Below are 107504 nucleotides of genomic sequence, written 5' to 3' on the forward strand. Positions count from 1 at the left end.
TTCTACAAAAAATTTGTTCCAGATATTTGTTTGTTCCATCCTGACATCGTGTTGAAGGAAGTTTCTTGAAGTCCATGAGGGTGGTTATTGTATGCAAACAAAGGTGACCCTGATTATTTGATTATATTTAATTTATGAGAATTATTAATTCTTTTTTTTAAAATCCAGAATGAATACAGGGTGGGACAGCCTCCACAGGGGTACTGAACTCCTAAGTCTGTTATTTCTAGGGTGTCTACTAAAGGCTTAGGGGATTGGGAATCAAGGTAAGGAAGAGGAGCCAGGAGTCACAGCAAGGGGTCTTACCAAGAACAACTCAGCAGGGCTGGTGATATAGCTCAGTTGGTAGAGTCCTTGCCTTGCAAGGATAAGGCCCTGGGTTCAAATCCCCAGTGCTATAAAAAAAAGAGTGATGAGCCATGTTTTGTAGTCCCTCACTGCCATTTTTTTTTTTAATAGTATTTTTAAAGTTGTAGATGGGCACAATACCTTTATTTTATTTATTTATTTTTATGCAGTGCTGAGGATTGAATCCAGTGGCTCACATGCATGCTAGGCAAGCCCTCTACCACTGAGTCACAACCCCAGTCCCTCTCCCTGCCATTTTGAGGTCTGGGTAGGGCATTGTCTATTGTCAAGACCAGGCCAAAATTCTGTGGAAATTAACACAATGGACTCAGAGTATAGAGAACAATTTTTGTAATTTGCCAAGAACTTGCAATCTGAAAGGAATGAAGCAGTGTAATGATCATACCTCATTCTTTGACTTGCCTTACTGAGTGTATATTTATATCTCCACCCCTCCAAAAGAAGTTCAAAGTAATAAATTTTCATTAATTATAATAATTTATAAGGCATATTGATTGTATTAGTCTGTTGCTTTATCTGTTGTTTTTCTGTTGCTTTATCGAAATGCCTCAGGCTGGGTACCTGATAAAGAAAAGATGTTTATTCAGTTCCCATTCTGATGGCTAGAAAGTCTAAATATCGTGGCATTAGTGGCTGGTGAGGGTTCCTCTGGCTGTGTCACATGGTGGAGAAGCTATGTGCCACGTGCAGAGGAATCACAGAGTGAGAGAGAAAGCCAGAGAAATCCAGTGGCCAAGCTTGCTCTACTACTTTCAGGAACTAAGTGGGGTCCTGAAAAAAACGGCACTAATCTCTTCCATGAGTAATTCTCTCAATGACCTAATAACCTTCTACTAGGTCACCTCTTCAAGCTTCCATCACCTCAACACTGCCACTATGGGTACTAAGCCTCTAGCACATGACTCTTTGGAGAACAAACCATATCCAAGTCTTAGTACTGATCATGGCAAAAACTGAAAAGATCAGGAGACATTCAGAAGTGTTGATTTGAGGACTGGGGCTATACCCCAGTGGTGAAGTGTTTGCCTAGCATATGCAGAGCCCTGGGTTGGATCCCCAGAACTGCAAGAACAAACAAAACAAACAAAAAGCGATCTCATCTGTAGTCCCAGCTACTTGGAAGACTGAGAAAGGATGCTGTGCTTGAGCCCGAGAATTCAAGTCCAGCCGGGACAGTATTGTGAGTCCTTACCTAAAAAGAAGAAGAAAGAGACGGAGAAGGAGAAGGAGGAGGAGGAGGAGGAGGAGAAGGAGGAGGAGGAGAAAAAGAAATATTGGAACTGACTTGAATTTGGGGAATTTGAGCCCCAGGTTAATAAAACTTAGAGAATAATTTTTTTTTTCAGCATCTGTGAAAAGATTCAGAATGTTTCTCTGAGGGAAAATAAAATGTTATAGCAGAAGGGTCTGCTACCATGTGATCTATATCTCTCATTGGAAATCTACATGCCATATAGCTCTGCCTGTTATCAGGATTGATTGTTTCAAAACTAGCTCCCTACTGGAGGTGGATGTCAGCGTCACCTCCTCTCTGTGTAAGACCCTGGTAGAGCTGTTTACAAGGAATACTGATTAGCTGTTCAAGAAGCAGTGTAAACAGAAGCCTGAACTTCTGGATTTGAAATAGGGATTCATTAACAGAACTGATGCATCAAAACACAATGAAACTGTTTATACCTTACTTACATTGTTTTATGTTTATTTGCAGTTTTTAAATTACAAACTTGAAGATGACATTACTTCTAGACATGGCAGTTTATATCTTCATGCTAACTTGTTGGCTAACACAGCAGGTAATATGTATCACCCATTCTCCTCCCACATCCTGTTGACCTTGCTTTTCCTCTTATCTTTGAGACAAGATAGTTCCCAGAACTGAGTTTGTGGCTAGAGTCAGTTAGAGAGCATGAATCTGAAAAGTAACTTAAAAATAGTGCCAGTAAACAAAACAGTCACAAAGCTCAGCTTTTTCTTTTATAACACTCATAGTGCAATAAGATTGTGTTCATATATGTTGCATACATGAGCCCTGTAATGGACATATGTGAAATCTCATGCTGAGTAAGAAGCCCACTTTGTGGGTTGTGACAGTATCCCAATAAGCTGGTTCCTCAGCAAACTAGTCAAAGGACTCTACTTCCCTACAGGTGACCAGCCTATCGGTCTTCTACCTGGACATGGCCTACAATGCATTTGATGATCAGTATGAGGGCTGTATCGAAGCAATGGAGGAAAAGGCACCCCAGCTGTTAAAAGAAGAACTGAGCATGAATAAAAATTTTAAAAATGAATGGGAAAAGGCAAAGGAAAAATGGAAGCAAATAAAGTACAAAATAAACCATTCAGAAGATTTCAGCGATTTCCATGGAACTGCTATAGTGGCTTATACAGGGGAAATTGCAATAGATTTTAACAGAGCTGTAAGAGAATTTAGACTAAATCCACGTAACTTTCAGTACAAGGCCTTTCATTATTATTTGACAAGAGCTCTTCAGCTTCTGAGGACATACCAGTGTGACTACGTTTTTAGAGGCTCTCATACTAAATTTTATTATAATGGGACAGGTAGTGTACGATTTGGACAATTCACTTCATCATCTGTGTATAGAGATGTAGCTGTTTCTCCAGCATTTATTAGTAAAGGAGGGACACTGTTTGTCATCAGAACCTGTGTCGGTGTTAATATCGAAGAATTCTCTCAATATCCTCATGAAAAGGAAGTGTTAATACCAGGGTATGAGGTGTATAAGAAGGTCACCGTAAAACAAACTCATGAAAATTACAATGAAATTTCCCTCGAAAGTCCCCAAAGACAAAAGAGTAACTTCAATTGCTTCTATGCTCATTCTCAAATTCACAGCAAATCAGACAGCAATTTCAACAGTTCAGGTAAGTCTGGGTCTGCACTGGAGGTGGGGCTGTTGGGGTCAACATGAAATAGAAGAGGGGTGCTCCCCACCAGAAGCCCCTGGGGCACAGAACAGTGGGCCTCCAGTTCACTGCTAAAGATCTCAGGTGCCTAAAAGGACAGGACTAGTGTTCTGGAATGAGGAGCAGAGCTCAGGTTCAAAGACCTGGGGCCATTTCTAGTCCAATTCCAACCCCTGCTGCTGTACAGAAAGGTCAGAGAGACTTGTGGGACACCAGGTGGAATGAGCCATGGAATGTACCAGTGTGTCAGGGGCCATATCAAAGCTTCAGGGGAGTCAGGAGGCCTGCTGGTTCCAGGCAGAAGGGTGTGCTGCTGCAGTAATCCAGGCAGGAGATGAAGGTGCCTGAACTGAGTGGGTGGCTGTGGTGATAGAGGGGGCCTGGGACTGGGGCTGTCTGTGAGATCTCTCTTCCTGGGGGGGGGGGGGGGAACAGAGTGGGGGGTGTGGTCAGAAAACAGGATGGGGGACCTTGAGATTTCAAGTGTGAAGAGTTTACAGATTTCAGGACATTTCCACAAAAGTGATTGGCAAGATTGAAGAGCCAGATAGCTAGCACTTGAGTGAGGAGTCAAAGAAACTGGAAGATTTTGCACAAGTGGGTTCCAGAACGACTCAGCCCTGGTGTATGGGGACTGACCCTAAGATGCTGTGAGACTGAAGAAAGAGAGGCAGACAGATCTAGAACTGCAGGGCACTCATGGATGGAAGTGCAGTCCTGGGCAACAGTAAGACCAGTTTGGATCTGAGAAATTTCAGTCAGAAAGAGGAAGATATATATGGATCAGGACAAAAGTGACTTTATCCTATCAGGCCTGGTGGCACACTCCTGTAATCTCAGTTACTCAGGAGGCTGAGGCAAGGGGATCACAAGTTGGAGACCAGCCTAGGCAATTTAGCAAGACCTGTCTCAAGATAAAAAATAAAAAGGACTGAGATGGAGCATTTTTGGGTTCAATTCCCATTCCTCCTCCAATCCGCTCCAAAATTGACTTTATCCTGGTTCCAATGTACTTGGTTTATCTTAAGTTAATATCAAAGAGTTAGGCACATCCCTGGAGCCAGGAGCCAGTTGAAAAGCTCCAGAGACTACTCATGACTTGGTCTATACACAGTTTGCTGAAAAACTATGCAAGAGAACTAAGCTTACTTTGGAGCAACCGTGGCAGTTACCACTCAAGATGGCTGCAGTCATGTCAAGTTGAATCAATACAAGTGGTCCATATGATAGACCACTTGTAGAGAGAGGGTGTCTGGAATGATGAAGGATAGAGTTGGTAAAATCAGGAGATAGGAACCTCAGAGAAGGCATATCAATAATGGTTGAAACTAGTTACAAAAAACACCAAGAAAGTTTTCACCACTCCTAGCCTTGTGATGTATAAGAAGCACCACCATGAGTGCTTTCCCCATCTTTTCCCAAGTGGTTCTGGCTTTTAGGTTTCCACGCATTTATACCAATCATTCCTTGTGGCCTGAAATCTCTCTTCTTTGACCACATATCAGATTTGATCCAAGCTAAGACACCATCAACTTCAACATGGTAATTGTCTTTCAAGACTTAATTCCAATATCACTTCCAATAGTCAACTTTCCTTGATACTTTCAGGGAAACGTAAATCCTGCACCATCCTCTATGACATAGGTTTGAACTCAGACCACCTCAATGGTACTCTGGCTCAGTGGCACTAGCTTTATGACTTTGAGCAAGTTGCCTAAACAATCTGCCTCTGAATTTCCTCATTTGAATGATGGGACACAAGTAACAAACACTTCAGTAGTATGGCTGTGAAAATTATAAGATTTATTTCTTGGCACATAGATATTGTTCAACAAATACCTTATTTTTTTCCCATGGAGAACCTTGTTCACATCTCAGCTATTTTGCCTTGAAATGAAGTATGGCACACCATTTATATGACCATTATTTGTTCACAGCCTGGAGACTTTGTCCCCCTATTTACCTGCTCTCAGGGCCTGCCATAGGCTTGGCTTAAATCAGGGCTCCACTATATCTTGATGCAATAAGTTAAGTTTTACTGAGTAAACAGGGGTCCAACCAGAAGTGAATCTGAACTGCAGAGGGACTGAGCATGCAGGAAATTTAGACCAAATTAGCTCTTATACTCTGGAAATCCCTTCAAGAACCAAAAGGATGTCCTTGTCTTTTCTTTCTCCCTGGTATTTCTTTTTTTCATTTTTCTATTTTTATTGGTGCATTATAATTTTACATAATAATGGGATTCATTATACCTTATTCGCACATGTGAGTAACATAATTTGTTCACTTTCCTTCCCTGGTCCCTTTCCTTCCCCCCCCCCTCCTTCCCCTAATCACTTTCTCCCTGGTATTTCTGAGTACTTCAGGAATCCTGGGAAAACAACAGGAGGGTCTAGCCAGGCTTAGTGAGCACCTGGAACCCACCCTGTAGGGTTCTGACCTGAAAGCGAAGCCCTGATGGTTGGGAGACTATGTCTTGAGAAACTCCACATGGAAACCTTTTCTTCTCGTCCCCCATAGGCATGCAAAAAGGCCTTGTGTTCCTGCTGCTGCTGCTGCCCCTGCTGCTTGCTGAGCTGTAACCCCTGGCCTAGAGTGTGTGAGCAGGAAGTTGGAGGGAGGCCGAGGGTCAGGGACTTGACTGGGTTCTCCAGCATCAGCAGTATTGGGAAGGGTAGGATCATTTCTGTGGTCCACTTTAGTGTTCATGTCCCCCACAGACATATGAGGAAATTACTTAATCTGACTACAAAAGTGAGCATTCTGTCTTCAAATTTACTGCCTCAGATAAGTCACTAGTGTCTTGACACTTTGCTATGGTAACAAAGCAATATTTGTACAGTCAGCAGTAGCAGTCTTTAAAAATATGCAATTTGTGATTAATGTTATAATCTAAAGAAATAAACCATTCATAATCACACCTTGCTTTTCTTTTTTTTAATATATATATTTTTATAACTCTATTTATTTTTATGTGATGCCAAGGATTGAACCCAGTGCCTCACATGTGCTAGGCAAGCGCCCTACCGCTGAGCCACAACCCCAGCCCCTCACCTTGCTTTTCTGTGACTAGGTTTCTCTATAGGTTATATTATTTGTTCAAGAAACTCTCAAAAGGCATTCAATTTGATGCCAGAATTTTTATAGCTGAGAAAATTCATATTGCACATTTTTTATAGATATGATTGCCAGACTGATTGACAGAGCCATAAATACGAGGGCTGTCCTAGATAAATTCCTCTCTCTACGCTACTCCACCAAAAATGCAAGCAGTTACCAAGCTCTGTCAATTAATTTTAATAGCTGTTCTCAAGTCTATTCCTTGTCTCTTGCCCATCCTGATCATCTCTGAGAAAATGGACAGGCCTGATCTGAGGTGTAGCTGGAGCTGGGAAGTCAAGGTACTGTACTCGCCAAGGGGGGTTTAGCCAAGATGCACAGAGCTTCTCTCACTCCTCATTCCCCACTCTCCATGACTGAAAGACTACACTGTCCTTGCCTATCAGCCACTGAGATAAACTACAAAGACGTGGTAAGTAACACCAAATGGTATAAGACGCAATAAAAGAAAAAATGATCATTGGAGAGAATAAAGAGTTAAGTAAATACCCATGCAAACACAGGCACAGGTATATGGCAGGGGTGGCCTCACAAATCATGGGGGTATGAATGGAATTAGAACAACAGGTTGTCTGCATAAAAATAAGAAATTGGATTGGATCCCTACACTGCATAGAAGGCCATTGTTTTGGACTAAGCTGCTTCAATAGTCCCTAACAGACCAGATCAAGCCAGAATGGAGTCACTCTTGCTAGGTGCCTTGTAATCAAAGTGAACTTTGAAAAGGGCCAGTTTTCCAAAATCTAGGAGATTCACAGTAACCAATCAGAAAGGGCCCAATTTACCTGGCCCAGCATGATGAGGAACTGTTCACTTTTATATCTCACTGATCAAAGTAAGTCACACAGCCATCTTCAACTTGAAGAAGGGCTTCCCAAGGCACCTGGAAAGAGAAGCAAGGAGGAAAATTTATAATAAAACCCATTGGTTGGGGAAGTATTTCTTAAGATCAAAAACCAAAAACCATAAAGAGAAACACAAATAAATTTGATATAGTAATAACAAGATGAATAGCCAAAATTTGTTAGGTACTTATTGAGTTACCAGGCACTTATTCAAAGCATTTTACATATTTATTCATTTAATCTTTACAATAACCTCATGAGGTAAGTTCCACTCTTTCCCATTTATACAGTTGAGGCTCTGGGAAGTTATATGACTCATTGTCAAAGAAAAAAGTAGACGTAAGAAAAGAAATATAACCTAAACAACAGGGGTTTTGAAGTGCTAGGAGGGGTTATGCTAAGTAAGCAGTGACAGCTGGCCTTCCAGATAAGATAGAGCTCACGGGTCTGTACTTCATTGGCTAAAAGAAATCCTATTGTTTTTATTCAGGAAGGAGTGTTTAATGATCATCTGTCCTGCAAGGGTCATTAAAAGTTCATGATTCTTCATCAACTTTAGCAGGAAAAAACAGTTGTGATAAAAAAAAGTTTGAGTTTTGGTAAGTCCCAGGGGAATTCTTCTGTAGGTCAAAACTTCTCCTCTTATACTGTGAGTAAAGAAAGTCAAAATCGAACACATAAACTTTGGAATAACAAAAGATGCCAAAAAACAAAATGTAAAAGTAGACCAGGAAAGGATCTTTGTGAGATTTATAACATGTAAAGATGTCTGCAAATCAATTTTTTAAAAATAGAAAATTAGAATAATATATAAACGGAAATTTACCAATGAAAAACAAAACCATTTTTTAACATTCCTTTTTTTTCTATGCCAATTGCGACTGGAACACCAAATGAGGCAACGATGACCTATTACTTCAGCTTTAACATGGGCTACTCAACCTTATCGAGTTGTTGCTATTTAAGCAATGTCTTCTAGCTTTTGTCAAATCAAAACTCTTGAGAATTGAGGGACTCTTATAGGGGTTTATTGAGACTATATAGATGCTAAACAGAAAAAAAAAAAAAGACCCAGTCCTGGGACAAGTTCCTAAAACCACTGGTAACAGGACTACGCAGCAATTGGAAACAAGTCCACTGGACTAGAGTTTATCTTCATATAAACTCTGAGGAAGGAAAGCCTAAGTAGTTTACATTGACCCTCATTGGCTATAGAATGGCAAGATAAGGTTTTGGGACAGGAGGGCTGTCCATAAGTAGAAGCACCCGCTTCTGGAGTGGTTGGGATTAATCATCTGGAGGGTTTATAAGTCAACAGGGTTTGGTGACCCTGGTGGTCAGCCATGAAGGGATTTAAGCTTTCAACAGTCTTTTTAGTTCTTTGCCAGGAGCTGTTAACTGATTACCTACTTTTTCTTATTTCTTCCCCTTTCCATTCTCTGGCCTTTGTGGTTAATCTCAGAATTTTTCTTTTATCACTTAATCTGCATAAGGGTCTGTGTGCCTCTTGTTCTTCCATTTTTCTTACATTGTTTTTTTAATATCCAGGTGAGAAGGGTTTTTGTTTTTTGATACTAGGGAGTGAATCCAGGATTTTTTGAGACAGGATCTCACTAAATTGCTGAGGTTGACCTCGAGCTTGCAATCCTACCTTAGGTTCCTGAGTTGCTGGTATTACAGGTACTGTCACCACCCCTGGCCAATAAGGTTTTTGATGCATCCTTTAAGCCTGACATCTATGTAACTAATATATAAGCAGTATTGCAACATGAGCAATTATTTCCACATTAGTGAGAAATTTTGTGTGACTTTTGTTCAATTCAAAAATGCAAATCAGGCATAGTGGCACATGTCTATAATTCCAGGACTTGAGAAGCTAAGGCAGGAGGATCACAAATTATAAAGGCAAGCCTGGGCACCTTAGGGAGATCCTATCTCAAAATAAAAAATAAAAAGAGTTGGGGATATATCTCAGTGGTAGGGCACCCCTGAGTTCAATACAAAGTACCAAAATTAAAAAAAAAAGAGAGAGAGAGAGAGTGGAGAAAGGCACATTCTGTATTCCACACATTGTTGAAAGAGTTGGGTAATATAGGGCATGGTGGTGCAGGCCTGTAATCCTACCAACTCGGGAGGCTGAAGAGAAGGATCTCAAATTCAAGGTCAGACTCGGCAATTTATTGAGACTCTCAACAATTTAGCAAAACTATCTCAAAAAGGGATGGGGATATAGGGGTAAAGCATCCCTGGGTTCAATTTCCAGTACTGCAAAAATGAAAAATGAAAAGGTTGGAGAGTAGGGAAGGTTTTTAGCAAGTAACAGATTATGAAGTAAGACCTGAAGTTTATCCTGCTTCTTGTCCCCTGTTGTGGTCCCTGATTATCTCAGTTATGTGAACTTTTAAAGTCAGAATGAAGAAACTCATGAATACATTGGGGCTCTTTAAGTAGGAGGGCTACAGCAGAGTGGAAGAAATCTTTTCTGTAGAATTCAGATGTAATCACATTCTTAGCCTTAGAGTTGATGGAGGGTAGAGGTTGGTGATATATTCCAAGTGTTTTTTCTAGTAATCATAATGATATAAGGTCAGATACAGAGATGGGTAGTAAATGATTATTAACAGGAACTATAAATAGCCCAAGATAACTTTGGCTTTTGATCTGTAATATTCCATCTCTCCAGAACCACAATATTCTTGTCAACCAAGGTCAAACAGTCTGCAGGATCTTCAATATTACTGTGGTTTCTTCAGAGAACTTCGATTTATAGCTTTTAGATACAACTGTGTGACCTTGAAGTCCAATGCCTGCGGTGATGTCTGACTTTTACTCTAGCCCTTCTGAACATTTTGTAAGATTCCAATTCCCTGTATTGAATCCCTTTCTGTCTGAGGTGCCTAGAGGGCTTCTGTTTCCTTCACAGAACCCCAACCGAGGCCACTGGGCTCCCTGCTTCTGTTTTTGCCCACCAGAGTAGCCCCATAAACTCAAGGCACAAAATGCAATTTCTTTGCTCAAATCCTTGAATGGCTAAAAGCCAAAGTCCTTACAATGCCTTAAAAAGGCCACATCCAATTTGGCACTCCATAAATATTCTGAGCTCATTTTCTGCTCTCCAAATTGCTCACTCTGCTCCAGCTATGCTGACCTCCTTATAATTCTCAACCATGCAGGCACACATTTGCCTCAAGGCCTTTGTTTTGTGTTCCTGCTGCCTGGCACTTCCGCTAGATATCTGTCTAACTTACAAAGCTTATTTCAGGTCTTTATTCAAAGACATTCCATATCTGTGTACAATTGAATTACTCCAGTCCAGCACACTGTCCTTCTTTCCTGCTCTTCCTTAGCACTTTGCGATCTAAAACATTATACATATATTTCTCACCCTATTTTGTAATGCCCCTACCACACTTCTGACCCTCCCTGCCCTCTAAGTATTCTTGACACTATGGCAATTATTACCTTCAATGCTATAAATGTCTCTCCCAGACTCTGGAATCTGAGCTTCACAAGGTCAAGGATGTGTGTATGCTACTTCATTGATGTATCCCAAGCACTCAGAACAGTGCCTGGCATGTAGTAGGAACTTAGGAAATCTATACTGAATAAATAAATTGTCTCCATTCTGTGAATGAGAAAAATAAGATTTAGAAGAGCATATTTCTTCAAGGTACCAGCCCCAAAGAGGCAGATCAGGAGTCACCTTGAGATTCTGCATTATTTAAAAAATACTTCACTATTTTAAAAAAATTTTAAATATTTTAATATTATTTAAAGATATTTTATTAAAACATGGCCTATATACAGAAAAGTGCCCAAATCATACATGTTTCACTTGAGGGATTTTCAGAAAATGATCACACCTGTGTGACCATCACCCTGAAAAAGAAACAGAACATCACCAGTGATCCAGAATCTCCTGGGATCCCCTACCCCCAAGGCCTTAGAAGAGTAAACACTATTCTAGCTTTCAATTAATTAAGCTTTCAATTAATTAGAGATTAATTTTGCCTGATTTAGAACTTTATAAAAATGGAGTTGTATGGAATTTATTCTTGTGTTTTGGTTCATTTGCTAAAAGTTACACTTGTGAGATATTGCATATAGCTGCATTTTATTCATTTTCATTGCTTTATTATATTCCATTGTGAATATGTGAAAATTTATTTACCCATTCTACTGTGATGGGCCTTTTGTTCTTTCTAAACTTTGGCCATTAGGAATAATGTTGTATATATATAATGAACATGTATATATTGTACACTTGTGTACATATTGTTGTACACATCACTCATTTTTGTCTGGTGTATACCTAGGAGTGGGATTGCTGAAGATATGTTGTTTATACAGGTGTCCCTAGGTATCTGTGGCAGATTAGTCCCCCGCCACCACACCAACATATGCAGATGCTCACATCCCTTGCATGAAATGATGTAATATGAGTATAAAATCTATTCACATCCTCTTTCGTCCTTTAAATCATTCCTAGTTTACTTATAATACCTAATTCAATGCGAGTGCTATGTAAACAATAGTTACACTGTATTGTGTAGGGGATAATGACAAGAAAAAAAGTCCATGCATGTACAGTACAGATGAAATTTTTTTTCTGAATATTTTCAATCTGCTGTTGGTTGAATCTAGGGACCCAGAACTTGCTATGGAAACAGAGGGCCATGGTGTACATAATATTCAACTTTAGTAGATCCTGTCAAACAATTCTCCATACCCTCTCTGGACCTCAAGTGAGAAGCAAGTTATTGATCCCTGTGTTTAGGAGAAAGAGATTCATAACAAGCTGTAGTGGGTGGTGTAAACTCTCTCAGTGAGAATATGTGGGCAAGACTGTGGTGATTAACTTCATGTGTCAATGTGATTGGCCAAGATGAGAGCTGGAAAAGCATTATTTCTGAGTGTGTCTGTGAGAATGTTTCTAGGAAAAATTAACACTTGACTCGGTACATGAGTAAAGGAGATCAGTCCTTACCATTACAGGCGGACATCAGAGGCAAACTCTTCCTCTCTCCTTAAGCTGGACATCCATCTTCTCCTGTCTTTGTATGTGGAAGCTCCTGGTTCTCAGGCCTTTAGACTTAGGGACTTACATTAACCCCCATTTCCCGAATTTTTTTTCTCCCTGGTCCTTAGGCCTTTGACCTCAGGTTGGGAATTACACCATCAGCTCCTCTGGTTCTCAGGTCTTCAGATTCAGACTGAATTATATCACCTGTTCTCCTAGGTCTCTAACTTGTAGATGGCAGATCATGGGATTTCTCAGCCTCCATGATTGAATGAGCTGATTCCCATAATGAATCTATGGATTCTATTCTCTGGAGAACACTAACTAATACAACCTGTCAGCCATTTTTGGAAAGGCTTGATAAGGTGCCTTCCAATGCAGTTCCAGTGATGTATTCCTTTGATAAACACAGGATCTTGGTCAATAGTTTTTCCTATTGCTGTGTCTATAGAGGTCAGTTGGTAGGTTGTACCTAGAATAGAATGCTTTTTTGCACATCATTAGTACTTTGAAATGACAGACACAACATTATCTGACCTACAAATGCTCTGCCAAGGAGTGGCCATGGGAGTAACTAGAAATAGCATACACTCTTCCCAGATGGATCATGTGGGAAGAATCTTGGTCTTCTTTTTGCAGTAGATGCCATGCTATAAGGGCTAAGGGATGAGTACCTGGCCATTCCAGTCCAGTTTCTGTACAAACCCTGACCAGTTTATCTTTTTTAGAATTCCATTTTGAAGTTTCACTATCTTCTCTGATTTGAAGTAATATGAGTCAGAAAAACACTTATGTTTACATAAGTCAACAAGGCTTTACAACTATTAATAGACAAAGATAATCCAAGCTTAAAAATGAAACTTTAGAACTCTTGACCAAAAGACTAGTATCAATTTGGGGCCCTAGATTCAGTTTCTGGTGAGGGCCTGCTTTCTGGCTTATAGGTGGCCCTCATTTTGCTGTATCCCACATGGCAGGAGCTCTCCAGGGTCCCTTTTATAAGGACATTATTTCCATTTGTGAGGGCTCTACCCTCATGACCAAATCACCTACCAAAGTCCAGCTGTCTAATACTATCACATTGGGGTTATAATTTCAACATATGAATGTGAGCAAACACAAACATTTTGCCTACAGCAATTAATGAGAAAGTATTGGATTTTTTTTTTTTTATAATTTTCTATAGTCAAGAAGTATTCAAAAACATAGAACTGATACAAAGGCAAAAAGACTTTTGAGAAGAGACTACATATTCAGGGGAGGGATATGTTTGCTGAGTCAAAAATAAAGAATTTTTGCTTCACATGTTGAGAGCAGACAGCATCACCCAAGATCTTTGTTTTTTAAATCAAACCTTTAATGTACCTAGTATCAAATACCTTGTGTTCAACACACAAAGGAATGTCTATCAAACATATTCTCTCAGCCTCAGCAACGACTCCAGACACCGCAGAAATGGAAGGTCCACCCTTGTTCCTGTGGATGCCCCGCTCCTCAGCAGCTTCCTGCCTCTAGGCATCTCTGCTACAGAGACACCGGGAGAGCCCACTTTGCAATCATACCTGTGCAACCCAGGGGTGTGGGGAAGTCAAAGTTCCATGAGGCAACTCTCAACCAATGGAGGATGGGAGTCAAAGGATAAGTATCTCCACTTTGCCCCCAACCAGACGGTTCTGAGACTCATTTCAGAAGACCACCATAGTGCCCAGTGGAAATATGTTTAAGTGAAAATATCTAGTTTCTAAAAATATCGAGGATATGATCAAGCACATTACAAAGTCACATTATGGATGCATCAACTAATTTTATCTTCCTAATTTGAATTTTTCAAAGACCAAATGTGCCCATACATAGAAAATGATACATAGGGTAGACAATTGCCTGTGGATTATGTGGTTACCACATTCTTTGTTTTCTCTGCAGTTTAATTTATTTAAAAGTCTCCAAATATGGGCTGGGGCTATAGCTCAGTGGCAGAGTGCTTGTCTGACATGTGTGAGGCACTGGATTCCATCCTTGGCACCACATAAAAATAAACAAATACAATAAAGGCATACTGTCCATCTACCACTACGAAGAAATAAAATTTTAAAAGTCTCCAAATAAATAGTAGTAACTTATTAACTTACAATTTCACCATTTGTGATTCAGAATCATTAACAGATTTTTAAAAAATATACTTTAAAAATAAACACCAATCATTGTTGATCATAAGGGTTTATAAAAGAAATATGGTAATAAAACATTATCCATTTAAGTAGAGTAATTGTAGATGTACATAATTTTCAATATTATACAAGTTCTGATAGTACGAAAACTAGTTTATAAAATACTGGTATTTAAGGGCTTGGGGTTGTGGCTCAGTGGTAGAGCACTTGCTTAGCATGTGTGAGTCACTGGGTTTCAGTCTCAGCACTGCATATAAACAAATGAATAAAATCAAGATCCATCAACCACCAAAAATTTTTAAAATAATCAACCAGCTGAATACTCATGTTTACTTTTACATACTCTCAAATATTAATACAAGTAATAAGAATTGGAAAATTTAGAAATTCTACTTCATTTATCTTTTCCAAGGACTAAAAATTAAATTCAAAATTTTTCAGAAATCAAATGCTACATTTGCATTTTTATGTTCCACTTAGGGAAAATCAGGAAGAAGTTTTTTGTCATCTTTTAACTAAAATTCAAGGTACAGTTTATTTTATCAAAGGGTTTGCCTTGATAAAGAATATAAGAGTGCATGAGTAAACTTTTAATTTCTATTTATTTACTTTTCCATTCTGCATCGGTGTGTTTGAGAGCTCCACCTGTAAAACCCCTAAATGACAAAGGCCATTGTTGCAAGAGACACTGTTACAAGATGGAGGCAGACCACCAGCTGATAAAGGCTGATAAAGCCAGATTTGATGGCTTTTACTTCTTTTCTTTTTCCTCCCCAGCTCCAAATCACAGCAAATTCCAAAAGAGCAGCTAATTTCAAAGATAATCTGCTTTACCCACTTTCACTCAGGGGGCTTCTGTTACACTTATTTGAAACAAATCCCTTAACTGAGAAGGATCACAGGAAATACACATTGGCTTCTGGAACACACTATTCCTCCTGGACGTGCACATTCTCAGGGGCACGTGCTGAGTTAGTATTCTGGTAAGACTCTTTGTCAAATAAAACCTACATCCTTAGGACAAACAGTGGCCAAGGGCTGGGGTAAGAGTTGCTTGCGCTAAAGCAGTAGATACTCCCAGTAGGTTCACACCACAGAGTGGGGCCAAGAAAGTCCTTGGCCTGTGCCATTGGGAAAGCTGAACTAATTTTAAAAAACCAGATACAGACTCAGCCGAAGCCAACATTTCTCTCTTAGAAGTAAGACAACTAAATTGTTCCAGGTATTTCCTTAGAAAATGAAAAAAATGAGTAGCGTTTGGGGGATATTCTAGTTGAAGAGACTGTGTGCAGGAGAAGGTAGCGGAGGTCCCAATCACAGAGAAGTTTTGTGTACAGGTTAGAAAACACTGTGGTGTTCTTTGGAACCAGGAGACTGCAGCGTCCAACCCTTCCCTGAAGGGTCCAACCCTTCCCTGAAGGCTTAGACACTCAGCAGCTCCTTCAGGATCTGTCACAGCTGAGTTTTTGCTCATTAGCATTTCACAGTCTGCAGTAAGCAAGTGCAGCCACCAGGGGGCAAGATGCACGATTAACCTTGGCTTTAGTGAACACCAGAGGGTCCTGGTTCTGTCTTTGAAGAACGCAGCACGTCAGTACCTTGTTTCCCTTGACTTGTGAAAGAGGCGAATCATAAAGATAAAACAAGGGGAAAACACTCTTGAAGAGACTAAATCTAAGAAGCTGAAGAACAATGTCAGTGTTCTGTGTACACGTTGTCATTTACCTATAGATTCTCCACATAATTAAACAAGGACCCAATGACTTTAGAAAAAGGAAACTGGAAAGGAAATGAGGAAACTTGGGTATTCTCAACAGAATTCATTGTGCCAAACCTTTGTGTTCATTAATTTATACCTGGGTTGGGGTGTTCTGTGCCAGAACTGCCAAAGGAAGTCCCACAATCTGCAACTGCGAGGAAGCACCTGAGCCGAAGTTGCACTCGGACAACTTAACAGCATGGTTCAAGGGCTTCCTGATATTTGTTTTATTGAGTTCAGTTGGCCCATCATACCTGTGGGTTCCACATCTGTGGATTCAACCAGTAAAGAAAGGAGGAAGGGAAAGAGGAAGAGACAGAGAAAGCATGTGCATACATGTGCACACAAAGTATGAGAAAAAATATGTCTGAACTGAATACCACAGATTTTTTCTTGTCATTATTCCCTAAACAATACAATGTAACACTATTTACATAGCATTTACATCATATTATTACAAGCCATCTAGGGACCATAAACAGTATGGTCAGGTATGGTGGCACATGCCTGTTATCCCAGTGATTCAGGAGTCTGAGGCAGGAGGATGACAAGTTCAAGGCCAGTCCCAGGAATTTAGTGGAACTCTAAACAACTTTGCAAGACCCTGTCTCAAAATAAAAAGGGTTGGGGTGCCTGGGGTTGTAGCTCAGTGGTAGAGTGCTTACCTAGCACATGTTACTAAGTTCGATCCTCAGCATCACATAAAAATAAATAAATAAAATAAAGGTACTCTGTCCATCTACAATTAAAAATATTTTTTAAAAAGGGGGGTTCACAGGTTTCAATCATAGCTTAAAGTTTAGTAGAATGTTTATAGTGTCTCCTGTTTGAGTCATTTCCTCTGTGAACAAAGACCACAAGTTCAAAGAATCAAATGGTACAAGGATGGAATATACAAAGGATTCGAATGGGTAGCTTGTAGTAGAACTAAGTAGGCCATTTCTACCTCTAACCCTTGGTTAACAAATCAAGAGGGGAATTCCACCTGTTGGAGATACAGCACCATATAGTGATCTTGATTTAAGGACTATATTGCAACAATCATCTTTTCAGTGTATTTCTCTATTCACAATTTATCTATGTCTTCAAAATGCTGTTTCAGCACTCTTTAATTGTGTCACCTGTGGGTGATGAGATGAGTAGAGTCCTAGAAAAAAAAAGGGGGGGGGCGTTCAGTGGTAAAGCGCCCTGAGTTCAATCCCCAGGTACCTCGCCAAAAAAAGTAGACAGCAGTTTGCATAGGCTAATGCAAATACTGCTTCATTTTATATACAGGACTTGAGCATCTTTGGGGTCAGAAGTGAGTTCTGGAACAATTCCCCTGCAGATACCAAGGTATGACTATAATAGAATCCTCCAAACTTTGATTAGAAGTCTCAGTATTAAAGGGCTTCTTAAAATCTTTATAACTACCAATTTTTGACCTAATGTGAATTTGCACATTATTGGAACTAATCTGCGTATTTATTGTGTAACTCATCGGGAAACTTGAAGCCAAGGTTTTTCTCTTTTCCCATCTAAAAACGTTTTGAAAAAAGGGCTTAGATTTGAAAACAAGCATAGTGTTTAAATTTGTATTAACAACCTAGTTTATTTCTCAAGGTTATTTACACATTCGCCATTCTGTTTCATTCTTAAAAGAATATGAAATTTACCTTTTTCCCAAAGGTTTTAATATTCAGTTGGGTAGTTTCATTGTTTTCACTTGGAAGTTTTAGTAGAAACTGTTTTAAAAAGTCATCCTTTTGAAACTAATTTCTTTAATCTTTTTAAATGTCTTAACATAAATTATAGAATGCCATTTACAGGCCAAGTTTCTTTGTAAACTCGATGTTCTGCTATTTGGAAGGTTTTCTTTCATTGTTCTCTCACCCTGGAGGGCTTTTCATAAAGTGCTGGCACATATGAAGTATTGGAGGTGTGGCTTGGTTTCTTAATTTTTTCCCCAGGGAGACATTGAGTCCCTTTATCTTAGATTTATATAAGCTCTCAGTGGTATCTTGAAAGCAATATAAATAGAAAATTTACAGAGGTTCATTGACATTGTAGCTGTATTTTCTGCAAATCTACAGAGTAGGCCTAATTAATTCCAAGCTATCTCTGATATCAAACTCATTTCTTTGTCATCCATAGTATATACAGACCAGCCCTCCAGAGCAAGCAAGCTGAAATATCCCGTGTTTCCAAAATCTCCTTGAATTCCCTACCCCCAACCTCTCTGTTCATACCAATTCAAACCCAGTGCAACTGGACTTTTTGCACAGGGATGGAAGTCTCTCACTCAAACAACTGAAGAAAGTATTACATGATTGCAAAACCAGAAGATCAAACAGTAGTATTTTTCCCTAATAAAAAGGAAGAAGAAATCTTGGCAGTCGTTCAGAAAAAATCACTCAAGCTTCCATGAATCAACATACACATATTTATCCTCTAGAGGGCGTGAGTTTCCTGTTTCTGGTGGAAAACACTTCACTTGTCCAGAGTTTTGCTTCTCTAGGGAAACTTCACTTAGCTGGGCCTTAATTCTAACAGAAAGAAAACATTCCAGCTTCAAATCAGATAAAATTCTAACCCAGAAACCAGAAGTACTCATTCCAAGAGACAGAGGCACAAAGCTCTTTCAATCTGCTCTGACTGCTGGTGGGCTCACAGATGAGGCTCCACCTGCCTGCTCTGGACTCAGACCCAAGAACGCCTGGCAAAAGCCAGGACACACAACCATCCATGACAGCAGGAAGCAGCAACTGCAGCTTTTTGCTTCGGGTGCCCTGTAGATGGTCTTAGCCAGCTGTTCCTTGGTGGGCTGCCTTAACTTTTTTGCTGCTGTGACTTAAAGACCTGACCAGAACAACTGCAGAGTAGGAAAAGCTTATTTGAGGGCTCACAGTTTCAGAGATCTTAGTCTATGGAAGACCAGCTCCATTCCTCAGGGCTTGAAGTGAGGCAGAACATCATGGTGGAAGAGTGTGGGAGAGGGAAAAGGCTCACATGATGATCAGAAAGCAGACAGAGAGGTCTCCACTTGCCAGATCCAAATATATACCCCAAAGCCATGCCTCCAATTCCTACCTCCTCCAGCCACACCTTACCACTTCAGTTACCACTCAGTTGATCTCTATCAGGGAATTAATCCAGTAATTAGGTTAAGACACTAAAACCCAATCTTTTCTCCTCTGAACCTTCTTGCATTGTCTTGCATGTGAACTTTTGGGGGATACCTCACATCCAAACCATAACAAGGCCCTTTTCTGAGCTGGTTAGAAATATCTCAGAGACAGTCTTGCCCTTCTGTCAAGACCCAAATGAATTGTCTGTCATTGCCTGGCTTCCTTTTCAACAAGGAGCTGCCTCCAGGAGACTCATTTGGGAGGTGATTTCAGGGTACAAGAGTGAGGCACTTGTACCGTGCCAGCCAACCCTGTCTGCTGGAGACTGGGGAGTTTGCTAAGATGTGAGCCTTTCAGTGCTAAAATTGGAGAAATTCCAAATGACTGAGGATCGAGTGCTGGACTCAAGGGAGGGTAAGCTGGGGGAAGGCTGGTTCATGAGTTATTGGATCCCCTAGCATGGAGGGACTTCAGAATTGTATGCCTCAGGATGGAAGTGGGAAGATTTGTCCACTGGTTCCCCACCTCCATGAGTCAGTTTTACTCCTTGGGGTGTTAATTCTGCCCACACTCGGGGCTCCTGTGCCTGAGTGCCTGTGAGCCCCCTGGGCATTTCCCACGGAGGCGGCAGAGAAGCCCTGGGTGGAAAATGAGAGACACAGGATACAGCTGAAGAACAGCATGGCGAGTTACACCTACACCATCCCAACTGCTGCGGCAGTGGCAATTGGACTGATGGGGTGAAGTGGGCCCAAGAAGCGTTCAGTGCATGAAGGTTAATTTCACCTTCTTTTGATTGACTTATATTTGAGCTCAGTATGGGATTATCAACCTCTGCTCTTAACTTCCAGTTAATTATTTTAAACAAAATAAAATCCTCAGACTCTTCATCTAAATAAGAAATCCAGCAAAGTAGCTTTACTTCACCTTGTGTATATGGAAGAAGGTGCCAAGCCAGTGATTCCCTCCTAGCTAAAAAGAGAAAATTTGATAAGACAAGCAATTAAAATCACAGAGTTGTTAGAGAGTAAAGTCTTACTAGCTCAGCATGGTGGTGGTGAATGCCTGTAACCCCAGAGACTTGGGAGGCTAAAGCAGGAGGATCTCAAGTTTGAAGCCAGCCTTGGCAACTTTGTGAGATCCTGTCTCAAAAATAAATAAATAAATAAAAAAGGTCTGGGGTTGTGACTCAGTGGTACGGTGTCCCCAAGTTCAATCCCTAGCACCGTTTAAAAAAAAAAAAAAAAAAAAAAAAAGGCTTATTTTTTGCGTTACATAATGCAACCTGGTTATGTCTTACAAACATCACTTGCAAAACTCCTTTTTGGAATCATATTTGCAAGGATGATTTACATGTATTTTTACTTTTTTTAAACCTTTTATTATGGATAATTTTAGAAATAAACATAAGTAGAACAGCATAATGAATCCTGTACCATCAACTTTTGGCAACTTTTTTCCCATCTCCCTCAGTTAAGAAGGCAAACGGCAGCAAGCAACAGAAAGCCTATTTATACGATCCTAAATAAATAACAGTACTGTTAGAATCAGATCACATAATGTCTAGAGATATGCAGTCCAGGGCTGATGGAGAATTAGTAAAATCTTCAAAAATTAAACTCCATCTATTGTTCAGTACTTCCACCTTCAGAATGTGATTGCAAGGTGGCTGCTAAACCTTTCAAAATCATATCCTTGTTCCAGGAAGGAAAATTCCAGAAGGACAAAAAGGACTAGACAATGTACCAAGGGCCTCGGGTTTCCTTTGAAAACCTTTTCCTGTGGCTCTGCCCAGCAACTTTTACTTATATCTCTCTGGCTAGGACAGAATCACTTGGTCTCTGTTAGCAGCAAGGGAGGTGTGCAGTTCAAGTAATTTTAGCTGGGAACAAAGTCACCCTTGATTCAATCAGGATTCTGCAGTCAGGAAGAAGGAGCCTCTGTCCTTTGCCCCTGCTTTTCTCTATGCTTCAAATGCCATCCTCTTCCTTGACCACTCAGGTTATCCCTTTATTTAAAAATATTTATTTAACATTCACTGCCTGCCAGTCTCAAGGTCTTGAAAGAGAAATAGCTTTTGTTCTTGAAGCGGTCTTGGTCTAACCAAGAAGTGGAAGCCTGTGTGTGATATCTAAACTTGATAAATTCAGAGTCACACAACACATTATTTAAAGATGTAGAAGGGACCCCCTGAAAGACATAAAATCAGAATTCTTCAAAGAGGTTTGTTGCCCCTGGAGACCAACCTGGAGCAGGGAGGTGCAGAACTGCAGATTGTTGATACCATTATACACTGCATGTTCTTCTGTACTGCTTGGAATTTTTTTTTAACCACTTACCTATATAATTTTTAAAATTTTTAAAAATTCTTTAAAATATTTCAGTAAATATCTTTGTGCATAGAGAGTTGTTGCTGTTTGGGGTTATGTTTTCATGAAGTTCTGTGTTTAGGATTGCTAATAGAAGAGTTTAAATGGAGTAAAGCATGTAAACCAGCAAGCACCTTGCAGGCCCTCAGTACACATGAGCAAGAAACAAACAAATCACCTGGTGTTTTGTCCAGATTCCAACCCCTTCCCAAGAGCTGCTGCAGAGAAGTGCAGCTCTTTTGATGACATTCCACTGGGTCTTTTGCAAATACAAACGATGTTGTAGTGAGCGGCCTTGTGCCAATGTCAACTTGGCTTTTGGCAGCGTATGTTTGGAACAGATTTCTAGAAATGCATGTGTCATTTTGTTAGATGTTGTCATGCTCGCCTTCCACAAAGACGGTACCAATTTCCACTTCTCCCAGCCTGAGGGAGCGTGCTTTTTCCTCTCAGCCTCACCAAGAGAAATTATCTCTCGTCTGATGAGCAGAAGTTGTCTTTCAGTGGAGGTTTCTGTTTTGTTTTGTTTTTGTACCAGGGATTGAATCCAGAGGCACTTTACCACTGAGCCACATCCCCAGTCCCTTTTTTTATATTTTATTTTGAGACAGGGTCTCACTGAGTTGCTTAGGGCCTCGGTAAGTTGCTGAGGCTGGCTTTGAATTGGTGATCCTCCTGTCTTAATTCCTGGCTGCTGGGATTAAAGGCATGCACCACCATGCCCAGCTCAGTGGAGTTTTAATTTCCATTCTTCTCACTGATACTTACCATTTCTCTTAGCCACTGCCCACTCTGAATTTCCTTTGCTTTAGCCAGCACTTCAGCGGGTCTAGCTGCTCACCCTTTACCCAAGAAGGCTCTGAGCTGGTGGCTGCCTTGCCCTTGTCAAACCAGGGTGCCTCAATTGCCCATTCATGTCATTACAGAGTGTAGAATCACCAAGATGACCTTTGGAATGTCCTGAGCTGCAAACCTTCTCCTTCTTGCCCCCATTAAGTGTTAGATTTTTATGAAAATCAGGGTTGCCCACACCTTGCCAGCAGAGTAGATCCATGTTTGGTCTCTGAACCACTGGCATGGAGACCCAAAAGCACCCAGGAAGCAGCTGTAACTTCAAGTCCCGTGGAGAATTCCCCTGTCCCCTGATAGAAGAGATGCCCCTTATCCTAGAAACTAGGACTTCTCCATCCACCACATCCTAAAGCTGCAAAAACACAAACTACAGTTGTTCACTGGACATGAAAATAAGAGGAGCAGCTTCTCCATCCACCTTTTGGTTCCTAGATCTGTATATTCCAACTAACTGGTGGAGACAGAGTCCCCCATGCCAGACATTGGTTTAGTATATATTCTACATCCTCCAGGACAGTGGGACAGTACCCACAAAGCCCACAAAGTCAAGGATAGCAGCCCCCCACACATAAGCTAGCACCTTCCCTTCACCTTTCAGGCCAGGCTATTTCTAGGTGACATTCTATAGTGGATCCTGTGGGAAGGAGCCTATTGTCACACCTTTGTCACCATCAAGCAGGGCCTGTAGGCTGAGGCAATGGAAGGCCGAGTTCTGATCCAGGAAACCAGAAATGCTGTCTGGTCTATATGGTGCTGGCAGAGCCTCTGCAGGCAGGGAAGGCAGGCCATAATCAGAGCTACTTGAAATTCTTATGGGGAAGAATCAATCTTCCCTTCTGGTTAAAAGGATCTGATGTAGTCCACACATTTGCTGTTCTCTGGGGTTGGAGCTGCACAGTGGACTCTGTTGCGGGCATGTTAGATAATTAGTGTAGGCAGCTGCAAGATTGGCTTCAGTGAGTGGGAGCCATGCTGTCGGGCCTGTACATAGCCTCCGTACCTTCCACTGTGACTCCTCCATTCAAGGGTCCATTGCTGGCACTGGAGTGAGTAAGTCAGAGGCTGACTGCCAACCGCAGAAAAGTCATCCTGTCACCTGTTAAGCACTTCCTCTGAGAGGAATGCTTCCTAGTGAACACAGATGTGAGGCACAAACATCTGCACACTTAGTGCCCATCCCTGTAGGTCTATCCATATGCCTCCACCCCAGTCCTCCTTGGAGACATCTCTCAGGCCCCTGGACAGCCACTGTTCAGGAGTAAGAGTCCATCTCTACCTGAGGTCACTTCTCACCCCACAGAATACTTACAACCAAATGCACGGCTGTTCATCCACTAATAGCATCTCCCTTCTATACCACCTGGGGCTATGGTGGCAGTAGTCTATTTTCCACTCACATAACCTAACCACATGTAAGCCAGGCCTGGATGCTTTTTCCCTCTGTGATCTGGTCATAGGGAAGCCTCAGGAGGCCATAAGTGTGAGGTGCAGGTGCAACAGATTGCATGAGCAGAGCTCTGAGCCACCTGCTTGTGTAACTCATTTATGCCTCAGGCCTGCATTGCTATCTTGTGATGGATTGCTACTGCGCTTGACTGACCTTATCATGACTTGATGGCTGTAAATACTCAGCTCATGATGGACAGTTCCAGTCTCATAATTACTCGGTGTCTGTCCCTCGGTCAATCTCTGCAGGGCCCAGCAGTATATCAGAAGCTGCTCTTTGAATGCATAGTTCTCTGATGCACAAGACATGGTCTAGCTAGAGGTCTGTGCCATGCATCTCCTATGGAGGCTTGCCAAAGACTCCACCTATCTCCATGAATTCTTCTAACACTGCAGCAAAGTGGCAGTGTTAGAAGCTGGCCATGCAACCTTGTCCTCAGGCAAAGCTCTCTCTTCCTCTCTTTGTTAGAATGCTGACTATTTAGTAAATGCATTGGAATAGTATTCTCCATGTGGCATGCACTGCATCCCAAATCCAAATACATCTGACATGTATTTCTTGCTTAATTATATGGTGCAATAACTTGTTCTTTACCTTATAAGGGAAATCCCAGCATATCTCAAAGTTGGATTCCTAAAACTGTCACCTATATAGTAGGTTCCTGAATCTTTGTAAGGTTTATCTCTCATCCTCTGACACATATGTCTTATTAGAATATTCAGAGTAAAGCCATATTCCTGTTTACTAGGTTTGATGACATCCACACAGTAGACCAGGGCTATCTGCAGAAAGTCAGGATGACCAAGGTCTTGGAAGGCTATATTGTGACAGAACTTTCCAAAGCTCCCCAAATGTGCTATGTTCTCTTCCCACCATTGCCTACACCATTGCCTGTGCACCTGCTTCTGTCTGGAGGACTCTTCCCAGCCCCTTCTACTCATGTTTAACTACCATTTCAATCTCATATGTCACTCTTTCTGGGCAACCTTCCCTAACTATCCCCACTAGGAGAATTTAACTTCTCCTCCTTCTACGCCTTTCTGTGCACACACCATCAGAGCACACAGCATTGAGATGATTGCTCTACCTCTGCCAGCCCTTCACCCCTCCCCACCAGTCTGTGTGGTGCTGAAGGACAGGCCTCTGGACAGCCACTGCTCTGTATGTGTAGTCATCTGTGTTTGTGTATGAGCCAGAATTTACAGCATCTCCCTGGGGACAAATAAATCTAACCTGGCTCCTGCTTGAGATGCACAGGTGTCAGAAAGACCAGAGTTAATGACAAGTCTGATTATTTTTTTCTCTCTTCCTTGCATAGAGTGGATAGAAATCATGATCAAAGGACTAATACACTTATTGTCTCATTCTCAGACCACTTTTCCTTCATCCCCTTAACTAGAGGCCAGAAAACCTAAATAGTTGGTTTCCCACACTCCCTTATGTTCAAGTGTGGCCACATGACAAAGCATGGGCAATAAAGTGAAGCAGAGATTTGCTAGAAATTTCTGGGAAATCTTTTGCTTTCCTGAGCAAAAAGATACTGTGTTGGCCTCCCCTTCCTGCCATCTTCCTGCATAGACTACAGACACAAATCCAGAAGCTTCCTTAGCCATCTTGTACCATGAGGCAACCAGCCAGCCCACTAAGGGTGACTTAAGCAGAAAGCCGCAGCAAGTCCCAGCCTCAAACGGCATCTCAGAAACACTGCCCAGCCCTGGGCTGGCTGACTCCAGACCTCTGCTTGCTTAAACAGTCACCTACTTGTCAGGTGATTCATCCTGGAGCAGAAAGCATTCCTAACTGAGAACCCACAAGACAGTGAGAACAACTGCCAGAAGAATGTTCCCAGTGGAAGTCCTTGCTGCAAGCAGTGTTAGGATAAACCTATCCATTTACAGATATGTAGGGGTGTGTTGGTTGGTTTCCATTCAGCTCTTGGTGGTGTGGGGAGACATAGAAGCTGAGATGCAGCCTCTCTTCAGGTGTTCACAACCAGGCCAGAGGTGGTCTGATGGAGTGACACACCATGCAGTGTGTGGGTAAGTGCACGATTGAATACAACTTGGAAGGCCTCCACAAAGGGGAAGGGCCTCGCATGGGGAAGGTTTCCTGCAGGATAAGGGACTTGAAGAGACTTCAGAAGATGAATAGGATTTGTGGACTTATCATTAGCATTGAGAGGTAAGAGGGCTAAGGAGGTAAACTGCTGGGCAAACCCCAAGAGTCCAGTGAGGCTCATTAAGTATTAATGCTCTTTTGATCCTCCATAGAGGGTGGTTTAGAAAAATATGTTCTCCCTCTCAGATTTATTGTTTAGCAGATATTTATTGGGCCTTGACTGTGGATGAGGAACTGCTTTAGGGGCTGTAGACACACCTGTGGACAGAATATGCTCAGTATCCTAACCCTGAGAGCTTCCCTCCTAATGAGGAGACAGATGATAGATGATAAATGGGGGAACCGGAAAGCTGGAGGGGGCCAGGATTAGCAAACTCAGGCCTGAGCAGCTTCCTTCCCTGTTTTTAGGACTCTGCCTTTCCAGATCCATTACACATCCAGGTTCTGTTGTCCAGGTGATGCATTAGGAAACCCCCTTCCTCATTACCTAGGAAATGGTGAGTGAGGCAGGATGACAGCTATGAGGGCCGGGTCAGCCACTGCACGAAAGTTGGCTCCCTGTGCTCCTCAGCCTGTGAACCTCTGCTATCCAAACTGACCATTCCCTACTGAGTCCCCCTTTCCCCTCCTCTCCGTACGCACGGTGTGTGCATGATTCCACTCTACTGCTATCATTCTTCCTAACGTGTGGTACCATCTTGGCTCCCTCATAGAGACACTCTGGCCACAGCTTTCTGCTCTGTTTCCAAAGCAGGTGCTGCTCCCTCATCTGAAGGGGCCCTCTCCTGCCCCAACCCTCCTTTTCCTCCAGAGTTGAGCTGATCATTCCAATCTGGGACTCTCTAAAGGGTAGAAGAGGCATTATTAATCATCCCATCAGACAACAGGCAAATCAAGACAATGGTCTTCTACCCAGGCCTGGTGCTGAAGGCTCACCTTCAGATTGTCCCTGTTTCTGTTAGATCAGTTCCCAGACCATGTTCCTTGGAACATCTGGGAGATCTTCAGAGGGTAGGGACTTCACAAAAACAAAAGCAAAACAAAAATCCACACTGAAATGATCTGAAGAAACTCGGAATTAACTGCAGATAAATTTATTTTCTGCAAAATCTCCCAAAATGAATACATATTGGTAAGAAGATAGCAAGTCGTATCTCCCAAGCCCTTTTAACTATGGATTCCTTTATGTAGAGAGCATCCTGGAGAAGTAGCATCACTTTCCAGCTGGGTACCATTTTTCATCAGGATACTTTTGGCTGCCAGTAAGTACTGGATATAAGGAGGTATTATGGTTTGTTACTTTATTAGTGTTTCCAGCACAAAATTGTCTTGAAGAACCCCAGTGTTTTCTATTTCTTTATCTGCCATTTTTAGCATGTTGCTTATCTCCTTTCATGGTCACAAAATGGCTACAGCATTTCCAAATATAACACACAGAAACTAAGGATCCAATAGAAGGGCATTTCCTCCCATATATATCTTCACCATTTATTCTTAGCAAAAGAAAAGTTTTGTAGATGCCCATTGCACACAAACCTGTAGAACTCTTCTCAGGTCCTAAAGGCCTAGTAGGATGACCAACCTTTCCAGTTGCCCAGTACTGAAGAATTTCCTGGAATGCAGAACTAATGTCCTAAAACCAGGACATTCCTGGGCAAGGAATGGACCATGTGACTACCTTAGGCATTTCATTAGGGAATGGTATTATCACAATTGGGTTGAACTAATCAGGATTTACAGTCCTGAAGCTAGAGAGGAGACTAGTTCTCCTGAATATGAACTTTGAACCCTCAACAATACCTATTTTCTAATAGTAAGGAAGAGGGGGAAAGGCTTTTGGGTATGCAATCAACAAGGCTGCAAAATAAGATATAACATTTTTACAATAGGCCTGCAAAATAAGATATAACAGGACTGTAAAATAAGTTATAATCTTTCTCTTTTCACGCTGTTGTTAAAATCTGATAAAATGACATGTGATATACTTTACATAAAGAACCAATAATAATGCCTTTTTATGGAACACTGACTATGTGCCATGCTGTGTGCTAATAGTTTTATATGCATTAAAGGCATTACATGTGTCATATCACACATCTGTACAACATCCTAGGGAACAGGGATGTAAACCCCATTTTACAGATGTTCCATAAAGACAAAAGGGTTAAGTGATTTGCTCAAGGCCATTCAGCTAGTAAATGGTATAGGTAGGCCTCAAAATCAAGTCTGTTCGATGGCATGATGCCTTTATTTCATATAGCATGTATATACATATATGTACACACATATATATACACAAAATGGCAATCTACTTTTTTTTTTTGCGGTGCTGGGGATTGAACCCAGGGCCTTGTGCTTGCAAGGCAAGCACTCTATTAACTGAGTTATCTCCCCAGCAGCATTCTACTTCTTTTAAACATGGTATCTGGAATATGATGTCCATAGTAATTCCCAATCATTCTGAATTCATTTTACTCCTCAACAATGCCCATTGCCTGAAAGGGAGGAATAATTGGCCAGTTTTATAAAGGTTATTATATAAAAAGAGTTTGTTTAAAAAATCAGAAAATAGAGTTAATCTGTTTATATCTTTGTGCATTATCCATTGTAAAAAAAATCCCAAGACACAATGATTATTTAGTCATAGTATGTCACCTGAGCATGTAGATCTTGCATCCTGCACCAAAGTACATTTTCCAATTTATAGCTGTCTGTATGCACATGACCGAAAGGATCATGAGGTATGTCCTTGTTAATGACCAGCTTCTCAGTCCTGCATAGATTGGGAGCCCACTTTTCACTCCAGATTCTTCCTTTCATTCCGTGTCAATAGCAATTTCAGATATTTCTCAACCTTGATTAATCTTTGCTTCAGTTTCTCCCACACTGACTCATACTCAGCCAAGATTCAGGCAAACTTTATCTATAGGTCTATTGACCTGTCCATTCAGATGACTCCTTCTGGTTCTCTAGGCTCTCTTCTGATATTTGCAATATTTATATCCAGTAGAGCATCTTTCATCAAGATTTGTTTCCCTTTCTTCCAGAAGAGATTTGGTATCTAAGTACTCAGACAGTTTGTATGAGATTATCTTTGACAGAAAGAACAAGTCAGTAGAAAACACCCCCCCTTTTTATTTTTTCTGTACCAGGATTGAACCCAGGGACACTTAACCCAGAGTCACATCCCCAACCCTTTTTATATTTTATTTTGAGACAAGGTCTTGCTGAGTTACTTAGGGCCTTGCTAAGTTCCTGAGACTGACTTTAAATATGCAATCCTTCTGCCTCAGCCTCCCAGGCACTGGAATTACAGGCATATGACACAATGCTCAGCTAGTGAATACTTTTAATATTTGTCACTCTCTGGTTGCCATTTTTTTCAATATTAGATATGCTGAAATTCCCAAAGGAGCTGCCATCACTCAACCCCATAAACTGAGTGATTCCATCATCTGCCACCACAGTGAGTTGGCTTTCCCTGATGATGTACATCCCTCATCCAATATCCCCTACCTTGCAACTGTGATAATCTCCAGGATCATAGACTTGGGGTACAACTCCACCAATAGACCAGCTTCACAGTCAGCAAAAATGAGCCCCTTTGTTAATGTGTTTCAGTGAACACTGATGGCCATTTCTGTTCTTAGTTTATCAGGTAGATACCTCAAAACTTCTTTCTTGTCAACTGCTTTTGGTGGTATTGTTCCACAGGTAGTTGAACCAATTAATAAGGACTACATTCATATTGGAAATCATAGAACCAATGTTACCAACAACAGTAGCAAAAATTAATTCTCTGAACACCACAAATACACTCAGAATCCCTAATAGGAGGTGCTATTTTGCCAAAGGGAGTAAAAGTCATTGTAAACCAGTAAAGGTAGGTATATATATTTTCTAGCCCCATGGTCAAATTCAGGATTATTAACATCAGGATAGTCTATTCCAAAGCCATTCTGAAAGCTTTGGAAATGGAGTAGTACACTCATGAATTCCAGTAGATAATGACAACAAACATTAACAAGGTCAGAAATCCTGAAGACATTTGGATAGTTAGTCATTGTTTCTGTTCTCTGAAAGAAACACACACAAGAAAGCCTTCAAACACACAAGAAAGCCTTCACATTCTGTTTGGTGTAATTTCAGGATAGTTATATCCCATTTTAGAATACAGAAGATCAGTTAGTACCCCTGATAGAACATTAGGTTTAAATTGCAAGCTTAATTTTACTCTGAGTTTAAATGCTTCCTCCACCAGCAGGCCTTGTTCTAGGCAGCCTTTACTGTTTGTACAAATGCTACAAGTTCATACAAACATACCAGGAAGACAGCCTGCATCTGAAAAGAAAATCAAATATGAGCCAGTATTCTAGGTCATTAGACTGAATTTAATCAAAACGAGCTCTTGCAATAACCACAACAGACATAATGTACAACCACAAATGTTGTACATCCACAGGTAAGCTGATGCTTGCTCTGTAGCTTGGCTCCTGGTTTTGTTTGCCTCTACAGTCTTTTCAAAGTCTGGCCAGGAGTAGCACATAGTAAATTTTCAAAAAATGTGTCAAACGATCTGTATACTGTCATCTTGGAAGCTGAGGTAGGAAGATGATAAGTTTGAGGCAGGCCTGGGAAATTTAGTGAGGCCCTGTCTCAAAATGAAAGTTTTAAAAAGGGCCAGGATGTAACTCAGTGGTAGTGTTACTGGGTCCAATCCTCAGCAGTTTAAATAAATTTGTGCTGAACTAATTAGTTCATTAATCAATTAGCTTATGTACAAGCTACTGTGAGTCTCATAGGGCAGGATCTCTCCCTTAATTTTCCTGTACCACCCCCACCCCAGCAGCTAGCACAAGGCTGGGCCTGGGGAAATGTGTAATGACCACTCTCTGAGTGACAGATAACTACACGACTGACAGATGAGAGTGCTTGTCGAAAGCCAGCAGAATAGGCGTGAGACAAGCAGAAGAGGAAAGGGGAAAGAGCCAAGGAAGAAGGCGACTGAGATAACTCCAGCCTTGAACTGACAGGAAAGGAGGGTCTGGAGTGGAAAACAGAGGTTGCACCAAGGGTCATCCACTTTGAGATCAGGGATCAGGCTTCTGTGTGCTTGTCCCACATGGTATTCAGTGATCGAACTGTTTTGCCATCTGCCTCCAAGATGCCACAGCTGGAAAATGATGGTCCTCATTTCTCCTGCTCCCTCCCATCCATCTGTGGTTGGAGGCCTGAGAGACTCCTCCCCTGCCTCACTCACTGTCTTGTTTCTTAGGGCTGCTATAACCACAACCTGGGTGGCTTCAAACAACAGATATTGTTTCACAGTTCCGGAGGCTGAAAGTCTGAAATCACAGTGTTGGCAGGGTCACGGCCTCCCTGGAGGCTCTCAGGAAGGATCTTTCCACACTTCTTCCACCTTCGGGTGGTTGGTAGCAGTCCTTGACTTTCCTTGCCTTGCATCTCAGTCTGCTTTGTGCTGCCGTGGGACTGAGACTGGGTAATTTACAGTGAACAGAAATTTCTCTGGCTCACAGTTCTGGAGGCTGGGAAGTCCAAGACCAAGAGGCTGGCATCTGGCAAGGGCCTTCATGCTGCATCATTCCATGGCTGTAGGTAGAAAGTCGAGTGTAAGAACAAGAGAGGGCCCTACTGGCTTTTGCAACATTCTTGCAATAACAAACCCACTTCCACAATAATGACTTGAACCCCCGCCCCCCTTATGACCTAGAGGACCCCTCTCAACACTGTTGCACTGGGCATTCAAATCTCAACACATGAATCTTGGGGACTCCTTCAGATCATATCAGCTCGTGGCAGTATCACTCCCACCTCTGCCTTCTTCCTCTGAATCTGTCTCCTTCTACTCTTTTTTATTTTATGTATTTTTTTTTGTTCTAATTAGTTCTACATGGCAGTAGAATGCATTTAGACACATTATACATAAATGGAATTTAACTTCTCATTCATCTGATGTAGAGGTACATAGGTTGTGAAATCATATATGCACATAGGGTAATAATATCCGATTCATTCTACTATCACTCCTACCCCCCATGCCTCCTCCCTTCCCTTCACTTCCCTCCATCTAGTTCAAATTACCTCTATTCTGCACCCCACCCTCCGCCCCATTGTGAATCAGCATCTGCATATCAGAGAAAACAGTCAGCTTTTGGTTTTTTGGGATTGGCTTATTTAGTTTAGCATGATAGTCTCCCAGGTGCTATATGGCCTGCAGCATGATAGTCTCTAGTTCCACCCATTTACCGGCAAATGCCATAATTTCATTCTTCTTTAAGGCTGAGTAATATTCCATTGTGTATATATACCACATTTTCTTTATCCATTCAGCTGTTGAAGGACACCTAGGTTGGTTCCATAGTTTAGCTATTGTGAATTGCCTCTCCTTATAAGGACACCAATCACTGGATCTAGTAGGATTTATCTTAACATGATCACATCTGCACATCACCTTATTTCCAAAAAGAAAAAAAAAAAAGGTCACTTACATAGGAACTGGAGGTTAGGGTTTGAATATATCTATTGGGGGGAGGAGGGGACACTATTCAACCTACAACCAATGCTACCAACCTGTGGAATGACCCCAGACTCTTCTGTTTTGAACTCAAGACTTTTCTGTCCTTTCTGAGACAAATGGCCAAAGCCTTCTTCCTGGGCTATCCCTTCTGACACCTTTACCCAAAGATGAATCTACCCTCCCTCTTACCCGGAAATGCACTTTGCAAAGCCCTGTGTTTGAGACAACTGCAGCTTTGATAGTGAGCAGTTTCTTGAGCCTATGCTCATCTCATCCTCACAGCAGCCTGCGGAAGGTTTATCCTTATTCCTACTTCATAGATGGGAAAACGGAGGAGCAAATTGAGCAAGGAAATGGAAAAGCAGGGATTTGAACCAACCCTGCCTGACACTGGTGTCTACACCCTTCACCACTGGGTTCCGCTACCCATGACTTCCCTTTGTGGAGGTCTGCCAGTCAGCAGGAGGGCCCGTGTGAAGCAACTTAGAAGGTGTCATAGGACAAGCTATGAAAAGACTAAGAAAGATCACAAAATTGGGGTCCTGTGTTTTGGTCACTAGGAGGACTCAGATAAGGAATTACAGATCACATGAAGAGATGATAGGTGTTTAGGGGCAGGTGTTTCATTAAGGTGGAATTTACACCCATGATATTTTAAGATTGATTTGATGGCGATATGCTTATAAATTTTGGTTCTTTTTCTTCATCCTGCTTCTGTAAGTTTCATTCATGGTGACAATCATTTTGCATCCTCAAGCCTGCGGTATCCTGGAAGCTACTTTGGTTTGATAGATGTTCAGGACTGGTCATGCAAGCATGATTCCACTACGAACATGATTTCCTCTGATGGGAGGCCTGCCTGTTCGACATGGAGGCCTGCTTTTACTGAGCAGACTATTATCTTCAGTTGAATGGAGCGACTCTTGCGGGTCATGATCGCCACTGAGATACTCCTGAAGATATGCAGGCCAGCCCTAGGCTCCTCTGTAGATGTAATCTCTCTGATTGGATTTTTAATAATAACAACTAACATTTCATTTAAGCACTCAGTGATTTTCTTGCTGAGTGCGTACCATCGGATGTTCTGTCTGGGTGCTACAGAGACAGAAATAAACAAACAGTCCCCTGTCAAAGAGCTCAGGTTTTATTGGAGGGAACAGGTAATGGCAACCAATTCAATTAGAGAGAAACTGCACCGGTTAGAATTCTTAGCTGTATGTGTCACACAGATTCAAGCAAAAGATGAGACCCAGGCTCAGTGTTGCCCAAAGACAACAGAGCAAGGGACAATGTGACTGGCCAGAAGCCCAACCACACCTCAGGAATTTTCTTGGGGATTCAATATCACCACCCTACCACCTATAACTTTGGCACCTAGGTAAGGTACTAAATCTTAGAAATTCCTCATGGGTATCCATGAAATATCAGGACACTTTCATCACAGCTGCTTTCTAGATGATTCTACCTTGCCTGCATGCAGTCATCAATGCCCATGATGTCCGTCCACCTCCACTTCTTATCAGGGGAAACTTCTTGAAGGAACCTAGGCTGCACAAGAAACCCAAGCTGTAATGGAGACCAGGAAACATCATTTTAGTTTTCCAATGCTGTGTGGGGCCAAGGTTGGTGACTCAAGTGACCAAAAACTGCCATCCCTGGAACAGGGGGGAGAGTCATGGGTCAGGAAATGGGAGCTGGTACCCAACCCCGCTCTACCTCTGGATCTGTGTGTGCTCTTAGAAGTTCTTGTCACTTTCTGGATCTCAGGTTTCCCAGGTGACCCTGGGAATGTTCTTTAAGCTCCATTGTTGTGAGGGTTCATGACAACTGAGCTTCTGGGCCTCAGTTTCTCTTGCCAACAAAGGGACAATATTACCCGCTCTTTCTTGGGTGGGTCTCCCTTTTAAGAGATTGATTCTTTCTTCCAGCCAACACTAAAGAGATGAGGAAGCCCCTGGCAATCTCGGTGGCTCCACTTGCTTGCAGCTGGCACAGATACCCTCCCAGCCTAAGGACCACCTTCCCCACCTGGCCTCAGGTGCTATTTCAGGGTGGGAACTGGGCAGAGACTTTGAGGGAGAGGATGGACTCACAGCTTTGAAATTTGAGTTCCAGCTCCACCAGTTCCTTGCTGGGTGGCATTAGGTAGATTAAATGACCCCTCTGAGCATCTGTTTCCAAATTCATATGAAGGGATTGCTGATAATAAATAAGCAAAGGAAAAAGCCCAGTTTAGGCTTGGAATTCAGGTTGGCTCATCTCGGGTCATTCCTCCTTCCTGCCCCAAGCGTGGGTCTTCACTGTCGTGACCCTGGCTCTGGACACCTTGGATGATGCCTCTGCAGGCTGCAGGAAGCCTGGGAGATGGCCCAGGAGGCCTGGAGCACTCCGAGGGGGAAACCTGCCCTGCCTCTCCCGGCTCCTGCTTTCCCTCTCCTTTCCCCCAATAGAACATTCTCCCCTCCCCACCCCAGGCAGGCTTCCAAACCCACATCAACTCACCCAACACCCCGAACTGGGAGCTGAACTAAGCCATGTGGACAGGCAGAGGGTCTCGGGAAGTCTTCAAGAGGCGCTTCCCTCCAAGGCCCTGCATTTCTACCCAACCCAGGATCTCAGCTCTACAGGGCAAGGGGGGCTGCTGCAGGGCCCCCAGGTATTCCCAGGTGTGGACCTTGTTCACTTTGAACTTGGGAGGATGGGGGCCTCTGCCCAACAGCTGTGCAGGCAGGGGCAGCCCTCAGGCTTGGGGCGCTGTGTTCTTCTCCCTGCATCCTGCCTTGGAGCCTCCATCCAGGCCCCGTCAGTCTTCCCAAGAGAGAGTGACCCCTCCACCCCATGTGGTTTTGTGGTTACCAACTTCTCCTGCCAGACAGCAGGCATGGACCCTTCAGAGCACCCAGCGACTCTTCAGAGCGCCCGGCAGAATTTCAGCCACTTCGACCGTGTCACCCTCTGGTCTGGAAAAGTGGGTCAGCCTCCCTCATTCATTCCTCATGGATTTACTCACCTAGTCATCCGCACCCTGGCTCACCAGACCCATCTGCTCATGACCCTCTTTATCTATTCGGCCCGTCATGCTGGCACACATTCTTTCAATGGCTCACTTACCTGTTCATCTGCTCGTTTCTCCTTTTTCTGGTATTCCTCTGCCCGGCCATCCATTTCTTCCTTCAGACACTCAGTAAGCATCGATGGGGCTTTCAGCAGGCCAGGAACCAGGTCCTGTCTCTAACTCTCTGCTCCCAGAGACAGATGAGTTCTCTAACAAGAACCATTGAGGAACTCGAAGACTGGAAGAGGCCCGTGCACCTCATGTGCTTACCTTGTTCATTTCTCTGGACATCAGATGCAGAGAATGAAGCTAATCCTCAGTTCACTGCATTGACCTGTCATTGGCCCATCCAAAGCCCTGCTCTTATTTTATTTATTCCTTTTTATACTCATTCTTCCTCAAAAGTAATCATGTGCTTAATGTCTAACCTCTCTCTCTTTTTTTTTAAGCAGGACTAGAGATCAAAACCAGGTCCTCAGACATGCAAGGTAAGTGCTCTAACACTAAGCTACATCCCAAGTCCCTTTTTGCTTTTTAATTTTGAGACAGGGTTTCACTAAATTGCTGAGGCTGGCCTCCACCTTGCAATCCTCCTGCTTCAGCCTCCCAAGTAGCTGGGATTGTAAGTGTATATCACCAAGTCCATCTATGTCTAGCTCATGGGAATTCTTATGAAGTGAAAGTCATAATTCTGAAAATCTACATTTTAATTATGTAGATTGTACTTTATGATAAATCCCTCATTCCCTTTCTCTCTTTTTTCCCTGTCATGTTTTCTTTTTAGGATTCATGTTGCTATATGTGCATCTATACATTCATTATCCCTCCCTGCTACACAGGATCCCATGATTCACATACACCCCATTTTGTCCAACAACATATCGGGTCCTCAGTCACTATCCCCATTCTTGTAGCCCGAGGTTTCACTGGGCTACAAATATTCATACCCAGGAGTGGCACTATGCGTCACAGAGCTTAAATATACTTAATTTGAGTAAGTATGAGCAGGCTGCTGTCCAGAAGTGCTGCATCTATCCTTGTTCCCATTGACAATGTCAAAGTTCCAATTTCTCACACCCCTGTCCACAGTTGACATCTGACTTTCTGATTTCTGCCAGTCTAATAGATAGAAAATAACTTGTTTTTTCCATTTCTGTTTCTCTGATAACCAGTAAGTTTGAGCATCCTTTCCAAGTCCTTTGAGTTTCCTTTTCCATAAATTACTTATTTGGATGATTTCTCTCTCTCTTTCTCTCTCTCTTATTTCCTCTATTGGAGTTGCTATCTTCTTGTTGACTTACTTACAAGAATTTCTCATATGTTGCAGATATTAGCCCCTTGTCAATTTTAAACTTTGCAAATAACTTCTCCCATTTTATCAGCTCTCTATTAACTTTATCTGTGATATGGGTCACCGACCAGAAATCGACAATTTCAATGTAATTGAATTCATAAATTGTTTTTCATTATGGCTTGCCCTCAATGCACACAAAGCTAGTCCACAGTTTCTTAACTTTATACTTTTTATCTTTCACATTTTGTTTATAATCCATTTAACATCCACCTGTATATATGATGTTAAGTAGTGGTTCAGGTTCCTTTCCTTTCTTTCTTTTATTTTGGTTGGCAGTACTGGGATTGAGTCCAGGGCCTCATCCATGCTAGGCAAATACTCTACCACTGAGCCACATCCCCATCTACTTTATTTTATTTTGAGATAGAGTCTGTAAATTGCCCAGGCTGGCCTTGAACTTGTGGTCCTCCTGTCTCAGTCTCTCTAGTAGCTAGGATTACAGGCATATACCACTGTGCCTGGCTCAGTTTTCTTTTTTTCCATATCCTGGATGAGTTTTCTCAACAATCCATACTTTCTCTAGGTTCTGGTCCCACTTTTATTGTGTAGTGTTGTGGAATTCCAGTTTATATGTATACTCCTCTCTGAACTCTCTGTTCTGTTCCTTTGGTCCATTAGCCTGTCTTGTACCAGTAATCACTTTTTAAATTACATCCCTCTTTACTTTCACTTTTCAAATTTATTTTGCTATTCACAGACTTTTTTCTCTGCATATATTTTATAAGAGTTTATTGAGAGGCTTGAGAATAATTACAGCAATAATTTGAATAGGGATGGTATTGAATATCTAGATTATTTTTGGGAGAATTAACTTATAACAATATTCATTCCATCCAGACTGTGGAATGTTTTTACATTATTCAAATAATCTCCTATGTTTCCTATCAGAGTTCAAGATTTTGTCCTAAAGATTGCATTGCATTTTTGCCTAAATTACTTTCTAAGATGTTTTATAGCTATTGTGAGTGGCATTCTTATTATTATTATTTATGGCATGGGGTATTGAACCCAGGGTCTCCCACATGCTAGATAAGCACTCTACCACTGAGCTATATCCCCAGCCCTTTAAAAAAAAAATATATATATATATATATATATTTAGTTGTAGATGAACACAATACCTTTATTTTATTTATATTTATGTGGTGCTGAGGATGAGGGGCTTCACAAGTGCCAGGCAAGCACTCTACCATTGACCTACAACCCAAGCCTTCCCCATTCCTTTTATAAAAATTTTTCCCGTATATTTATTGGTGCGTTATAGTTGTACATAATGGTGGGATTTGCTGTTACATATCTGTACATGCACACAATGTAATAATATAATTTAGCCAGTATTATTCCCAAGTATTTCCCCCTTTCCTTTCCCTCTTCCTACTCCATGGTCCCTTTAATCTACTCCTTTGATCTCCCTTTGATTTTCATGAGATCCATCCCCAACTTTCTTTTCCTTTTTCCTCTCTAGCTTCCACATATGAGAGAAAATGTCTGATCCTTGACCTTCTGAGTTTGCCTAGTCCTTATTTTTAGGTTGTATTTTCTTGTTGGTTCTTGCCATTATAGAGAAAGGCTACTGATTTTTATCTTACTACCAACAACATTAATGAACTCTCAGTTCTGTTTGTCTATTAATTGTTTGCTTTCTAGTAAGCTGAATGTATGATCTGTGAAAAATGAGTTTTATCTGGTCCTTCCAAAATATGCACCTCTTCTCTTCCTTTCATTAGAGTATTGACCTCCAACCCTGAGATAAACAGTGTTGGTGATAGTGGGCATTCCTGCCTTATTTTTGTTCATAAAGACAATATATTGACTAAAATGGTTAAAATGGTTGCTGAAATTTCTTGGAATATTATCTTTTCCAAGTTATTCCCCATGTAATCCAAATTGGTTGAATTTTTTTAAAGCAGAAATTAATATTAACTATATCAAATACTTTTTTCCACACCAATTGAAAAATGATTTCAAATGATTTTTCTCAATAAGTCTATTAATATGGTAAATTACATTGGTAGGTTTATTGAGATGGAAATTTTTCCATCTAATTATAATGCATCTTAAAATATTCTGTTGCATCTGGTTAGCTAGTATTTTATATAGGATTTTTGCATCTAAATTCATAGGCAAAACTGAGCTAATCTTGTATTTTCTTTTTTTGCATTATTATCTCATTTGGAAATCAAGGGCAGGTTAATTTTATTAAATGAGCTGGCAGCTTAACTTTTCTTCCAGAATAGTTTATATGAATTATAAACTAATCATTCTTTTATAAGTTAGCAAACTCATCTGAAAATCTATCTGGAAGAGGAATTTTTTGAAGAGGTGAGGCTGTTAACTACAGTGTTAAATACATATTTATCTATTCAAGTTTTACGTCCTGTGAATTTTCTATTTTTCTAGAAATGTATCTACTTCATTCAGGTTTTCAAATTGTAATTTTTAAAAATATGTATTTTTAGTTGTAGGTTGACACAATACCTTTATTTTATTTATTTATTTATTTTTTATGTAGTGCCGAGGATCAAATCCAGTGCATCACATGTACTAGGCTAGGGCTCTACCACTGAGCTACAACTCCAGCCCTCAAATTGTAATTTTTTTCTTCACATCGGACTAGCAATGTGCAGATGTACAAGAGGGTGTAGAGGGAGGCCCATCTCACACAATGGCTCGAACACCCGTCATGCCTACGAGTCACAAAATGATCTGTAGTTATTATGTTTTTTATTATGTCTTTAGGGGCAGTACCAGGGATTGAACTCGAAAATTTGGCCACTGAGTCACATCCCCAGTCGTATTTTGTATTTTACTTAGAGACAGGGTCTCTCTGAGTTGCTTAGCACCTTGCTGTTGCTGAGCTGGCTTTGAACTTGCAACCCTCCTGTCTCAGCCATCTTTTTTCCCATGTTTTTATTGGTGCATTGTAATTATACATAATGGTGGGCTTTGCTGTTACATAGTTGTACACACACACAATGTAACAATATAATTTGGACAATATCATTCCCTAGTACCTCTCTGTACCTTCCCCTTGTCCCTCCCCCTAGTCTCTTTCCTCTACTCCCCTCAATTTTCACGAGATCCCCCCAACATCTTTATTTTCTTTCTCCTCTCCCACTTCCATGTATGAGAAAAAACATATGACCACTGACCTTCTGAGTTCTACTTATTTCACTTAACATAATGGTCTCAAGTTCCATCCATTTTCCTGCAAATGACATAATTTCATTTTTCTTTATAGCTGAATAAAACTCCATTGTGTGTATATGCTACATTTTCTTTATCCATTCACACAATGGTGGACATCTAGGCTGGTTCCATAGTTTGGCATTTGTGATTGACTATGTTTTTTATTATGTTTTTAACCTCTCTGAAATCGGTAAATATTGTCTGGGTTTTGTTCTATATTTAGTATATTTTCATCTTTCTTTGTGTGTGTGTTTGTTCTAATGATTAATCTTTCTAGGGTCAATCTTATTAATCTTTTTAAAGAACCAGTTTTTGGCTCTGGCACATTTTCTAGTTGTTCTTGCTGATATTCTCTAGGTTGTTTATTTCTGCCCCATGTTTATTTTTTTCCTTCTGTTTTTGCTCCTCTGCTCTCTTGTTCAGCCCTTTTCAGTTGCATGCTTATCTCATTTACTTACTTCATGTTTAGGGTCTTCTTTTCCTGACAAATGAATTTAAAGATATAAAAAAACATGCATTCATTTGTCATTTGAAATGGCTTTGGTCATTTTGCAAATGTGGATGTGTAGTAAAGATTTTTCAAATAATCTAATATTAAGAATTTCATAATTTCCATTATAGTTTTTTAACCCATGGATAATTTAATAATATACAATTCAATGTCCAGATACAAGGAAATTTAACTATTAGTTTGTTATCAATGCCCTTTAATATCCACATTCATTGTATTATGATCAGAACGCATTGTGGCATATTGATCCTTTGGAGTTTTTAGTCCTCCATGTGGCTCATAGATGGACTCTTTTTCAGATATTCTGTATGTGCACAGACCACATAGTACAGAGGACATGCGTGTTCTTTGGTTTGTGCCCTTTCACATTCCAACCAGCAATGAATGTGGTTGAGAACTCTCATGATAACCTGCATTTCCTCTTGGGAAATTTCATAATTTTCTCTTTGTATTGTTGGTCTTAAATTTGTGTATGTGCTTGTGTTGTACCTTTACCTCCTCTGATTGACATTCTCTGGTCTCATTTTCCTTTTTTTCTATTTTTCTGGGGGGGTGGGTGGATACCAGGGATTGAACACAGGTGCACTCGACCACTGAGCCACATCCCCAGCCCTATTTTGTATTTTATTCAGAAACACGATCTCACTGAGTAGCTTAGCACCTCACTTTTGCTGAGGTTGGCTTTGAACTCGCCATCCTTCTGCCTCAGCCTCCAGAGCCTCTGGGATTACAGGTAAGAGCCACAGTGCCTGGCTTCTCTGATCCCTTTTAATCTTAGGTCTTCCAGTGTTTTTTGTTTGTTTGTTTTCGTTTTTGTTTTTTTTTTTTTCCATATAGGACATTTGTGTCCACTCTTTCTACAAATATTTCCTCCCATTTTTCGCCCTCTCCTCTGGTCTGCTTATTATCTGGATGTTGATATTTCTATTTTCGTCCTCCACATCTCTTATATTTTTTCTCACTCTATTTCTTGATCCATTTCCTATTGCCTATGTTGAGAGTTTTCCCACCTGATCCTCAAAATCCAGTGTTCCTTTCATCTATTGCCTTCTTTACTCCATACCTGATTCTTCTACTTGGTTCTTTTCTTTTTTAAATGTTTTCTTATTCTTACTTTATGCTGTTATTATCTTATGTCCTTAAGTAAATTTAAAGCTTTTAGATGCAGAACCCATCTGTTTCAGCAAGTCACCCTCAGATGTGTGTTTCTCTCTCAGTTGGTGTACTGTTTCAACCTGGGGCCAGTGTTTCCTTTGGGGGCACCATGATTCCCACTGGTAATGTGGTCTGGGGGTGAGTTGAAGGCAGGTCCTGGTCTGTGGTGGGGTCCTGGTAGGCAAGCATCATGCACCACACAGACACAGTTGGGCACTTCCTTTTGTGGTTACCTCCTCTGATTGGGAAGCAGCATCAAGAGGAGGTATCTCCCTGGCGGTGCAGGACTGGGAGGGCAGGCATCATCCAAGGCAGCATGGGCAATACTAGCACCCTCCTCCACCCCAGCTTCTCACTTTTATCTCTCCCTACCCAAATCCTCCCCAGGGTGCTGTTGTTAGTCCCTAGAATCCCACACTTCCCACTCAGTTCTGTAGTTTCTCCAGGGATGATTTAGGAATGGAGATGGGCAGCCATCTTGGCAGGAAGTCACCATACTGCCCATTCTTACGTCTGACCCACTGGCCTCCAAATTTGGCTCATTGCTTCCTGTATGAATTCATCCTGGTATTTCCTCATAGAACAATCTGTCTAGGCCATCTAGGCCCAGATTTCACTCATATGCAACTCCCCAGAATAGGTCAGCCTTCCCTTAGACCACCTTCCTGTAACCTGAAGGTCTCCAGTGGGGTTCATCATTCCAGTTTATGATTATGGACAGGAAAACTAAGAACAGTGAGTAATCCTAATGCTCATCCTGCCAGGAGAGAAGAGAAAGCCCCAGAGGGATTGTGAACAGAGCCGGAGTGCAGGTGCCTGTGTGTAGTGACAGCTCTTGCTCTGTGTTTCAGGAAAGAACCCAGAAAAGGGAACTTTTGCTGGGTGAGAGGCCTCCCTTAACATTCTTGATCCTCCCCACACCCTACAGGCTGGCTCCTCCCCCTCTTTCCCAGATCCCTTCTCCTCCCTGACTAATACTCCCTTCTCTCCTCAGTTGCTATCCAGATCCTGGCCTTGAGGGCTTCCCTGTTCCCCCTGGGGGCCCAGTTCCTACTCAGAGGCAGCATCTCATGCCTTTTCCTCCCTAGACCTGGTGCCATCCTAGAAGGCCACAGTGAAGCTGTGGAAAAAAAATAATCTCTCTCACCATCTTCTCTCAACATACTCCCACCCCATCTGGCCACCACATAACCTCCCTACAACAAGGACCTTCCCTACAACCAGGACCCTCACCTCAACGTCTCCTTCCCTCGCCCCAGCTCTCACTCACTCTTGTCTCAAGGAGACTGAACCTCAGGGTGTTTAGCAGTGAGGATGGACTGAGGCCTTTAGCATAGCCCCTTGCAAGTCCCCACCTCCTGGCCTGCTTTTCTGGTCTGTCTGCAATGTCCTTTACCTTCTCTCCTACCTGGCTTCCCTATTCAAACTTCAAGACCCTCTGAGGACCCCCAGGCTCCTCCTGTCCCACTCTGCTTCTCTCACCTGGTGAGCATAGGACAAGACTGTCCGTGCTCCCTTGCAATTATTTCATTCACAAGAGGGGTGAGTGGCCTCAGTTCTGCCCACACCTGATCACAAGGCTGACCCTGTCTTTCCCAGGGGTCTTTCTGCAGAGGGAGATCATTCAGCTGGTAGACACCCCCAGGGGACAAGGGGTCCAACTCAGATAAACTGATGAACCTCTGTCCTGTTCAGAGAATACTTATAGAGGCTGGAGGACCCCTGGAAACAGTTCCCAATTTCCCTGAGGAGTCTGTATAGGGTGTAGGCTGTGTCTAGTGTGTGTTTAGTGGAGTCTGTATAAAAGAATGAGCATGTGAGTCTGTGCATGTGTGTGCGTGTGTGCGTGTGTGTGTGTGTGTGTGTGTGTGTGTGTGTGTGTGTGTGTGTATGAAGGGGCTTACCGGATTGAACAGGAGCCAGGATAGCCCAACAACACACTGGGGGCCTTCTCTGACCCCTGGGGAAATGAGGAGTGCAAGGGGTGGGCGCCACCTACTGGACATGAACTATACTACACCCCATAAGCTACTTCCCCTTTCTTCTGCCCGGCAACACGCAGCCACCTTAGTGTACTTTTCTGGCCCCATCTCCTGCTCTGGGGCTCAATCCACTTGCTTGTCACCCCTACTCCCCATGGTAGCCATTCAGAGACTGAAGACAGAGGCTTTGTCCCCCTGAGCTACCTTGTTCTATCACAGAGAAGAGCCCTTGGAGGGTAGGCAAACAGGCAGGGCTCCCAGCCTAAACTTGGCAGATAACTTAACCTCTTGAACCTCAGGCCACTTAGCTACAAATGGGCTAATAGTGTTTTTGACACAGAATCCTTGTGAAGTTTAAATAAATGCAAGATGAAACCATTAAGTTGGGAGGCAGGGGTGCTACTAGAAGCCAGGGGGGCCAGCCTTGTATTTTGTGACCTGGTGAGGTGAGGGCTGCTCACAGGCTCTGGGCTGGGACATAGCCTTCCTTCTATCTGTCCTCTGCCTCTCCTCCTGGACTGCTGCCCTCACCAACCCAGACAGCTGCCCGGTTCACCTTTCCAGAGAGTCCGCTCCCTGCCAGAATCTCTGTCCCATACCAGGGTGCCATGAGGAGAGTGCTAAGCAGCCACCCAGGACTCTTTGTGGGGAGGCATGGACCCCACCTTCCAGGGCTCCTCCAAGTCCAAGTTGCACCCCTAACCCCTAAGAACCAAGTCCTGCCAATCCAACCTCTCACGGGTCCTCTTCTCACCCAGCACAGGGTAGAGCAGCACCCACAGAGTGATCCTTGCCCAAGCGCTCCCCTCGAAGGAACTTCTCTACTTGGTGGCAGAAACTTTCTGGAGTGCATGACTGAGTCTTTCTCCAGCCAAAAGCCTGTCCCACTGAGGAAAGGCAAACTCCACAGCCTGGCATTTTGGCCCTTGGGTGTGAGCTGGTCTCATCTCCCCTCCCAATCTCTGTTCCTCGGCCGGTTACAGCTAACTCCACAGACACAACCCAGGGATAGATCTGGTGTGGAATTCAACACAAGGGTATCCTTTGACAGGACAGAGGAAAACTGGGATGTGGGATTTACAGGGATTCAGACATCCTGAAGGTAGGGCAAGGTTCAGAATCTCAGGCCCCCTGCTGTATAGCCTGATGACCAAGGCAGGCCAGCACACAGGTGTAGAAGGCCACTTCCTCCAGGCAGCCTCCCTGATTGCTTCAGCTTCTCAGGTCTCTGTTTGCATTCCACAGTCTCATTGCCATCCGCAACCCACCCCAAAGCATGCACCAGCAGGCACAGGGCTGGCACAGGGAGCGACCCAACAGGTCTATAACTCCCCCAGAAGACAGGCTAAGCACCAGGGTGGGGGTTCTGGCAGCCAAGGCAAAGGACATTTGCCTTTCCCAGTTCTGTTTCCCCTCTACCCCATGCAAAGTCTGCAAACAGCCCGTGGGAGAGGGTTGGTAGAAAGAAATAGATTTATTTTCATGTACAAAGCGGTCAGCCCACGGGACCACATACAACAGGTGCACAGAGTCCTAGAAAAACGCATCTCTCTAAAGGCAACTCAGAGTAGGTAAGGCAGGTGGCCCTCTCCCCCGCCCACAACACACAGAGAACAAAACAGAAGAGAGAAACCAGCGGGCCAGGCTGAAGCAAGAGGCCTGGCCCTAGGGGGTCTCCCAAGCCCTGGGGCACAGGTGGATATGGCCTTGAAGAGGAGAGATATCCTGCCAGGGTGAAGCCAGGTCCCTCTCTGGCTGCAGGAATGGGAAAAGGGCTCAGGCCAAGGGGTATACTTAGAGGACACTGAGGAACTCAGGTTCTAGGGTGGCAGAGACATTTCACACCCTCTGTTGTGCTCCTTGGAGCTGTGGAGACTTTGATCTAAAAGGGATCTTAGAGAACAGATTGTCTTACTCTCTGTTTTGCCCAGATAAGGAAAGGAACTTGCCCAGGGTCATACAGCTGGGAGAAAGCATTGCTGACACATCTGGTCTGTCTCCCAGTGTGGGATCCTCCCTGCCCATTATTCCTATCTGCTTTCTGCCTAAGTTCCCTCCCCAGAACACTGAGATTCCCCTCTGGCAGCTTCCTCCTGGGATCCCTGTATCCTTCAAGTATGGGGGTGGTCCTCAGCGGCACCTTTACCCTGTGTCGATTTCTGTTTCTGCCCACAGCAGAGCTAGTGACTGTTTCCCACACTCTGCTCATGGAGAAGTCTCACCTTTTCCTTCCATGAGGATCCTGGAGACCCCAAGGGGGGGGGGGGGTTCCCAGAGGAGAAGGACACAGATCTGATGAGGCAAGAAAAGGGCACAGAAGGAACCATCCAGACTGCTCAGAGAAAGAGTGGCTTGGGGAGGACTTGCCAGGATGTGGTCAGAGGCGCAGAGCGGGGCCCACTGCTCATTGGTCACCCCTGCACTCCTGGAGGACAAATTACAAAGTCTTGGCAAGGCTGGAAGTCTTGCTTCCACTCTATAGACAAGAAAGCTGAGGCCCAGGAAAGTCAACACGTGTCCAGGGTGACATGGCACATCCTGGTCTAGAATCCAGGACCCATGGCTCTAGTTCCCAGTGCATCAGGTCAGACTGGTGGAGGGCCGTGGGAAAAGAGCTGGCAGGAAAGGTTCCAGTAGGGGATCACTCAGCATCGAGGCTGCAGCAGCCATTGACAGGGGCCCTAGTGCCGTCCACCTCAGGCACCTCGTACTCCTCATCCAGGAAGTCCAGAGAGTTGTTGCTTGGGAGGCCACGGATGGTGAACTTATGGGACACCTTGGTCCAGTGTTCACGGTTGGAGGCCACACGCTCATACAGCTCTGCTGCCTTGGGGAACAGGTCCTGCAACAGTCTGGGGGAGTTTGAGATGGAGCAGGATTAGCAATCAAAACTTGGCACAGATAGCAAGAAACGTAAGTCACACCACAGGCGGAACTTCTGGAGTCTGAGCTATAGGATTAGCATGGGAAAGCAGGATAATCCCCTCAACTGGGTGCCAAGAATGAAGTGAAGGACCCGTTGAGGCAGGAGACAGCTGGGGACCAGCTGGAGCTGGGCAAGGACAAACTCAGCACCTATGTCTACTGCTTTGTCCACAGCATACCCCACTCTGCACCACCCTCTCTGTGCAGTCCCCAGCCATCCCCACGAGCTCACTCACTTGTAGATGGGCATTGCAATGTGCTCCATGAAGCTGATCTGCAGCTCGGGGATGTAGGCCTTCTCCCGGTCCATCATCTCCATTGGCCGGTTGCCCATGGCTTTCTCCTGCAGGCAGCAAGGCATCAGGCCTGCCCCTCTTGTCCTCCATCAGGTACCAGGGTCAGGCTACCCTAATCCCTCCTGGTCTCGGCCAGGAATACTCCCCCATCCTGAACATACCAAGTCTCCCTGGGAGAAGAATTCTTTGTAGATCAGCTCCTGGAAGACAATGCTCTCATTACCTACTCTGAGTGAGGTCCACCCACCCAAGCCCATTCCCCAACAGCAAATTGAGGTCCGGTGATTCAGTCCCACTGAGGGCCAGACCTTACCAGCCCAAGCCTGGCAGTGGGTTCTGGCCCACCTTTCACCAGTCACTGACTTGCTATGTGACCCTGGGTAAGCCTGTGTTCCTCTGAGTCTCCTCACCTATCACCCTGATTAGTCTAAGTTTCTGTCTCCCCCAAATATAGCCAGGCTGAGCCCAGTACAGAGAGGCTACAGCGGGGTCACAGAGCTGGGCAGGATGTGCAGCCTATATCTTCGCAGAGAGGGAATCACTTACTGCAATCTTTCTGGTGGTCTTCCAGCCCTTGGTCTGGTCGGAGAGGTCACAGGAGGTCATCAGGAGGCAGAGGAGAAGTCTGTGGTGCTGCTTATTGGTCCGGTCATAGCCCACTGTTGGGGGACCATGGTGTCAAGGAGAGCAGCCTCCTTGTACCCTCTAAGAACAAGGCTCCCACCCCAAAGTGAGCCAGGGAATTGGGCCCTGCTGATGGGAGTCAAGCGGCCAGTGCTGGGTCTTCCTGGGGGAGCCATGTTGCCAGGGAAGGGTCAATGCTGAAAGGGAATGTGTCTGAGCTCTGGGGATGCTCCCCAGGCAGTTCCCCACCCTGATCATCCATCCCTTCCTGGCTGGGGCCTGGGGCTAATAGCAGGCACCTTCAGCCATCTTCTGAAGGTCCTTGAAGATGCGAAGGTGGTGGGCCAGGTCCGTGGCCAAGATGATATCTCGCATCAGGTCCAGCATGCGCTGGTAGTCCTGGGGTGGGCCAGGGGAGGGGTGTCAGGGGCTCCTGCTGGACACCCCCCACCCACTCACCCCCGAGTAGTACCCAGAGCTCCTTCTCCTGTTTCAGTCAGTTGCTGGGCTCACCCCCGCACCCTTCCCCCCTCCTCCCCACCCATCACCTTCCGGGAGAAGTGGTCAAAGATGTTGCAGCCATGGGTGTTGAGGATGGCGATGGCCTGAGCAAAGTGGTGCCTCTGGGGAAAGAGGAGTGAGGGCCCATTGGGGCAAAGGGGCTCCCTGCGCCCTGACCCCAAGAGAGGCAGTAGAACCCCGCAAGGCCCTGGGCCTCAAGCTCAGCAGAGCAGGTAGAAAGGGGACTCAGGGGTCCTGGTTCCCTTTCTGAGCTGTTCCAACCCTCTGGGTGACCCAGGGCAAGTCCCTGTCCAGCTCCATGCCTCAGATTCCTCAGCTGTCACATGGAGAGACCCAATAAAGTAAGTTTGGAGGGCATCACAGGCTGGAAAATTTTTGAAAGGATTCCTTGAAGTCCTAGACACTAATTCATGCAGAAAACATTTGTTTGCTGACAAGGAAAGGCAGTGAGGAGGCGAGGGCAAGGCCCTGTCTCCAGATGCTGAAGGGCTGTCACTCAGAGGAGGAGCTGGCTGAGCCCAGGGGACAGAGGGCACAACCAGGGCTGCCACCAGGCCTCCTGGGAGAAGGCGAGCACTCTGTGCATTTCTGGGATGCGAAAGCAGGGGCAGTCTCTGGAGGGGTGTTGTGGGAGGAAGCCTGGGGCAAGGTGACCTTGGAGATCTGACTCCCACCTGAGCCAAGACCCATGTCAAGTATAGGAAACTCAGAGATGTCTCAGACCTGGTCCCTGGTCCAAGGAGCCCCCAAGTGGGGTAGACAAACCCAAACCCAACAATCAAAGGCAAGGCTGAGTCAGGTACAGTGGCACATGCCTATAATTCCAGGGAGGAGGCTGAGGCAGGAGGATCGTGAGTTCAAAGCCAGCCTCAGCAACTCATCAAGGCCCTAAGCAAGTCAGTGAGACCTTGTCTCTAAATAATACAAAAAATGGCTGGGGATGTAGCTCAGTGGTTAAGCACCCCTGGGTTCAAACCCCAGTACAAAAAAAAAAAAAAAAAAAAAAAAAAACAGGCAAGGCTGAGAAGGCTGAGATGGACAGGAGTGGAGCAATCCCAGGATTAAGGCGGAGGGGCCCAGGGGTGACCCACACAGCCAAAGGGAATCACACTAAACTCAGTGCTCTCTTTGCAAACGTGGTTCAGGCAGATCCTACAGCCCCTCTCACTACCCCATCTTCCCCCACGCCCAGTTAGGAGAATGAGCCAGACTTGCCCTGGGAGTGGCGGCAGCTCCCACAGCCTGTCTAGGGAGTCTGGTTTGGGAACAGAAGGTGCTGGGTCACAGTTTAACTTTGCAAGTCTCTGGCCTTATGGGGATTAGCAAGACAGGGTCAGGGCAGAATGACAGTACCTCCATGACAGAGCCCTCGGAGCTGTAGAGCGCAGCCAGCACAGATTTCTGGAAAAGTCCAGGAAAACTCCAGTCACTCCTCACAAGCAGGTCCAAGCGTCCAGCACAATTGAGACTCAACAGCGTCTGCTCCTCCCCACTGCCCACTCCTGCCTCTTGGAGAGCCCAGGACAACCCCAGAAGGCCTTTTCCAGCCTCTAAAACTGCCCCCTACCTCAATGCCCCCACCTCTCCTCCCAGATACCAGGGAGGGCCCTGCTTGGGGAGGGTAGGTCTCACCGAGGCCACCTGGAAGGAGTTATTAGTGCCTCTGTGGTCCAGGTCATGACACATGCAGGAAATAAACAAGGCAAAGATCTCGATGTCCCTGGTTGGGAGCCAGAAAGAATAAAGGTCACCCACAGCTCCCTCCCTGAGCCCCCCAGAGGAGAGACAGCTGGGAGGTGTCCAGTAGCCACCCAGACCGGCAGGGGGACACCCAGGTCTCCTTCCTGGAAAGAAGCAATGGTTTGGAGTGTGGCAGGTCCGGTGGGGATCAGGCTCACTATTCACTGACTAATTCTGAGCCAGTCCCTTCTGGAGAGGGGGCTATATAACCTTCCTCCCTGGGCTGAGAAGACTCCATGAGTGGTGCAGGTACAGGGCCTGCCACATAGGAGGTGCCTCCCTCTCCCAGGGGAGGGGACTCCAGCTGCTGCCAGATGAGGGGGACATGCAGCCACTTACTCGAGGTAGTTGGTGAGCTCCAGGTTCTTATAGAGCAGGTAGCAGAAGTGGGAGACAGAAAAGGCGTGCATCCAGTTGTGGTAGGGGGGGTCCCGGTAGCCCTTCTTCACCATCAAACAGAACCTGGGAGAGGATTGGAGGCAGCAGAGGGACCTCAGTTTTTCCTCCTCCAGGAAGCCCTTCGGGCTCTGCCCTGCCCTATTTCTTGCCATTCTTTGTTCATGATCCAGATTGCATCTCACTCATGCATCCTCCCCAACCCTACAAGACTAGGCCTCCTGTAGTCCTACTCGGATAGACCCAAGGAGGTGAGAGTAGGTCTGTCTGCACCAAGGGAAGGCTATGGGCACACACCGGGCCAGTGTTGGGCAGTCAATTTTGTAGTTATTGATGAAATTCATGTCCTGCAGCATGCTCAGGATGGCCTGGAGGAAATGGAAGAGAAGGATCAGAAGAATTGTCAGTGTCAAGGTGGGGGTCCTGCCTCAGACCTTTTTGAAGCCCCAGCTCAAAATTCTGGAGTCATATAACTTTATATCTAAATTGAAGGATCATAAGATAGTTGAACCAAGCATTCTCATAGCTGTGAACTTCTAGACATCTAAGGGTCCTAAGAACTTTTGGAACCAAGCTCGCCTAAAATCTTACAAAAAGAGGGCAGGGACTGCAAACCCCAGGGCCACATGCTCAGGGCATCAGTGATCCTGGAGCTGTTCTTGGGTGATCGTCCAGTCCAACCCCTGGGCTCTAGGCAGCCCCACAGCTCCATGATGACAGACCAAATGCCCATTCCATCTCGAAAGGAGCCTCCATAGCCTTCCTCGATAACTCTGCCTTATAGGAAATTGTCATGCACATCTAACTTCAATCTCTGGTTGTATGCTCACCCGCTTCCCACTCACGCAGGGGAGGGCCAGCTCACCATGGAAGTGTCATCCTCGGGCAGAGAGCGAGGGGTGTAAGTGAAACTGGCAAAGTTGGAGTCAATGGCAGCCACAGGCTGGATGCCATCATGGAGAAGTTTGGTATATTCATCATCGGAGACCTAGAGGAGGCCAGCCAGAGCATTAGAAGATGGCTTCCTCCATGTCCAGTGTCCTAACTCTCAAATTACCATGGTAGGTGGGGGATCCTTCATCCAGAATGCACCCCAGTTTAACCCCTACCCTATGAATTGTGACTAGGCAGATCACCACCCTCCCCACCCAGCCCTGCAACCTACCTCCCTGCTTGTGACCATCTTTTACCTATACAGACAGTCTATCCTCTGCAAGTGAGGGAGACGCCCCTTTGTGACACCCCAAACCATGGTAGACACTAACCTAGCAGTCCTTCTCTTGGAAAACCTTCCTAGTGTCTATTGTCAATCCTTCATATGAGACTTTTTAGTCTATTCACAAAGTCTGGGACCCTTTGGTTTGGACACAGGTGAGAAGAAATGTTCAAATGAACAATAATTATCACACACTCTGAACTAAGGCTTGGGGTAGCTTTTCTGACACAGGTCCTGTGAAATACCAGCAGTCAGGGCTTCCCAGAGCTGTGTGACTACCATGCCTAGGGAAGTGGTGGGAGGAAGCCCTGGGTGGGTTTCCCAGCCTTCAGTAATTCCCAAGATGGGACTTACTCCCTGGACATGGGGAATATTTGACTGAACCAAGTTCTTCCCTGGGTGCAGGCTACTTGCAGCCTTGGGGCTGAACTAAGAAACAGCGTAGAAGAGAGGTCTATAAAAAGGGGTTGGGGAGGCTGTCCCTAAGCAGAGCAGGAAGCCAGGTGTGCTCTGGGTCTGTCTTTTCCACCCTAGGAGACATCAGTCAATCAGAAAGCCCAGCCCTGACCTGGGTGTTCAAGATTCTGAAAGGCAGGGAAGGAAGGTAGAGGACAGATGGCCCTGGGACCCTGAGAAGGACAGAAACTCCACACAAGCCTCACCTTCATGTGGTACATCATCATCTCATTGGCCAGGTGGCTGCGATACTGAGCCTCATTCACTTTTTTGTATAGGAGAGACTGAGGGAAGAGAAAGACAGGACTCAAACAAGACAACTGTGAAATCCTTGAAACACCCAGAACTGGTACAAAGGGGTCAGACAGAAGCCCTTCTTTTTGTCCTTTTGGAGCCCCAGTCTGAGCCTTTGGGCTCCAACCAGAGTACAGGCCCCACCTCTCACTTTCATTCAGAGTTCCTGAAACCACCTCCCCAGTCCTCTTAACATCTGAGGCACTTTGCCTCCCTCTGGAGCCTGACCCAGACTCCAGCGATGGATCCCAAGGCCCATGGAAGGGAAAGAGCAGCAAGGAAGGGGGATAATGCCAGGGACCTGGGATCGGATTCTCAGGTCAGAGCTTCCAAAAGCCTGGACAACAAGACCCAACATTAGCCAGGAAGAGGTTGACCAGGGGTTTGGATTGAGGTTGCTTCAAGAGAACTGGGGTAGATTTTCTGAAACTAGGCTTTTTCATCATCCTGGGAAGCTGAGTAGACAGGGCAGGAAATAGTATCCCCAATCGGACACTGAGCCCAGAAGTGGCCAGCATGCACTGAAGGCTGCACAGCACTCCAACAGCAAGGCTCTAAGTCCCATCCCAGGACTGAACAGAGAGGAGAGAGCGGGTGGGGGGAAGTAGAAAGGAGGAGGGTGTCCCACATCGGCCCCGCCCCCGTTCCTCCCCCTCACATGGGCGATGCTGATGCCGCAGTAGATGGAGAAGGCGGTGGCCAGGTCTTCGTCGAACTTGCTGAACCAGGGCCCATTGATCTTGTTTACCAGCTCGGCCACACCAATGACCTCTGGGGAAGGGAGAAGGGCTAGGAACCACCGCAGAGGGGTCGAGCGGGGACCTGCCCTCCCCGAGCCCCGCCCACCCCGCTCAGGTCCCTCCCTGCTGGACCGCCCTGCCCCGCCTCCGCGGCCCCGGGGCGGCACCCTGGTTCTCGTTCTTGATGGGGAAGCAAAGGATGTTTCGTGTGCGGAAGCCGGTGCTGTCGTCCACGCCGCGGTAGAAAAGCGGGTGGGCGTAGGCGTCCGGGATGTTTAGGATCTGCCCGGTGGTCGCCACGTGGCCCGCGATGCCCTGGTCTGCCGGGATGCGGATCTCGTATGTCTGCCGCGTCAGGAAGAAGTAGAAAGGATTGTTAGTGGCCTATAGACGGAGGGGACCATCAAAGGTCGGGCCTGCTCCCAGCACACCCTGAGGCTTCACTGACACCCCCTTACACGTAAATGCCCACCGCCGCCCAGGACCACACAATCCCTCACCTCATCATCCACGACGCCCCCATCGAACACCTTGGCCACCAGCTCATTCTGATCCAGCAGGAACACGGAGCAACTGCGGGGAGAGGGTTAGACCTCAGAGCCCTGATAACCTCTCCAACCAACCCTGCTTCTTATGACTTGAGTGGCGACCAGATTTCTTAGAACTAGCAGGAGTGCCCTGAAGTGAGACCCCCCTCAGGTCTGGCTGACTCCTGGCATTTGTCTACTCAAAAGAGCACCCACTAGGTGTAGGGCAGTGTTAAGAGCTGAGCATGGCAAGCAAAGCTAGCCCTGGTTCTACTGTCAGTGGCTTTACAGTCCAGTGAGGGAGACACATACAAAATAAAGGATCAGTCAAAAAGCAATGGGGTCCCACAAGAGGTCAAGGAGGTGGAAAAGGCCCAAAACCTTCTCCCCACAGCTCCCTGGGTAGATTCGCTCACATCTCCGCATTGCTGAGGTTTCTGGCCTCTGTGATGATCTCCTGGAGCAGGACAGAGACATCGTCTGGGGGAGGGAGAAGCACAGGACAATGTTGACACCAGGTTGGAGTACTGAGGCCAAGCCCTCCCACCCCTCCTTGCCAGACAGCCTCACATGGAGGACACTGCACTTACCCAGGTGAGTGAAGAGGTTCTTTGCCACTTGGAGAAGGGCCTGGAATGGAGGAAATGGAAATAATAGCTGGTTGGGGTCCCTCTATCCAGTCCCCAGCTTCAAAATTCCCAGGGGCTTCTCATTCCTTGTTTTGGGCTCTCTGGACAGACTGGAATCTAACAGTGTCTAATTTGTCATTTGGCTAATAAAGTGGGGAAATAGCCCCAGAGAAAGCAGGTAGATATCTTCTAACTGCCCGTATTGAACACTAGAGGGCGATCACATACAGTGCCTACAGCCAGAGGCCCTGGGCTGGGCCTGAGGAAACAACTGACCTCTCTTCTTAAGAGGCCTCCAGGTTACTAGGTTACCTAGCTGCTGCAGGGCAGGGCAGCCATTGGTCCAGGAAGACATGGACATCTGCTTAGGGACTGGCTCTCTAGGGCTGAGAGCTGGGAGAACTGAACCCCGAGTGGGGCTCAAGGCAGGCTGCTCACCTGGCACTCACACTTGAGCTTCTGCTCCTTCTGGAAGGCCAGTGTACTGGTAAGCACTGTGCCTGTGTAGTGGAAGCAGTGCTGGATCACATGCTCATCCTGGTCTGTGAACCTGGAGGAGGGGGTGGGGTCACTGAAGAGACCTCTATGCCCCCAGAAAGCCCATAGACATCCACCAGTCAACCATATCTCTCCTCCACTGGGGCTGCTCCACTGCCTGCCTCCTGCCTCAGACTGAGGACTCCTTGAGGGGAAGGCTGTACTCCTCAGACTAAAATGTGGTTTTATCCTCAAGCTATTGCTTTGTTTTTGTTTGAAACAGGCATCCCGTGTTTCCCTGGTTGACCTTGAAATCCTGGGCCCAAGCTATCTTAGCCTTAGCCTTATCTGCCTTAGCCTCCCCAGTAGCTGGGACTACAAGTGCCCCATGGCACCCAGAAGGCTATTGCTTCTTGAAACCAGAGCTATTAATCCTTCCTCTGGTTGGGAATTTACCCAGACCAAGGCCAAGTCTCCTCCCTCAGGCTAGAGACTTGCCCTAGTTAGGTGTCCTGCTCTTGCCCAGGTGTCCCTCCAGCCTAAGGGGAGCAATGGCAAAGGGAAGGGAATCAGACTGGACATTAACATGCTTTAAGCAAGTTAAAAAGGTGATGGAGAGTCAGTGATGACCCGTGCCTCAGGCAGCAGTTTGCACTGACAAACTGTTCAGCCCAGCACTGCTGGGATAGCATACCCACTGTGTGGTCCCCTTCCCACACTGTTACCCTAGTGGAGCACTGCCCCCCCTCACAGCTCCAGCTCCTGATACACATCATCCCACCCAGACTCACAAGTCTCCTCCAAGTTTGTTGAAGGCACAGGCCAAGGCCACCACCTGGTCAGTAGCCCTGCTGATGACAGGGACACAGAGCATGGCTTGCAGTTCACAGCTCAACATGCTTTGCAGCTGTTGCACATCCTCCTGCAAAAGAGTGGAGAGGGGGAGTAAGTCAGGGTAGGGAAGGGGGTCATAGGCCCTCCACTACACTCCCCAACAGGCCTGGGGGATGGGATACTACAAAATCCCTGGGTCATTTCTAGGTTTCCCTATTCCAGAGACCCTGGCTGTGGGAGCTAAGCAGGGAGTTTTCCATTTTTCCCTTCCCTGGCTCAGTCAGACCATGGCTTACAGATGTGAGGTCCTTCAGCTGGATGGACTTCTTGTCTTCCACAACCTGGCCCAGGCGTCCCATTGTCAACTGGAGAATAAGAAGAGGCTGTCAGGGCCCAACTCTCCCCAGGTCAGGGAATCTCAACACATCCCCATTTCCAAGACTGAAAGTTTCAATGAACTCTTCAGTCAGTTCAAATAGTGGATGGAGTTAATATAGAGGAGCAGAGAGATGGGGGGAGGTCTGGCAGAATCATCTACAGAGGACTCTAGGCTCTTCCCTAACTAGGGGGAAATAAGCAGTCTCCAAGAATTCTCACTGATCTCAACAGACTCGTATCTAAAAATACTCTTGAGTATTTTAGAACTGAGTTGGTCCTCATGTAAGCCTTCCTGTAGATGATGAGAGAATTCTAATGGAGATTGATCATAACATATCAAGATCCCTTGTAATTCTAAGCAGATTCCAAGATCCAGATTAATTTCCACCAGATTTCAAGAGATTCCAGAGGACCTCAGTTCCTTCAGGCAACCCCTCTCCCCCCTGCAGCTGCCTAGCAGGTCTTAACAGTCCTGGCAGACTCCAACACAGGGGACCCAGGCGGGACTCACGGGAAAGCTGATCTCTTCCCCCAGCACTTTTTCTCCGATGACCTGAGAAATATAGTAGTGAGGGCCAGTTAGTGGAAAGTCAAACCCAGGTCTCTCACTCTGCCCCACAGTGGACCTGGACCCTCACCTTGCAGGAAAGCTGCAGATTGTCTTCGGACACTAGCAGAAGGCAGCAGCGGGATGCCAGGGTCTCCTGTTGAAGCTGAGAGGGTGACGGACAGAGCGAAGGGTTGCCCGCGGATCTGAAGCCACCCCACCCGACCCTCTCCCTACTTGGAAGCGCTTTGGGTTTGTGGAGGAAAGGAAGGGGCGGAACATCGCAATACGAACTGAGAGGCAGAGCTCTAGGGGAAGTTGGTCCCTGCCAGGAGCAGGACCGTGAAGTGGGTGGGAGGCGCTCAGGGACTCACGTATTGGAGGACTTTGAGCTGCAGGGAAGTGGCATCCAGATCGTAAAGTTCCCCTGCAAGAGCAGGGGGCCGGTCAGAGAGGGCCCCGCCTCGCCTTGGTGACCCAGTTCGGGTCCCTCAGGCACCGCCTAGTTCAGGACTTAGGCAAGGCTCCGCCTCAGCTCCCGTCTCCCGCCCCACCTGACCACCCAGCCACAGGCATCCCTTCCAACTAACTTCGGGCCTACAGGCGCAACACCTCAGGCCCCGCCCACCCCGTAGACTCCTCCCCTCCAGTTCGACCTGCCCCGCCCTCCGGACATGCCCAGGCTGGACCCTCACCGCAGAGTTGCAAGATCTTTCGGTCGTGGTCGGTGTACTCTATCCCGCCCTTCTGGTCGTCCGCTGTTACCTCAGGGGGATTCTGGACGGCTCCGGGGGCCGCACCGAGCCCGCGCTGCTGCAGGGCCTGTACTCTCCTCAGGGCCACCAGGGTCTGGGGCGGAGGGAGCGGTCAGCGCGCCACTGGCCCCACCCTCACCGCGCTCGCCTCAGCGGGACTCCTGGCATTTGCCCTGTCCAGCCCAAACAACTCCGCCTTCAGCGTGCCATCCCACCAAGAGTTCCCACTGCCCCTAGAACATCCCTCCATGGATGAACAAATAGGGTCTGTTTCCATCTCTAGCCCTCAGATTCTTTCAAGACAGGACAGGGTCAGATTTCTCTGTCTCTGGCACTGGTAGGGATTCTTAAGTCTTTGTTAAAATCACAAAATCCTAAAATCTCACGCTGAGAAGAGCCTCAGTTTCTCTATGTAATTAGTCCTTCCTAAGTTATGTACAAGATATTTGACTCATTCGCTAGGTAGGTTAGTGCTATCATTATCCTCATTTTCAGATGTGAAACTGAAACGTTGAGGGGTTAAGTGGCATGCTCAGGTCCCAAAGCTCAAAAGTGATGGATCTGGAACTAGAACCCAGTTCTGTCCAGTTCATATACCGGGTCATCTCCCCACCAGCTGTAATAAAAATCTTCAGCAATCCCCATCCTCCCACAGCCCAGGACTCACATGCTTTTCCACTGCCTGCAAGTTCCACTCCTCACTGTCACTCAGCTGGCCGCAGTGCACCTGGAGGGATGGAATAAGGGAATTCCCTGTGACCTTTCCCAGCCTGTCTCTGCCAGAGTGCCCTCAGCATGCCCAGAACACACTGGTCCCCACCAACACATGCACACACTAGTCTGTGGGCCTCTGTGAACAACCCATTTTTCTGACCATGTGGATAGCTTTTGGAAAATCCCCTCTTGCTGGAAGCCTTTTAGGGCAGATCCGTTTGGTGGAACTTTTCTGGTTTTCTCCCATGACCTTCCATCAGTACTGTCCCATCACAAGGAAAATCACAGTCCCATGAACAGCACAGACCAGGTGTACAGTGTCAGGGAGATGGACTTTAGAACTCTGTCTGTCTTCCACCCATGGAGCCCTTCAGGCCCTGATTATAGAATTAGTGGTATTAACCTCAGCCTCCCGGTTCCATTCTTTCTGAGTTCCAGTTTGAGCCACCCCTCAGACTGGAATTAAGGAAGGAGTTCAACATGATGCATCTGCTGGGTGTGGGGAGGGTGGGTGAATGGATCGATGAAGTGCTTTGCCTCACTTTTGATTCTCACCACTCTGTGATAAGAGCTTCAGATGAGCGAAGGCCCAAAATGGTTGAGAGACTTGCCAAAGGTCACAGAGCAGAAAGTGGCAGAGTTAGGACAGCCCTGCCCTACTTCTCCTGTGCCCACACCTCCCCTCTCCAGGTCTACTCTCATCAACCCCTTGCCCCTTTATCCTGTCCCTCTCCACATGCTAGTGACCAGGGCTCTCCTTAGCCACCTTTCACAATCTGTGGAATCCCTTCCTCCACCCTGCTTGGGTGCTAGATGAGGAAAATGGAGTGGTAGAAGTCTAGAGGCCCACTTCAGGCCCTGCCAGCAATGCTCCCCACCTGTGGCACTAGTGTCCTGCCTACTCAAAGGGGTTCACTTCCTGTGAAGCTCTCTGCGGTGCCTATGCTGGGGACTCCTCCTCCATTCTCCTTCCCTGGCCTCAGCAGTCCCTGCCTGCCTCTGTTTTGGGTCCCCTGCCTGGAGCAGATGGAGAAGCCTGAGCCGGTAGGAAGCTTGGGGTGATGCATTTGAGGGGAGGTGCAGAACCTATGCCTGAGGAAGAAGGAGAGGGCAGACAACCTGGCTCAGCGGGGAGGACATCTGGGAGGCTTCCTGTATTGACAGACACTGAAGCATGGGAAAGACAAGCAGAGCCAGAGGGGATCCTGCAGGCTGGACGCTGTCCAGGTATTCTGGCTGGTTTATGGGAAATGAGGACCTGGACAGAGCAAGGGTCCACATTGCCACATAGGGAAAGGCCATGAGTGCCAGGCTAAGAAATTGGGCTTAAGCCTGGGAGCCATAGTCAATGGAATGGAAGGTGAATTAGGGGAGGCAAGACTGGAGGCAGGAAGACCTGGAAGAGACCTGGGTGGCCAAGGATGGTGTCAAAGTCTAAGCTATGGATGAACCGCCTCTCCCCCCATGGTCCCAGGACATGACAGAGGGTTGAAAGAAAGGAAGTGAGGCCAGGATTATTAGCATGTGGTTTACATAATATGCTGACATTTTACTGTTAGTGCATGGAGGAGGGCATCCTTCTTTTTCCTTCCACCTAGACCTTAATCCATTTCTCAGGAAAAGGGAAGACTGGGACTCCTCTAGGGCTGTGGGGGTAACCAGTTCCTGGGCTGTCCAAACTGCCTGGTCCCAGATGCAGAGCTTGGAGACTGAAAGACTGAGGGAAAGGAAGGGATCATGGAGACTCCCTCCCAGCCCACCTCAGCACACACCCCTGGGATGCCTCATCCCACCCCACCAGCATGTGTACAAACACACAAACATACCCTCCTGAAGAACCTCAGTCCACACACACACACTCATACTCACTTCCCATGGAAACACACACACACACACACACACACACAGAGGTTGTAGCCACACCCACACTTAGTGTCTATATCACCCACATGTGCATATTCACACCAGTATACAAGAAACTTGAGTTCATACACCCAAGAGCCATGCACACTCTTCTGATGCCCCCCCCCCAACACACTCAATTACCCCAACACACTCACATGTGGCCTTTGGTTGCACTTTCTATTGCCACTCAGGGTGGATGTCTGGGCCCCAGGGGAACACTCAGTAGTGGGCACTGGGGCTGTAGAAAGAGTTAAAAGCCCAGAGCAGCAGCTAGTTCCCCACCCTCACCAAGTTCCACATGGCTAGTGGCACGAACACCCCATCCCCATGCAAGGAGCTGGTGTGGCAGGCACAGCTGAGGGGAAGAGCCAGCACAAATCAAGCATCGATGCCAGAATTCAAGGGCCGCCCACCCCTCAAAGCAACGTATTATCCAGAACTGAAGAACAGAGCGGGAGACTTTTCTACACAAAGAATCTGCAATCGAGGCGCCTTGAGCTGTGAGCGACCAGGGCCAGAAGTGAGCCCTGCAGCCCTGCATCTGAGTATCATATTCCTCAGAGAGACCTCTGTTGACTGTGTCTCCATCAGGTTCCAATATTCCTTGCAGGGATCCCTGGTGTCCTTGCTAGTACTTGCATCCTTTGCAATTCTATTCTTATTTTGTTCACTTGTTTCATGCCCTGCAGACTTTTTGGTCTGTGAAAGCAAAACCTGTCTGGTTACATCTGTGTTCCTGGAACCTAGCACAGAGCTTGGCGCCTAGTGGGTACTCCAGAAGTAGTTCTTCAATGGATGGATGGACAGATGGGTGGATGGATGGATGGATGAGGGGATGGATGGATGGGTGAATGGTTGAATACCAAGAGCAGAGACCCACGGAGAGGACAGAGGATTATTGAGGAAGGAGCTCGAGACTCAGCCTTCCCAAAAGATCTGCCCCGCAGCATCCCTGTATCCTCTGCACCCTCTGCTCTCAGATATCTCTTGGGAAGAGGGGTGTCCTGGGGAAGTGCATTTCTAACTGAGTGGGAAGGTGCAGACTTGGAGGAGAGAGAGAAGGTAAATAAGTCAAACACCATTCAAGAACTCTTCTCCACCTAGGGTATTTGAGGAGGTAAGAGAATGGTTATAGGAAACTTCTGGAAGCCAAAACCCTGGGTAGCATCTTCCTCAAAGATGTACACCCCACATGTCGACATCTCCAGGGTCACACTCTTCCTCCAACACACCACATGCCTCCCCTACCTTACCTTATGGGGTTCCCTCTGCCTGGAAAACCCTTTCCCTTCTTTGTCCAACTCCTACCCATGCTCCAAAGCACCACTCGGTTCTCTCTTCACTGTAAGACATCCCTGACTGTTCCAGCCTCTGCTACCAGAACACCTGCTCATAGCACTAATTTTATTCCATCTGTGGTGGCTCAAGGGTAGTCTTTGCTTTTCCCAAACAGAAAGCTCCTAGAAGGCAGGTATGATTTGTTCTAGCATCCAACCTGGGGCATGGCCCACAGCAGGGTTCTGCTGGGTGAGTTCAATTTAAATGATGTAATCTCAACACCCTCCCCTACACACACACACACACACACACACACACACACACACACACACACACACCTTTCCTCACTCCAGAAGGCCAAGGCCTGGACTGCTGGTTCAACCATGTCATGGAGGATGTCTTCCCCTTGCCAAAGCTGCATCCCTTCCCTGTCCTCTTGGCCTCAACCCAGACTCCATTGAGGGTCTGGGATGCTTCTCACAAGCCTGGTACCCGAGAACCTCAACAGAGAAGGAGGTGGCCAGGTGGCCACTCCCCACCCCACACCTCTGCATTGCCCCAAGCCCTGATCCTCCCCACGCCCACCAGCTCCGGGACACACAGGCGCAAAGGAGATGGGGAAGCAGCCCACTGAGAACTTCGCCAACCACGGATACATTCCCTGCAGGAACAGAAGCTGGAGGTGGGAGCAGATTGCAGAAGAAACCAAGGAGGGGCCTGGTCTCCCTCAGTGGGGCAGATGGGGCGAGGAGAGCAAGCCAGGTCCTCCTCCGCTCCTCCCCGGAGGCCGCCCACTCCCACTGCGCTCTTCTCCCTGCAGCAGCTTGGGAAAGGTCAGAGCCTTAGAACCTTTCCTTCCATTTTAATGAGCTCGGGAGGAGTCCCCGGCACACCAAGGCAGGCTGATTTATCTGCCCAGGTGGCAGCCACTTTGGAGAAAGCAGACCTCCAGTGATGGCAATTTGGGGGTTCACCCTTCCTAGGCCAGGACAAGGATTTGGAACCCCCAACTCCACAGGGAAGAAAAGTCTGAAAGAACGACGGAAACTTCTCCGCAAGGCTCCTTCACCACCCTTCCAACCTCCCAGGGGGAGCAGGAGCCTGGGGTTCTCCTCCACAGGGGCAGCAGAGGGCAGAGGGGAGCCCTGACTGGGTTCCCTCCCAGCTCCGCCCCACAGTGCATCTCTCATGTCCTCCATTTCCCACAGAGTACCCTTCCCCATCTCCCTCCGTAGCCCCTGCAGGAAGTCCCCCTTGCTGTCTGATTTCTGCCCAGCCTTAGCTGGGACCTGTCTGGGATCCCCTCCCCGCATGCCTCCTCTTCTCAAGAGCCCTGGTTCCAGCGCCGCCCCCCCCACACCCCAGTCACCGACTGAGTTTCCCACAGTCTCTCCTGGTCAGCTGTCATGTCCACCAGTCCTTCCTCAGTATTTGTCAGTCATGTCCCATCTCACTGTGTTCTGCCCTGATGGACACTGTCCCCATCCACCAGGAGGATCCCAAAGAAGAAACAAACCAAGAATGAGCCCAGGTTGGGCTTTTGCAACTCCATGGGGGCTGGGAGCACAGGTGGGGCTTGAGCCTGGGCTTCCGTCCAAGGTGGAGCTTACGGCTGGGGTGTGGGAGATGCCCCAGACTCTCCTCAGACCCCTCTCCCCTTTCTCCACCCCAGTTTTCTGCTCTCATCACACACACACTGTCCGCCCACTGCCCCTCCCCTCTTTTCCTCTCCTCCGTCCCAACCTATAGACATCTGGGCAGGCTCTTACCAAGAAAACGGCTGCCACAGCACCGGCCTCCTTGTCCACCAGCGGTATGACCAGCACTGAGGGGGAGAGGGCAATGAGGTGGTCCTGTGGGGTCAGTGAGGCTCAGAGATACTGAGCAGGGACCCAGGGAGGGAGACAAAGACATAGACAGAGAGAGGCCAGGACAGACACAGGAAGACCCAGAGGCCCAATGAGACAAAGAGAGGGCTCCTGAGCCAGCGACAAAAACAACCACAGCAACGACCCCTGCATAGAAGGAAACCCCCTCACTTGACAACTTTCTTATGATCCTCCCAGCAACCCTGGGAGAGAGGGAGGAAGGTAAGGATGAGTACCCCTATTTTACACATTGGGAAACTGAGGTTCAGAAAGGGGAAGTGACTTGCCCAAGGTCACACAGCAAGTCAGGTCTCCTGACTCCCAGTCTTGTGCACTTTCCACATCGAGACAGAGGACAGAGACCTGGAGAGACTGAGACACGAGGCAGAGAGAGACATGGCGGACAGGGAGCATGGAGAGGAAGAGAAACAGAAACAGAGAAAGTGACAGAGACCATGACAATAACTACAGCCCCATCTGCCAATGGGCATAAGCACATGGTAACCACGGTCACTGTCCACTGAGCCCTAGAAGGTGCCAGGCCCTTAACATGCGTCATCTCATTTGCTTCTTGCAACGCCCCCTCAAGGTAGGTACTGTTGTCCCCATTTTACAGTTAGGAACTTGAGGCTTGGGGAGGTTAGTAGCACATTAGAGAGAGAATTAGATGAAGGGATTGCTGGAGAAACAGAGCAAGAGAAAGGAGACAGGTGAGGACGCGTAGAAGACATACATGACCTGGAAGCAGAATTGTGGCCCTCCCTACCCTGCCCAGCTCCCCGCCCTTACCTTGGGTGTCAGCAGCCAACGGAGCCACCAGCCTGGCCAAGGGCTTCCCTGGCAGGTCCGAGGGGCCCAGCCCATTGCAGCTCAGCCGCTTCTGGGAGATCACAGCCTCTCTGAAAAGAGGACATAGTCCCACCTCTCAGTCCTGGATCAAAGCGGAGCAAGACCCAGCCTGGGGACACACAGCAGGGTGTTCCCTGCACACCTGCAAGGATCTGTACAAGTTGACCTGCCTCTGGGTGGAACAGAGGAGGACAAAAGTGAAAGCAGGACCCTTAAGTGTTGAGACCCTGGCCTGGGGTGGAGGGGCAGGCAGTCACAGCCTGGTCTCTGGTGCCTCCTGCTGGTAGTTGTGGGAAAGGCATGTGTGCAGAGCCCAGTGTAGAGCCCCAGGCAATGGGGAGAGCAGGGAGGCAAAGGCAGGCTGAGGGCTAAGCTGCCTGGGTCAAACCCTGTCCCTGCTGCTACTTGACCTTGGGAAAGTGACCTAACTTCTCTGAGCCTCCCTGGGAGAATGGAGATGGGGCAGAGTATAACCCTCCCCACCACGACCTCAAGGTAAAACTGTAGAGGAAGTTTGGTGCAAAGCACAGGAGCAAGACTCCACAGTCGGTATTCATAATCAGAGTTTCAAGGGCATTTATGCTGTGCTGTGCTCAGTCTAACCAATTTACAGAGATTAACTCAGAATTACCAACAACTCCATGGGCTAGAAATTACCATCAACTTCATTTTCAGGTGAAAATAGTAAGAGGTGAAATAATAAGTAGTAGAGCCAGGCAGTTAGCCCAGAACTAGGTCGAACCATCTTGAGACTGGTGCACTTGAGCAGGGGACTGGCATGAGTGCCCAGGTGTGATGGTGGAAACTGAGGCTGGGGAGGTCCGTTGTGGGAAAGGGGAATCCAGTATGGGTCAGATGAGGAATCAAGAGGGGACAGCCTGCAAGTCACCAGATCAGGAGGTCACGGCCTTTGGAGAAATAGAGGACCAAAGAGATTGAGCATCTCATTCAATGTCACACAGACTAGTTCCCTCCCTGCCCCTTTGACCAGTTCAGAATCTACAAAAGCAGTGGTGTCTCCCATCTTCCACCCAGAATACTGGGCTTTGGTTCTGGGCTACCTGAAATCACCCCAGGAAGAAACAGGGACCTAGGGTGGCAAAAGGACAATGGACTAAATTAATGAAGGATGGGGCTTCATGGGGACAGAAATGACCCTCAGTCAAACTCCACCCAGCTATTGGGCCTTCGACATTCTGGTTCAGGAAGCCACAAGGTGGCACTAGTCCTGTGTTGCTGGTAAATCCTGCAGCCTCCCTCAATGAATCCCTGACTACTACTATCCCTTGCCCACCCATAGACCCCCGGACTGCCTTAGCCTTTCCCCAGGGACCTTAATGGATGGATCTATCTCAGCGTTTTTTCTCTTCTGCACATAACTTCCTCCTCTGTGCTCATGGCTCACGAACTCCAGCCCTCACTCAAATGAGCTCCAGACCCCAGATACCCAAAGGCTACCTGGAAACCTCCCCTGGATGTCCCTGAGGTGCCCTAAAGGAACGTGGAGGCGAGACCTCCCCCACCACATGGGAGTGGGGCTTTCCTACTGCTTAGGTCCCCTGATGGTTCCGCACTAAAAGACCCTCCTGGCCTCCTCCTCAGCTCCTCCCTTCCTCCTTCTCCAGTCCCCCACCCATCTTCAAGGCTGATCCTGGGGTTAGGGGAACTCCACACCCCCAGGGCCAGCTGTCCAGGCTGAAGAGCAATGACTCGGCCCTGGGTTCCAGGGTGGTCATGGTCTGCCACTCTAAAGATAAAGACAGATGGGCAGAGTGGAGAGAGGAATAGGCGTGGACTTTATGACAGTTCCGTCCCTTTAACAACTATTTGTTTAATGGAAAAAGAATAGAGGGAAAAGCTCTCCGTTGGTAAGGTCAACAGCCTGGAAAGTGCTAAGTGCCCAGGTCTCCTTCCCTACATCCTTCTCTGATCTTCTTCCAGGGTAAGTCCCTTCTCTTTTACTGAAACCTACGCCCTACCTGACCCCTCACTGAGCCCCACCCCCCAGGGAGCCCCAGCCCTGAATGCCCAAGCCCTTTACTGAGCCTGACTTTGATGAGCCCTGTACCCCACTGAGCTCCATCCCATCAACAACCCCATCCTCCTCACTGAGCTCCCATACTCTCCCTGGCCCCCCTCCTCCACTGAGCCCCCATCTGTCATTGAGCCCCTGTCTCCTCACTGAGTCCCCACCCGCTCACTTAAACCTCTCACTCTCACTATGGATCAACCTCTCTCTGACCTTTCATCTCTCTCTTGAAGACAAATTATGATCCAGGCCCAGACCTGGACCCTTTCTTCCCTCTCTTTTCCCCAAAATGTGAGAATCCAGAGATGGGAATAGATAAGTCCCTGTATTTTCCAAGACAAACCAGAGGGACAGACAAATTGAGAGGAAACCAGGTCTGCACTGAGGAAGATTTCTCAAAGCTGGGCCCTGGGCCCCTAATGGTATTGGCTGCCAGCCTGAGCAGGGTTCCCTTGGTAGCTGCAGAGCCTGAGAGCTCCCATACTCTGTGGTGTGTGATCGTAGGCTTTGGGATAGCAAAAGATGCAAGGAGAAGATGAAGATAGCAGGTTGGAGGCTGAAATAGGCTGTAAGATTGGGGTGGGGCACCCACAAAAGAGAGGTGAAGCCTCCCAGGATTCTCTCCTCTCTAGCCCTGAGACCCCTTGCAGCCCCTAAAATTTAGAGCTGGACGACGATAACAGAATGTTCAACCTTAACATTTCACAGATAGGTGAATCAAGGTCCAGAGAGATAGCACGGGGGCCCTGGGGATGTATCTCAATGGCAGAGCACTTGTCTAGCACACATATGGCCCTGGGTTCTGTACGGAGCACTGGGGTGGGGTGGGGGCACAGGGACAGAGAGAGAGAACATGGGATTGTGATCGCAGCAGTGTGTCCTAGATCCCAGTTCTCCTGACTCCCAGCCCAGGACTCTACTTGTGGACAGATCCATCCCTGGGAAGGCCACTATGACCAGATCCCTTTTTTTGAAGATTGGATCTTCTTCAGTGCCAGGGAACTGTGGATCAGGCTTGTGGAAGAGAGCCTCTGGCTGGGCCACCAAAGAAAAATGGAATTGGCTGAGATGGAGATGAGGCAGGGGAGGATCCTGCAGGGGAGCCTGCAGCATCAGCAAGCCCAGTGGGAAGGAAGCCTGGTGGGTGGAGCTGGGCATCTGAGAGCCTGCAGGTGGGGCAGCAGGGCTCAAGGGGACTCCTCACTCACTCCCACCCAGACCCACTTCCACCCTGCCTCTCCCTACGCCACCCTTAGCCTCTTCTCTGCCCCTTCCCCTTGGGCCTTATCTGCCTTTATGATCCAGGCTCCGTGTCACAGCTGTTGCTCTTGCCAGCCCCACCAGCGGTCCTGGGTTTCCTGGAGAAGCACCCCCACCCTGCCACCACCTACATCTCAACCTGCAGGTGCCTCCACTTTCTGATGGGATCAAAGCCACAGGGTTGCCACTTGGGAAAACCTGTATCCAGCCTCACCCAATTCTCAGAAAAAGAGACTAGAACCAGAAGGAGAGCCATTTTGTCAAGGTCACCCAAAATTAATTACTGGTTGAACTTGGACAACTAGCCATCCCTTCTGTGTGCTGGGCACTGTGCTAAGCACTAGCACCCATTATCTCATTAAGTCAATACATAGTGGGACACAGTGAGGCAGGGATGAACTAGAAGCCAAGCGCATTCCACCTCCATTCCAGCACTCTTGCCTCTTCCACACACACCTACGTTTAAAGCCCTGATCCTGCTGGTAGTGCCTGAGAGCAGGGCCCAGGTCAGCCCAGGGCCTCTCACTTCTAGAGGTGGAGGTGAACTGAGCACCTGACCCCGTATGCTGGACATGCAGGCCGGCAGGCACATCAGAGATTCTGGAGGAGAGCATTAGACCTAAACCTGCACCCCCAAACCAAGGTCCTTGTCAACCTGAATGAACGCTGATCTCTGTGTCCCTGGGATACCCCTATCCTCATTCTCTTGCCTCCTCCTTCCCTGATTCACAGTGGCCTCCTGGAACCTGATCCCTGTCTCCCAGCAGGCCCTTGCCTCCCCATCTCCAATAAACTCTGGGCTATTTGCAGGTAAGCATTCACTTTTAATTGCCTTTCTCCCTGCTACTTTTCCAAAGGCTTTACTGGGTCTAAGGTGGTTGTGGGGAGAATGCTCAATGGCTGCTGGTGCAGAGGACCTGAGACCCTCAGAGACGCCTGCACTGCAGACACTACCCACTCCCTCAGGGGCAAGCAGCTGGAGGTGGGTGCTGCAGGCCAGAGGGGGCAGAGCAAGCCCTCAGGACACCCCCTCTGCCACCATCCCTCCCAGGAAGGCCTTTCCTGGCTGCTTGGGGGAAACTTCCTGGAGGAGTTAAGCTCTTATGAAACAAAGTTCTTTAGGATTAGAGGTGGGAGGAACTGATTGAGAGGAGGAAGGGGGACATTACAGCCCCCATGGGGTATCAAACCCAGGCCCTTGTGCCTGCTAAACAGACACTCTACCCCTGAACTACACCCAAACCTCTTATAGCATTTTTTCCTTTAAGATTCCAAAGACTTTCCAGTCCTATCCCATCATTTTACAGATGGAACACAGAGGCCAGAGGAGACAGTGTGTGGCTTTGTTCACACAGTCCTTGACGGAGAAGTTGCCAAGAGAAACTAAAAGAGAGGGTCACAGCTACCCGCTCCAAGGACCTCGGGGAGGAGGTGGAAAAGCTCTGGCTTATTGGAGAGAAGCCGACTACTTCCATGGGCTGGGGTGCAGGAAGAGACTGCTGTCCTAGAATCCAGGGTTCCGGGTGCCAGGAGGGACCTCGGGACTGCGGGTCAGCATCTCCAGCCGAGCGCTTCCCCTGGCCTCTGTGAATGGGATGCTGAAGTCTTAGGTACTCTCTGAAACCACGTGGCACCAGGGGAGAGTCACCACCTGGGAACATGCCCATCAGTGCCCACTCTACCCTGAGCTTCCAGCCCTGTGCTCCCTGGCTCAGTACTTCCTTCTCTGACAAGTCCCCTCTTCTTACTGACCCCACAGACCCAGGAACAAGGAAACCTCACACCTGGTATGTGGCCTGAAATATGTCTCCTGTCCATGTATAAAATGAGGAAGCTCAGAGGTATCAGGGGACTTGTAGTATACTGAGCCCTGACCCTAAAGTCCCTGATTCTGATCTTCTGTCAATAATGATAATATCAAACAGACAGCCCTCGTCATGGATCAATCTGGTTTAAGAGCTTGATATGTGTTAAATGCATTTAATACCTACAAGTACTACAATTATCATCGTGTCACAAAAAGAAAACGGAACACAGAAAGGTTGTACAATTTGCCCAACATTACACAGTAAACATAGAACTGGGCTTTGGACCCAGGCAGTGGGGCTCCAGAGCCCTGCCCAGAATGCACCTCTGATTTCTATATTCTCAGATGCAAGGCACCATGGGCAGCTCTCGTGACATGCTGGGATAGGTTCAAACTCACAGATGCCATAGCCTCAGCCTTCTCACTCTGAGAATCCTCAGCAGTGCAGGAGGGCAAGGGGGGTGCAGGGAATGGCTTACCGGACTTTCCCCTCCTGTGGCAGCTCATGAGGAGGGTCCTCGCACACCAGCTGGGACTCCCCATCCAGCAGGTAGGTGTAGACAGTCTCCTAAGACAAAAGGCACTAATGAGCCCTCTGGAGAGGTCCCCAGCTGCCCAGCCCCAGTCTGTACACAGGGTCTATATGGCAAAGTCATGGGTTAGAACTCTGGGAGCAGAGTTCTGACATTTTTGTTTGTTCTTACTCTCCAGGTGGTTCTAACATGCAGCCAAGGTAGAAAAATACCCTTATAAACTGAGCACTTCACCCTCTCATCTTGGAAGGGGTTCTGGCCAGAGAGTGATTGATCCGTGAATCTGCCAACTTTTTTAACTGATTACCCTAAATTCAAAGTGTTTGAAAGGCTTGGGTACAAACAAGTCACCTCCACTCCTGGATACTTCCCCTCCAGACTCCAGCCTCAGGCGTTCAGCAAACCAGCATCTCACACACACACACACACACACACACACACACACACACACACACACGCACACGCAAGACTGTGACTAGAGCCAGGAGAAGAGCAGAGAGGGCACTGCACCCACCTTTGTGGGGTCTCGGAGGGCTTCCTGGAGGAAGAGAACTTTAGGCTGTAACTGAATGAGAACTGGGCATATTTGGGGACAGCAGATGGGAGAGAGAACCGGTACTTGAGTCAAGTACCAGGTGTGTAGGTAGGTCCAGAGGTTCAGGGGTTTGCTCGGGGTGAGCAGGCCTGAGCCTGAAGGGCCTTAAAAGCAGAGCTGGGGGCAGGGCAGGCAGTGAACCTGATGAGTAGATTTGTATTTTGGATGGATCGCTCCCCAGAGTGAGATCAAAGCTCTTGCTCGAAGCTTGTCAAGTCTTCAGCTCTTCAATCCTGCCTCCCCGCGAGCCCAGAGCAGCACTGGGCCTCTGTTGCAGGCCATGTCTTGGCAGAAGTTGCTTTCACTGACCCACAGGCAAAACCCCACATCAGCTCTTAGCAGAAACCTGAGACCCTTAGGGGTCCCCACCCACCCCACACTGCACAGCCCGACTGTTCAACTCTGCAGTTTTCTCTGTGGCAGGCTGAAGGGGGCTTTCCTCTGCTGCGGGCAACAGGGAAGTTTTGGGAGGAGGCAACATGGTGCTTGGTATTGAAGGCCCACCCTCAATGCCTCTGGGACTGTGAGGGGCCACATACCTTCCCTAGTCAGCCCCCCTCTCTCAGGCCACAAGAGATGCCCCAGCACTATCTCCAGGTTAAGGGGTGGTGGATGGGAATGACAGAGCCCAAGGGGACTGCGAGTGGCAGATGCAGGCAAGACCCAGCACCCCCTTATCCTCCTGGGATAAGGCTACAGGCAAGAGTTCAGGAAGAAAGAATTCTGGGAAAGAGGCCACCTGCTCCTCTTGTCATTCTCTTCAGCAGCCAGGATGGGCCAGAGGTATTGGCCCAAACAGGCTGAGAGCCCACCAGGAGCACACAAAGAGTCTTCCCTCACAGAGAGAGGGTGGTAATCCTGTGGGTGGAGGGGGACAAGTCTCACTTTACTTCCGGATGTCCGCATCTCCCCCTCATTCAGCCCTCTGGGTTAAAATTAGCTGAGTGTATTGGAGAGAAGGAGGGAACAGTTTCAGACACATCAGCACCATCTGCATCGGGGCTGCCTGCCACAATGGGTGCTGATGAGGAAGCCAGGTGCCGGCAGCAATCCTCCCTAGGGCTGGGGGGAGACCCCTCGCCACCGCCGCACCCTCCCTGCAACAGAGGACCTCGCCTGCTTTACCTCCCTGTGGGCCAGGAATCAGCCCTAACGTCAGGGCTTCTCTAGTTCATGACAGGTCTCTTGGGTGGACCGGGGCAGACATTTCTGATATCCTAGGCACCTCATTGCCTGGATCACAACTGTCATCCCAGCCCCCAGCTTTGGGACTTCAGTTAATCCAGCATAGGGCATCTATGCTGGCACAGCCACTAGGGCATCCAGCCTGTGAAAACCTAGCTAGTTACCTCCTCCTCCTGCTCCCAGGGCAGACTCAAGGTCCTCAGGACCAGTCTGTGGACACTGCCTTGCCAGCTTCCCCTAACTCTCCTATTCCAGATGTGCCTCCACCCCAGGCCAGATGTTGCCTCAATCCCATTCCTCCATGGAGAATTTATTTTTGGGTGCCAACACACCACCCACTTCCTACCAATGTCATGCTCAATAAAGCTCAGTCATTAGCCCTCCTCCTGGGCACTGAACTTCTAGGAGGTTTGGAGAAGACAGAGTTGAGGAGAGGAATGGGGGTGCTTAGGTGCCAAGTCCATTTGTTCCTGTCATGCTGTGTAACCTTGGGGGAAGTGTCCTCCCTCTCTGGGCCTCTGATGGTTCATCCATCATGCAGATTCAGGGACAATGGGCTCTGGCGGGGCAAGAAGGTCACATCCTGAGTTGGCGATATTTCCCAGAATAGAGGCTGCCCTTGGCTGCGAGTGAGAGTAGGGGAGAGGACATTCAAGGTTCTCAGGACTCAATTTGGGCATCTCTTAATCCAAGAAGTCTTCCATACCCCTTAGGCTAGATCAGATCCCCCACTGCAGTCGTACTCCAGTCCCTTGCTTTTCTCTATCTGGCACAACTTAGACCCTGCTGATTGACCCTCCTTCTCAAGAGGTGAACCATAGCCATTAAAGCCAGGTTGCAAGAGGCCTGTGGCCACCAAGGAGGGACACAATCTCCCCAATAAAGCATTCAGGGCTCATGTGACCAGGGATACCACCCTCTACCTGCCCCAAATCTGCATGGTGTTGGGATGGGACAGAGAGAAGCTTAAAGATTACTAAGGGCCATTTTGGTCCAGGCTGTCTCCAGGCAGGACACTTTAACCCAGTGCAGATCCATTCATCAAAGCCGAGCCCTCTAGCACCTCCAAGACTTGGCATCCAGGAAGTTCTTCATGCCCACACTCAACACCTCCTGTGCACATGTTCCAAAACCCACCCCATTCCATCAAGTCCTGTTACCTAGTGAATCCCCTCCATTACCTGAGACAGTTAACCTCTAAGGCCCCTTCTGGCTCAGATACTATGGGCTTCTTAAGCAAGTTCATTCTCTGGTGTTAGCTACAGTCCTCCTCCTCCAGTGAGCCCTCTTAGGGCACATACCCTGACCCTCCAGTTCCCCATCAGGGTCCTTTGGGCAGGCCCTGCCTCTTCCCTCCTCCTGACCCTGTGTGTGGCTTTGGCTTCAGGGTAGGCTGGGGAGTGCAGGGCAAGGTTGGGCACCTACCACTCTGGGGAGCACAGCTGAGAGGGCCTCCTTGGCAGCCCGTCGCAGGCCTGCAATGTCGATGACAGAGCCCAGGCTCAGTAAAGCATCCTGGAAGAGAGGAAAAGGCAGTGAGGGCTTTGTCGGGCAGGCCCGGGCAGCCCGGTGTGCCCAGAGGGCTGTGAACACAAACCCCCCAGCTCAGTCCTGAATCCCCAGATCCTAAGATCTCAGAATTAAACAATATAAGACCATAGAGTGCCCAAGTCCCCTTGTCTTACAGATGGGGAAACTGAGACTCGGTGGAGGGCCAGGGACTTAGCCAAGACCTCACAGTGAGTTAAGAGCTCAAACCTGGAGTGGCCCCCAGGTCTCTTGTCCTTTCATTGAGGACAACTCTGAAAAAGCAGGAAAAAACACATTAAAACAAACAAACAAACAAAAAAGAGTAAATAACGAGGAAAAATAAAATGAGCCCACCTAAACTTGATACCTGGCTCTCTATATATCAGCAGCTTGTCTTATTTGAATCACTGAGCCTCAGTCTTCTATCTGTAAATTGGGGGCAACTGTGGCTCTTGCCCCCTACAGGCTAACAGGGACAGTAACTGAAACTGAGCGCACGCACACACGCACACACACGCATGCACGCACACACAAATGAAAATAAAAATGAAACTGAGGACTGAACGAGCCTCAGGGAGTGCCCAGCACAGAGTAGGCGCTTAGCCAAGCACTCCCTGCAGCAGGGCCACTGACTCTCCCCAGAGGAAGCAGGTCTCATTTTACAGCCAAGTGAGGGCTGGATTGAGAGGGGCGCCCAGACTCACATCCTGGGAGAGGCTCGCTGGGGCCACTCCTGCAGCCAGAGGAGGGAAGGAGTCAGCCTTGACTGCCTCGCAGCCTTCCCATCTCAGAAACAGGCCTCGTCCTTGGGGAGCCGGAACGGAGACAACAAAGGTCCCTGCTTCTCGCTCTATTAACTTGGCCAGAGCCACAGGGATCAAAGAGAAAGGTAATGGAACAGGGGATCCAGGGCCAAAGCAGACTGGTGACTCACAGCATCCACTCAGTCATGCCCTCTTCCCAGCCCTTGGAAGTCCTTTCTGATGTCTTGCCTGTGGATGGCTAGGTCTGTGTTCAGAAAGCAAGGTGATTAACTGCAGGTTGAAAGAGGCAGGCTTTGGCCCCCTATTCATGTGAAAATGACATGAGGTTGAGGGTCTTAGCAGCCTACAAGCTCAACAAGAGCCTCTAGTGTTAAGTATGACTTACAAAAATAAAAATGTTGAGATTACAGGCCACATTAATAGAGACCTGTTAACCCAGATAAGGAGGTTGACAGTTCCTCCACTTCTATACTCTGGTTAAACCATCCTTAGTTCATTGTACACCAGGTAAGGACAAGATGAGACTCTTCCAGAGGATGCAGAGGATGTGATCCATGTAAGCAGAGAATTGGAAACCAAGTCCTGCATTTGACTAAAACTGGATAATCTAGGAAGCTTAACAGAGTAGATTCAAGGTTTTCAGTCTCCAACTTCAAATTTTCAGATACTCCAGGTGGGGGAACTGAACTTTGTGGCCCCACAGGCAACTGGGGCTCATAGAATGTCACAGGAGGCTGGTGCCTGTCCAGTGGAATAAAAGATCTTCCTCCCAGCAGAGTCGTAGTACAAAGGCAGAGGCCACCAGGAGACATGGAGGAAGTGAGTTCCTCATCTCTGAGAGTGTGCAAGAATGGGATGAATGCCCATTTATGAGATAGGTTGCAGAGGGAAGTCCTGCTCTGGAGTCTAAATGAAGCCTGCAGTCTGGGTTTCAGATCCAAATTTCACTCTTCAGTCTTCTTGGCTACAGTTCTCCCCCTCCACCCACCCCACCCAATCCTGTGTTCCCAGGAGGAAGGGGACAGCAGTGAACTTTCTTCCCAAATGCCCACTAGGCATGGCTTTCCCCAGCCCCGAACCTCCCTTTCATCTCTTCTCCTGCTCGAAAATAAAGATGCATCTTGGTCATGACGATGTCTGCCCTTGGACACTGGAAGCCATTGATTTCAAACAACACAATCCCCAGTTTGAATCCTTTGTCCTGTGACCCTTGGGAGCTGCGCAGCACAGTTCACACACCCTCGGCACCACCCAACCATAGACACCTACTTCCTCGCAGAAAGCCAACATGCCTCTGACCCCTCTGGGTGCATGTGCACACCAACCCAGGGGCTCATGAATTCACAGGCAAGGGCTCCAATAATACCTGCTCAGCGCACACACAGGCTACTGGGTCAAAGCTGAAGACCAAGAGGGGGAAAGATCAGATGCCCCAGATAATCTCAGAATATAGTCTTCCAGACCCAGATTCCCTAGACTGGGGCTCCAAGGCCAGGGCCCCAGATGCTGGTGCTGGTGTAGAACTATTCCTTCCTGGAGGCAGGGGGCAGGGGCATGTGGGTCACCAAACTGACCTCTGAAAGATTCTTCCCTCAGTGACATCTAACATGTGCATGCTGAGGAAATTGGGGAAAAGAAATCAAGGCAATGAAGTGAGCCTAATATAGGAGGAGAAATTTTTCAAAGTCACAGACTTCAGACAGTTTAGTCTCCCCATTTGACAGACGAAGAAACTGAGACTCAAAGAGAAGCAATGATCTATCTGTGATCATCTAGTCGGTCAGGGCAGAGTCAGATTCAGAGCCCAAATCTCTGGATCTCTAGCCCCTGTCTGGTTCCTGCTCTGCACCCAGACCCCTATCTCTCACCCCAGGGGGCTTAGAGAGAAAAATCTGTCCTTTGTTCTGATTGGTGGGCCCCTTGATCTGCCCTTTGCTGTGATTGGGGGGTACCCCGAGCTGTCCTTTACTTGAATTGGTGGTTGCCTGTCTGGCCTTTCTTCTGATTGATCAGTTTTCCATGACTTCTAAGGGCAAAGGCAGGATAATGGCGAGGGAGCAGAAAAGAAAACTTGGGGAGAATTGGAGCAGGAGCAAGGAGGGGAACATCAGTGAGAAGCAGCTACAAATGGAAAGTGGTGATACTCTTGAACTGGAAACACAGGAGGGGAGCCAGGCTCAAGTCTGAGCTGGAGCCCCAAAGATCTCTAAAGGAAGAGGGAATAAAAAATAAACTCACAGCCAGTTTTTCTGGTATGCCCATCCACACATGTCACATAAGTGCATACTGCCAGGTGTACACCCCTGCCCATGCCCGTGTGCATACACCCTCACACAAGCATGTACACACACAGAAATGCGACTGTGTGTCCAATGCACCCACCAGTAAGCAGTGAGGCATGTGTGCACACCAAGCTCAGACTCAGGGTGGGGTGAAGGAGTCACATTTCCTGTCCTCAAAGCTTTCTTGAACAAACACCAGTGTAAATATCGGCATAACAACCAGGCAATTTCCTAGACCCCAGGGGAGAATCTGTGGTGTATAGAAAAGAACAGCAATTTCTAGTCCTGTCCCAGATTGACGACAGAAGCTCTGTGTGGCCTGAAGCACACCCCTTTCCTCTTCTGAACCTTGGTTTTCTCATTAGTAAAAATGGGCCTTTCCAGCTGAATTGCATAGAGTTCTATGGTTTCAGAGTTTAAATCAATGAGAGTGGGTGACTGGGAAGACGGATGAATGGGTAAATGGGTGGGTGAGTGGAAAAATGGGTGGATGGGTGGGTGGTAGATGGTGGGCTGGGGGATGGGCAGATGAATAGAGGGATGGAACCTTCCTGCTCTCCCAGCTCCCCACCTGCTGCTCTGTGGTCTGAGGTAGGGCCGTCAGCACCGCAGACAGCGCCATGCCACACGCCAAGCTTTTCTCCTCAGGTACCAAGGGAAGGGAGCCTGTTCTGAGTCAGGGGTCCTCTGAAGTCAGGTTTGGGGTCTTATCCTGGAGCTGGATCCATGGACCAGCATTTCAGCACTCATGTGGGGCGAGGAGAGGGTCTGTACTGAATACTTCTCATTCCTTACAACCTAAGATTATATGAAACCAGAGACCTTGACCTTATCTTCTTTGGAACCACCAGCACAGGGACTGGTGGCCTTCTTGAGGCTCAGGGTCATTGTCACAAGCCACTCTCCTGACCCATCCCCATGAGCCTCTATGTCGTTTCCCACCTCCACAAACCCTCCTCTTGCCCTCCCCACTGCACAGCACCTACAGCCCATGCCTCCTGCTCTGAATGTAGCCTCATGTGGCCCCCACGCTGGCCTCAGGAAGAAATAACGTTAAGCTCAAGAGTCAAGTATCTCCTGAGTCTCAAGCTGTGCTACTGGGACTATCCACACAGATTTATCCAACTCTGCTTGTGCTGGGTCCCCTGCATGGCTTGTGGGGAGGAACTTGGGATGTCCTCCAAGATCCCATGGCCTGTTCTTCTTTCCTTCTCTCTGGGTCGGGCTCCTCGATCTCTCCGAGTGGATCCCTCTCTCTGATTCCCTCGGCTGAGGTCCATCTCTGCCACATTCTTCTCTCCTGTCTTGCCTCTGAGTCTTTTCCACCTCCGCATCCTCCCTCTTCCTCCGGATGGCTTCTCCTCCCACTCTCCCTCTCTCTCCCGCATACTCCCTGTCCCTACCTGCTCCCAACTCTCCTGCCCACTCCTCCCCCAGACCTCCAAGCAGTCATCGTGAGAGCTTGAGGAGAAAGCACCTGACCCAAAATGGACCCCCTGCAGAATGGGGGTGGGGCTCAGGAAGGTGACCATTATGGGGAAAACTGGGGGTGCCTGGGATCCACTTTTGCACCTTGCCCCCTGTTCTGATGGGCGATACACACGTTCTCTAATCTTTCCAGAGAATGGGGCACTTCAAGGGCAAAAGAGAACATGCCCATCTCTGGGCTCAGCCACTAGCAAGTGCAGCTGTTTGGTTAGGGGAACCAGTAGAACACCCCAAAGGAGGCCTCCTAGGGGGTCAGACCAGAGAAGCCCTTTGGCTGAGCCTGGGACCCCAGACTGAACCCAGCACCCCAGGTTTCCTTTCTCAGCACTCACAGCATGCCTGGCCAGGGGGACAGAAGACAAGGAAGCAGGACAAGGCAGCTCCTCCTCCTCCTCCCTCCCTTCCTCCCCACCCTCCCACGCCTGCCACCTGCCCAAGGAGCGGCCTCTAGCAGACACTGGTGCCTGAAATACTCAGAGAAGAGCCATGTATGCATGTTAACATCTTATTCCTCTAAACTTCCCCACAGCAAGGCTGAGCTGGACCAGGGGTCAGGCTGGGGCAAGAGACTTGGTGACCCTTGAGAGACCTAGTCTGAAGAGGGAGTCAGGATAGAGACCTAGGTCACAATCGGGTTAGCTCAGATGTCAATGCTCTGTTTGAAGCAGTCTAAAGGAAGGGAAAGCTCCTTTCTCAAGCACCTACTGTTGCTACAGTGCCCCCCAGGGCTTCTCAAACATTAGCAAGCACCAGAATCACCTGAAGGCTTGTCAAAATGTAGAGTCCTGGGCCCTGTCGCCAGGGTTTCTGACCCAGTTGGTCTGGGATGAGGGCCTCATTCCTAGATGATGTTGGTGTGGGCTGGTCTGGAAACCCACACCTTGAGATCCACTGTGTACCTGACCTCAGAGCCTCCTGGAGCCCTGGGGGACCTGTTTTGATGATCCCACTTTATAGGTGAAGGGGCCAAGGACAGAGGGAGAACCTTGCTCAGGGCAGCCCAGCCTCTGAAGACGACTCTATACCCCTTGCCCCACAGGAGGGGGTGAGGAAGGAGAGAATGGGGGTGGTGGGCAACAGTGCACAGGGCACATGGAAGGGGCTACTGTAGCCCAGCCCTAGAAGAAGGGCCTGCCAGAGGCCTTGCCTCCCTCCTCCCCTCTCATTCCCCACCCCACCTTCCTTCTTTTCACCCCGTCCCTCTGTTCCCATCCCCCTCCTTATCCCTCCTGCCCACCCTTTGCAGACTCCGGCTTCAGTTGTTACTCCAACAGGGCCGCGTCTCCAGCCTCCGAGCCACACTGGAGACACGTGCACTGTAGAATACACCTGGGCCCGTCCTGGCGCCTCCCATGTGTTCCACCTCCCTGATGAGCTTGGTGCTATTGCTGGATCTTTCCTTCCCACGCCCACCGCCAGCTCCTCCTGGGCCTCTCACCTTATGCCAGTCCCAGCTTCTCTAGCTCCTGCCAATTGTCCCAGGCCCCCCTGGATTCATCAGGGGCTAGGCTCTATTGGGCGATAGGATAGGAAGGCGGAAGCAGCTGGCAGGCTGGGAAGGCAGGGTTGTCTGAACAATCAGTTCTCTGGGGGCCTGACTCAGTCCCCAGCCTGGGGTCCAGCACCAAGGAAGGAGGGGATAAGAGAGCAGCCAACATGGAAGAGAGAGATGACCCCAGTGAGAGATCAGATCAAGGTATCAGGTCAGACTCAGGGCTTCTTCCACCCCTCCTCACCTTCAGCTGCATCACATACATGACAAAAGCAGTGACCCTGTCCCTCCCGTCCACATTCTCCTCACAGTCCCTCACCACTGCTAGCCCAGTCATCTGCTGGGCAGTGGTTCCTCTGCCACCTCTAACTCTCCTGTCTCCTGGCCTGGAGCCCATGAGGACAGAGCTGGGCACAGTGGGGCAAACCCAAGGAGGCAGCAGTAGCCACACTGTGAGCCAGCATCCTGCCTCAAGAGAAACCTGGGCAGCAAGGAGAGTGGCCACCCTGTCTCCAGGGTGTGCAAGCAAGGAGTAGCCTCCTCCAGCTCTACACTCCATGACCTCAATGTTGTGAGGCTTCCTCTACCTCACCCTGTCGAAGGGCCTCCATGGTGGGTCAGGAACTGGACAAAGCAAGGAAAGGAGGGGAATGCTGAGTGACCAGCAGGGCCGGTTTCAGAAAAGAGAGGTACATCCTTCAGGTAACCACAGCCAAAGGAAGGACTTGATACATGGTTGGATGAACGACCCCCCTTCCCTGAGCCCCCCACTCCTGGGGAGATTTTGTTGTTGTTCCCTCTCAGACAGATTGATCCTCCCACCCAGGGCCCTCATAGTCCTGTGCACCTCTGTCACAGCATTGTGTGGGTCGAAGCCTTGTCACTCTTTCTCACCTGGCTCCCCCATCAGACTGGGAGCTCTGGGGAGGGGGAGGTTGCGCCCCGCTCCTCTGCAGGTCCTTGGAATCACCTAGCCCCTCACAGGAGTCAGATGTTTGCTGACCTGTGAAGTGCTGGGTAGGGGTGCATACCATCAGTGAATAGAAGGGTGGGCCCCAGGACCCCTGGAGACCCCCAGGCAGTGGGACTGATGGGCTCTCTCAAAGCCTCCCAAAGCTGGTGTGGCAACAGTCTTAGAGAAGAGCCAAAGGAATGAGGGCACCTTGTGCTGAGAACTTCTGGCAACCTTCCCGGGGTGTCTGTGCAGGCCAGAAGGCCCTTCTTGCACTGGGATCATCTCCCAGTGCAGGAGTGGGGGTAGCTTGTGAGAATAGTGAGTGAGTGAATGAGTGACATCTCCTCCTCCAGGAAGATTTCTCACCCAGGTGGTCACTTGTCCTACTCCTAAGACTCTTGAGAATTCCCACAGTCATCAGGCCCCAGGCCTTTTGGAGTCCAGTCTCCAGCTTGATGGGGGTAGACTAAGGCCAGAGGAGGCAGGGAAGGCCTGCTCAGGTTCTCCCCATGTCCCAGCCCAGCCTTCTGAGCCACACCAGGCCACCTCCCTCCTGAGCAATTTGTCTTCAGGACCCCTGGATGCCCTGTATTTGCCAAGGGATAGGCTGCGCTCCTCTGGGATGTGGGGTGGGGTGGGGTGTCTTCCTCTGAGCCAGGATCAGGGTCTCCTGCCTCCCCCTGTGCCAGACACCATGCCCACAATAGAGGTAAATGCCAAATGGCACTGGCCTGGGGGCTAGTGTGAGCCTGCGAGGGCAGGGAGGAAGAGCAAGCCTGGGGAGGGGTTGTGGGGACCAGGACAGTGAGGGCCTCATGCTGGTCTCCTCTGGGACAAGGCAGCAGGCACAGGGCAGCTGGCTGCCTGGCGATGCCTGCTGGGGGGCTCACCCTGGCTCTGTGCTGAGCTCTCTCTGGGCCTCCCTGGGCTCGCCATGCTGCCTCTCTTGCTGTCTTTGATGGGTGTCTCTCCCGCAGCCTCACACTGCCTTGTCCTGTGACTGTATTTGGCTTCGTCCTCAGAGTTTGGCCCAACCCAGCTGTTCCCCAAATCCCAGGGGAGGGAAAAAATGGGAGTATGAAATAGAGAGACAGGGACAGAGACCAATTCAGAAACAGAGGAACAGACATGAGAGCCAGAAGGGAGCCCTGGGGAGAAGACTGGAGAGGTAGGGCCAGCCAGGGAAGCCCCTGGGGGGAAGCCCTTGAAAGCAAGGGCAGAGTTGGGGGGAGAAGTAGGGTCCTCCCTCTCTCTCTCTTCTCTCTCTCTCTCTCTGCACTGATCCTACCCCTCCCTCCCCACCCCTCCCCCTGCAGGAATGTGTGAGCACTTTTATTGTCCCTAAAAATAGCCCTTCTTTATTGGGAGTCAGGGTGAGGAATCTTCTGGGCAGGGTTCATCTCAGGCATGCCCCTGCCTCTGGGCTTTCATCCACTGTGCTCCCCAGGGCAGTAGCTTCTCTGGGCTGCCCTATCCCTGGCAGTGTATATTTGTTTGTTTATTTTATTTCTTGTTGGGTACCAGGGATCGAACACACAAGGAAGTTTAACCACTGAGACACAACCCTAGCCCTTTTTTGTAATTGATTTGGAGACAGGGTCTCACCGAGTTGCTTAAGTCCTCACTAAATTGCTGAGGCTGGCTTTGAACTCTTGATTCTCCTGCCTCAGACTCCCAAGCTGCTGGGATTACAGGTGTACTCCACCACGCCCGACTCCCGGCAGTGCTTTGTTAAAATATAAAATACGATTGTACATATTGTACCTGCCCTCCCATAAGACTGCCAGGGCTCATCACACCCACCATGGGTGGTTGGGAGTTGCCTGTAAAGCCCTCCTGGACTCTTTCAGAGGAGCAAAGGAACAAGGGACTGCGCCCATTTGACTCCCTATCTCCACCCGGGCTGCCCGACTCTCTGCCTCATTCTCTTCACCCCTTCATTTCTCCCCACCAGGGTTTTTGCTCTCCAATTTCCTGAATAATGGTGCCCTCTTTTCTCTCCTGTCCTTCTAGGCCCTGATCTGGTCCTCTGGGAAACCCCCAGCCCAGCTCCCTGACTCATCCCTACCTCCTCCCTCCCCTGCTTCCCTTGGCAGAGCAAACCAGGGGCCAGGCTGCAGGAGCCCAGAGCAGATGTAGGCACTGAGGCCCACAGCCCTCTGCCAGTGAAGGAGAGAGACTGGCAGGGAGACACTGCAGGCTCTGGGGCTCACACCCTGCCCTGAACATGAACCTCTTGGTCCTCTGCATGACCCTAGGCCCCAAGGAGCTTTCTCTATTTCAGTCACCAGTACACCCAGTCTCACCTCCCCTCTGCCTCCATTTTTCAGATGAGGGAACCAAGACCCAGAGGGGATAAGTAGTGGCCTGAGCCCATGGGAAGCTGATCACAGGCCTCAGTTACTGCATCATTGCACAGGGTCCCAGCCAGAGGGACTCCAGGGACAGAAGCAGGCTCCTAATGCACCCCCCCCAACCCTGCCCGGCTGGGCAGGCAAGCTGGCATCCAGAGTTATTTGCCTTTGGAGGGCCCAGGAGCCAGAGAACAAACATCCGGATTCTCTGGAACTTCTCCTACTCTCCCTCCTTGCATCCTGAGAGCTAGGGAGCCAGAGCAAGTATACATGTGTGCATACACACGTGCTTACACGCACACGTGCACACAGCCAGGGCCAGATAACTGTGAGCCTGGGAACTTTAGTGGGATTGTCATGTCTGGGCGTATGCAGCTCTCTTACAGTCCCAGAGCTTTGAAAAGACGATGCCCTTCCACCCTGTCCTCAGACCCTATATGCAATTCAAAATTAATTTTATCTTAGAAATAAAAATGAAAATAGTTTTTTGTGTGGCTTTTCTGAGAGCAAAATTCTGGGTATACTCATCAAGACTGACCTTTCCTCTCACTTTGTGGGGAGTTCCTGCTTAGCTGGTGATCTAAGCACATGTGGTCCATAATGGTGTGTCCCTATGGGCCATCATGTGACCACAACAGAATATGTCCCCTGGGTTACTAGGAAAACATTTGTGTGAATGCATATGGGTTATGCTTCCGTGGGAGACTGAGAGTGCGAATGTGTGAGTACCCCGTGTCCACGTCCGTACGTGGTCATCTGCACATGGCCTTCACCGCCTATGTCCATGTGAGTGTGATTCAGGTCACTGACATCCATGTGAGCCTGGGGTATGCAGTGAGCTTTGGTTGTCTGGGGACCTATGACTGTGCTGATGGCTGATCTTTCTATGAATGAATGTGTGACTGAGAGTGTTGGTATCTGGGTGATGTAATTCTCCTCCCCTAGGCACCCTGTCACCTCCTCAAATCTGGGTCCACCTCCCTTACCCCACCACACACCATACACATTGGACAAGTCTTTCAACTTCCTGGGCTCAGCTTCCTCATCTGTAAGATTTAGGTTAAACTGGAGCCATCCAAGTATCATCTACTAGCTGCTAGCAGGGAACTGAGGCCACCTTTGTGCTAGTTAGAAATTAGTGACCCAGCAGCCCTGAAGGGCAAGTCTTGGTGAGAAACCCTATTTTGACTGTCTTTCTTTATGGAACATCTAATGGGCAGTACTTTCTTAGCTATCATAGTTATGCTCTAATACTATGGAAAGTCCCAAACTCTTAAGTACAGGATTACACAAAATAAAACTGCAGTATGTAAGTTGATTATAGTATTGCTGGGCTCAATGTCAGTGCCACCCCTTCTCTTTTGGAGTACCAGTGTGAGGTGTGGGCTGTATTAGGAGGCAATGGCCCTGTAGGTGACCAAGAAATGGCCGCTCTCTTTCTTCCTGCTCCCACCTCCAGGTATAGAGCATCTGTGACTCTGGAACTGAGTGGACTCTGAGGACACCCATCCCTCTTAACTTCCTCTGGGGCTCTGTCCCCTTGATTGGCCCTCCCTCTCCAAGGCCCAGGAGGAGTCCCTACAGAAGCCATGAGGGAGGTGAACCAGAGCTGAGATGCAGAGACCCTGAGGCTGGCTGGGTGGTCTGAGACTCACAACCCAACTCTCATTGTCCAAATGGGAGACAGAGGCCTAGAGAAGAGTAGGGTCCCCCTCCCAAGGGACTCTGTTTTGAAGGCCTCTATGGCTCCCTTCTGAAAGACCAGGTGTCTAAAATCTGTTGGCTCCTGAATGGAGCCTGGGGGGTGGGCAGAGGTAGGGGTGCAGAGACAGGCCCTTGGAGATCCAGGTCCTCAGCTGTTGGTATGGCCCTCTACCTCTTCCCCCGCCCCACCAGGACCAGATCCCCTACTGGTGTGATTAACCAAATTATGGGGCTTTTTGTTGAGCAAATTGCAAAGGCCTAATTGAATGAGGCTGCAGGAACCCAGGCTGGAGGCTAATGAGGGAGAGGAGGGTAGAGGAGGGTGTAGGTGGGGTATTACTGACAACACTGAGCGAGGGACAAGTGCTCCCTTGTGATGCTCCCTCTGGTGCTCCTGTCATCCAGATACCTGGAGTGTGGGGGCTGGAGGGGGCTGCTCCCCAGGAGACCACAGGCACGTGCCAGGCCTTGGGAGCTGTTGTACAAGCACCATCCCATGCAATCCTGACAGTCCCATTTGATACTTGAGGAAATCGAGGCTCCGAAGATAGAACACTGCAATCAGAGCCCAGGCAGGGCTGCCCCGCGTCCTGTGCCCTGCCCATCAGCACCCACCGCATCCCATCAAGGGTTTCCACAGGCCCCTGGGAAACCTTGTTGGGTGTCCAGGGAAGAGAGAAGGCCTCCTGCCAGTTCACACCATTTCTGTCCCTGGCAGATGTTCATTGTCCAACCTCCCTCTGAACTCAGCAGCTGAGACTGGGACTGATCATACTCAGACTGCATGTGTCCCCATCACCCACAGCACACTGTCAGTCCCTCTCACTCCCAAGCAGTGTCTTGCTGTGTGTCATACTATTCACCCCAAGATGACACATAGGGACGTGATCACTGTCACTTTCGCACAGCAGGACCCACATGCTTGGTGACACAAAATCATTCCACAGAGCCCCACGTCAAGTGTCAGAGGGCCACGTGCAGTGATTCATCACTATCACCCTAATTCAGGGTGTCCCACATTCTCAGTATCCTACATCAGAGTCCCAAGGCCACTGTGTCACCCACAGCATCAGATGCAAGTGCCATGCTGGCTCTGCATCACACTGTCACATTTCAGCATCATCCAGGACTTCCTAGTCTCAAAAAAAAAAAAAAAAAAAAAATCACCTTTGATGAAAAGACATCATTTCATAATAATGCTTTAAAATATTTCAGCAAAACAACCTACAGAATGAGAAAAAATATTTTCAAACCATTTATCTATTTATCTAATAAAGAGATAATATCTAGAATATATGAAGAACTCTTAACAACTCGATGACAAAAAAAGCAACTAACTTAAAATATGGACAAAGGAGTTGAATAACCATTTCTCCAAAGAAGATATGTAAATGGCCAACAAATATGTGAAAGGATGTTCAACATCAATGATCTTGAAGGAAATGCAAATCAAAAGCACATCGAGGAACTATCTCACACCCACTAGGCTCACACCCACTAGGATGGCTACCATCAAAGAGACCCACAAAACAACAAGAATTGGCAAAGACATGGAGAAACTGTAGCATCTGTGTTCTGCTGGTGGGGATGTAAAATGATGCAAATGTCATGGAAAACAGTATAGTCCTTTCTCAAAAAATTAAACATAGAATTATTATATGATCCAGCAACTCTGATTATAGGTATATACCCAAAGTGGGATCTTAAAGAGATCTTTGTTTGCTCATGTTTATAACAGTCTGATTCACAACAGATAAACCGTGGAAGCAACCCCAGTGTCCATTGACAAATACATAAGCAAAATGTGGTCTCTATATACAATAGAATATTCTTTGGCCATAAAAAGGAGGAGAATCATGTCACATGCTATAACACAGATGAACACAGAAAGACAAATACTTCATGATTCCAATCACATGAAGTACCTGGAGAGGTGAAATTCCTAGAGACAGAGAGTGGACTGGTGGCAGCCAGGACCGGGGGGCCGGGGGCAGTATAGTTCGATAGCTGGAGGTTGAGTTTGGGGGAGGAAGAGTTCTGGAGATTGGTGGCAGAACGATGTGAGCGCACTAACACCACTGAAGTGTACCCTTAGACAATGTTGTTAAAATAGTAAATTTTATGTTATACATATTTTACCATAATTAGCATTTTTAAAAGAAACTTAAGCAAAGAAAAAATTTTTTAAAAGTGAGGAGAAATAAAGTAAATAGGACCAAATCTTGACAACTGTTGAATTTGGGTGATAGGAATGTGGCAGTTTATTGTATTATTCTCAAATACTCCACAATGAAACATTTTCATTTCCCTTGACCCCACCCTTTTTCCAGAGACCCCACCCCTTCTCTGCATCGCTCACAGCCCAGTGTCTCCAAAGGCTGTCTGTGCTCATGGCTTCACTTTCCACTCAGTGTTCCACCCAGGCCAGTCTGTCTTCTGACCCCACCTGTCACTGAAGTAGGTCTTATCAGCCTGGCACACTCTCATGGTCCGTGGAGGACAGTTTCCCATCTCCCACCGCAGCTGAGGGCCTGGAAGCATCCACACCCTGACTCCCCCACCTCCCCTTCAACCTCTCTCCCTCCTTGGCCTCCAGTTTCACATTCCTGGTCTCCTCCACCTCCCTGGTGGCTCCTCTGTCCTCACCACCTCTCTGCACTCTGGAGTGTGTGGAGAGGACTCAGTCCTCAGTCCTTGCCTCTTCTGTCACTACGCTCTCCCTAGATCATCCCAGTCAGGTCCACAGATTAACACTACCCATGCCTATGGACTCCCAAATATATGCCCAGCCTGGCCCCTGCTGCCCACTGGACAGCTTCAGCTGCATGTTTGACTTAACACATCCAAAGCAGGACTCTCCATTTCTGCCTCCTTCTCTCTCTCCTCACTAACCCTGACCATCCCCATCTTTATCTCCATCTTCTGCACCTGGTTTTTCAAATCAAATACCTAGGAGTTGTCTGTCCTTAGTTTGTCATTCTTGCTCACCTTCTCGGTCATCACCAAGTCCTGTCATTTCAACCTGACGAACATCTACAAAGCTTGTCCATTTCTGAGGAGCCTCTAGAGGACCTGGTGGCCTCCCCTCTGTGCCCCGACTTGTTCCCCTACATCATCAGCCAGAGCACATTCAGTACCATTTCTCAGACCATGCTGCTTTTTTTCATTTCTCAGACCCGAGCCTGTCAGTGTCCTCCCACAACAGTGTCACACATGGCATTGTGTGCTCACACTTCACATGATCACAGCCACCACACATGCAGTGTCAGGCTCGGGGCCATGTGCATCACACAGTTGTCATCCCATGTTTGCACACCCAGTCCCGCTCCATCATATCCTTGGGTCACACCTGTTTCACTATTCAGTGTCAGACCCTCCAGCCCAGACTCAAGCCACACCTGTTATTGCATATTGTCTTCAGTTCTCATGATGTCACACCCTTTATGCACCCATCATCACCCTCAGTCACACACACTGGGTGGCACACCCAAGTCCCCCACAGTTGACATCATAGAGTGCCACACACCCAGGTCACATATTCAGTGACTAACCTCTTCTTCACATAGCATCCCATGATCATGGTCACACACTTGATATCACATCACAAGCTCAGTGTCACACACTCAATAGAACGCCCACTGTCCCACAATTGGTGTCTCAGTGTCACCCTCAGTATCACCCTGGGTCCCCCTGGCCCTGTTGGGCACTGTCACAGAGCTGCTGCCCTATGTCAAGCCTGCTTCCTGTTGTTGTGCTCAGAGTCCTCAGCTCCTGCTTGTTCCTTCAAGGATTTCCTGTTGTCAGGGCCCGTTCAGGCCTGCTCTAGTCTGGGATACACAATCCAAAGTCCAGGAGTGGGCCAGCAGGGACCCTGGCCACCTCTGCCTCCTGCGGATCCTTGTGGGACCCAAGGGATTTTCCATTATCTCCCATTTGACCCACCTGGATCCCTCCAAGTGCCTAGGCTCATGCTGGTCTCACTGGGATGGGCAAAGGAGGGTGACCTCTGGGCCTAGCCCTCATCTCAGGGTGCCCAGGCCTGTGCTTCCCAAGAGGGAAGCTCCTGGGCACCCGACCAGAAGCTGCCTACCCTGCCTGAACAACTTTGAACAAGATCAGCAAGGATGTAGTCTGAAGCTGAAGCCTGAGGAGGGGGAGGTGGGAGGTGGATAGAGGACAAGGGGTAGAGAGTTAGAGCTGGGAGTCACCCCAGAAGAAGTCACTGACAGCTGAGGAAGAGGAGGAAAGGCAGCCCAGGTGGGGGCACCAGACAGGAGCAAAGTCTTGGAGAAGGGAACCTGGAGAAGACAGGGCTGACAGGGCAGAGCATAGGAACATGAGAAAGTGGGAGGTCGTGTGTGGGATTTGGAGAAAACAGGTTTCCTTCCCCCAGCCAGCAGCAGTCACAGGCAGGCTCCAAAGCAGGGTCCTCAGGGCATGCCTCTCCCCTTTGCCAGTGGCCCCAAAGATCACCTCCAGGGCTGCCAAGGCCCCTCAGCTGCCAAGGGCCCTCACCTCCTGCCCCAGTCAGCCTGCAGGAAGGACAGGAGGAGGCCGGCGCACACGCTCCCCACACGGCCTGAGATAAATATTTCCTAGGAAACGGAACTTGTTCTCTCTGTGTTTACAGCCAAGGGCCAGGCAGGACGGCGGGGGAGGGGCTGGCAGGAGGAACCTCATCTCTGGGCCACAGCTCTGGCCTGGCACTGCCTCAGACCTGCTGTGCACCTCTGAGTGGGTCCCTGCCTCCCTCTGAGGTCTGCTGCAGACTCTAGAGAGGCCGCTCTCCCTGGGTCTAGGCCTGCCCATAGCCTGACTCAGATTGTGTTTTCTCTCATGTAAGTCCGGGGGCTTAATGCCTCCCCCTCGAGACTAGGCGAATGGCAGGACCTGTGACACTGTCTCTCCTTGTCCTCAGTCAGTCAGGGGTGTAGACAGACGAATGGGCAGACAGACAGGCTGGAGTGGCAGCTGAGACTACCCCAGCCCTCAGCCCCAAGTCCCAGCACACCCTGGGCCTGTGCAGCCTGACAGGTGGGCCCAGACAGATGGTAGAACCTCAGGGCTCCCAAGGATGCCAGACGCTATGGCCAACTTGTTGGCAGCAGCTCCCTGGAGGCCACAGAGCATCATCGAGGCCACTTGCTACTGATGTGCAGAATCCAGAAGAGGCACGCACAACTGGCAGCCAGGAGCATTCACTCACGAATTTTAAACTGGGGCCTGAAAAGTGCCACCTGTGGTGGCCCTTCTAGCCTCACCCAATGCTCCTTGCCTGGGAGCCTATGCCCCACGGACACATAACTTTCTCCTATGGAGACCACAGCAGCATCCTGGCCACCTGCCCAGGCACAGGCCGAGAAGTCTTTTCCTACCCCAAGTGCCCATCCCACCTTATATGACTCCCTAGTAGAGATCCACCTACCACTACCCCACCACCTGGGCCTACTCATCCATTGGTGGTGTCCTCGGTCTCACTCCTGAAGCAAAAGCCAAGCCTTCCTCAGCCTACGACTCAGGCAGAGGTTTTGGGAGCTCAGTTCTCAGAACTGAGCTTGCCTCCTGCAGCCAACTCTGGGGCCAAGTCTTTGTTCCAGATTCTTCTCTCTGTTTGTTCCCAGTCCTGGCTGGCCCTTGCTGCCCCCAGCTGGTCCTGTCAAAGCTGACCACGTTGACCTCTCTGATTGCCCAGGCAATCTTTGGACTCACGATCAGTGGCTTTGACCCTCTCCATCCTTCACAGTTCTAATGCTACCTCCTCCAGGAAGTCTCTAAGACGGACCTAACCCAACAACTGAGCCCCCTTCTTAGACCTATTCCAACCTTATTCACAGCCATTCTCATTCAATCAAGAGGTCTTTATTGAGCTCCCACTGTAAACTAGGCCTATGTCCAACCCCATGTGAGCCTAACACAGATAAAGAAGACTGAGGTGTGCAATCATATGAGAATGGATATATAACCCCCATAAGCACATGGGGTAACAAGTTACCCAAGGACAAGCTCAGGGGAAACTTGGGAGCTGTGAGTGTCCAGAACAGGGAGCAAACTGACTCAGCCTGAGTTGGAGGGGGCAGTCTGAGAGGACCTCACAGTGGAGGTAACATCTAATTGAGTCTTGAAAAGAGTGAGTGGAGAAAAAGAGAATGTTGCTCCAGGCAGAGGAGTCAGTGTGAGCAAGGGTAGGGAGGCTGGTGTGTGCTGAGGAGTGAGCATGGCCATGTGGTCAAAGCACTGGCTGTCTGGGGGGCAAGGACATGAGGGGCCCAGCAGGCGAGGGGAGCAATGCCATGCTAAGGAATGTGGTCTTTACTTATCCCAAGAGCAGCAATGCTGCTCCATGCATTTGGAACTTTGTCCTTGTCCATGTCTGCTTCTCCCCCAGCCCCCATCCCAGCTGGGCTCCCAAGACCTATGTGGGCCTGAGATCCAGCATAGAAAGAACATCCACGCACTGCTCTCACTCACCACTTGAACTGCCTCAGCCCCAACCTCCAGAGAGAACAACGATGCAGAGGATTCTCCCTCAGGATCCCAGCCTTAGCTGGAAGAGCCCCTCCTCCAAGTCTTCCAGCTGGCCAGCAGCCAAGAAGCCATCCCAGGAGGGTGTGCTGAACCAATACCCGCTGGGTGTGGATGGGTGCTGGCAGCTCTGCTCCTCTGGCTGCCACCCAGCAAATGCCAGGAGAATGTGCCATGCCCGTAGAACATCCACTAGCCTAAGCCCAGCCCCACAGCATGCTCTGTCCCATAGGGTTGCAGCCTAGTCCTGGCTCCAAGGATCTCACTCTGGAGGGGATCGAGGGGAGGGCAGCTCTCTCTGAGGACCTGCTGTGGTCACACTGGGCCAGGCTCACACTTACTTATCGTAACTTCTCCCAATAACTCTATGTACTAAGGCCCAGGAACAGTGATTCTGCCCAGTAACAATAGAGGATCTCATCCCTGTCTGCGGGTGAGGAGGCTAATGCTTGGGCTGGCCAAGTGGCTGATTCACACACCTGGGAAGTGGGGAAACTGGGACTTGAACCTATGCTTACATAACTCATGGTCTGTCTACTCTATGAGGCCATCTGTCTCCCCATCCTTCATGTGACAGGAGGGTCCTCAGCACACTCCCCAACCCTTCTTTTTTCCCTCCAGCTGTTCTATGATCTGAGCAATACTCTCAGGTCCCCACTCTCTCTAGGCCTGTCCTTTCTGTGCTGGGGAATCCCCAAGGACATCTTGTCTCTTTCCCTGCAGGGCTGAGCATGGACCTGGGGACTCGGCAGGGGGTGGGGGGATGGTTCTGACAGACCCAGAAACAAAGCAGGCCCTGCCAGGAGGCCAGGCAGCACTGACCATCTGTGGGTTGGCCATGGAATTGGGAGCAGGACAGAGCTGAGAGCTGATGTGCTCTTGGCCTAACATTCAAAGGGAGCAAGCAAGAGGAACAAAGGAGAATCAGAGAGAGAATACAGGGATAGGAGGCCTTTTGGAGACTATGAGGTTGGTGAAGTAGGGAAGGGTCAGAACTTGCTAGAACAGGCCAGTAGTGGAGACAGAGGGTCCATGCATAGAGGTATCGGCAAGGAGCCTGGAGCCGGGCTCCTTCCCTGGGGACCCAGCCCTCACCACCCAGGAGGGGCTCATCTTCTCCAAATCCCCCTCCCCTAGTGGCTTCCTGGGTAGATGACAAATCCAGTCTTCCCTGGCAGGTGGCCGAGGCTGCTGAGACTCTGCCGGCTCCCAGGAACACCATCTGTCCCAGCTCTGGGGGGAGCTCCCGCCCCATGGGGAATGCCATAGCAATAAATAAATTAATAATGACTCTCCAGGCCCTCCCCTCTCTCCCTTCACCAGCTCCCAGCTGCAGGGCTCAGTTCCACAGGGAGGGACATTCTCAGCCCTGGCCCCTGCCACAGCAGGGAGCCCATGCTGAATCCCTCCAGCTCCAGGCGCTGCGCTTTATCTCCTTCCACCTTACCTGAGGGCAGGGAGTGGGTGGGCATCTCCCCTCTCTCAACAATGCCCTGACTCACTCTGGACACCCCCTGGGCCTGTTTCCGCAAACTAAAAGAGAAATAAGAGCAGTTCCTACCTCCTAGGGTGTGGTGAGAATTAGGTGAGAGAGTGTCTAAAGCACCCAGACCAGAGGAGGCTGGCACACAGGCCACAACTTCCTCCTCCTCTAAGTTGGCCCTGGGGCATGTGAGCTGACTCTGGAATAATTCTCACACATGCACAGATATGCACGCATACATTTCATTCTTCATTGAACATGGAAGATTCCTTCAAGGTACCCCAAAGCCATGGTCAGGGGCTGGGGCTGACACTTCTCCTATTAATGGAAATGCACTGACCAAGCCCTGTAGTAGGCACCCATGGAAACAGTAGGGACTCAGGAATGAAAAAAGCACAGTGCCCAGCCTCAAGAAGCTCACAGTGGAAAGAAGGTTAGCCAGACATACACTTGGAGTCATGTAATGGAGAAAACAGGGTGTTCGTGGCACACACATTAGGCAACAGATAGCAGGATGCCCCAGCATCCGACTGCCAGGCGGGAGAGCTCAGAGGAGGGAACATGAGCCAGCTGGGTCTGGAGGTGATGGAGGGGCAGGGAGGACATCCCGGAGGAGGGAGGCTAGAGCGGAGCCCAGAAGGATTTAGTAGGCTGAGGAGAGGAAGGGACTAGCAGCAGTGGTTTGGGGGAGGCAGGAGTCCTTTAGGGGGACTGTGGCCAGGCTGGGGCTTCTGAGAGGCCCTGGGTGGGAGCACTGGGAATTTGTGAGCAGGAGATTGACAAGTAAGGTATGCGTGCCCCACCCCACGGGGAAGATGCAGTAACTGAAAGCAGGCCACCTGTGAGTCCAGGGGAGCTGATGGGACAGGGCCCAGCAGCAGGTGGAATAGAGAAGAGAGTAGCCAGGACATGCTCAGGGAGAGAAGTCACAGTCAGGGAGTGATGTGAGATAACTCCCAAGTGAGTTGAGGGAAGTTGAGGGAAGGAGGAATCCTCAAGGACTGGGAACCCCAGGCTGAGTGTATAGAAAGTGGGGGGAAATGTCTTGGTGTGAGGTGAGCCTAGACTGGAGGGGCTGGGGCTAGGACTGGGATGGGGCTCCAGCCTCCCAGTCCTCCCAGGGGCAGGGGCAGTTCTCAGACTGCCCTCCAGCCTGCGTCCCCACCCCCCCAAGTCCACCCATTCCTCCCTCCACTGAGCTCTCACCTCCAGTCGGTCGTCTCTACTCCCTGGGGGCTCTGGCTCCTGTGCAAGGGGGTCCTGGCTGGCTGCAGAGACAAGAAGGCCAGGGGCTGAGACCTGCCAGGCTGTTTCCCCTTCTCCCCAGCCTGCCCTCCCAGCAAGCCCACAGGTAGCCTCCTCTCCGGGGAGCCTTCCCTGGTCACAACCTGCTCTCTTCTGGCTCTCCTGTACTTTCTTTTTCTTGACTCGGAGAATACAACCATGATTTCTCTTTCTACCTAGCACTCCCAAGGAGTGGAAATGACCACATCTTTGCCCCTTCTGGGGCCCCTCTGCCTCTTTTCTCCAGGGAACTCCACCAGCTCTCTCTGAACCTCAGCTTCCCTATCTATGAAATGGGATCTATAAATTGTCCTCCTTGCATGGTCTCTTAGGTTCCACAATAGGCTGGGCATTTTATTTCGTTCACAGGCAATCAAGGGCCTCCCAGCCCAGGGGTGCTGCAAATCCCAAATGAATGTGATCTCACATGGGATCTGCCACCTCCAGTCTGGCATGGAATCCTCTGGGCTCCTATTAGAGACCCACCTCATGTCCCACCTGCATCACTTCCATAGCTCCTCGAAAGCTGGCAGTGGAGACATTGCCACAGACCCTGGTAGACTCACAGGGACCTTGTTCTCTGAAGCCCACCATCCAAGCAACTTCCAGAAACCCCAGTTTCTCTGACAGACACTGCCCAGGGGCCGTCTGTGGGCTCCTGCCCCTCCCTGCCCCCACCAGCAAGCGTGCCCAGCATCGGACAGGCGGCGGGATATTCTGAGCCTGGCTTCTTTCCCGTCAGCTGCTGGCCGCCATGCCAGCCTGGCGCGGGTGCAGGGGCTGATTTGATTTGGCAGCTTGGGAAGCGTGTGGTGGGGACAGGGAGGGGGGAGGGGGATGAGACACCCATCCCTGTTAGGAAATAAACAGCCTCAGGCACTCAGTGAGCTGGGGAGAGGGCACAGTCTGGCATGGGGAAGGGGTTCCTGAGTTCCCTGCCTGGTGTCCCCCTCTTCTCGACCAGGCCCTAAATACCTGTCCATAGCTGCTGGAATCTATGGCCCTCCTTGAGTGGCTGTAGGAGTGACAATAGCTGCACCTGGTGTGTGGATGCTTGTGCAGTGGCTATGGCAGGGTGTCTGGTTGTCTCACTTGTCCCTGAGTCCTACAGGTCTCCCCATTTAACTGCATCTACAGCTAGGCCCTAGAGTCACTGCGTGGCTGTGTGGAGGCTGATGGTCTAGGAGTGGCCATCTACCAGGGTGACTGTGGCCATGTGGCTGGACCTCTGCAGGGAACTGACTGCAGCCTGGGGCATGGTGAGGTCTCTCATGTGCCTGACAACCGTAGGGCCTGGCAGGCATTGGCTCTGGCCCATTCCTTCCCTCTGTGCGATGACCCCACTAACCCTGCCGTGTCCAGTGCAGGAAATGACGAGGGCCCAGATAACTGCCTGACCCCAGGGTTTTCCCTTTTGTCCACAAATCATGAGCCTTCTCTTCCCAATGGTCTACCCCATATGCTGCCCTGGACAGCCCTCCCCTCCCCAGAGAGGAGGTAGGGCAGTTTGTAGTTGATCCAGGGCTCCCCCTCAGGCTTCCCGCCACTCCCTGGAGGGACCTGTCCCCCAGCACAGCCACTACCCAGGGGCAGATGCAGGCCCCTTACTCAGCTTCTTGTGGGGAACGTGCAGAGCAGGAGGGGCATCAGCCAGGCATTCATGCCCCACCCCAGCCTCAGTGCTACCTCGCTGCAGGGCAGCCAGAGAAGCCCAGCTCATGCCCTGCCTCCAGATGACCCAGGGCTCTACAGCAACCCACAAATATTCAGTTGGTGCTCTGGGGATCTGGGCTCCAAGGCATCCAGTTAGCAAACTGCTGTGAGGGCATTAGGGCTTCTGATTTCTAAACCTCTGCGCTGTGGGCTCAGATCAGAAAACTAGTGTGAAGGGACCCCCAAGGCCAGGACTGTGCCCCAGACACCAGGCAGGGAGGTCAGAGTAGGGTGGAGCCTGCTTTGGGAAAGACTCAATGTCTCATCTGTCACCGCCTCCCCATTGTCCCACCATCCTCTGGGGACTTCAGGGTTCTCCCCACCCAGTCACAGGAAGCTGAGCCCCTCCTGGAGACACTGAAGGAGGAGCCCCAGGAGTGAAGGGGAGGACAGCCCTGCCCTCAGGGTCACAGAGGAGGAACCAAGATTCTTAGAGCTCAGCTTCACAAAGGAAATGGTGGATGGAGAGAGTCTGCAGCAGTCCTGAGGGGCTTCCTGGAGGAGCACATGGGGCCTCACAGGAAGAAGGGGATGCTGGTTCCAGGGGGCCTCCTAACTGCAATCAGGTTTCCATCTAGCGTTTGTATACACTTTTCCATGTGTCCGTGTGTCTGTGTGCGTGGGTGCCATCCCAGTCATGGAGACCTGAGCTCTGGCCCGAGTCCCAAGGCAGGAGCTACCCAAGGTAGAGGACAGCCAGGCAGCAGGAACTATAGAGATGGAGGAGTCAGGGTGAAGAAGAGGAAGGAACAGCAGCTCAGAGCCGTATGGGAGGGCTGGGGAGAGAAGCCCACTGCACTTTGGGAGGTGCCTGCATGCTCAGCACCTCCACTGGTCCTAGCACTGATAGTCTTCAAAACCACAGCCTACTGTGACTTGGGACAGGGCCTTCCCCTCTCTGAGCTAGTTTCCTCATCTGAAGAAAAGGTGGGACTTGGTGATCTCCTAGGGCCTTCCAAGTTCCAACTATCTTTCAAGAAATACTTAAATACCCAGACAGCCAGAGATGGAGACCTACAGGGATTGGGAGGGAGCCCAGGGCAGGCAGAGATGAGAGGGAGGATGGGACAGCAAGAGAAAGAGGGTGGCAGGAGAAAGAGGGTAGCAGAGTTGGGAGAGGAGAGCCCCAGAGACATGCTGTGGGTATGGCAGCTGGAGACCTCTTCCTGAGACCAAGTCAGGAGGTGGTAGACAATGGAGCCTTGTAGATGACAGGGAGCAGCTGTCCCCACCCCACCTGCTTTCTAGCAGTGGGAGGAGAAAGATGAAGGGGTGACATACAGGGACTCCACCCTGCAAACCTGAGTCTGCTTCCACTCATGTTCCCAGGTGTCCCAGGGAAAATGGGGAGGCTGGGGATAACAATGAGCACCCTACAAACCAGGAAGCCCCTTTTCTTCTGCTGTACAGTGTGCCCTGGGGCTAGCTTGGAGGCTTCTAGGCTAGGGAAGCCCTCAGATGTGTGCCACTATACTGGGCTTTTAGAAGGCCAACATCCTTCCCTCCCCAGCTCCCACCTGGATCCTGAAGCACAGGAGGAGGCAGTTAGATACTGGATAACTGGGCTAGGCTAGACTGTGGGCCTCTGACACAAGTAGGGACCCACCATCTCTTCCAGGCCCTCTAACCCTCAGGACCAGAGCAGGGTCTTCCCTCTTCCACCAATACGCAGGCCACCTGGTCTCTGCCCTGTCTAAACCCTTGGTGGTGCTGGGGCCCTGGCAGGCAGGGGTTCATGTGTCTCCACGCCTGTGTCCAGGAAGTGTTCATGTCCTGTTTTCCCCTCAGGCCCAGCTGCTGTGGAAGGGGGGTGAGCCAGCCTCTCCTTCCTCTACTGTCCACATTTCTGCCCAGAGACTCTGGGGGCTAAAAGGAAGGGTGCTTCTCTCCACCATAGCCTGAAATGGTTGGGGAATGGAGGCAGGGGAATGACAGGAATGACTCCCAACCCTGTAAGCTTAGAGGGTGGCAGATCTTTTGCATGCACACGCACCAGCTCTATTGTGGTGGGAGAGAGTTTTGTGACCAGGTTGAAAGGGTCTCCAGTATCTTCTAATGCCAGCACACCCACCTGCCCTCCCTCACGGGGTGGGGTTAGGGGCACCACCATCCAAAGATATCTGTCTCCATTGCTTCTTGTTATGTTTTTAATAACTGAACATTGACATTAACAAGGCAGGTGGCTGCAGCTCTTCCCAGCAGCCCCATTTAGAATCATTGAATCATCAAATCATCAAATCCTAGAATCCTGGATGCACAGAATGTCCGCATCTTCAGTTCCCAGAGTCTCAGCATCTTAAAGTCACAAAATGTTGGAATCACACAACCACACACCCACCCAATCCTGGCAGGGAGCTGAGAGTCACGGAAGGCTAGCATCCTCTCAGAGACAGCCCCAAACCCACAAGCCCTGATTCTCAAGTCACACACCCTATCTAGCGCCAGAGCTCAGGCGGCCCTTGGAGCTACTGACTCCCAACTTCCTCCTTCTACAGTTGAGAAAATGTAGCACAAAAAGTGATCTTGTGCAAGATTACCAGAGAGTGAGAAGCCAAGCGGTGCCCAACACCGAAATTGCAAGATTGGACCTTAGCGTGCTGTGCTGGGGAGGTAATCCAGAAATTTGCAACTTGCAATTTCTGAAATTTCAGCATTTGTGTCAGTGATGCTGCTCATCACTCCCTCATTTCCCCTTTCAGCCTCCCTCACTTCCCCTTGCTCTTGCTTCAGACCCCCACCGACTCATCTTGCCCACCCTAGGGCACCCATATAGAGGCAGCCATGGAGGGGGCTACACAGAGCCAATTCCCTCAGAGAATTGAAGGAATTACAATACAAAAAAAGCAAAGTGCCTGTCCCCTGAAGCCACCAGCAGGAGGGGGAAGGCAGGTTCCCCAGAGGAGGGGCCCCGAAGGCCCCTCTGCAGAGAGCTGAACAGGAAGGTTCTGCCAAGGGGTGCCACCCCAGAGGCAGCAGCTCTAAGGGAGCCAGATCCAAAGTCCAGGGAAGCAGCTGAGGCTTAGGATTTACATTGGGAGGATCATGTATGTTCAGCATTTTCATAAATTTACATTTCTACTCATTTTGGAATATCCTCATACATTTTTGGATTTGAATTATATTATTACATTTCACAGATTGTTTTAATTTTTGAATTCCAAACACTCTTTACTCAGGGTAGATCTGAGTTCCTCGGTGGTACAAGTAAAGGCACAGCAGCTCAGAGCAGGGCCCAAGTCTCTGGGTCTAACTTTAGCCTCAAAGCTTATGACTTCCTGAAAGGCCTTCCTGACACATTTCAGTCCTTAGAGGGACAGGCCCAGGTTTCCTCCCACATCTCTCAGAGCCCACCCAGACCTGAGGCACAGGCGCTGTGCTCCTTGGCCTTCCACTTCTGCAACTGATCAACTCCCACCTGTCTCTTCCCATTCAGTCCCCTCCCTTCCCTCCACCCCTCAGCTCCTTCCCTGTGCAGGCCTCACCATCCCTTGCCTGGGCCACACCAGCCTCACCTCAGCCTCTAGGTCCAGGGAGCTCCTTGCACATAGGCCTGATAGCTCCCTTCTCTCAACCCCTCCCCTGATGCCATTTCCCTCTGGAAAACAATCTTGCATCCTTAACATGGCTTATAAGTCCTGCACAGTTTGGTCTATACCAGCCTCACCAGCCTCACCAGCCCTTGCCTCTTGATACTTCACACATTCCTCTACCCACCCAGTCCCACCTTGGCAGTCTAAGGCCCAGCTCCACTCCAGCACTGTAGAACCAAGGAGCACAGGCTTTCCTCGGTTTGTCTGCCTCAGCAAGCCGTCACAATAACACTCTCCCCTTCTCTTTGTCCAGAACTTTCTCCTGACTCATCTCTTAGCTCCCAGTTTAGATTTGTCTCCTCCCTCAGAGGTTCCCCAACTTGCTCCTCCCTTCCCGCTCTGGGCTGAATTAGGGGCCCAGCTCAGTCCCACTAAGGCCACTGAGTTTATCTCCATTATTGTTCTCACTACACAAGCTTCCAGCATCAACCTCTATCCCTGCTCCCACCCCACCTCATCAGCGGCACCTAGTTGGAGCTACCTGCCCATGGCTGATGACTCAGTCTTGGGGAACGGCGTGGAGGACTTTAAGGCCCATGTCTTGTTCATCTCTACCCACTGTCCCTATTGGATGCTTAGTAGATGCTTACTAATGTCCACCTATGAAGGCCTGGTGGTACACAATGTGTAGCTTGGACCAGAAGGATGGGGGTGCTTAGGTGAGGTGAGATTCCTGGGTTGGGCTAGAGTCTTCCTAGAGAAGGCACAGGGAAATCCTCCATGGGTCAGTCAGCAATTAGGGATAGTCCGGCCCTAGAGCCACCAAAGCAAGCTATCAGAGTGAGACAGAGTCTGCAATGAGGGAGATTCAGTGTCCCCTGGTCCTATACTAGCACCATGTGGGGGACTAGCCATGCATTCAGGGAAGGTTTCCTAGAGGAGGTTCTGCTTCTGGTTGTTATGGTTTGGATGTGAGTGGCCCACCAAATCTCACGTGTGAGACAATGCAAGAAGATTCAGAGGAGAAATGATTGAGTTGTAAAAGCCTTAACCCAGTGATTTAATCCCCCAATAGGGAGTAACAGAGTGGTAACTGAAGTAGTAGGGTGTGACTGGAGGAGACTGGAATTGGTGCATGGCTTTGGGATATATATATTTGAATCTAGAGAGTGGAAACTCTCTCTGCTTCCCGACGATGTGAGCTGTTTCCCTCTGCCATGCTCTTCTGCCATGATGTTGTCTCACCTCAAGCCCCAAGGAATGGAGCTGGCCTTCTATGGACTAAGACCAAGACCTCTGTACCATAAGTCCTCAAATAAACCTTTCCTCCTCTATAATTGTGCTGGTCAGATCTTTTGGTTGCAGCAGCGAAAAAGCTGACTAAAACAGGTTGGTTTGGGGCAAGGAAGCATGTAGAGATGAGTCAAGTTTGAGAAAGTGGTGAGTGACAGGGATGTGGAAAAGAAAGTTCTGCCTCTACTTGTCCTTTACCCGTGGGAGGTCAAGTTCAGGGAGGTGGGAGGTTGATGGGCAGGAGGAGCAAAGGGGACTAAGGAGGAATGGAGGGAATATCAGGGCCGACATCATGGTCAGAATGGGTATGGATGACGGCTGGCAGGGAGCAGCTCCCCAGCTGTGGCTGGGAAGCGTTTCCTGTCTCTTTGCCAGGGGGGTCATTAATAATCATTTACCCGCCACAGGCAGCACGGAGGCCAGCCAGGGAGCAGCATGGTGCTGGGGCCAGAGCCCAGCCAGGCGGCCAGGAGAGCTGGATAATGGTAGCAGCCCTGCCACCTTGCTGTGAGCCCTGGTCTAGTCATCTGACCTCTCTTGGTCTCTGGAATGTTGATAAAAAGAGGGTCTTCTGAGGATGATGCTGCCTTAAGTCTGGGTCTCAGTTTCACTCAATGGCAACTGAATAATTGCTGACCTACAGAGCAGTATGGACATCTGATGACAGATAGAAGCTCCCGAACTATACCCAGCTCAGCTCAGGACACAGGGGTCAAAGACAGAGAGTCCCAGACCCAGTCTCTGCAAAGCTCTGGCAGGAGTCAGACCCTACTGGAGTACATACTCAGGGCCTCAATAGAACCGGGTACCGTTTAGGCTGGAAACAACAGAAGGGAGGAGCCAGCTGCCCAAGGCCTGAAGGGCTGGCAATGTGGCTACACACAGAAGCTGGGAGCTCCATGAGGCCAATTTGGTCACCACTATGACCCCAGCACAGAAAACTGTGCTGGCCTGGCACAGAGCACAGGCTCCATAAACGCTTTTAGGACAAGTTCATCTGTTAAAGGAGACATCTGTGGAAGGGACTTGGAAGTTGGAAAGAAGAAAACTGACGGTGACGATGATGATGATGATGACAACCATGATGACAATGATTCTGGTCAAAGACAATGTGATGGGACAGGGTGACTTGAAAGCTTGAGAAGGCTGGAGGCCCAGGGTTAGACACTCAGAGCCACACGTCACTGCTCGGCTTCAAGATTCCTTTTGCCAGTTGGGCAGAAATTTTCTTCAGCCCCGGCTGTATTTCCCTGCCCACCCCAGCACCCCTCCAAGGCCCAGCACAAGCCCTTTCACTTCAGACAAACTTATGGAAGGTAATGTTAAAGCTGACCCCCAGCGCTTCTCCTGACTGACTGCGATTGTCTTAGTGCCTCCAACCTTAAGGAGTCCTAGACCTTGATGCTCTCAAATACCCCTTGGGAGGTCACCTAAAATGTTTCCCAGGGTCTAACCTGGATCCTCTACTAACTGAGATCTCCCCCATCAGACTACAGGGTCCCCAAAGGTGAGACCAGGTCTCCCTTTTCAGATAAGGGTATCTGTGAGGACAGGGACTACTTCTCCATTAGACATAGGCAGGGGAGGAAGATCAACAAAAGAGAGATAGAGTGCTGTCTTCCTGTTTGTCTCCCAGTCCAATAACCCTCCATGGGGGCCACAGCCACACAAAGAAGGGAAGAGGAGGGGGGAGCATAGAGAAGGGGTGCTTGGAGATATGAGCCAGAAAGAGTGCTGGGCCACCACAGCACTAAGCATGTGGTTGGCAGACTTGCCGGACTCCAAGCCCAGCCCAGGCTGCTTGGGCACCAAGAGGCGCCACCAGAGACACCCTGGCCTCACTGTCTACTCTGGCCCCTCCCTTTTATGTAGCATGGCGAGGTAGTAGTAAACACAGTGACCTTGCTGACACGTGCATCCTCTTCCCGCCCCTCTCCAAGTCCTGGCCCCAAACACATGTCAGGCTAAGAGGAAAAGAACAAAGGTTCCCAGACTGCGACATCGCCCACCGCCTGCCTGTCCAGCGCCTGCTCAGCAGGAAACCCAAGACAAAGGCTTTGGTCAAAGTGAGGAGGATAAAGGGCAGAGGGTAGGGGCAGCCTGGGGGGCGGGGCATGGGAGGGCATCTCTAGGGACCTCGCTGGTAGGGAGGGAAGGACAGGATGGCAGCCAAGCCCTCCCTGTAAACATACGTCACTGCACAAACATTTATGGAGCACCTACTGTATTCCATACACACAGCCCAAATATACATGCCTCATTCCTCATGCTACACACCTCCCTTACCCCCTGCAGCATAGTCTACAGCCCTCAACACACACACACACACACACACACACACACACACACACACACTCCTAGTCACTGGACACACCTTACATACTCACCATACACAACTCACAGGGAAAGAAGATCACAGATTCCACACCTTACACTGAAAAGTCACACTGATCACACACACCCACACCCACACTGCACGCCACACTCACACTCCATCTCCCACCAGCCACTTCACACACCTCACACTCACCTCCCCAACCACAGACACATCATCCAATTAAATTCAACACACACACTACCCAGACATGAGGCACATGCAGACACACCCTGCATGGATAATATGCACACTTAATGTCACGCTGAAATGTCACACATTTGTGGGCACACAAAGCCCCTCAGCACAGACAACCCTGCCTGCACACCACCTTCTCCTGCCACCCCCACCACCCACGTGCTTAGTCCACCGACCTCTTGGCTCTAACTGCAGCCCTGCCTGTGCAGAGTTGCACAGCCACCACAGACATTCAAACACCAACACACAGGTCTTCATATGTTCCCCAAGCAAACCAGGATGTACCACAGTGACGCTAAACTGTCAGGTAGACACTAACACAAGTGGTCACACAAAACCCACCTCCAGCGTCTCTCTGACAAAACATCCAGGAAAACCCATCAGGCCCCCGCCCCCCACAGCTCTTCCTGGCTACACACAATAGCCAATAACATACACAACCACACATGCAATCCCTATGCAAGCTGCCCCACAACTCCATCCCACAATGACAGCCACACAACAGCCACACACCCAGCTCCCACTCCACACCCACAACACTGCCTCCCTAGCCATATACAGCTTACAATGCCGAAGACCCACAATCCCCATACTCACCATAATCCCACTCATGATGACATGATCATACAGGGCACAACACATGAGTACACACAAGGCACACCAACACATGCAATCCAGCCCATGCCACACATAAACACATACACCTCAGACTCGCCCAGCCCTGAGGCCTGTCTCCCCCATCCCCAAACCCCAGCTGCCCCAGGCAAGACCAGCACAGCAGGGATGAGGGGGTTATAAGTTACCAATGCCAGTGTGCTGCCACATGATCTCCACCCTCCTTAGATCTCTGGGCACCACCCAAGGGCAGCACACCCCATGTTAAGGTCCTTCTACCTGAACCCACGTAGTGCCATGCCTGAGAACAGGAGGAGGAGTGCAGGTCCTGGGGACAGTGGCCCTGTCCCCTGAACCTGCCTTCCTTCATCCCAAAGCAGAGGCAGACATAAGGGGAAAGAATGACAGAGAGGGAGGGAGGGAGAGAGAGAGAGAGAGAGAGAGAGAGAGAGAGAGAGAGAGAGAGAGAGAGAGAGAGATCCTAGAATAGAGACCTAGAGAAATTGGAGTAATGAATAGACCCAAAATGTGGGCACAGAGGAGAGAAGCAGAAAGGCAGAGAGAGAGTGAGCCCAAGAGTTAGAGAGAACCCCAGGGAGAAACCTGAAGAATAAAGTAGGACCACCACACCCAGAGAGAAACAAGAGAAGGGGAAGACCAGCAAGAAAAGACTATAGGGTTTTCTATACAAGAGAGAGGGGAGGAACATGGAGGGAGAGTCCCAGAGAGGAGAGAAGCCCAGAGGGAAGGGGGTTTGGACCCTGAGATGGAGTTTGGGCTGAGGACTAAAGTCTAGATGTTTGAGTGGGATTCTGGGGGTGCAGTTGAGGCTGTGGAGCAGAGGTTCAGGGTCTTGGGGTGAGGCACCAACTCTAAGATGGGGCCCCAGGGAAGCTAGGGGTTCAGGTGGTCTGGGTGGGCCAGGAGTCTGGTAGGTACAGTGGAGGTTTCTGGGTTTGGGCAGGGGTCCTCCACTAGTCTAGGGGGAAGTGTTGCAGGTTTGAGTACAGCTGTGTGGACTGGGGTCCCACTGTGGTTTAGGAGTTTGGTGCTTGGGGTGGAGTACTGGATCCAAATGGGATTCAGAGTCTAGGGTGGCATTTGGACTAAAGGTAGAGGGTTCAAGGGCTCCCTCCGGATATGGGCTGCTGTCCTAGCACAAAAGTGGGGATCAGAACTAGGGGAGGGGGCCTCTCCTTGATGAAGGTTCAGGGGGCTCAGGGGTGGGGGACTGTGGAGCTTGCGACTACACTCTCGGTAGAGGACCGGGCCCCAGCCGGGCACTCCCCGGACACCCAGTTCTCGCTGTGCCCAGAATGGGGGGGCCCCCCTACCTGCAGGTTGTCGGCGCATAGCTGCGGCGGCGGCGGCGGCGGCTCGTCCGGCTTGAGGAAGACCTGCTGGCCCCGCCTGAGGAATTGGACAACAGCGATGAGGATGTGGTGCAGCACCAGGACCATGCTCGCAGCCGCCCGCCCGCCCGCCGGCCCGGCCGCTGCGCTCGGTCAGCGCGTCCGCGACAGCTTCGCCGGGTCCGCGGGAGTGTCCGCCCCGGCCCCGCCCCGGCCCGCCCCCGGCCCGCCCCCAGGCCGCCCCAGCCCCGCCCTCCTCCCCCGCCACCGTGGACAGCACCTCTCAGCTGGTGGGATCTTCAGACCCCACGAGACCTCCGCCCGCTCTTCCCTCCCTCATCTCTCCCTTCTAGGCTCTTTCAGCCGATCCGCTATTAGGATCCCCTCCTGGTGGCCGGCTCTCAGCCTTCGCTCCCTCCCTGCCCGTCTCCACTCCTTTCGCTCTCTCTCAGGGGTCGCTTTCAGAGCTTGGTGCCCTACTGACTGCATCCTCTCCCCTACACTTTGAGTCCTGGGCGGGGCTAGAGCCCCGTGGCCGGGACAAGGGCGGTTGGGGGTGGAAACGGAGAAGGGAGAAGGAGGAAGGGGTCACAGACACTGCACAGAAGCTCTTGACTTGCTCCTCGCCCTCCGACCCAGAAGGTAGAGGGAAGTCAGGGAGAATTTTAGAGGTCGCTCGAAGACGGACAAGCCCTGAAACAGCAGCAAATCTGCGAGGGAGACACGTGCACACAGACACTCAGACGCACCACTCCTAAGTGCGGGGTGGGGGCGCTGAGCCCCCAGGAGTGGCAGGCGGATCTGCATCGGTGTCCGGGAGCCTGGAGAGGGTGCAAAGCCTCAGGGCCACGCAGTCCGCAGTTCCGCGGTGGGACCCGCGCGCCGGGAGCGTTATTTCTCTGCAGAGCGGCCTCTGTGCTCAGGCGCCTGCGGCAGCAGTGACGCTCCTACGCCCCCTGGTGTTTCATCTCAGCGGCGCAGCGCGGCCCCAGTTGCAGTCGGCTTGGCGGAATTGAGATGTGGTTGGTGGGTTATAACTCGGGTCAACTCCCTGCCTGAGCCAACCCGGTTCCTAGCCTCCACTTTCCGTGAGAGCGTCTGAGGTGGTGGGATGTGCCTGAACAGAAGGGTGAGTGTGGGTCTCGCCTGGCTTTTGCCAGCGACTTGCTGAATGACCTTGGTCAGATCCCCTCCCCACCTTTCTGGGCCTCAGTTTTCCCATCTCCTGCGCAGGACTGCCAGGAGGATCAAGTCCGGAATGATGAGAAGGCAGACAGAGCCCCTTGACAGCCCTCGGCTGTAGTATGACCTGAATTCTTCCCACTGCACTGCCGGCCCCTCTCTCTGTCACTTTCCCCTCCCCGGCCCCAGGAGGGTGACTCAGGGAGCCCCCAGCCTCTCAGCACCCCCCTCCTCACTCGGATGATTCATCTGGGCCCTTTCCCCCTAGGGAGTGACTTCCTCAACATGAGTCACTGAGCCCAGTCCTGGACACAGTCCAGGCACCTGGTACCAGCTTGGCAGACTCCTGGCTGTCCCAATAGCTCAGGGGGTGACCCTCCATGACAGCATTGTCCCACCTTTCTGAGGCAGGGCTCTAAACATGCTTCTTCCCCTACTGAAACACCTTCAGTATAGGATCCCCTACAACCAGCACAACAAAGCTCAAACCCTCAATCTGACATGCCAGACCCTCTACAGTTCCATTCAGACCCAGCTTTGCACCCACCCTCTCGTCTTACTCCACACTCATTCTCACCTCCAGGCCTTTGCCCATGCCACACATCCTCGGGCATCCTTTCAGCCTGCCTATCATTCAGGGGCCATTTGGAGGCCCACCTCCTTCAGGAGACCTTCCTGATTACTCCCTTAATCATCTCCGAAGCCCTTTTTCTGTCTTTTCTGGGAACCATGTCTGGGATCTAGGGGAGAGGTGGAGAGTAAGTGACATGGACCAAGTCAAAGTATTTTATTGCATTTTTAAAGTAGGACAATTTGTCCTACTTCTTAACACTGTAGAAAATATCACACAAGCTAAGATATGTAAAGGTCTGGCCCCCAAAAGAACCTTCCTTCCCTTTTTGGGCCTCAGTTTCCGCCTCTGTTAAAGGGGAGGCACAATGTAAGAACTATGGTGAGAACCAAGTCTGAGTCCTAATCCCAGTGCATAAATATCTAGTCAAGTCCCAAGCATGTGTCACCAGCTCAGTTCTGGGCTTTGGATAGCCTGGGTAGGTCATGGGTGCCCATGAGGTGTCTGTTATGGGTCACTGACCAGAACTACTTGTTCCTTTGGAGAGGCCCTATAGTCAAGAACCAACCCTGGCCTGGCACAGCTACCATCTCTTGGGCTCCCAACTCTAAACAAGGCCTCCACATCGCTCCACTGTTGAGTTATTTCTTCAATCTTACTTGAGTCTCTCATACTGCAACTCAGTGACTGGAGTCCTAGATGCATGCTCTTTGTCTCCCTTAACTCAGATTCTTTCTGTGTCTGTTTTTCAGATTCAAAGATCCCTTAGAGAATTTGAGTCCTAACTCTGACATAGACTTGCTGTGTGATTCCAGGAAGGCTGCTGTACCTCTCTGGGTCTCAATTTCCCCATCTGTGAAATGTTAGCACACTAGATTCAATAAACAACCATATTTCTTTCTTTTAGGGCTTGGTAGGGTGTAGAGTCCTTTCATAAACATTCTTTCATGAAATCCTTGAAATTCCCCAACAAGCCCCATCCCAGTGAGAGCAACCAAAGCTCCTCCATTTTGCCAGGGAAAGGGCCTTGCCAAGCTCTCACAGCTAGGAAGTGACCCCTGCTCCAAGGGCAGTAGTCCTCTACTCCCCAACAGATCCCTGCCCTCACTCCAACTCTACATTCTGTGACACTGCTGGCTTCTCACCCTGGCTCACGTTGGAATCACTTGGAAGCATTTTAAAAGGTCGATGCCTAGAACCCCATCCCAGGTTATTCCAATCTGCTGCCTGGTCTGAGTCATGGATTAGATGCATCTCTTCCCTGGCTGACCTCCATTTCATGAAGGTGAGCATCAGGTCTGGCCCCTGAGAGCTAAGTGTATATACATCTGGGGCTGGGAAGGTTTCACATTCTGGAGTGCTTATTATGTGCCTCACATTTTATTTTTCAACAATGATATAAAGCAGGATGGATTATTAGTCATTTTATAGATGAGGAAGACCAAGGGACTAAGTACAGAGAGACTAACTTACCCATAGTCACATAGCTAGTAACAGTGGAACCCAAATTCAAATCCTGGCTATCTATTTCCAGTCTGTGCCTTAAATTC

The 107504-nt window shown here is 48.9% G+C and overlaps 2 protein-coding genes across 5 annotated transcripts; one reads left to right on the forward strand and one right to left on the reverse strand.

Moving 5' to 3' along the window:
• The first annotated feature begins 2058 nt into the window (after positions 1-2058).
• On the forward strand, positions 2059-6238 carry LOC306640571 (T-cell ecto-ADP-ribosyltransferase 2-like). Its single transcript, XM_079104900.1, has 3 exons — positions 2059-2162; positions 2517-3258; positions 5821-6238. Exons 1-3 carry the CDS (start codon positions 2100-2102, stop codon positions 5880-5882), a joined length of 867 nt encoding a protein of 288 aa, XP_078961026.1. The 5' UTR covers positions 2059-2099; the 3' UTR covers positions 5883-6238.
• Positions 6239-45344: 39106 nt separating this feature from the next.
• On the reverse strand, positions 45345-104364 carry PDE2A (phosphodiesterase 2A). Of its 4 annotated transcripts, none has more exons than XM_079103622.1 (31): positions 104145-104364; positions 93049-93141; positions 72694-72783; positions 69435-69523; positions 63800-63909; positions 62912-62967; positions 57913-57972; positions 57186-57339; positions 56865-56917; positions 56582-56656; positions 56455-56496; positions 55862-55930; positions 55523-55653; positions 54693-54804; positions 54216-54255; positions 54042-54105; positions 53599-53671; positions 53266-53443; positions 53017-53129; positions 52271-52348; positions 51258-51380; positions 50690-50760; positions 50336-50458; positions 49889-49976; positions 49610-49657; positions 48283-48357; positions 48034-48133; positions 47657-47769; positions 47272-47310; positions 47051-47157; positions 45345-46741 (listed from the first exon to the last, which is right to left on the reverse strand). In XM_079103622.1, the coding sequence occupies exons 1-31, from the start codon at positions 104307-104309 to the stop codon at positions 46531-46533; spliced, it is 2943 nt and encodes a 980-aa protein (XP_078959748.1). In that variant the 5' UTR covers positions 104310-104364; the 3' UTR covers positions 45345-46530. The 4 variants fall into 4 exon arrangements, with proteins under 4 accessions (XP_078959748.1, XP_078959747.1, XP_078959746.1 ...); XM_079103621.1 differs by having other exon boundaries at positions 93049-93110; positions 104184-104341; XM_079103620.1 differs by lacking the exon at positions 93049-93141 and having other exon boundaries at positions 104184-104364.
• Positions 104365-107504: the final 3140 nt, after the last annotated feature.

This window comes from Sciurus vulgaris (genome assembly GCF_902686455.1).
Source record: "Sciurus vulgaris genome assembly, chromosome: 11".
Classification (NCBI taxonomy): domain Eukaryota; kingdom Metazoa; phylum Chordata; class Mammalia; order Rodentia; family Sciuridae; genus Sciurus; species Sciurus vulgaris.

Excerpts from the sequence above, each read along its gene's own strand:
- LOC306640571 (XM_079104900.1), top strand. The coding sequence starts at position 2,100 with ATGACATTACTTCTAGACATGGCAGTTTATATCTTCATGCTAACTTGT. Across the intron at positions 2,163-2,516 it reads CTTGTTGGCTAACACAGCAG|GTGACCAGCCTATCGGTCTT; the intron begins GTAATATGTATC and ends ACTTCCCTACAG. Across the intron at positions 3,259-5,820 it reads CAGCAATTTCAACAGTTCAG|GCATGCAAAAAGGCCTTGTG; the intron begins GTAAGTCTGGGT and ends CGTCCCCCATAG.
- PDE2A (XM_079103622.1), bottom strand. The coding sequence starts at position 104,309 with ATGGTCCTGGTGCTGCACCACATCCTCATCGCTGTTGTCCAATTCCTC. Across the intron at positions 72,784-93,048 it reads GTAGAGACGACCGACTGGAG|GATGCTTTACTGAGCCTGGG; the intron begins GTGAGAGCTCAG and ends CCTCTCTTCCAG. Across the intron at positions 49,977-50,335 it reads GAGCTCACCAACTACCTCGA|GGACATCGAGATCTTTGCCT; the intron begins GTAAGTGGCTGC and ends GCTCCCAACCAG.